General features: G+C 44.1%; 1 protein-coding gene across 2 annotated transcripts; it reads left to right on the top strand.

Moving 5' to 3' along the window:
• Nucleotides 1-56,623: 56,623 nt before the first annotated feature.
• On the top strand, nt 56,624-139,109 carry LOC122935031 (cysteinyl leukotriene receptor 2-like). Of its 2 annotated transcripts, XM_044290751.1 has the most exons (4): nt 56,624-56,673; nt 56,945-57,022; nt 115,600-115,658; nt 137,763-139,109. In XM_044290751.1, the coding sequence occupies exon 4, from the start codon at nt 137,763-137,765 to the stop codon at nt 138,789-138,791; it is 1,029 nt and encodes a 342-aa protein (XP_044146686.1). In that variant the 5' UTR covers nt 56,624-56,673; nt 56,945-57,022; nt 115,600-115,658; the 3' UTR covers nt 138,792-139,109. The 2 variants fall into 2 exon arrangements, with proteins under 2 accessions (XP_044146686.1, XP_044146685.1); XM_044290750.1 differs by lacking the exon at nt 56,624-56,673 and having other exon boundaries at nt 56,741-57,022.
• The last annotated feature ends 5,070 nt before the right edge of the window (nt 139,110-144,179 follow it).

The following is a 144,179-nucleotide window of genomic DNA, read 5'->3' as shown; positions in this document are numbered from 1 at the left end:
ATAATAGAAAGGAAAAACATGCATGCATAGGAAACAATACCATAACTTCCATTCTTGTACTTCTTGTACCTATAAATAAAATGGGTTAGGCAAGAATATCTCAGGCAACAACGAAATGTGACAAATGTAGTAACACATAATTTTTTTTCCTCTGAAGACTAATGGTGTATCAGAAACTAAAATTGTCCACAATGATGAAGAAAACAAAAATAAACAATTTAGGAGGCTCACAGGGTATGAGTCCGTTCCCTGGGCACAAGTAAATGTCAAAGTAGAATATCACGGAGGCTCAGGTACGTGAAAGTCAATCTCCGGGTGCAGGCTTGAACGTTGCAGACAGGCAAATAGTCCCTTAAAAAGTATTTTAAGGAGAATGGAACATGATAACCGTAGATTAGTCTTTTTTCTGGATCTGTGGAACTGCAGACAAGTTAAGGATATACTTAACGTTGAATTGGCAGAGCTGGAAGTTATCTTCTCAGCTGCTGGAGCAGAAAATCTCTGTAACGGACTGGTGGTTGTCCTCTTGTACTCCTTTCAGATCTACGGAGTGGCTGAGACTCTTCAGACCTTGCTTCAAGGGAACTTGATGTTTCCTGAGTTGCAGTAACTTCAGCTTCTGGTTGAAGTGTTGTGGTGTTGGTTTTAGCAGGCACTAAGATGTTGAGCCATGGAGTTAGGAACCATTGCCAAGGATCAAAGGCTAATAATGTTTTTCCCAAGGACTGTATTGGCTCCTCTGTTTTTCCAGTTCTGGCTCTAAGGATTGAATTTCTTCTGGAAATTTCTACTGGAGTGTCTTCTTTAAGACACAATTTTAGGCGATTTTGATGTACTACATGGGATTTGTGCTCTTGGGTAATCTCATACGTATCAGTTTCTGGATTGAGAATAGCAGTGATGGTGTAAAGTTCTCTCTCCCATTTACTATCCAATTTGCTGGTTCAATGGTTATTTTTAACCACACACGATCACCAATTTTGAGAGGTTCTGCCTTGGCAGATTGATTATAGTTTTTCTGTTGTTTCTCATGAGCGTGTCCCATGCGTTGTTGAACAATTTCATGTGCATCAATCAAACGTCTTTGGTGCTCAGTCACCCAATCAGTTTTTGGTAGGGGGTTGATTGCATCAGGCACGTGTATGCCCAAAGTGTGATCAGCAGGTAATGTACCTTGTCGGCCAAACATAAATTAGTAGGGTGTGTACCCAGTAGAACAATGAATAGTGTTATTGTAGGTATACATCAACTGAGGCAAAAGAATATGCCAATCATTTCTTGTAGCAAGCGGGACTGCTCTTAACATCTGAATTAGAGTTTGGTTCATTTTTTCACAAAGCCCATTCCCTTGGGGATGGTATGCTGTGGTCCTGATTTTCTGACAGTTGTGAAAGGTACACAGTTCTTTAAAGAGTTGTGATTCAAAGGCAGATCCCTGATCTGTAAGGATTCTCTCTGGGCATCCATATGGCAACAAGAAATGTTTCCAGAAAGCATCTGCAGTTGTTTTTGCGGCCAAGTCTTTGACAGGCATGGCTACAACAAATTTAGTGTAATGATCAATGATGGTCATAGCATATGTGTAACCTGAGCAACTTGGTTCCAGCTTCACATAATCAATTGCAACTATTTCTAACGGTATTCTGCTTACAATGGAATGTAAGGGTGCTTTTTGGTCATGTTTCTCAGTTTTTCCGACAGCACAGGTGGAACATTCTCGACACCATTTTTCAATGTCTCCTCTCATCCCGATCCAATAGCATCTTCTACGGATGGTGGCTTCTGTTTTCTCATGATACATCTCAAGAACTATTCTTGCATCTCAGCGTGGTATTAGGATTTGATATAGATGATCCCAGGTAATTGGATCTAAGGTCCTTCTTAATAGTAGGCCCTTCTGTAGAAAGAGGTGTTTTCTGTGTCTCCCTAGTTTTGACAACTCTAGATCAGCATTCCTCCTGCGGATTCTTTCTGGTGTACTTCCGCTGGTGAAGTAATCTTGTAGTTCACCTAACACTCTGCTTTCATTTTGCAGCTTGATCCATCTTTCTTTGTCCACTTGGGAGTTTGGATCCACTTGTTGCTGTAGGTTAAGAACCTTTCTCCCTTTGACAGTGATAATGTCTTGGTGGGCAAAATTTTTGTAGAAGGATGGCATTTCTACCTCTTCCCAAACATCTTCTGGTGAAGTAGGGTCTTCTTTGGTCGGCAGATGGGATAATGCATCCGCATTTTCATTTGTTTTTCCTGTTCTGTATTTTACGGTGAAATTGTAGTTCGCAAGGCGTGAGGTCCATCTTTGTTCCAACGCTCCTAACTTGGCGGTGTTAAGATGTGCTAGTGGGTTGTTATTTGTGAAAGCCACAAAGGGTGTTGCGGCAAGTGAATCTTTAAATTTTTCTGTAACAGCCCACACGAGTGCGAGGAATTCCAATTTGAAGGAACTGTTGTTTTGGTAATTTCTTTCAGTGCCTCTAAGAGATCTACTAGCATAGGAAATGACCCTCTCTTTACCTTCTTGTATTTGTGACAAGACAGCTCCCAAGCCTTTCTTACTTGCATCTGTGTAAAGATGAAATGGTTGTTGGTAATCCGGATAACCTAAGATTGGTGGTTTTGTTAACTTCTTTTTCAGGAGCTGGAAGGCAATTTCTCTTTCAGAGTTCCATTCAACTGGTATTGGAGATTTCTGATATTTTTTTAGGATACCCTCTCAAAAGTTCTAATATTGGTTCTGCAATTTGGGCAAAGTTAGGAATGAAGTGTCTGTAATATCCTGCGAAACTGAGGAAACTTCTTACTTCCTTCACCATAGTAGGAGTAGGCCAATTTTGGACTGCGGCTATCTTCTCTGGATCTGGTTTAACACCTTTAGAGCTGACAATATGCCCTAAGTATTTAACTTCTGGCTTCAGTAAATGACACTTGGATGGTTTGACTTTAAGTCCATGTTTAATGAGAACTTGAAAAACTTCGCCCATATGTTTCAAATGATCTTCATGAGATTTGGAGTAGATGATGACATTGTCTAAGTACAACAGGACAGTTTCAAAATTTTTGTGGCCCAGACAACGCTCCATTAATCTCTGAAAAGTTCCAGGCGCATTGCAAAGTCCAAAGGGCATGCAGTGGAACTCAAATAAGCCCATAGGGGTGGTAAATGCAGTCTTCTCACGATCTTCTGGTGCCATTGGTACTTGCCAGTATCCACTTGTTAAATCAAGAGTAGAGAAGTAGGCTGAAGATCCTAAGGCTGTCAAGGATTCCTATATGCGTGGTAAAGGGTAAGCATCCTTGTGAGTAATTTGGTTGATTTTTCTGTAGTCCACACAGAAACTGATGTTGCCGTCTTTATAACGGACAAGGACTAGTGGTGCAGCCCATGGGCTATGGCTGTCTTTGATGATATTGGAGTCTTTCATCTCCTGGATAATTTGTTTTATGGATTGGTACATAGTAGGTGGAAAAGCCGATACCTTTCCTTGATCGGTGGGTGTGAACCTGTAGGGATGGAATGTTTTATGATATCTACTTCTCCATAGTCTGTAGAATGCTTACTGAGGGCACGGTGATGCTCCTTCACGACTTGCAGTACTCCTTCCAATTGGTGTTCTGGTGTGGAAGCATCTCCCACATGAAGTTCTTTCCACCAGGGGGTGTTTAATATTTTGGCCCTGTGGGTGTTGTTTCTTGGGATCTGTAGTAATGCTGATGACATCTTGAAATGTAACTTGAATCAGCTGTGCAATGGGACGGCATTTTGTTAATGTTACACTATGATCACTCAAGTTGAGGAGACGAATAGGCACTTTATCTTCAGAGACGGTTACTAGGCTTCTTGCAGCTCTAACTAGAGGATAGTCTTTCAAGACAACTGGTTCTACAAAGGCTTGGCAGTCTTGATCTTGAATTCCGACTACAGCTCGACACCACAAAAGAGTTTCGGTGTTGGGTTTGAGAATCACAGGTTGATTATCCCGGATGCGGACACAGCAGATTTCTCCTTTTTCATTGGTGAATCTCTGTTGTGCATTTAGTACACGGATGGTTTGTTGAATTACCTTCTTAGAAGCAGAAGAAGCAGTAGGCACTGACTGGTGTAAGGCTTCCAGCATTTCAACATAACAGTTCCTGAGGATATTCATTCCTAGGACTATTGGAGGGTTATTGTTATTTTTTTTAACTTGTACTACAATAATGCCTTGTTGGGATAGGATAGTTCCTCCTACTTGAATATTAGGTTCCCAGTAACCCAGTATTGGTACAGGTTTGCCGTTACTGGCTATGAGACTCAGCCAGGATTCTGGGGGCTGGGTAAGCTGATTTTGGTCCCAGTATTTTTCAAATGCAGTTTGTTGGATGGTAGTGACTTGGGATCCTGTGTCAACTAGGGCAACAAAAGGAACTCCATTTATTTGAAGTGTCACTTCTGGATGGGATCCTACATATCTTGGCATCCAATAGGGATCTTCTGGACCTATTGATTTACCTCCCGAGGGGTGGTCCTTGGCCTCGGGGGTCGCCCGTTTAACTGCCAGCAGGTGGCTTCAGTATGGCCTGGCTTGTGACAGTATGCGCAAATAGGCCGCTTGGGGGTACTAGTGCGGTCAGGTAGGCGTCCGCCTGAATTTCTAGAATATAGTCAGGAGAGAAGAGCCTTCTGGACACAGGTTTCTCATCCTCCAGCAATAGTGTTTTTTTGCCATTGTTCCGATTTTTTGTGAACTTTCTCCAGACTTTTATTCAGGAATTGGACTTGCTCAGTAAGGGCAGCAACTGCGTCAGGAATTGGGGCTTGAGTTGTCTGACTGACCACAGGTAAAGGTTTCACAGGGGTGACCGGCTGCGTTGCTGGCACTACAGCGGATCTAACAGGTTCTGTTGGTGAACTTTTTCCCAGTATACTGATAGCTAATTCTTTAAAGTCTAAGAAAGCAGCACTTGGATGCTGGGCAGCTAGCATTCTTAGTTGGCTCTTTAAATTGTCTCTATTGACACCTTCAATAAATTGCTTTTTCAGGGTTTTGTCCTGATTCTCTGCCTCACGGGGGTCTACTTGCACAACAGCTCTAGGGGCTTCCTGCAAAGATAATGCAAAGTCTCTGAGTGACTCACCTGATTGCTGTTTCTTGCTGAAGAACCTCATCTTGACCTCTGACACGGTTCTGGGTTCAAAGGTGATGTAGAGACGGTCAAATATCTGCTCCAGTGTCCTTCTTTCTGAGCTTAGCCAGGATTTCACTTCTCTGAGAGCAGCTCCTTCCAATTGCGCAAGGAGAATCTCCATCTGCTGTTCTGGGGATACAGGGTACAATCTAAACACAGCAAGAATTTTCTCTTTAAAGTCCCTTAAAGTATGAACCTCTCCAGAATAGCGTGGGAACCAGAGGGCCCCAAAATAATAAGGCATGGTTAAAGGCATTAAACTTCGTGCTGCAGCTGGGGTCCGCGGAGGTCAGACTGCATGTTATCTTCTTTCACAGACATGGTGTCAATAGGTGAATTATAGTTAAGTAGGTTAATTGTGGCTGTAGATACTTTTTAGGTGGCGTTGCTATGGGCGACAGCTATCTTGCAGTGTATGGCCCTTTAAATACTTGATACCGGCTGAATGCAAAATGCAGGCAGTGCTTACTTAAGCTTCTGGTAGCGCTCCTGGCTAGCGGTGCTCCCTTTAGCTTAGTGGGGCAAATTGGAGTACTCACAAACTGTGTGCTCTATTTAGGGGACGGCAGGCAATGCGATCCGCTCCGTTAGCTTGCCTGTATGAGATCTCGCGATATTTTGGGATACACACACATCACACTCTCCTCCCATGCGCGGAGTCTCCCTTTGATGTGGCTACAGGCAGAGGAGGCGGCGCTGCGTTTGCATGCAGGGCTGGCCTTTCAGAAACACCACAGTAAAGGTAGGACGGGCATTACCAGACAGTTTGCATAAATGGGCGGCACTACGTTTTCCTGCTCTTCAGGGGGTGTTGCTAACTTGTACACAGTGGTGGCGCAGTATTACTTTTCAAACAAGAGCTCCGGCGGCCATCTTAAGTGCATATTCAGTGTCAGCAAGCCGTTTTAGTGACACGCAAATGTCGGATTTTCTCACTTTTAACATTGCGATTTTTATGCTGGGGATCAGTATAGCACTTCCATACACTTTCCAAGCAGTTTAAACTGTTCTGTAGCCCAAAACAGCGCACAATAAGCAAAAGTCTCTCAATATAGTAAAGGGGCTTATTCACATGCGACATTCTTTCAAATATGGAGCAAGGGTTACTATCCTGTTGGTGACGCTAAGAAAAGATATGCAGCCAGCCAGTAGCGCTGGGGCAACACTTGAGGTACACGGTGGACCGATGAGGGGTCAAGTAATAAAACACAGTTTATCAGTTTACTCACGGTTAGCAGAAAGCCTCCCTGAGCTGGCAGCACAGTGTTGAGGTGGACAGCACGAAATCCTCCGGGGCACGCTCTGTGGTAGGAAAGCATCAGCCAAGATGGTGGTTCAGGTGCCCTTGATGTTAGGGGTGCTTAGGGTGCTTGTTGCGGCTGAGTCCCTTGATGGTTTTTGTCGTGACGACAGTACCGTTCATTGTGGTACAACCAATAGTAGTAATAATGATAAGGTAGACAGTGGTAAGGTAAAACTCACAACTTTTACTGATGTTGACTTTGGTTGCAGCAGTACAGAATACAGTCTCTTGTTGGTATTAGAGTTAATCTGCAAGTCCACTGTTCCTAGGTTTTCTTAGGCTGGAGTTGACCTGTGGTTAGGGAGTACCTTGTTCCTGTTGATGTGCTCAGTCCTATATCTTATCCTTTCCCTCCAAGCTTAATATTGGGACAGGTAGCTACTCTGTTTCCCAGAATTATGGTGTGGCTGCCAGAAGCTATAAGTCCTCCACCATGCGCAAAGGTGTCTGTGGCCCTAAATAATGGCTATTATCACTGATGAATCTTTCTGATGCTTGTTTCTATTCCAGAGAGGCAAACTCTCTCCTACTGGTCAGGGATGCAAGTGTATAGTCCGGCCACAGAAGGAAAACGCTCTTCTGCGCCTCACACCTTGGTACTACCACATAGTAAAGTTGGCTCCACTCACTAATCTGTGATGTGGAGTCTTCACTCTGCATTCTCTCCTTCTAATCTAATCTGTCTCATATCAAATCTCCTCTCACTAGGCCTGACCTAGGTATATATAGGACCTAGGTGTTATCCCCATCTAGTGGTGGGATGTATAAATTACACCTAATCTGCCTGGTAACAGGGATTTTGCAGATAAATTAGTACAAAGTCACATAATACAGCATAATACAATTTTTAGGGTAAAAAGTGCTTTTAAGCAGTGCCCACACACATGTAGTGGGACGCTGCATATGCAGACCACGTACTGTTACTCACGGACCGCCTAATCAATTCCGAAGAGACCCTGGCACCAATTTGTGAAAACAGTCCCACTGGAAATGAGAAAGAATCAACAACATTGTTATCCACACCTGACATGCACAGCCACAAAACATGCATTCAACCTCAGACCCTGTAAAACAAAATGATGCAGCAAACGCAACACTGGCGGCGAACTTGCCAACAGCCCATTAATCGCCTGAACCACACTCAAATTGTCACAATAAAAACGCCAATCCCCCAACAATTCAGTTGCCAAAAGAATCGGAAAAAATTCCAACAAAGCTAAATTACTGAGAAAACCTGCCTAAAACCACTCCTCCGGCCAAGGACCTGCACTCCACTGCCCATGACAAAAGGCGCCATAACCGCAGGAGCCCAAAGCGTCTGTATAGAGCTCCAAATAAACGTTAGAAATGGGCGCCTCCATCCACACCGAGCGCCCACTGAATTCCTGTAAAGAACAACCCCAAATTTACAAGTCTGCCCATACTACAGCATACAACCTCAAAAACTGTAATGGTGACACCACCCCCGCTGTAGCCATGGCCAACCGACGACAAAGAACCCGTCCCATTGGCAAAATACGGCAGGCAAAATTTCATCGTCAAACAACAATCTACATAAAACTGACCATCCCATTTAAAACCCAACAAACGAAAACTGTAAGGATTAATTGGCAATAAATGAAACGCCACTTCAAACGCCATTAAAGGGTTTCTATCACTTCGCTTCACATATTTAGCTGTCAGACACTAGCGATCCGCTAGTGTCTGCTCTGCCCAACCATCCTAATATAATTGCTTTTGGGGCAGCCGTTTTGCTAAAAAAAGAACTTTTATTAATATGCTAATGAGCCTCTAGGTGCTATGGGGGCGTCATTAGCACCTAGAGGCTCCGTCTACCTTCAGAAACTGCCGCCGCCCAGCGCGTCCCTCCAGCCCGCCCATCTCCTCCTGAATGCGATCCTCCTTGTGAGCGTATGTATTCTGCGCATGCGCAGTGAATGTCTGACCGCTTCCTTGCTCAGACATCTCCACTGCGCCTGCGCGATGACGCCATAGTGCTCCAAAGAACAGGCGCAGTGGAGATGTCTGAGCAGGGAAGCTGTCAGACATTCACTGCGCATGCGCCGAATACAGGCGCTCACAAGGAGGATCGCATTCAGGAGGAGATGGGCGGGCTGGAGGGACGCGCTGGGCGGCGGCAGTTTCTGAAGGTAGACGGAGCCTTTAGGTGCTAATGACTCCCCCATAGCACCTAGAGGCTCATTAGCATATTAATAAAAGTTCTTTTTTTAGCAAAACGGCTGCCCCAAAAGCTATTATATTAGGATGGTTGGGCAGAGCAGACACTAGCGGATCGCTAGTGTCTGACAGCTAAATATGTGCAACGAAGTGATAGAAACCCTTTAACAGAGCTCCATATTCAAAATGACACACCCACCTGACCGCCGCATCAAATGACATATCTGAAACAGAACATAAATCCCTATGAATGCACTCATTCACTAAACCTCCTAGAGGAAACAAAAGGTGATGAATGAGCCAAAATTTATTCGGCTCCTTCTTTGGAACTAACCCCAACGGCGAAACCCTCAAACCCGGCAAAGGACACCCCCTAAACGGGCCCACAACACGTCCCGCCTGTACTTCTTTGAAAATCTTCCCCAAAATGACCTCCGGCCTCTGTAATGCAGAACGCAAATTCTGCCCCACAACCCCAGAGCCTTCCAAATTACATGGAATCCGAAAACCATCCCTAAAACCAACCAACAAAAACTCAGCCGCCTCCCTATTTGGGTACTTCTCTAAAAATGGCTCCATCTCGCTCACCCTCACCCCTCTTCTGCAAAGTCTCATGTCCCTTTCCTCACTTAAAACTACGTGACACCACAACCTGAGCACTCATGTTAGTATTGGCAATCTGAAAGGAACTTACAGTACCCTTCATTGAATTGCCAACAACAGCCTTTCCTGTTCCCATTGTCTGATTCTGTTGCCAAGGGACTACCGGCCACCCCACGAAAGGACTGAGCCCCCCTCTTGGTCCTGAATTAAAACGGAACCACAAATCTCTGTCCTTGTGGTCCCACCCAACTATACTAGGCCTAATAGCCTTCCTTTGCCAAAACTGCTCATCATATCTAAGCCAGGCCACACCCCCATATGTCCGATAGGCCTCCCCAATGGCGTCCATATAACAAAATAACAAAATAAAGCTGAACAGTGCCCTGGCTCTTTTTCCCCTACCATGCTTGCTAAAATAGTGAACTCCTGTAACTAGTTTATAAACGTCCGCGGGATAAGCCGATACCGCCACTTCTCCTCTTCCTCCTTTTTGCTCTCATCTGACTTAACCCTGTCCAGGTGGAACTCCTGGCTCAAGTCCCTGTCCTCCACATCCCGGACCACCGGTGACCCCACCCTATTATCCAGAGGGTCGGGGTGACTCAGTAGATATGACGCAGACGCCTGGCCACCACTAGGTCACTAGTGTCAGGAGCTGTCACTGCACACATAGCGAGCTCCTCCGCGGGACTTAACTTGCTCCCCTTGATGCCACTGTTCTGGCAAGTTGCCGACCCCCAGCACGAGGTCGCAGCGCTGGATCTTTTTTCCCCTCTGCATCTGTGCTTGCAGTGCCCCCTCCAACTACTAGAGGAGCCGCTTCCACACAGGGTCTCCTGTCTTCTCCTGCGCCTGCCTCTTCACATCTTCACACAGCTCACCGCCGCTGGCTCGCTCCTTACTGTGGGCATCCAGTAAGGAGAATGACTCCCGCTATCTGCAAGGACCTCTCCAGCCACTCACTCCCATGCTGCTCCGCTGCCGCCCTAACTGCTGCCAACAACTGCTCCAGGGACGCCATGCTAAAACTATCCAGGTATCCACTGCACTGAAAAGACACACCCTCCCCACTAGTTTATATATAGCCCGCCAAACCCCGCAACTGTCCCACCCCCCGTACAACCAATCAGACCCTGAACCTTAGCCTAAACATATTAATCCTTTCGTGCCTTCTAACTTCCCCCTAAGTCAAGCCGCACTTCACTACGGCTGCGCCCTGCTCCATTGCTCTAGGGACAGTCAGCAGCTACTGCCCAGCCAAGATCTGGAGGAGACATCTGCCACTTCCTCCGCTAGGCGGGCAAGTAGTGATGAGGAGAGTGGTGAAGGAGCTTGTGTTGCGAGCGGTCAGAGACCGTTGAGGAGGACATCAGTGGTGTGCAGACACTACTTGATGAAGCCAATCACACTTGGGAGCCAGGTGCAGAAGGGGCTTCATCATCATCATCAGGAGAAGAGGGTGCCAGCTTGCCTGTGAGGCAGCGACTGAGCCAACAAGGTGGTAGCATGGCTGAGAGTCAGCAGGGCGGCAGCAGTTGCAAGATGGGAGCCAAACGTGCCTAGGGTAGACCATCTGCTTCGCAGAAGCCTACCCGGGAAGTAGTGGTTCAGGGGTTCACAGAAGTAGCGGCAGTAGCAGTCAGTCAGTTTGGGCTGTTGGGGGGGAAATCACCTACTCAGTGGTGTGGCAGTTTTTTTTTATTAAGCTGCCAGAGGGTTTAACGTGGCCACATGTAGAATATGTAGGCAGAAAGTTAAGCGTAGCCAGGGTGCCAATGTTGGCACTACGGCCCTGCGTGAACATATGCAGTGTCACCATGCAGTGGGCTGGGAGATCCGTGGCTCCAATGTGGTGGTCCAACCTGCCGCAGCTACCGCTGAATCACCTAGAGGTGCGCACCTGGTTTCAGCCAGGCAAGGCTTCACCACCTCAGCCGAAGGGAGCTGTCCGTCATTCCCATCTTCTGTTTGTCCAGTTGCTCCTGCTCCTACTCCTCTTTAGTCATTCCGTCAGCAATCAATCACTGAAGCGATTGCCAAGATACAGCAGTATGTGTGCATGCATCCAACGGTGCAGAAGATGAACATACTCCTGTCCAAGTTGCTGGTGGTGCTGCAGTCCCTCCCTTTCCAAGTGGTGGACTCTGCACCTTTCAGAGAACTGATGGCTTGTGCAGAGTCCCAAGCAGTCATTTATTTGCGAAAAAAGGCAGTACCAGCACTGAACAGAACGTGGGCCAGTCCTTGAGCCTGTCGGTGTCTGCCAAAGTGCACGGCAGCGCAGACGTGTGGAACTGTAACTATGGTCAGGGACAGTACATATCCTTTATGGCCCACTGGGTGAATGTGGTTCCTGCACAGCCACACCAGCAACTTGGCCAGGTCACACCACTTCTGGCTCCATGTTGTTACGATGTCGGTCCTGAGACAATGTCCGCCTCTGCCTCCTCATCCTCCACCATGTCCTCAGCCTCCACTGCAGGGACAATTTACAGTGGCCCTCCACTATACTACATATGCAGGGCACAGCGGTGTTACGCTATTATGCACCTCGTTTCCCTGGGTGAACAGAGTCACACAGGGTAGGAACTGCTCCGTGTCCTTTGTCAAAAGATTTAATCCTGGCTTTCTCCCTGACAACTCAAAATCGGTACCATGGTGACCGACAACGGGAAGAACATGGTGTCAGGCTCAGCACTGCGTCAAGAAGGGCTGAGCCATGAGCCCTGCATGGCGTACGTTTTCAATCTAGTTGTCAAGCGGTTCCTGAAGTCTTTTACCCATCTGCAAGGCATCCTAAAAATGGCCAGGAAACTTTGCATGCACTGTAGCCACTCGTACACTGCAAAGCACACCCTCCTTGAGCTGCAGCAGCAGAACGGCATCCCCCATTATAGGCTGATATGCGTAGTTTCCACCCATTGGAATTCCACCCTCCACATGTTGGACCGACTATAGGAACAGAGAAAGGCATCAACGATTTCTTGATAATGCAAGCGGATATCAGTACTCCCCTGTGTAATTTCGATGTCAATGTAGCTGGCCAGCAAAGACCGGTCCTAGGTTGCTAATATACTTCCTTCCAATAACCTTAATACAGTTCCTATGTTTGTGTGTTAAAGACAAAAGCAGAGTTATTTACAGTGACTTCATGTTTGGATGTCATATAACTGTTATATATTGTGATCACAGAAGCAGAAAAGATAATATGCCTTTAAGATTCATTATACAGGGAGTGCAGAATTATTAGGCAAATGAGTATTTTGACCACATCATCCTCTTTATGCATGTTGTCTTACTCCAAGCTGTATAGGCTCGAAAGCCTACTACCAATTAAGCATATTAGGTGATGTGCATCTCTGTAATGAGAAGGGGTGTGGTCTAATGACATCAACACCCTATATCAGGTGTGCATAATTATTAGGCAACTTCCTTTCCTTTGTCAAAATGGGTCAAAAGAAGGACTTGACAGGCTCAGAAAAGTCAAAAATAGTGAGATATCTTGCAGAGGGATGCAGCACTCTTAAAATTGCAAAGCTTCTGAAGCGTGATCATCGAACAATCAAGCGTTTCATTCAAAATAGTCAACAGGGTCGCAAGAAGCGTGTGGAAAAACCAAGGCGCAAAATAACTGCCCATGAACTGAGAAAAGTCAAGCGTGCAGCTGCTAAGATGCCACTTGCCACCAGTTTGGCCATATTTCAGAGCTGCAACATCACTGAAGTGCCCAAAAGCACAAGGTGTGCAATACTCAGAGACATGGCCAAGGTAAGAAAGGCTGAAAGACGACCACCACTGAACAAGACACACAAGCTGAAACGTCAGTCATCTAGGCTGCAAAAAAGTGGCACACATGTGGTATCGTTTGCAAAAAATTGCAAAGCTTCTGAAGCGTGATCATCGAACAATCAAGCGTTTCATTCAAAATAGTCAACAGGGTCGCAAGAAGCGTGTGGAAAAACCAAGGCGCAAAATAACTGCCCATGAACTGAGAAAAGTCAAGCGTGCAGCTGCTAAGATGCCACTTGCCATCAGTTTTGCCATATTTCAGAGCTGCAACATCACTGGAGTGCCCAAAAGCACAAGGTGTGCAATACTCAGAGACATGGCCAAGGTAAGAAAGGCTGAAAGACGACCACCACTGAACAAGACACACAAGCTGAAACGTCAAGACTGGGCCAAGAAATATCTCAAGACTGATTTTTCTAAGGTTTTATGGACTGATGAAATGAGAGTGAGTCTTGATGGGCCAGATGGATGGGCCCGTGGCTGGATTGGTAAAGGGCAGATAGCTCCAGTCCGACTCAGACGCCAGCAAGGTGGAGGTGGAGTACTGGTTTGGGCTGGTATCATCAAAGATGAGCTTGTGGGGCCTTTTCGGGTTGAGGATGGAGTCAAGCTCAACTCCCAGTCCTACTGCCAGTTTCTGGAAGACACCTTCTTCAAGCAGTGGTACAGGAAGAAGTCTGCATCCTTCAAGAAAAACATGATTTTCATGCAGGACAATGCTCCATCACATGCGTCCAAGTACTCCACAGCGTGGCTGGCAAGAAAGGGTATAAAAGAAGAAAATCTAATGACATGGCCTCCTTGTTCACCTGATCTGAACCCCATTGAGAACCTGTGGTCCATCATCAAATGTGAGATTTACAAGGAGGGAAAACAGTACACCTCTCTGAACAGTGTCTGGGAGGCTGTGGTTGCTGCTGCACGCAATGTTGATGGTGAACAGATCAAAACACTGACAGAATCGATGGATGGCAGGCTTTTGAGTGTCCTTGCAAATAAAGGTGGCTATATTGGTCACTGATTTGTTTTTGTTTTGTTTTTGAATGTCAGAAATGTATATTTGTGAATGTTGAGATGTTATATTGGTTTCACTGGTAAAAATAAATAATTGAAATGGGTATATATTTGTTTTTTGTTAAGTTGCCTAATAATTATGCACAGTAATAGTCACCTGCACACACAGATATCCCCCTAAAATAGCTAAAACTAAAAACAAACTAAAAACTACTTCCAAAAATATTCAGCTTTGATATTAATGAGTTTTTTTGGGTTCATTGAGAACATGGTTGTTGTTCAATAATAAAATTAATCCTCAAAAATACAACTTGCCTAATAATTCTGCACTCCCTGTATAATGTAAAGTAAGCTCAATGACACAGCAGAAACAACAGAAAGCATAGTTAAACAGTTGTTGCTGGGCAAGAGTCTTGACCAATCGCAGCCAGCCTCACACACAGCAGGAATTTTGACTAATCACAACCAGCCTCACACACAGCCTGTGTGGGAAATTCCCCAAGCATGAGCTGCTAGAATCATTGCACCAGAGGAGAGAAGATGAACAGACATTCACTCCACTAAGAGCTGTGTTTTATGGAAGCAGAGAGGCCAAAATAGGTATTTAAAACAGTTATTTACTGTTCCTACTGTTAATATAGTGATTAGAACTATATACTGAACCAGTTATATGTGTGTTTACTTATAGTTCCACCAGTTTCAAACTACAAATTCTAAATACCATACAATTGCAACCATTCAAATTCCATATTGCAATCCAAATTGCATACAACCATACCAGATCATACTCAACCAATCTGCAAATAGTTACTGCTAACTGCATACTGCAAATTGCAACCAAATTCAGCAAGTAGAACTATTAGATAGACCTCAGATATACCTCTTAGAGAGATTATAAAGTGCTTAAATAACTTAAAATGAGAGTACAGATACTCAAGAGAGAAATATATCCACATTTTATTTTGAATGACAAGATTGAACATTTGAACCACCATCTTATGCATACCGCCATTTTGTGATACCTGTTTAATAAGTGTTATGTACATGGAATATCTGCTGCGGAGGCGGCAGTGTTATATATGATGAAAAGTCGAATAAAGAAGTTATTTCAAGCATTTGGTGTGCTCTTTAACCACTTCAACCCCGCTAGCTGAAACCCCCTTAATGACCAGGCCACTTTTTACACTTCTGCGCTACACTATTTTCACCGTTTATTGCTCGGTCACGCAACTTACCACCCAAATGAATTTTACCTCCTTTTCTTCTCACTAATAGAGCTTTCATTTGGTGGTATTTCATTGCGGCTGACATTTTTACTTTTTTTGTTATTAATCGAAATGTAACGATTTTTTTGCAAGAAAATGACATTTTTCACTTTCAGCTGTAAAATTTTTCAAAAAAAAAATTACATCCATATATAAATTTTTCACTAAATTTATTGTTCTACATGTCTTTGATTAAAAAAAATAATGTTTGGGCAAAAAAAAAATGGTTTGGGTAAAAGTTATAGCGTTTACAAACTATGGTACAAAAATGTGAATTTCCGCTTTTTGAAGCAGCTCTGACTTTCTAATGAACCTGTCATCCTGAGGTTCTACAATGCCCAGACAGTAGAAAAACCCCACAAATGACCCCATTTCGGAAAGTAGACACCCTAAGGTATTCGCTGATGGGCATAGTGAGTTCATAGAACTTTTTATTTTTTGTCACAAGTTAGCGGAAAATGATGATTTTTTTTTTGATTTTTTTTTCTTACAAAGTCTCATATTCCACTAACTTGTGACAAAAAATAAAAACTTCCATGAACTCACTATGCCCATCACAAAATACGTTGGGGTGTCTTCTTTCCAAAATGGGGTCACTTGTGGTGTAGTTATACTGCCCTGGCAATTTAGGGGCCCATATGTGTGAGAAGTAGTTTGCAATCAAAATCTGTAAAAAATGACCAGTGAAATCCGAAAGGTGCACTTTGGAATGTGGGTCCCTTTGCCCACCTAGGCTGCAAAAAAGTGTGACACATCTGGTATCTCCGTTCTCAGGAGAAGTTGGGAAATGTGTTTTGGGGTGTCATTTTACATATACCCATGCTGGGTGAGAGAAATATCTTGGCAAAAGACAACTTTTCCATTTTTTTATACAAAGTTGGCATTTGACCAAGATATTTATCTCACCCAGCATGGGTATATGTAAAATGACACCCCAAAACACATTCCCCAACTTCTCCTGAGTACGGCGATACCAGATGTGTGCCACTTTTTTGCAGCCAAGGTGGGCAAAGGGGCACATATTCCAAAGTGCACCTTTCGGATTTCGCAGGCCATTTTTTTACACATTTTGATTGCAAACTACTTCTCACACATATGGGCCCCTAAATTGCCAGGGCAGTATAACTACCCCACAAGTGACCCCATTTTGGAAAGAAGACACCCCAAGGTATTCCGTGAGGGGCATGGCGAGTTCCTAGAATTTTTATTTTTTGTCACAAGTTAGTGGAATATGAGACTTTGTAAGAAAAATAAAAATAAAAAAAAGAATCATCATTTTCCGCTAACTTGTGACAGAAAATAAAAAATTCTAGGAACTCGCCATGCCCCTAACGGAATACCTTGGGGTGTCTTCTTTCCAAAATGGGGTCACTTGTGGCGTAGTTATACTGCCCTGGCATTCTAGGGGCCCTAATGTGTGGTAAGTAGTTTGAAATCAAAATGTGTAAAAAATGACCTGTGAAATCCTAAAGGTGCTCTTTGGAATGTGTGCTCCTTTGCCCACCTAGGCGGCATAAAAGTGTCACACATCTGGTATCGCTGTACTCAGGAGAAGTTCGGGAATGTGTTTTGGGGTGTCATTTTACATATACCCATGCTGGGTGAGATAATATCTTGGCAAAAGACAACTTTTCCCATTTTTTTATACAAAGTTGGCATTTGACCAAGATATTTATCTCACCCAGCATGGGTATATGTAAAATGACACCCCAAAACACATTCCCCAACTTCTCCTGAGTACGACAATACCACATGTGTGCCACTTTTTTGCAGCCTAGATGACTGACGTTTCAGCTTGTGTGTCTTGTTCAGTGGTGGTCGTCTTTCAGCCTTTCTTACCTTGGCCATGTCTCTGAGTATTGCACACCTTGTGCTTTTGGGCACTCCAGTGATGTTGCAGCTCTGAAATATGGCCAAACTGGTGGCAAGTGGCATCTTAGCAGCTGCACGCTTGACTATTCTCAGTTCATGGGCAGTTATTTTGCGCCTTGGTTTTTCCACACGCTTCTTGTGACCCTGTTGACTATTTTGAATGAAATGCTTGATTGTTCGATGATCACGCTTCAGAAGCTTTGCAATTTTAAGAGTGCTGCATCCCTCTGCAAGATATCTCACTATTTTGCAAACTACTTCTCACACATATGGGCCCCTAAATTGCCAGGGCAGTATAACTACCCCACAAGTGACCCCATTTTGGAAAGAAGACACCCCAAGGTATTCCGTGAGGGGCATGGCGAGTTCCTAGAATTTTTATTTTTTGTCACAAGTTAGTGGAATATGAGACTTTGTAAGAAAAATAAAAATAAAAAAAAGAATCATCATTTTCCGCTAACTTGTGACAGAAAATAAAAAATTCTAGGAACTCGCCATGCCCCTAACGGAATACCTTGGGGTGTCTTCTTTCCAAAATGGGGTCACTTGTGGCGTAGTTATACTGCCCTGGCATTCTAGGGGCCCTAATGTGTGGTAAGTAGTTTGAAATCAAAATGTGTAAAAAATGACCTGTGAAATCCTAAAGGTGCTCTTTGGAATGTGTGCTCCTTTGCCCACCTAGGCGGCATAAAAGTGTCACACATCTGGTATCGCTGTACTCAGGAGAAGTTCGGGAATGTGTTTTGGGGTGTCATTTTACATATACCCATGCTGGGTGAGATAATATCTTGGCAAAAGACAACTTTTCCCATTTTTTTATACAAAGTTGGCATTTGACCAAGATATTTATCTCACCCAGCATGGGTATATGTAAAATGACACCCCAAAACACATTCCCCAACTTCTCCTGAGTACGACGATACCACATGTGTGCCACTTTTTTGCAGCCTAGATGACTGACGTTTCAGCTTGTGTGTCTTGTTCAGTGGTGGTCGTCTTTCAGCCTTTCTTACCTTGGCCATGTCTCTGAGTATTGCACACCTTGTGCTTTTGGGCACTCCAGTGATGTTGCAGCTCTGAAATATGGCCAAACTGGTGGCAAGTGGCATCTTGGCAGCTGCACGCTTGACTTTTCTCAGTTCATGGGCAGTTATTTTGCGCCTTGGTTTTTCCACACGCTTCTTGCGACCCTGTTGACTATTTTGAATGAAACGCTTGATTGTTCGATGATCACGCTTCAGAAGCTTTGCAATTTTTTGCAAACGATACCACATGTGTGCCACTTTTTTGCAGCCTAGATGACTGACGTTTCAGCTTGTGTGTCTTGTTCAGTGGTGGTCGTCTTTCAGCCTTTCTTACCTTGGCCATGTCTCTGAGTATTGCACACCTTGTGCTTTTGGGCACTTCAGTGATGTTGCAGCTCTGAAATATGGCCAAACTGGTAAGGTAAGGTGCACTTTGGAATGTGGGTCCCTTTGCCCACCTAGGCTGCAAAAAAGTGTGACACATCTGGTATCTCCGTTCTCAGGAGAAGTTGGGAAATGTGTTTTGGGGTGTCATTTTACATATACCCATGCTGGGTGAGATAATATCTTGGCAAAAGACAACTTTTCCATTTTTTTATACAAAGTTGGCATTTGACCAAGATATTTATCTCACCCAGCATGGGTATATGTAAAATGACACCCCAAAACACATTCCCCAACTTCTCCTGAGTACGACGATACCACATGTGTGCCACTTTTTTGCAGCCTAGATGCGCAAAGCGGCCCAAATTCCTTTTAGGAGGGCATTTTTAGACATTTGGATCCCAGACTTCTTCTCACGCTTTCGGGCCCCTAAAAAGCCAGAGCAGTATAAATACCCCACATGTGACCCCATTTTGGAAAGAAGACACCCCAAGGTATTCAATGAGGGGCATGGCGAGTTCATAGAATTTTTTTTTTTGGGCACAAGTTAGCGGAAATTGATTTATTTTTTTGTATTTTCTCACAAAGTCTCCCTTTCCGCTAACTTGGGACAAAAATTTCAATCTTTCATGGCCTCAATATGCCCCTCACGGAATACCTTGGGTGTTTTCTTTCCGAAATGGGGTCACATGTGGGGTATTTATACTGCCCTGGCATTTTAGGGGCCCTAAAGCGTGAGAAGAAGTCTGGAATATAAATGTGTAAAAAATTTTACGCATTTGGATTCCGTGAGGGGTATGGTGAGTTCATGTGAGATTTTATTTTTTGACACAAGTTATTGGAATATGAGACTTAGTAAGAAAAAAACAAACAAAAAAAAAATATTTCCGCTAACTTGGGCAAAAACAAAAATGTCTGAATAAAGTCTTACAGGGGGTGATCAATGACAGGGGGGTGATCAGGGAGTGTATATGGGGTGATCACCCCCCTGTCATTGATCACCCCCCTGTAAGGCTCCATTCAGACGTCTGTATGATTTTTACGGATCCACGGATACATGGATCGGATCCGCAAAACGCATACGGATGTCTGAATGGAGCCTTACAGGGGGGTGATCAATGACAAAGGGGTGATCAATGACAGGGGTTGATCAGGGAGTGTATATGAGGTGATCACCCCCCTGTCATTGATCACCCCCCTGTAAGGCTCCATTCAGACGTCTGTATGATTTTTACGGATCCACGGATACATGGATCGGATCCGCAAAACGCATACAGACGTCTGAATAGAGCCTTACAGGGGGGTGATCAATGACAGGGGGGTGATCAATGACAGGGGGTGATCAGGGAATCTATATGGGTGATCACCCCCTTGTCATTGATCACCCCCCTGTAAGGCTCCATTCAGACGTCCGTATGTGTTTTGTGGATCCGATCCATGTATCCGTGGATCCGTAAAAATCATACGGACATCTGAATGGAGCCTTACAGGGGGGTGATCAATGACAGGGGGGTGATCAATGACAGGGGGTGATCAGGGAATCTATATGGGTGATCACCCGCCTGTCATTGATCACCCCCCTGTAAAGCTCCATTCAGACGTCCGTATGTGTTTTGCGGATCCGATCCATGTATCCGTGGATCCGTAAAAATCCTACGGACATCTGAATGGAGCCTTACAGGGGGGTGATCAATGACAGGGGGGTGATCAATGACGGGGTGATCAGGGAATCTATATGGGTGATCACCCGCCTGTCATTGATCACCCCCCTGTAAGGCTCCATTCAGACGTCCGTATGTGTTTTGCGGATCCGATCCATGTATCCGTGGATCTGTAAAAATCATAAGGACATCTGAATGGAGCCTTACAGGGGGGTGATCAATGACAGGGGGGTGATCAATGACAGGGGGTGATCAGGGAATCTATATGGGTGATCACCCGCCTGTCATTGATCACCCCCCTGTAAGGCTCCATTCAGACGTCCGTAAGTGTTTTGCGGATCCGATCCATGTATCCGCGGATCCGTAAAAATCATACGGACATCTGAATGGAGCCTTACAGGGGGGTGATCAATGACAGGGGGTGATCAGGGAATCTATATGGGTGATCACCCGCCTGTCATTGATCACCCCCCTGTAAGACTCTATTCAGACGTCCGTATGTGTTTTGCGGATCCGATCCATGTATCCGTGGATCCGTAAAAATCATACGGATGTCTGAACGGAGCCTGACAGGGGGGTGATCAATGACAGGGGGGTGATCAATGACAGGGGGGTGATCAGGGAGTCTATATGGGGTGATCAGGGGTTCATAAAGGGTTAATAAGTGACAGGGGGAGGGGTGTAGTGTAGTGTAGTGTTTTGTGGTACTTTACACAGCTGCCTGAGTCCTCTGGTGGTCGATCCAAACAAAAGGGACCACCAGAGGACCAGGTAGCAGGTATATTAGACACTGTTATCAAAACAGCGTCTAATATACCTGTTAGGGGTTAAAAAAATCACATCTCCAGCCTGCCAGCGAGCGATCGCCGCTGGCAGGCTGGAGATCCACTCGCTTACCTTCAGTTCCTGTGAACATGCGCGCCTGTGTGCGCGCGTTCATAGGAAATCTCGGCTCTCGCGAGATGACGCGTATATGCGTCCCTCTGCGCAGAGCTGCCGCCTCCAGACCGCACATCTGCGTTAGGCGGTCCGGAAGCGGTTAAACTACTTTTTTCATAGAATGGCGTTAGAGGAATTACAGAGTAATAGACAGTCTGGTTAGACTAAAAAAGTCAGAAATATCAAAATCCTTCTAACGCCACAGTGCAAAAGGTACTTCATAGTGCTGCACCTGCCACAGTGGAACTATTACCCTCAGAAGGCGAAGCGATAGAGCTCCTCAACTTGCACAGAAAAGAGCGCATTAAAGCAGCGGAGCGCCAGCATATACCGCCACGTAGCAACTGTTCCCTCGGTGAGCAAAGACACCTCAGCAGAGCTACCATAGAGGCCATAGAACGTGTGCATTAGTCAAACTGCAGCCGACTCTTAAAGTGGCAGAACGACAAAGGCAAAATTGTCAGAGAAAGAGCACCGACCCTCCTGCGATTCCCAGAGAGAGAAAGAGACACATGGTGGGAGGCTAAAGTCCAGAGCTAGAGTGCCCGCACTGCTATCCACAGAGAGACCACGTACTGCAGCCAGCTAGTTTCCTGCCACTAGGCCCAAAACCTGCAGCAGCGTATCCAAGCCAGCGCATCGCAAGTCTGCACGGAGCATCGCAAGTCAGTGCAGAGCATCACAAGTCTGCACAGAGCATCGCAAGTAATCGCAGAGCATTGCATCACAGCAAGAAAATAAAAAGTCTCCTTTAATTTAAGACAGACGTTTGTACCAGCAACCTTCAGATCACAGTATCCTGCTCTTCAGAATAAGGTCAGAGCTTTCCTTTATTGAATATCATTGCACATAGGTTTTGGCATAAAGGGACATTTCTGTGTTCAGAAATAAGAGACTTGAAAGTAAAACAAAGGACAGTTTGTAGTACACGGACTCTAATGCATTTAAAGTGAAAGTCATTTATTTCTGCATTTGTCAGTATTGCATTTAAAGTGAAAGGCATCTTATTATTTGTATTGATTGTTATAGCATTTAAAGTAAAATGTCTGAGCCTTGTATTACCATGCCACTGTTAGAGGATGCAAAGATAGATAGAGTAGAAGAGCAAGGGAACCTGTCTGAGGTAGAAGAGTCTGATGCAGCATTAGTCTTGCCTCAAACTAATATAGCCCAAGCAAATGAACTAAGACGTTCTTCACGTGCCAAAGATGCTGGAAAATTTAGAGCAAGAAGCAGCACTGAAAGGAACAAATTTCGCCAGAATGTATGATAAGTGGAAATTATACATTAAAGATATTTGTAAAAAGCTAAAGTAAGAAAGTATAAAAAGCAACTTGAGTGATATGGTAGAGATGGTAGAAGAATCTGATTCAGAGCTTATGGCAGCATATGTCAGCCTCCGGTCATCTACGACACCTTCCCAGGATATTGTAAGGACCATGGACACATTTACTGCGGTCAATAAAGACTTAGTAAAGCTCATGAGAGAACGATCATCTGCAGCAAACTATGATGAAGTTAAAGCAAGAAGTAGAATGAATGAGCTTTTTATGAGAGACTATGCTATGTCCTTAGGGGGAACCACAATCTCAAATGTGACTTCCTTCGCTAGCAGAAGTGCCACCCATTAGTGATGATCGAGCATGCTCGGCCGAGTACTGGTTCGGCTCGAGCATCGCTATGCTCGGCCGATCCGAGCGCTTTGCCGAGTACCACATGTGCTCGAGTGCCATGCTCGAGTCTCCTCCCCAGACGTTTGGCGCCTTCTAAGCAGCCAATAAACATGCTGGTAAGTATTGCCATCACTGTAATGCCATTAGACATGTTTTCTACTGGCATTACAGTGATTGGCTGGCCGGAACACGTCATCGGGTACTATATAGCACCCGGTCACGCGGGTTCAGCTCATTGCGAGTCAGGGAGAGCTGCTGTTAGGAAGGTACACAGCGAGTGTACAGGGAATTTGATCTCAAACCTTTCAGAGACCCAAAAGTCCTTTTAAGGACTATTGTTAGAGGTGGCAGCTAAATTGATTTTGGGGGAATTTTTTTTTTGTGTCAGGGCGACTGTTAGTGACATTCATTTTCTGCATTCTACAAACGCTGCTTGATGTGACCAGTGAGAAGCAAATCAGCACTGATATCTAGGCCGTGTGTGACGCCTATATTTAATCCAAATTGCAGTTACAGTCAGTTTCTGTATTATACAAACTCTGCTTGCTGTGACCAGTAGAAGCAAATCTACATTTCTTTCTAAACAGTGTGTGAGGCCTATATTTAATCCAAATAGCAGTTACAGTCAGTTTCTGTATTGTTCAAACTCTGCTTGCTGTGACCAGTGAGAAGCAAATATACACTGATATCTAGGCCGTGTGTGACGCCTATATTTAATCCAAATAGCAGTTACAGTCAGTTTTTGTATTAAACAAACTCTGCTTGCTGTGACCAGTGAGAAGCAAATATACACTTGTTTCTAGACAGTGTGTGAGGCCTATATTTAATCCAAATATCAGTGACATCCAGTGTCAATATGAAGATGGCAAGTGTTAAGGGACAGGGAAGTGGACATGATTCTGATGGTTCACGCAGAGGACGTGGCTCAGGGCGCGTTGCAACTGTGCCTGCTGCAGAGCACAAGGAAAACAGTCATCCACGATACCCAGCTCATGTCCCAGTATGCAGGGCGTCGCAAGACAACACTCTTGAAGTCAGACAAGTGCGACCAGGTGGTCGGTTGGATTGCAGCAGATAATGCTTCCACTGGGTTAAACACCACACTGTCTTCCACCAAGTCCAATCTCAGTAGCCAACAGTCTGGTCAACAACACAATCCTCACCCTGATCATCCTTCCTCCTATCATGTAGAGTCTGGCCAAACAAGCGATCCGGTACTCGGATGTTCCGAGGAGCTATTTTCACCCCCATCACCTAATTTGGCCCTCTCCCCAAGCACTCTTGAAGAGGGACATGAGATCTTGTGCCCTGACTCTCTACCTCTAGAGCCTTCACACTCACAAGATGATGTGTTTAAGGAGGTGGATGATGACGAGACACAGTTGCCATCAAGTCAACCACAATTACTGTCTGCAGAGGTTGATGAAGAGGATGATATACCGTTGTCAATCACTGAAGTTGTGTTGGGGTCAGCAAATGAGGAGGCTGATCGGAGTGGGGAAGTTGAAGAGGACTTGGTGGACGATGAGGTCACTGACCCAACATGGGAAGGCGTAAACGCGAGGACAGCAGTTCCGAGGGGGAGCGATCTGCAGCACCGCAACAGGCTGGAAGAGGCAATGGGGTGGCAACAGGGAGAAGGCGGGCCACGCCAAACAGGCCCGCAAGTGTTCCACGGGGCACTCCCTTGCGGAAATCTCCCTTGCTAAGGGGTAGGTGTTCCGCGGCATGGCGCTTTTTTGCGGAAAGTGCAGACGACAAAATAATAGCAACCTGTGTCACACCAAAATGAGCCGAGGTGTGAACAGTAGCAACCTCACCACCACCAGCATGATCCACCACATGGCAGCCAAGCACCGCAATTAGTGGGAGGAACGCCTGGTTCCACAATCTGTGTCCGCGGGTCACACCACTGCCTCCTCTTCCCCTATGTTGGGTGATGACCAATCGCCTGTCGAAGGTGCAGGCCCGGATACCTCCCGCGCTGCACCTGTACCGTCGTAAGCACCACCAGCGACCACATCCACTTCCCTGTCCCAGCGCAGTGTCCAAATGTCTTTACCCCAAGCATTTGAACGCAAGCGCAAATGCCCAGCCACCCACCCACAGGCCATGGCACTAACCGCCCAACTTTACTGGCGGTTGAAATGTTGCCATTTAGGCTTGTGGACACCGAGGCCTTTCGCAGCCCGCCCCTCGGTACTCAGTCCCCAGCCGCCACTATTTTTCCCGGTGTGCCGTCCCCGCCTTACACCAGCATGTGTCTGATCACATCACCCGTGCCCTGACCAAGGCAGTTACTGCTAAGGTCCACCTAACGACTGACACATGGACAAGTGCTTGTGGCCAGGGATGCTACATTTCCCTGATGGCACACTGGGTGAACATAGTGGAGGCTGGGAGCGACTTGTACCCTGGGATGGCACAGGTGCTACCGACGCACAGGGTTGTGGGCTCCACTTCCATCAGGGTTACAGCCAGCACCTATGTAAGTGGCTCCTCCACCTCCGCCTCCACTTCCACCTCCGAATTCTCCGTGTGCAGCACCAGTCAGCCATCAGCTGGTAGCTGGAAGCAGTGTAGCACTGCTGTGGGGATGTGTCAACAGGCCGTGCTGAATATGATATGCTTAGGGGAAGAACAGCACACCGCCGCAGAGCTGTGGCAGGGGATAAGAGACCAGACTGAGCTGTGGCTCTCGCCACTCAACCTACAACCAGGCATGGTTGTGTGATAATGGGTGTAACTTGGTGGCGGCTTTGGAGCTCGGCAAGCTCACACACATCCCATGCCTAGCCCGCGTCTTTAACTTAGTGGTTCAGCGGTTTCTGAAAACCTACCCCAATTTGCCTGAGCTACTGGCGAAGGTGCGCCGCGTGTGTGCACATTTCCGCAAGTCATCAACAGCTTCAGCCGGTCTGTTGACGCTGCAGCAGCAGCACTTGAAATTGCCAGCTCACTGGCTGTTGTGTGACGTGAGCACGTGCTGGAACTCGATGTTACACATGTTGGCCAGGCAGTAAAGGGCAGTAATGGAATACCAGCTGCAGCACGGTCGTAGCCTTTCCAGTCAGCTTCCGCTCTTCACAAGCTAGGAGTGGGCATGGATGTTTGACCTCTATGAGGTGTTAAGAAACTTTGAGGAATCTACACAGATGGTGAGCGGTGATAACGCTATTGTCAGTGTGTCTACTGCTATAGTGTGCCTGCTGCTCACAATTAAGGCCGACGCTGTTCGTGGGGAAGAGTTGGAAATGGAGGAAGAAGACATGACCCTGGGTGATAGCCAGAACACCCTCAGTTTGTCTTCTTAGCGCGTATTGGAGAAGGAGGAGCAGAGGACGGTTGCCTCCGCTACACAGAGTGGTAGCCATGGAACTTTAATTCCATCTGTTGGAACGTCCTGGTTAGAGATGTCGTGAACATAGCATTTTCTGTTCGCGAACGCGAATTTCTGCAAATGTTCGCGAACGGGCGAACCGCAATTGAATTCAATAGGCAGGCGAATTTTAAAACCCACAGGGACTATTTCTAGCCACAGTAGTGAAGGAAAAGTTGTTTCAAGGGTACTAACACCTGGACTGTGGCATGCCGGAGGGGGATCCATGGCAAAACGCTTATGGAAAATTACATAGTTGACGCAGAGTTGGATTTTAATCCATAAAGGGCATAAATCACCTAAAAATCCTAAAATTTTTTGAACAACGTGGTTTAAAACATCCAGTGTATGTATCAATCAGGTATGATGTTGTATCGATCAGGTAATGTAAGGGTTTCGCCCACTTCACAGACATTGACAGACCAAACTCCCCTTTTAATGCACCGCAAACAACCGCAAACAGTCCATTTGCCCAACCGCAAACTTCCCATTTGAACAAGGTTGGATACCAAGCTAGCCATGTCCCGTTGATGTCATTGAAGGTTTCTTCCTCCACCCAGCCACGTACAACACCAAGGGTCCCGGAAAGGTGAATTGAATTGATTTTTTGAACGGGGAGATGGTTAAAAAAACGCTGGCTCCCTCCCCTTTGTTTGAATCCACGCCACAGTCACTGCGTCTGCACCGTGCAATTTACAGTCACACCCGATATGAGTGGTATTTTCTGTAGTACTATTCTCATCCAAACTGGGATCCATTTATTAAATAGATTTTTCGAACGGGGAGATGGTTAAAAAAAATGCTGGCTCCCTCCCCTTTGTTTGAATCCACGCCACGGTCACTGCGTCTGCGCCGTGCAATTTACTGTCACACCCAATATGAGTGGTATTTTCTGCAGTACTATTCTCATCAGTTTAATCCCTGTATGGTCCCCAATCTGGGATCCATTTATTAAATTGATTTTTCGAACGGGGAGATGGTTAAAAAAACGCTGGCTCCCTCCCCTTTGTTTGAATCCACGCCACAGTCACTGTGTCTGTGCCGTGCAATTTACTGTCACACCCGATATGAGTGGTATTTTCTGTAGTACTATTCTCATCAGTTTTATCCCTGTTACGTCCCATATCAGGGATTGCCTTTTGTGAAAAATTTAGGCCGGGTACCTTTCGACTGCCTTCACAGTAACAGACCAAACTCTGATACACCAAACTGAATTGATTTTAGGAACCGGGAGATGGAAAAAGCAGCTTGGTCGGTCCTCTTACTCCCAACTTGGGGCACTGCGCGTGCACGGAGCAATGTGCTGTGACACCCTATAAGAGAGGTGTCTTAACTAGTACTATTCCTATCAGTTTAATCCCTGTTACGTCCCCTATCTGGGGACGTGTGTCGAATTGATTACCATTGTCGAATTAACAAACCATTACGACATCCTGAAATAATTTAGTTCTGAGCTCTGTACTTGCTTTGTATTGGAATTGATGGGGATTTTTTTAATTGTCTCAGCATTATTTCTAATAAACTATTAAGAGACTTTATTATGATTTTTTAATTTATCTATTAAAAACCCATACAACTAAAGAAAAAAGAAAAAAAGAAAATTTATGTTTTTTCTATGAAAAATTATCCAGCCGATCGCTTTTGGTCTGATCATAATGAAGCAACGGCCTTATCATCTGGGGTGTGGCAACATTGCCAACACACTCATAGAGGTGATAATCGCTTCATTGTGATACGCAAGCCCCTTCACCACAACAAGGTAACGATCACGAAAGGGGAATTGACACTTGTATGTGCCTTTTTTTTTGTTTTTTGCAGCCACAGTGCAGCACCAGAGGCCGGAAAAATTAATGTTTTCAAGGCAGAAAGGTGACTAAAACATTGCGGCTTGAAACCTAGTTGGTGGCGGAGAATTCACAAAAGTCATCCGGTATGCAGACATTAAATACAGCAGCATGGGGACCATTTTGAGGCCTAAGCATGTCATCAGGCCTTTTGTTAGTCAAACGTATCCCCCACTGTCAGTCCCTTCGGGAACCATGCCTCATTCATCTTAATGAAGGTGAGATAATCAACACTTTTTTGACCGAGGCGACTTCTTTTGTCAGTGACAATGCCTCCTGCTGCACTGAAGGTCCTTTCTTTCTTTTTTTTTTTTTTTTTTTTTTTTTTTTTTTTTTTGTTTATAAAATTTTATTTTATACAACACAACAGAGGTACAAGTAAAGTTACTGACACGCCTCGCAGGGTGTGTTGCGTTACAAAGAGATCAAATCACGTATCACACACGATATAGCCATTGTACACCATATCATATTTCTAATACTATATAGACATACAGCACCATTTAGGAGAATTTCTGTATCCGCAGCAATGGTGACTGAAGGAGCTCAAAAAATAGAAAAAAAAAATATAGGAAGGTAAGTTATGATAGAGATCATGGAAAAGTCACTGTGAGTAGCTAGGGTGCCTAAACTTTTGCCACATATGCCATTGGCGTTGAAACTTCGGGTGGTTTCTCGCTTCCCATGAGGAGATTTCCTCAAAACGGAAAATTTGATCTATCTTCAATTTCCATTGCTCAATGGGGGGAGGTGATGTAGACAACCAGTATTTAGGTATTAATAATCTAGCTGCTATTAAGAGCTGTTTGAAAAGAAAGGGCATAGGATGTACTTCCTTATCTATGTCGAGATTAAGGAGGGCTCTGCTCGCAGACATTTGTATTTTTGTCTTACAGATTAAATTGCTAATCTGGAATATTTCTATCCACCAAGTCCTAATAGTTGGGCAATCCCACCAAATGTGGAAGAAGGTTCCTCTATTTTTACCACATCTCCAACATATATCAGAGGCTGTGGGGCGAATACAGGGCTGTAATATCCGGTGTTTTGTACCATCTGGTTAGGATCTTATATCCATTTTCCTGTATGCGCACACATCTAAGACAGTTGGTGTGGGGATGATAGGGCCCTTGACAAAGCAGAAAAGGGAATTTCCTGACCTAAATCTTTTTCCCAATGCCGGATTGAGCAGTGGGAAGATTGGAACCACTTCCATGCATTGATGGTGGCCTGAATAATAGGATATGGTGATGAGGGAAACGTACATGAGCTTCCTTGAGCTAATAGGAGGGATCTAAAGGGTTTGCGAATCAGGTCTTGCTCTATCGCAACCCAAGGCTTCACGTTATCAGGTCTAAGCCAATCTATTGCTCTAGATAGTAAAATTGCCTTTCCTTAGAGTTCTGGGTCAGGAAGTGCAATACCTCCAAAACATTTAGGGCGTGATAATAGCTCGTACGACAATCTAGGTTTCTTTCCTCTCCAGATAAAAGATCGGAAAAGTTTTTTTTAAAGAGTTATAGTAAGTTTTGGGGACTGGGATAGGCAGAACCTGTTGTAGGTAGGTAAGGCGAGGAAGTATCAAAGACATGAGCAGGTTTTTCCTACCAAACCAGGATATGGTTGGGATATCTAGTTTACTTATGCTATGAGAAATGTTATCCAATAATGGAGTATAATTTAGTGAGTATAATTCAGAGGGTTTAGGACTGATTTTAATCCCCAAATACGTTATGGTAGGAGAGGACCAGTTGAAAGGGGAGTCTCTCCCTAGACTTCTTTGGGTTGAGTGGGGGATACCTATACAGAGTACCAATGATTTCTGTTTGTTGATTTTAAAATTGGAAATGGCGCTATATATATCTAAATGTTTTTGGATTACAGGTAGGGATTCCTTTGGATTGGACGTCATGATCATAATATCATCCGCGAAGGCGGTAACTTTATGGTCTGTACCTCCTAATGTTACTCCTCGGATCTCCGAGTCGGTTCTTAATTTTAGGACGAGCGGTTCCAGGGCCAAGACAAATAGCAGGGGGGATAATGGACATCCCTGTCTAGTACCGTTCTGAATTGAGAAGGGATCTGATAGGTCACCATTTATCATAACAGAGGCCGAGGCTTGGGCATACATTGCGAAGGTGGCCTGTGCAAAGGGATCAGGTAGGCCAAATCGGGCCAGGATACTTCGCAGATAAGACCAGCTGATTTTGTCGAATGCTTTTTCTGCATCCGTGCTTAACAATAAAAACGGTTTTGAGCGAACGGAGGAGAACTGTATTATATTCAACACTCTAGCCGTATTGTCTCTACCTTCCCTGCCTCTGACAAAGTCCACCTGATCCCCGTGCACTATTGATGGGAGGAAAACTGCAAGTCGGTTAGCTAGCAATTTTGCTAATAATTTGAGGTCAATATTGAGGAGGGAAATGGGTCTGTAGTTAGCACAGTGTTTGGGATCCTTCCCTTCTTTAGGGATCAAGGTGATGTGTGCTAGTGTCATGTCCCTGGAAAGCTTCTCTCCCTGCAAGGCCAGATTACATACTTCTAATAGGTGGGGAAGTAGTCGTTGTTGGAACGTTCTGTAGTATTGGACCGGAAAGCCGTCTGGGCCTGGGCTTTTCCCTGAGGGGGATTGTTTCAGTGCAGTCTCTAATTCCTCTAAAGTGAAAGGGGAAGCTAATTTCTGTTTTTGGTCTTCAGAAATAGTTGGCAAGGGGAGTGAATCTAGAAAGGAATTAAGGGTAGTTGTCAGGTTTTCGGGGGCTATTGTGTGGGGCAAATTATAGAGAGTTTCGTAAAATTCCCGAAATTGGGCGCCTATTTCTTTGGAGGAGTATAAAGATAAGCCTTGGGGGGATTCTAACTGGTGGATGTAATTTGTCGATCTCCTATTTTTTATCCTACTCATCATAAACTTGGACGTTTTGTCCCCATGGGCAAAAAATTTGTGTTGAGAATTCAGGAATAGCTTAGCTGAAGAGTGCTGTAGCATGGCTTTCAACTCTGCTCTGGTATCAGATAACTCTTGGAGTTGCGAGGCAGAAAAAGATCGTTTATGTTGTGATTCCAGGGATTTTATTTTCTGAAATAAGTGGTCAAGTTTTTTGTTTCTTTCTTTTTTCTGGTGAGCCCCTATACTAATGAAGTGTCCCCTTATAAAAGGTTTGTGGGCATCCCATAAGGAAAGGGCTGAGACATCTGGGACTTTATTAAGGGTAAAGTATTCATCAAGAAGTCCAGCTATCTTATCTCTAGTATTCGGGTTCCCTAAAAGGGACTCATTTAGGCGCCACATGAACTTGTGCTGTTTAGGTACCGGAGTTGATATTGAGAGGGATATGGGGGCGTGGTCCGAAAGGTGGATAAATCCTATTTGGGGATTGTGGCAAAATTGGAGATGCTGTTTGGAAACAAATAGGTAATCTAAGCGATGATATGTCCCATGTGCGGAAGAGTAGAACGTATAGTCGTTTGTGGTGGGATATAACGTGCGCCAAACATCTATCAGGTGAAGACTCCATAGACCTTCTCTAATATAACGGAGAGTTTTGAGCGCCAGAACTGATTTTGAAGCTGATGAATCTAATTGGGGGTTCAGAGTGGCATTGAAGTCTCCTCCTGTTACTATCAGACCCTCTGCGAATGCATCAATGATGGGGAAAACCTTGGAGAACCAGCTATAGTGACCAGTGTTTGGTGCATAAAGGTTAATGAATGTGTACACCTGGGGACCAATACTACCCTTGACCATTAGGTAGCGGCCGTCAGGGTCCTGTATTTGTGAGCTACATTGGAAGGGAACTCTCCTCTGGAACCCAATACTCACACCACCTGAAGCAGAGGAATTACCTCCACAGTGATACCACTGGGAAAAGTGGCCATGTGAAAGGTTAGGGTAGTGGTTAAACTTAAAGTGCGTCTCCTGGAGAAGTAGAACATTGGCTCCCAATTTGCGTAACAATGAAAAAACCTGACTCCTTTTAGATGGAGAATTAAAGCCTTTGACATTGTAAGACGCAAATGATAGGTCAGTCATGATATGTGTAGTACAACGTGTTACCTTGCTGAGTGACCTTTCCTCTCCAGGAGAGCGCACTGAAACCGAGGCTGCAAAGTGAGGGCCGAGTGAGTCCGGGTTCCAGAGGGAGTTCTTGCCTCTTTTGGGTATTTAAGATAAACAGTACATGTACCTTCAAAACAATATAAAAACGATGAACCAAACGGAAAAGAATATGGTTAAGAAATTCAAAGAAACCGTACCCATTAATATGGGTTTGAACAATAAGTGACACAAGGGTCACAAGGGTCACAAAGGGGAAAATGGTTAGATAACCCTATTGTGATCCTCTATGCACACAATGCTAGTACAATTATCAGACAGACAATGGATGAGCTCGTCAGAACATGAGGAGGAAAGGAGAAAGGGGTGAGGGGGGGGGAGGGGGATGAGGTGAGATAAGTATAGGATAATAGATTTAGCTTTCGCTAAGATTAAAGGATAGACAGGGATTGGGTAGGAAGCAGGGGGGTAAGGGTAGTAGATATAAAGAAAGGTCAACAGTTAGAATAGAGCGAATAAAGCATATCGTTACGGTATGAAGACAGTCCCTATGGTGTAGGTTGTGTGTTCCTCCGCTTGATCTTTTGGGCTTTCGGCGTCCGTGGAGGATCAAATGGCAAAATCTTCGGGAGATCCGGGAGTTCTGTGAGGTCTTGGTACATCTCCCAATTTGCAATGTCTAGTGGTGGGATTTGCAAGTAGTCGTATGCCTCCATTAGGTCAGCAAACTTATTAATGTTGAGGCGTCGGCCTGCATAGAAGAATGATATCCCAAATGGGAATGTCCACCTATAGGGGGTCTTGTTCAGCCTGAGCCAGTCCGTCAGGGGTTTCAGTGATCTGCGTTTCTTCAATGTGGACGGCGCCAGATCCTGGTAGATCGAGATGTCAGAATCTTAGTACGAAAGTTCCTCGTGGGTCCTAGCTGCCTCCAGAACCGCAGCCTTTATTTGGAAATTCAGGAACCTGCAAATAACATCTCTGGGCGGCTCTGATCCCTTGGGCTTAGGTCTGAGCGCCCGATGTGCGCGTTCAATGATAATATCTGCCTGGCTGTCGGTGCCTAATAGGGAGCAGCATATAGCAGTAACTGCTCCTGGAATATCTGCTGCTGCGACGGCCTCCGGTATCCCCCTGAAGCGCAAGTTATTCCTGCGTCCCCTATTTTCTTGATCCTCCACTGCGTTTCGGAGGTCATTAAGGTAGGTGCGGCACTTGTGCAGGGAGGACGCAGTCGCTGTTTGATGGGTGATCATAGCGGCCTGTTGCGTCTCCAATGAGACTACACGATCGCCAATGTGGTGTATATCCTGGCGCATAGCTGTGAGTTCATTTAGGATCGGCTCCATAGCTTTGCACAGAGATTGCTTCAGGAAGCGGTGGGTTATAGGGAGTGCGGGCTTGCTGTGGGAGTCCTCTATATCACTCTCCCCTTCTGATGTTTCAGCAGTCCGCTCGCTCGCCTTGCTCGGCGGGTTCGGCGCCATCTTGCCTTCTCTAGCCGCCACTGTAGCTGCCGCTTTTTTGAGGAATTTATCCATTTCTCCGTTATTGCTCTGTTGCCTGCTGGCACCGGAGGGGTCCCCAGCTCTAGCGTTGCCGATCTTTACCATGCTATCGTCTGTCAGCTTGTATATGCTGGTGCTTTAGAGGATCAGACACGGAGAGCTCCGAACTATGCTGCCATCACAGTCAGGCGCTAGCTCCGCCCCCCCTGAAGGTCCTTTCTGACAGGAAACTTGAAGCGGGGCAAACTGGGATAGTTCAGGCCACAGGTCAAGCCTGCACACCCAGTAGTCAAGAGGTTCATCACTCCTCAGAGTGTCGATATCTGCAGTTAAGGCGAGGTAGTCTGCTACCTGTCGGTCGAGTCGTTCTCTAAGGCTGGATCCCGAAGGGCTGTGGCGATGTGTAGGACTGAAAAAGCGCTGCATGTCCTCCATCAACAACACATCTGTAAAGCGTCCTGTCCTTGTGGTCGTGGTAGGAGGAGGATTACTTTCACCTCTTCCCCAGTTAGATTCCCATTGTGCTGTGACATCCCCCTTATAAGCTGTGTAAAGCATATTTTTTTGTTTGGTTTTGAACTGCTGCATCCTTTCTGACTTTCGGTAATTTGCTAACATTTCCGCCACTCTCTGATTATACCGGGGGTCTAGTAGCATGGCCACCCAGTACAGGTCGTTCTCCTTCATCCTTTTTATATGAGGGTCCCTCAACAGACGTGACAGCATGAAAGACCCCATTTGCACAAGGTTGGATGCCGAGCTACTCATTTACCGTTCCTGGTCCTCACTAATATAATTGACGGTCTGTTCTCCCCCCCCCCCAGCCACGTACAACACCATGGGTCCCAAATAGGTGACAACAACGAGCACCATGGGATGCCTGCTGTGGTTGGTCTTCCTCCTTCTCAAAGCCACATTCCTCCTCTGACTCCTCTTCCTCATACTCCTCTTCCAGCGTTGCCGCAGTTCTGGCAAGCGATGATGACAAGGCTGTTTCTGGTGGTGATGGTGACCACAACTCTTCCTCTTCCTCTTCACGCTCATCTACAGCCTGATCCAGCACTCTTTGCAGGGCATGCTCCAGGAAGAAAACAAATGGGATGAGGTCGCTGATGGTGCCTTCGGTGCGACTGACTAGGTTTGTCACCTCCTCAAAAGAACGCATGAGCCTAACAGGCATTGCGCATGAGCGTCCAGTAACGTGGCAAAAAAATTCTCAGCTCCGCAGAGGCTGTACTAGCACCCCGGTCATACAAATACTCGTTGATGGCTTTTTCTTGTTGGAGCAGGCGGTCGAACATTAGGAGTGTTGAATTCCAACGTATCGGGCTGTCGCAAATCAAGCGCCTCACTGGCATGTTGTTTCGGCGCTGAATGTCTGAAAAGTGTGCCATGGCCGTGTAGGAACGCCTAAAATGGCCATACACCTCCCTGGCCTGCTTGAGGACGTCCTGTAAGCCTGGGTACTTAGACACAAATCTTTGTACGATGAGATTCAACACATGTGCCATGCACAGCACATATGACAACTTGCCCAAATTCAATGCCGCCAACAAATAGCTTCCATTGTCACACACCACTTTGCCGATCTCCAGTTGGTGCGGGGTCAGCCACTGATCCACCTGTGTGTTCAGGGCGGACAGGAGTGCCGGTCCAGTGTGGCTCTCTGCCTTCAGGCAAGTCAACCCCAAGACAGCGTGACACTGTCGTATCCGGGATGTGGAATAGCCCCTGGGGAGCTAGGGGGATTCAGTTGATGTACAGCCAGACGCCGCAGCAGAAGAGGACTCAGCTGAGGAGGTTATCGAAGAGGATGGAGTAGGAGTAGTAGAGGAGGTGGCAGTAGGCCTGCCTGCAAGTCGTGGCGGTGTCACCAACTCCGCGGCAGAGCCACGCATTCCATGCTTGGCAGCCATCAGCAGGTTGACCCAATGCGCAGTGTAGGTGATATACCTGCCCTGACCGTGCTTTGCAGACCAGGTATCAGTGGTCAGATGGACCCTTGCCCCAACACTGTATGCCAGAGATGCCATGACTTCCTTTTCAATCACTGGGTAGAGGTTTGGGATTGCCTTTTTTGAAAAAAAAAAATTGTCTGGGTACCTTCGACTGTGGTGTCCCAATAGCAAATTTTTTTTTGAAGGCCTCAGACTCCACCAGCTGGTATGGTAAAAGCTGGCGGGCTAAGAGTTCCGTCAAGCCAGCTGTCAGACGCCGGGCAAGGGGGTGACATTGGCTTCTTACGCTAAAACATTTCCTTTACAGACACCTGACTGTGGGCAGATTAGATGGAACTGCTGAAGGTGAGAGGCGGAGTGGTGGGTGGTTGAGATAGGGCAAGGAGGACAGCAGTGGTTGATGTGTCTGAAGATGCTGGACCAGGAGGAGGATGGTGGCCTTGAGCTTGTGTGCTGCTTCTACTCGTCATCATGTGTTGATCCCATAGGCGTTTGTGATGTGCGATCATGTGCCTTTGCAAAGCAGTTGTACCTAGGTGGGTGTTGGATTTCCCACGACTCAGTTTCTTTTGGCACAGGTTGCAAATGGCATCGCTGTTGTCAGAGGCAGACACACAAAAAAAATGCCACACTGCTGAGCTTTGTAATGACGGCATACTGGTGGTGGCAACAGCATGCATTGATTGGCGTGCTGTCTGGCTGACCCCGGGTGCCGATACATGCTGTCTGACTGTGCCACTAGCTCCTTGCGACGACCTCCCCCTGCTTCCAACTCGTCTCCTCCTTCTCTCTGTCTCACCTTCTGAACTTTCCCCCTCTTCTTCTTTTCTTCGAGCAGGCACCCACGTGGCGTCCACAGACACATCGTCATCATCAACCACTTCACTTGTATCTGACACCTCAGCAAAGAAAGCAGCAGCGGGTACAACATCATCATCATCACACTGTACGTCCATGTGTGTAATGCTGCCTGACTGAGACATATTCCTGTTATCTACATCCTCTGGCAATAATGGTTGCACATCACTAATTTCATCCAACTGATGTGTAAATAACTCCTCTGAGGGATCAAGTGAAGCGGCTGTGGTGGTAGTGGTGGTGGTGGCGGCGGGCGGGAGAGTGGTAACTTGAGATAAGGTGACCAAAGGTTTGCTGGAGGAGGATGGTGCGTCAAGGTTCTTAGCGGAAGCTGTTGAAGATTGGGTGTCCTTTGTAAGCCAGTCAACAACTGTCACAGCACCACGACCACGACGGCCCTGCGGGGTGGCCTGCCTCTGCCTGTCATTTTTTTTTTAGATAAGTGGTACTATGCGTGCAAGGTACTGTGACACCCTATATAAGTGGTGGGCAGTGGGCACCATACAGTCTGTGTGGGCCTGACACACACTGGCTTGCAACTGGGATTATATCACTGAAAAATATTAAATATCATTTTTTTTATTTGCAAGTTATTTGAGTGAGTGACACCCTGTAATGGTATGAGTGGTGGCCTAGCCAGTGGCCACAATACAGTCTGTGTGCGCCTGACACACACGGACTTGCAACTGTGATTATATCACAGAAAAATATATATATATTTTTTTTTATTTACAAGGTATTTGCGTGAGTGACACCCTGTAACGGTATGAGTGGAGGCCTAGCCACTAGCCAGTGGCCACAATACAGTCTGTGTGGGCCTGACACACACGGGCTTGCAACTGTGATTATATCACAGAAAAATATTAAATATAATTTTTTTATTTGCAAGGTATTTGAGTGAGTGACGCCCTGTAACGGTATGAGTGGTGGTCTAGCCAGTGGCCACAATATATTCTGTGTGGGCCTGACACACACGGGCTTGCAACTGTGATTATATCACTGAAAAATATTAAATTGAAATTTTTTTATTTGCAAGGTATTTGAGTGAGTGACACCTTGTAACGGTTTGAGTGGAGGCCTAGCCAGTGGCCACAGTACAGTCTGTGTGGGCCTGACACACACTGGCTTGCAACTGGGATTATATCACAGAAAAATATTAAATATAATTTTTTTTTATCTGCACGGTATTTTCTGTCACTCCCTGTATGAATGGTGTGCACACAGTACTGTCTTTGACTGAACCTGCAGCCTCTCACACACGGGCAGGCAACTGCAATATATATATATATATATATATATATATATATATATAAAAATAAAAAAAAGCTGACTGATTTACCAGCCCTGAAAAGGGCTTTTAGAGGTGCTGTCAGGACGCTGTCCTTACAGCAGATTAGTCTGTGGACACAGAACACTGCCCTAGCTAACGCTTTCGCTATTGAATCAGCAGCAGCAGCAGCAGCACTGTCCCTCCTCTCACTGAGAATGCAGCTTCCGAATTAATCTAAAATGGATGCTGTCCAGGAGGTGGGAGGGTCTGGGAGGGAGGGTCTGCTGCTGATTGGCTGGAATGTGTCTGCTGACTGTGAGGTACAGGGTCAAAGTTTACTCAATGATGATGTATAGGGGGCGGACCGAACATCGCATATGTTCGCCCGCCGCGTCGAACGCGAACAAGCTATGTTCGCCGGGAACTGTTCGCCGTCGAATAGTTCGGGACATCACTAGTCCTGGTGTCATAAGGAGGGAAAAGTTTTGGAAGACGGTAAAGGAGTATGTAGCAGACCATGTCAGCATCCTCAGTGATTCCTCAGTGCCTTACAACTACTGGGTGTCCAAGCTGGACACATGGCACGAACTGGCGCTCTACGCCTTGGAGGTGCTGGCCTGCCCTGCCGCCAGCGTTTTGGCTGAGCGGGTATTTAGTGCTGCTGGTGGCATTATAACAGATAAGCATATCTGGCTGTCAACTGAAAATGCTGACAGGTTGACTCTTATAAAAATGAACTAGGCCTGGATTGCCCCTGACTTCTCCTCTCCACCAGAGGAAAGCCACGACTGAACATAAAGGCACTTTAAATATGTTGTTTAGAATGTACTGAATACTCTGTATTCCCATGCACCCTTTCCACCACAAAAAAGGGTTTATGGTTGAATCTTCCTTTGCTCATCCTCCTCCTCCTCGTCCATCACATATATGCCTTCTCATATAATTTTTCAGATGTTCAGCTCACCAGCAGGCCCTCACCAATAATGTTTTAGATGGTCAGTTCACCAGCAGGCCTTCACCCATAATGTTTTAGATGGTCAGCTCACCAGCAGGCCCTCGCCCATAATGTTTTAGATGGTCATCTCACCAGCAGGCCCTCACCCATAATGTTTTAGATGATCAGCTCACCAGCAGGCCCTCACCCATAATGTTTTAGATGTTCAGCTCACCAGCAGGCCCTCACCCATAATGTTTTAGATGGTCAGCTCAGCTGAAGACCCTTACCCCTAATGTTTTAGTGGGTCACAAGCAGGCCATCAATTATACTTTACCTCTCCTGTATAACGTTTCCTCATCCTAAATACCTATGACATTCCCTGTAATTTTTTTGGTACTCGTTCCAATGACAGGCTCTCTTAAGAGTCCTGTATTGTTATTTATCGTCACTATCTTGGAAGTGGGAAATTTGCGCGCCCCCGCCTGCCTTTCTTGGAAGTGGAAGCCATGGCCATCCCTCAGGCTCCCTCTCCAGAAGTGAACCCTGATTCCCCATTACCAGTGGTCACCATGGCAGGTGCAAAAAAGAACATCAAAAGTTGATAGATCAGACATCCGACTAGATGTCACCACCAGACATCTGAGAAGCTCTGACAGATGCCTTTCAGAACCTTCTCCTTGAGCTTCCTTTGTTTTGCTTTCAGTTCCTCATCTCGTTAGCCTCTCTCAGCTGTCATGTAGTTGGACTGATTGCATCCCTTTAAATTCCTCCCCATAGTGCATCAGTGTACGGTTTATATTTCTTCCTGGAGTGTGTGTGCATGCTGATCCTACTTCTCAGTCTTCTACAAGATAAGTGTTGTGCATTCTTTTGTGTTTTTCTGTTTGCTAGATCCCAGATGACCCTGACTCCCTCTGTATCTAGTGTAGGAAGCCGGTGGTCGTGTTCCCTCACTATTATAGGGCGTTCAGGTGTTATACAGTCGAGGTACGAGGATATGCGATCATCTCCCATTGGGATTATCGCATAGGCTGAGCAGTAAGGGAGAGAGCCAGGTCTGATGCAGGGGTCTCCATTTTGTTCCTTAGTTTTGGATCCAGTGAGTCGTATATTTATTTTGTGTTGTCTTGTTTCCTGTACACCTTCCGTGACATTATAAACCGCCAAAACCGTCTTAAGCATGAATCCGGTTTCAACCTTGATTGACCGCATGCAGATTCTTTCACTGGAGGTAGAAGATCTCCGGAAAACTGTCTCTCAGTTTGAGGTGACTGTTTCTGCTTACGTTCATGGAGTTTGTTCTGAGCCTAAGATCTCGCTTCCGGATACGTTCCCTGGGGGTAGTGAGAATTTTGTTCGTTTTAGAGAGGCTTGCAAACTCCATTTTCGTTTACTTCCCCATTCCTCTGGTGATGAGGAACGGAGGGTGGGGATCATTATATCGCTGCTTAGGGATAACGCTCAGTCCTGGGCCTTTTCGCTGCCGGTAGAGGCACGGCCCCTCCGTTCAGTGGATGAATTCTTTTTAGCCCTGGGTCAGATATATGATGATCCGGATCGTATTGATTTGGCTGAGTCTAGACTACGTCTGTTATGCCAGGGTAAACAATCCGCAGAGATATACTGTTCAGAATTTCAGAGATGGGTAGCTGATACTGGTTGGAATGATGCTGCACTCCGAAGTCAATTTTGCCATGGTCTTTCAGAGGGATTGAAAGATGCATTTGCCTTTCATGAGAGGCCGATCTCCTTGGAATCTGCCATGTCTCGGGCCGTTCGTATTGACAGGCGTCTTAGAGAGAGAGGAGAGATTACTCCTTCCTGTCATACTCAATCCCAGGACAGTGCAGCGGTCTCATTCAGTGTGCAGGGGTCTCAGTCGCTGTCAACCCCTTCTGAACAGGAGCCCATGCAGCTGGGGTTGATTGCCTCTGACAATAGAAGATTCAGCCCGCATGGGAAGGTTTGTTTTTGTTGTGGAGGTATAAATCATTTGGCAAATGTTTGTCCCTCTAGGAGATTCAGGCAGTTTTTTGGGAGTAATAAAGAAACAAAAAAGAAAAAATCCTTTAAAAATGTTCCATCTGTTAACATTGGCAGGGTTGAGGCGGAAATTGAAGGTTTTCCATTTGCTTGTAGTTCCCGTTTTGTCCTGCCTGTCAGGGTGGCGCTAGAGAGCAAGAACATTTTTTGTGAGATTTTTGTAGATAGTGGAGCAGCTGTCAATCTCATTGATAATCAATTTGCGATAATTCATGGTTTCCAGGTATGCACTTTGGGAAAGGATATTCCTGTTTTTGCTAGTGCATAGTGCATAGTTCACAATATCCGTTTAATTGTGAGTGATGCTCATGTTGAGGATGTGTCATGTTTCGTTCGTAGCGGATTGCCTACTCCTCTAGTGTTGGGGCTACCCTGGCTCACTAAACATAACCCCACCATTGATTGGCAAGCGAGGCAAATAAATGTTTGGAGTGACTTTTGCAGAGAGAATTGCCTCACGACAATTGTTTCTGAGGTTTCTACTAAGACTGTACCATCTTTTCTCTCAGAATTTTCGGATGTCTTCTCTGAGAGTGGAGTTCAGGATTTGCCCCCGCACAGGGAGTACGATTGCCCTATTAATTTCATCCCAGGCGCCAAGCTGCCTAAATCTCGTTTATACAATCTCTCCCAACCTGAAAGGGTTGCTATGCGTGCTTATATCTCTGAGAGTCTGAGAAAAGGACACATACGACCCTCAAAGTCACCTGTTGCCGCTGGTTTTTTCTTTGTTAAGAAAAAAGATGGTTCTTTAAGACCTTGTCTGGATTTCAGGGAGCTGAACAGTATCACTATTCGTGACCCTTATCCGCTTCCTCTGATCCCAGACCTTTTTAACCAGGTTGTTGGGGCTAAAGTCTTTTCCAAATTAGATCTAAGAGGGGCATACAACCTGGTCAGGGTCAGAGAAGGAGACGAATGGAAGACGGCCTTCAATACCCTTGAGGGCCATTTTGAAAATTTGGTTATGCCTTTTGGTTTGATGAATGCCCCAGCCGTTTTTCAGCATTTCGTGAACAGCATTTTTTATCATTTGATGGGAATATTTGTATTAGTGTATTTGGATGACATTTAGATTTTTTCTCCTGATTTCAAAACTCATAAGGAACATTTACGTCAGGTCTTGCTCATCCTGCAGGAGAATAAATTATATGCGAAACTGGAAAAATGTGTTTGCGGTTCCAGAAATTCAATTTCTGGGGTTTCTTCTCTCCGCTTCTGGTTTTCGCATGGACCCCGAGAAGGTCCGCGCTGTGCTTGAGTGGGAGCTTCCTGAGAATCAGAAGGCGCTGATGCGTTTTTTGGGCTTTGCCAATTATTACAGGAAGTTTATTTTGAATTATTCCTCTATTGTTAAACCACTCACTGATATGACCAGAAAGGGGGTAGATTTTTCTTCTTGGTCGGTAGAGGCGCGTAAGGCTTTTTCTAATATCAAGGAGAGTTTTGCTTCCGCTCCCATCTTGGTGCAACCTGATATTTCTCTACCCTTCATAGTTGAGGTTGATGCTTCTGAGGTGGGTGTGGGTGCGGTCTTGTCTCAGGGTTCCTCTCCTGCCAAATGGCGACCGTGTGCCTTTTTCTCGAAAAAACTCTCCTCCGCAGAGAGAAATTACGATGTGGGAGATAGGGAATTGTTGGCCATCAAGTTGGCTTTTGAGGAATGGCGCCATTGGCTAGAGGGAGCCAGACACCCTATTACCGTGTTTACTGACCATAAAAATCTGGCCTACTTGGAGTCAGCCAAGCGTCTGAACCCGAGACAGGCCAGATGGTCTTTGTTCTTTTCAAGATTTAATTTTGTTGTCACGTTCCGCCCTGGGGTTAAGAATGTGAAGGCAGATGCCCTGTAACGTTGTTTTCCGGGAGGCGGGAATTTTGAAGACCCGGGTCCCATTTTGGCCGAAGGGGTGGTTGTCTCTGCTCTTTTTTCTGAATTGGAAGCAGAGGTCCAGGCAGCCCAGTCAGAGGCTCCTGATCTTTGTCCTCCTGGGAGGTTGTTTGTGCCTCTCGCTTTAAGACACAAGATTTTTAAGGAACACCATGATACGGTCCTTGCTGGGCACCCGGGGGCAAGAGCCACACTGGATCTCATCGCTCGGAGATTCTGGTGGCCTGCGCTTCGTAAGTCGGTTGAGGGTTTTGTGGCAGCCTGCGAGACTTGCGCTCGTGCCAAAGTCCCTCATTTACGGCCATCAGGTCCTCCCCTTCCCTTACCCATTCCTTCCCGTCCTTGGACACATCTGTCCATGGACTTCATAACGGACCTGCCTCGTTCCTCGGGGAAGACTGTGATTCTGGTGGTGGTGGACCGTTTTAGCAAAATGGTGCATTTCATCCCTTTTCCTGGTTTGCCCAATGCTAAGACGCTGGCGCAGGCATTTATTGATCACATTGTCAAATTGCACGATATTCCTTCAGACATAGTCTCTGATAGGGGCACGCAGTTTGTTTCCAGATTCTGGAAGGCTTTCTGTTCTCGCTTGGGGGTTCGGTTGTCATTCTCTTCTGCTTTCCACCCGCAGTCGAATGGCCAGACAGAGCGCGTCAATCAGAATCTGGAGACATATCTGCGCTGTTTTGTGGCGGAGAATCAAGAGGATTGGTGTTCTTTTTTGTCCCTTGCTGAGTTTGCTTTAAATAACCGTCGTCAGGAGTCTTCTGATAATTCACAATTTTTTGGTGCATATGGGTTTCATCCGCAGTTTGGGACTTTCTCGGGAGAGGGGTCTTCTGGTTTACCTGATGAGGACAGATTCTCCTCGTCTTTGTCATCTATTTGGCAAAAGATTCAGGATAATCTAAAGAGCATGAGTAAGAGATATAAGCGTGTAACAGATAAGAGACGTGTGCTTGGTCCGGACCTGAATGTTGGTGATCTGGTGTGGTTGTCTACCAAGAATATCAAATTGAAGGTTCCCTCCTGGAAGTTGGGTCCTAAGTTTATTGGGCCTTACAAAATCCTGTCTGTCATCAATCCTGTTGCCTACCGTCTTGATCTTCCTCAGACTTGGAAGATCCATAATGTTTTTCATAAGTCCTTATTGAAACCTTATGTTCAACCCATTGTACCCTCGCCTTTGCCTCCTCCTCCGATTATTGTTGATGGGAATCTTGAATTTCAGGTCTCTAGGATTGTGGATTCTCGTCTTGTCCGCGGTTCTCTCCAGTACCTTGTTCATTGGGAGGGTTATGGTCCTGAGGAGAGGATGTGGGTCCCAGTGACGGACATTAAGGCCTCTCGTCTCATCATGGCTTTCCATAGGTCCCATCCTGAGAAGGTGGGCTCTGAATGTCCGGAGTCCACTTGTAGAGGGAGGGGTACTGTCACAACCAGACAGCTGAGAAGCTCTGACAGAAGCCTTTCAGAACCTCCTCCTTGAGTTCTCTTTGTTGTGGTATTCAGTTCCTCATCTCGTTAGCCTCTCTCAGCTGTCATGTAGTTGGACTAATTGCATCCCTTTAAATTCCGCCCCATAATGCATTACTGGGCGGCTTATACTTCTTCCTGGAGTGTGTGTGCATGCTTATCCTGTTTTCCTGTCTGCTACAAAGTTAAGTGCTGTACATTTATCTGTTATTTTCTGTTTGCTGGATCCCAGGGGACCCTGACTCCCTCCGTGTCTGGTGTAGGGAGCCGGTGGTCGTGTCCCCTCACTATTGTAGGGTGTTCAGGGGTTATATAGTCGAGGTACGTGGCTATGCAACCATCCACCTCTGGGATCTTTGCATAGGCTGAGCAGCCAGGGAAAGTGCTAGGTCTTGTGCAGGGGTCTCCCCTTGGTTCCTTAGCTTTGGATCCAGTGAGTCATATATGCATGTTGCATTGTCTTGTTTCCCGTACACCGTCCGTGACAGCACAAGGGCAAATAAGACATACTCTAGAAATATTTTCTTGCAATAAACCCTATTAATGGCTGCATCAAACAGGACTTGCACCCCAATAGCAAGAACGGTTTTCTGGAATTACAGAGCTTTATAATGGCAATTTGGACCCCCAGTCAGTGCACCAAGGAGTAATAGGATTATTACCCAGTCTGTAACCTCCCCTACTGAACCCTGTTCTACACAAATGCTGTTGAACGATTCCTCTCTACTTTTCCCTGTACTTATAAATCGTTCTTTCACCACAATCAAGTCTTTCCTATCACTTTTCCTAGCACCTGCAGATGTCTCTCCCTGCACTAAGTACACTGGGAAATTTCAGAATCTAAGATGGCTGCCGCTATTTATAAGGCTGGCTGGCTGCTTATTGGCTGTATGCATGGCATTATGGGTGATCCCGCCTTCCCAGAGTTCCTTTCTCTATGCCCTAACAAGTGCAGCAGCCATTTTAGGAAAAAATGCAATTTGTTAGGATGAAGCGCGAGGAAATTCGGCTTCGGTGCAAATCAAATTTTTCCTGAAATTCGGATCAAATTCCACATTGTCAGCTTTGATTCACTCATCTCTACAGCTGATGGTTTGAAAGTGATTTACTGTCCTACTTAACTGAGCCAAAAGTTAGTTATTTGCGAAGTAGCTCGTGATTTTATTGAATAACTTAGGTAGTTGATTTTTAAAGTAGAAAACCACTTCAAAACTTGAAACCAAACTCGGCTTCGGTTTCTGTTCTATCTTCATACATGTCCACACAGTGTGCAGTCTGACATTCAGCATAAACCATTATTGTCTTCCAAATAAGAGAACTGTTCTTTATAGTCAAATTTTTTATTGGCAAAACAGGAGTATTTGATTGGTAAAACTACTAGAAGACAATAACTTATATAAGTAAAAGGCATAGCATGTATCAGCAGAAAGCATAGAACAGCATGTATTATAACATTAAATTAACACTGGGCACATGTCCAACAGTTACAACCTCGTTCCTGAGTATTACTTATACCTACAGTCATGTGAAAAAATTAGGACACCCTTTGAAAGCATGTGGTTTTTTGTAACATTTTTAATAAAAGGTTATTTCATCTCCGTTTCAACAATACAGAGAGATTAAAGTAATCCAACTAAACAAAGAAAACTGAAGAAAAGTCTTTTCAAGATTATCTGTAAATGTCATTCTACAAAAATGCCTATTCTAACTGAGGAAAAAGATAGGACACCCTCACATGTATTCCCTCTTAAATTGGCTCAGATCTCACACAGGTATATCACACCAGGTGCACATAATTAGTAGATCGTTACTCTGCATGTTGAATGAGGCTTGCCCTATTTAAACCTCAGACATTTAGTTTGGTGTGCTCCTGACTGTTGAAGTGAGAGTGAGCACCATGGTGAGAGCAAAAGAGCTGTCAGAGGACTTCAGAAAAAAGATTGTAGCAGCCTATGAGTCTGGGAAGGGATTTAAAAAGATCTCAAAAGATTTTGAAATCAGCCATTCCACTGTCCGGAAGATAGTCTACAAGTGGAGGGCTTTCAAAACAACTGCCAACATGCCCAGGACTGGTCGCCCCAGCAAGTTCACCCCAAGAGCAGATCGCAAGATGCTAAAAGAGGTCTCCAAAAACCCTAAAGTGTCATCTCGAGAACTACAGCAGGCTCTGGCTACTGTTGATGTAGAAGTACATGCCTCTACAATCAGAAAGAGACTGTACAGGTTTAACTTGCATGGGAGGTGTGCAAGGAGGAAACCTTTGCTTTCCAAGAGAAACATCGAGGCCAGACTGACATTTGCCAGAGATAAAGTTGACAAAGACCAGGACTTCTGGAATAATGTTCTTTGGACAGATGAGTCCAAAATTGAATTATTTGGACACAACAGCAGAGGACATGTTTGGCGTAAACCAAACACAGCATTCCAAGAAAAGAACCTCATACCAACTGTGAAGCATGGAGGTGGAAGTGTCATGGTTTGGGGCTGCTTTGCTGCAGCAGGACCTGGTCAGCTCACCATCATAGAATCCACGATGAATTCTACTGTGTATCAGAAGGTGCTTGAAGAACATGTGAGACCATCAGTTAGAAAATTAAAGCTGAAGCGGAACTGGACCATGCAACATGACAATGACCCAAAACATACTAGTAAATCAACCAAAGATTGGCTGAAAAAGAAGAAATGGAGAGTCCTGGAATGGCCAAGTCAAAGTCCAGATTTGAATCCCATTGAGATGCTGTGGGGTGACTTGAAAAGGGCTGTACGTGCAAGAAACCCCTCAAACATCTCACAGCTGAAAAAGTTCTGCATTGAGGAGTGGGGTAAAATTTCCTCAGACCGATGTCGAAGACTGGTAGATGGCTACAAGAACCGTCTCACTGCAGTTATTTCAGCCAAAGGAGGTAACACTCGCTATTAGGGGCAAGGGTGTCCTATCTTTTTCCTCAGTTAGAATAGGCATTTTTGTAGAATGACATTTACAGAAGATCTTGAAAAGACTTTTCTTCAGTTTTCTTTGTTTAGTTGGATTACTTTAATCTCTCTGTATTGTTGAAACGGAGATGAAATAACCTTTTATTAAAAATGTTACAAAAAACCACATGCTTTCAAAGGGTGTCCTAATTTTTTCACATGACTGTAGCTAAACAGCACTTCATAACACAATGTCCCTGAAACAAGGTAGATTTCTCTCACCAGTTATGATTGCACAAGGATGGTGGAATTTAAGAAGAAGATATGCAGAAGGACAGCTCTGCTTAAGTCAGTGCATGTTAACCTTTTAAAGTGAAATAATGAGTTGATGGCTTTACATAGAGGAAATAGGGGCAAATGTCCACAAACGTTCGCCCATTGCACTTTTTTTTTTTTAAATCACAATCATTTTTATTGGTCATTAATAAAACTATTAAGAAAATACTAATTTGTATACAATGACCAAGATCCTGTCAGTCAGTTACATGGACAGAAACTTTATGTTATAATGATACAGAACAATACAAAAATACTGTTAAATAACTATTAACTTCTTACCCAACTCCCCCCCCCCCTTGCATTGCCCTGCAGAGAGATGATTACACCCATTCTACTCACATTTTTATTTATTAAACATACCTCTAAAAGGTCACATCAATATAAATGAATAGTAAATTGAGCACACAATCTTCCCTAGTATATAGTTTAAGCTAAGGTAAATGTCCCAGTAGGGACAATTGTCCTCTCAGGCAATCCCTTGGTTTCTATCCAGCCCTGCCATATTGACAGGAATTTGTTTGGACATTTTCTCTTGACATCTCTTGATCCCTCTTTCGAGGGGTAAAATTAAATTCAGCCTATTTATATATTCCTGTTTGTTGAGAGGCCTACCCCGTATCCAATGCTTAGTAATTAAAACCCTCGCCTGGAATAACATTCTGTGAATACATAAAGATGTTTTTTCATCTATTCCTGGGGAATCCAGTATGCCCAACACACAGACTCTGGGGTCATTGGGTAATCTTATCTGAGTCGTTACAGCTATGGTTTCTCGTATCTCTTCCCAATATTTTCCCAGTTCTTGGCAGTCCCATACCATATGAAGCAGTGTCGCTTCCGTTGCTCCACATCGAGAACATGTGGAGTCCGGTCGCACACCTATTTTAAATAGAAGTTTGGGGGTTCTATACACTCTGTGTAGCAGGTATAGCTGAGACAATCTCTGGGATTCATTCAGTGTAAGACTAGAAGTTAAAGCCAGAATGTCATTCCATTTTTCTTGAGATATTGTCCCAACATCCTCTTCCCATTTTCCCTTTACCACCAAGGGAGTTAAGGGGGTATTGGAGTCAAGTATATATTTATATAGTTGGGATATCAGGCCTTTGGCAAACCTAGCCTCCAGTAATTGTTTCATCACAGGAGGGGAGGCGGCAATTACTACGTCCTTTGGAAGTTGCGTTTGATATGCATGTCTTAATTGAAGAAATTGGAAGAATGTTGTTTTGGGTAAGCCAAACTCTTCCTGAAGCTGAGTAAAAGATTTAAACACCCTGTGTGATTGAATTTGGCCCAGAAAGAGTATGCCCCTCTCCTCCCATGGGGAAAAGCCTTCCAGCCTATATATTTCTGGTAATTGGGGGTTTCGCCATAATGGTGTAATGTCGCTGAAACCTGTCAAACCCACAAATTCCTTAAATTTTGACCAAGCCTTGGCTAAAAGGGAAATTGTGGGAAGTTTCTTACCATGAGGCTGTTGCCTACTTTTTTCCAACGAGGCAATAGGCATTCTTTGTTTCATAGTGGGAGCAACAATATCGGCTAAAGGGTCTAAGTCAGTTGTTTTAATCCACCCTCTAACATGTTGTAGTTGTGCAGCTATAAAGTAGGACCATGGGTTCGGAAGGGACTAGCTGCCCTCTTCCTTACTTTTTTGGAGTGTTTCAATGTGAATTCTCAGTTGTTGTTTTTTTCCAGATCAGCGATCTAAAAATCCCCTGAATCTTATATATCCTTTGTGGGATCCATACCGGCGAATTGTGTAATATGTATAATAGCTGTGGCATGAATATCATTTTAAGTAAATTGCAGCGGCCAATTACCGTAAGGGGCAGTTTACACCAAACATTTGTTTTTACTAATTTAGCAATTAGTGGCTCTAGATTCAGTTTTATGTATTCAGCTGGTATTAATGTTATAATCACCCCTAGGTATTTGAATTGAGTGGTCAGCTGTAGGGGTATACAAGCGAGGTCTAATTGTGTTGGGGTAGGATCCAATGGGAGAATTGTGGACTTGTCCCAGTTTATTCTTAGCCCAGAGAAATTCCCAAAATCAGTAATTTTATGCATTATAGGGTCTATGGATTTCTTTAAATCTCCCACATACAGTAATAAATCATCTGCGTATAACCAGACTCTTTCATCCCGGGGCCCTACTGGAAATCCCTTCCAGTCTGGGGAAGTGCGTAGAAGACAAGCCAGGGGCTCAATTGCTATTGCAAATAGTAGGGGGGGACAAGGGGAAACCCTGCCACGTGCCCCTATGTAATGGAAATTGATCGGAAAGTATCCCATTCGCTCTAATCCTTGCTAACGGGAAGTTATACAGTAATTTGACCCAAGAGACAAAACCCCGCCCAAAGCCCATGACTTCCAAAACTTCCCATAGGTATTCCCATTCTACGCTGTCAAAAGCCTTGGCAGCGTCTAAGGATATTTTTACGCAGCATCCCCCCATATTTAATGGTCTCTGGATATTCAGAAACAGTCGACAGAGATTACTGGCCGTGCTCCTATCTGGCATGAAGTTTTGATCGGCCAATACTTTGGCAAGAAGTTTTATATCATTTGAGAAGAGAAATGGGTCTATAAGAATCAGGTCTTATTGGGCTTCGGAATAACCACCACTATCGCCTCCCTCATAGATGCGGGTAATTTGCCAATTCATAGCGCATCATTAAAGGGAGTCTGTCACCTCCATATGGCCATATACAGCGCTTACATGGCTCTGTAGCACACCTATACAGGATTGTAACAGTACCTTTGTCTTTGTCTTTAGACTTGCACCAGCAGGAAAAACAGAGTTTAATTCATATGCAAATGAGCACTCGCAAGTGCCCAGGGAGGAGTTCAGTGTGTAGGAGCCCAGGCTGCTCTGCCTTCTTTTCACTTTACTCCTCCCCAGTCTCTTCCTTTGCCCGCCCTCAAGTCCGGACCTATCGATGAGGCAAGAGACTTGGAAGGCAGCAAAGGAAGAGGCTGGGGAGGAGTAAAGTGAAAAGAAGGCAGAGCAGCCTGGGCTCCTACACACTGAACTCCTCACTGGGCACTTGCGAGTGCTCATTTGCATATGAATTAAACTCCGTCTTTCCTGCTGGTGCAAGTCTAAAGACAAAGACAAAGGTACTGTTACAATCCTGTATAGGTGTGCTACAGAGCCATGTAAGCGCTGTATATGGCCATATGGAGGTGACAGACTCCCTTTAAAGGTCTCTAAAATATGTGGGAGGAGACAGTCTTGGTATTGTTTAAAAAATTCCCAGACAACCCATCCGAACCCAGAGCTTTTTTATTGGGGAAGGAACCCAAAGCTACTTCAAGTTCCTCTAAAGTTAGGGGTTCGTCCAGGTATGCTGCAGATTCTAGGGACAATTTAGGGATTGATATTCACCCAATATATTCTTAATTATCATCTCTTCCCATGGACAATTTAGAAGAATATAATTCCTTATAATATTTATGGAATGTATCAAGAATTACTGAATTTTCCACCGAAAGTTCCCCATCCATGGTTCTAATTGCTGCTATTCTGGATGCACCCTCTTGTGACCGGACTACTCTGGCCAGTAGACTACCCATATTCTCCCCTGCCTCAAAATATTTTTGTTTGATGAAAAAACGTTTGTTGTCTGCTATATGCAGTAAGTGGTCAGTAAGTTTAGATTGTGCTTTTTTCCATACCGCTTCAGATTGCTGGGAGGGTGTACTGATATATAATTGTTCACTCCTTGTTTCTTCCTGCTGTATAGCTTTAGTGATATCCCTAGTTTTAATTTAGCATCTTTAAATTTTCTGGATATAGAGGCCCCTCACATATGCTTTCATAGCGTCCCATATTGTCCCTATAGCTGCTGATCTTTTATTGAAATTGAAAAATTATCTTAAAAATCATTATCCATAAAATTGTTCTGTCAGGGGGCCTTCCTTGTCTAATAATTGTATCCAAAAGGGATTGAGTTTCCAGAGCACTGAACCACAGCGCCCCCTGTAATTTCCAAACCTCAATTCTATATGAATAGGTGAATGATCAGAGAGGCAGCGCGGTAGGTATTCTATAACAGAGGTATATGGCAGTGCTTATAGAGACCCAATGGGTAAATCTATTCTGGATAGGGAATTATGAGAGGCAGAAAAGCAGGAGTACTGCCGTTCCTGGGGGAATCTGATTCTCCATAGGTCATGCAGGTCCAGTTCTCTGAGTAGCTTTGCCAATGAAGTCTCCCCAGTATTTGTTAGGTTATGAGGCGGCGGAAACTTATCCATAGAAGGATCTAGATATTTGTTAAAATCACCCATAATTAGAATCGGCACCCTCGGTCCTTGAGATACCCATAACATTATCTCTTTTATTGCGCAGCAAGTATGGCGGTGGGATGTACATGGCAATTAGGAAAAATTGTACCCCAAAAAAAGAGCAGTGCAGGCAGACATATCGACCCTCTGTATCAATTTAGCTAGAGTGACATTCAAAGTGAATAGCTCTATGAATTAACCCCCCCCCCAGCGTGCGTGGAAAACGTGGAATGAAAGGCCTGTGAGATCCATGGTTTATGAAGCAGCCTATGGGATTGTTTAGACAAGTGAGTTTCAGTGAGGCATATTATGGCTGGCTGACACTTTTGAACGGCCATAAAAACCGCTTGGCGTTTAGTAGGATCTCCCAGGCCTCTAACGTTCCACACTAAAATGTGAGTTTTATCCGCCATCATCCCACGGAATACATAAAAGAAAAGAAAATCTAGGCATCAAGATAAGACATTTACCAGGCAGTTAAAAAACAATTGCATGCATCATCTCTCTGCAGGCCTTAAGCCTAAGTAAGCCATAAACATGATATTCCCAACAAAAATACATTTTGGTGGTCCCAAAACAGGACATGAGGCACAGGAAAAGTTCCTGTAACCCGCAACATAGAAGACATGAACATATCTGCATTCACAGAACAGATCTCAGTAATAGAGACCAGGGCAGCAGTAAAACAATATGACAAATGGCTTTTTGGTACAGTTAACTCTTGGTATTTCAACTAAACATATCACCAGCACAAGTATGGCTACTAAAGTCATTGCCATAAGATGGCACCAGATTGCTACTCCAGAGCATTGTGGCGGTAATCAAAGCATGAGCCCTCAACAATTATGGAACATTATACTTATCCACCCATCCCCAGAGTCCTCTAGGTTTTCCTCAGTGAAGTCCCAGGTGCGGCGATTTCCACTTTTCTATCAGTATTTTCATAACTTTCTGATGAATAGGATTCCATTTGTTCAATCCAACGGTTGGCGTTCTCCGGGGATTCTAAGAAGTGGGTTTTTCCTTTAAACACTACCCGGAGTTTTGAGGGATATAGTATGGCGTACTGTGTATTCTGCGATCGTAGTCGCCTTTTAACATCCAGGAATCGTGCACAGCGTTTCTGCACCTCCGCTGAAAAGTCAGAAAGATAGAAACTTTATGTCCAGCCATAGATAAATTCTAGTGCTCCCTTGCTTTGCGGAGAATGGTATCTCTATCTTGAAAATGTTAAATCCTCATTAGCATTGTTCTAGGAGGGCCTCCCGGTGGTGGTGGGTGAAACGGCACTCTGCACCCTCTCTATAGCATAGAGAGTCTTTCCCAAATATAGAGAGTCTTTCCCAAATATCTTTCTAAACCAGGGATGTCAAACTCGTGGCCCTCCAGCTGTTGCAAAACTACAACTCCCATCATGCCTGGGCATACTACAGCTATCAGGGAATGATGGGAGTTGTAGTTTTGCAACATCTGGAGGGCCATGAGTTTGACATCCATGTTCTAAACCAATCCTCAAAGAATTGGACAGCATGGGGCCCTTCAGCTTTTTCAGGGACCCCCAAGATGCGAAGGTTATTTCGTTGCAATCTGTTTTTCCAAGTTCTCAGTTTTACTTATTAGGAGAGTGACGTTGTGTATTACTTTAGCCAGATCACGTTTCATAGGGGAGACTTGGTCTTCCAGTTGGCTTACCTGCCCCTCCACTTCAGTGATTCTTTCATTAACTATCCTGATATCTTGTCTAATAAAGGACACATTTCCTTAGATGGACCCAATGGATGTGTTGAGGGTCATCAGAGCTGCACTACATTAGTGCATGGCCGCATATATGTCCTTGATAGTAGGATCGGTCAGTATTGGCAGTGTGGGGATAGGGGGGGTAGAGGGTTGTACACAGGAATTTTGTAGTGAGCCATATTCAGCAGGGCCCCCCCATTTACTTGCCTTCACCTTCTCCACGTGGGATCCGGCATCTTGGGAGCAGGCGCTTCTCTCTGCAAAATGATCGGCCGAGTCTGCCGCTTGGTCTGCCATCACCCCAGGCAGAGGGCCCTCTTGTACAGGGTCCTCTGTTGTACGGGGGACTCGGCCATTTTGCTCCAGGCGTGCTGCGACTTCCGCAGCTTTAGTTGATGCGGCCACGCCATGTTGTTTTGCCAGAGTCGGTCCCGCCGCCTCCTTCTCTTTTCTGGCTTTTTTTTTCGAATAACGCGATTTCTAGATTTCGCAAATATTTAGAATATAGTGCTATATATTCACGAAATCGAATATTCATTTTTTTTTTGTTTTGTTTTTTATGCTCCAGTCAGTGCCCGGTGCTTCCGTGCTCATGGAGCGTCCCCATCACCATGGGAACGTTTCCATATACTAGAGTGTACTGTTGGATTTGAGAATTACATTGAAATCGCAATTCGATTAATTCAAGTTATAATAATCGAATTGCGATTTCAACTTAAGCACTGCTATATTTCATATTCGTTAATTCTAGCCTACTATGGAATATAGCAGTGCCAATTTGAAATCGCCATGCGATTACTTCGAGTTATATTAATCGCATCGCGATTTCAACTTGGACCTGGTTTACTATGGTTGGCTTCAATGGCTTGGTAGAATTTGCGAATATACGAATGTATTCGTCATATTCCACAAAACGAATATACGAATGTATTCGTCATATTCCACAAAACGAAGATATTCTCCATCTTCGTTTTAGCTACCTATTCATCAACTTCGCGAATTCTAGCAATCATATAGGAAAGTTGACTATAGAGACAGCTAAGTTTAATTCGCTATGCGATTATATTACTTAGCTTTTTTTTATAAATAGAATAATTATAATAATTATCAGGTATCGTAATTATTCTATTTAAAAAAAAAGCTAAGTAATATAATCGCATAGCGAATTAAACTTAGCTGTCTCTATAGTCAACTTTCCTATATGATTGCTAGAATTCGCGAAGTTGATGAATAGGTAGCTAAAACGAAGATGGAGAATATCTTCGTTTTGTGGAATATGACGAATACATTCGTATATTCGTTTTGTGGAATATGACGAATACATTCGTCATATTCGCTAATTCTACCAAGCCATTGAAGCAAACCATAGTAAACCAGGTCCAAGTTAAAATCGCAATGCGATTAATATAACTCAAAGTAATCGCACGGCGATTTCAACTTAGCACTGCTATATTCCATAGTAGGCTAGAATTAACGAATATGGAATATAGCAGTGCTGAAGTTGAAATCGCAATTCGATTATTATAACTTGAATGAATCGAATTGCCATATCAACTTAGTACTGCTATATTCCATATTCGTTAATTCTAGCCTAATATGGAATATAGCAGTGCTAAGTTGAAATCGCAATTCGATTCATTCAAGTTATAATCGAATTGCGATTTCAACTTTTTACGTATATTCTTAATATTGCTCTAACTTCGTCTTTTAGAATATTCGTAATATTCTAAAAGACGAAGTTATAGCAATATAACGAATATTCTAAAAGACGAAGTTAGAGCAATATTACGAAATTTCGTAAAATACACATATAGATTGTAATTTAGCTAATATACTGCTATAGTAATTTTTTTAATAGTGTACATCTTTAACAAAACTTAAGTTCTGAAGAGGCAAAAAAAATTAGAGAACAAAAAAAGAATTATAGCACTATATTAGCTAAATTGCAATTTATATGTGTATTTTACGAAATTTCGTAATATTGCTCTAACTTCGTCTTTTAGAATATTACGAATATTCTAAAAGACGAAGTTAGAGCAATATTTAGAATATTCGTAAAATACACATATAGCCTAGCCATAGTCAATTAGTCATAGGAACGTTGCCTAAGAAAAAAATCGCAATACGCGATTAATTAAATCGCATATTAATCGCGATAATTGGAATAATTACGAATATTCGATTTCGACGAATATAACACGAATATTCAATCAAATATTTGCGAAATATTGTGAAATTGAATATGGCTCATCCCTACTGACCGGGTCATACTGGCCTGGGGGACTGAGAGGTTCCTCTTAGTATATTGGTTGTGCCTGGCTGTTTTAGTTCACCACAGCCTCAGGATGATGAAGGATTTTGTCAAGCGCTGCTCCACCCAATGCATAACTCTACTCACCCAGTCCCACTTACCTAATAAAATCTACCACAGGTTACACGGCGGTACCAATACTTCTTGCAATAAATGAAAGAATAAACTGGTTCTTCCTCATCAAGGGTGTCACTGGCATGTCACCATGATGTCTGCTGAAACTGGAACAAGGTCCCTATCATGACAGAGCAAAAATAATAATCACATCAGGAAGGGATGGTGACTGCCCCTGTGGAATCACCAACAGGGGGTGCTGTGCTGGCCCTGAAGAACTAGCTATCCCAATGTATAAGAGGGAAATCTAGGGCATTTCTCCTTAGTGCCCCTCAAAGTATTAATTACATTGTGCCTCTTTAACAGCAGAAATGCCCACATTGTGCCATGTCACTGCAGTTTTGCCCATATTATGTCCCCTTCACAGTAGTTATGCCTGCCTTTGTGCCCCTTAACAGTAGTTATGCCCACCTTTGTGCCCCTTCGCAGTAGTTATGCCAACCTTTGTGACCTTTCACAGTAGCTAACCCTACTGAATATGAGACCTAGATAAGTATATTTTCCATACCCGAGATCTTCTGCAAGCCCTTCCAGGCTAAACTATTATGGCCTCTGCAGGAAACACCGGCGGAAATGGTCAGCAAGGTAAATATCTGTAATGCTGAGAGAAAAATGGTGAATTCACTCTTTCATGTAGTCTACAGTAATTTACAGAGTAGCAAAGGCTTACTCCCCATAAATAATCTTTTTATTGCTGATATCATTTGCTTCTTAAAAAAACAACAATACAAAATGAGCTGGGGGAGGTTGAGCCATTTAGAGGGTATTATAAAAAAAAAAAAACACTTGTTCTAAGTCATAACGAGTGGAGGAGCTAACCCGTATCTCTGCTGCAGTTGGGTCTGCAGGAAATAAGAATTGAGTAAGTAAATTCACACTACATGAGAAAAAAATAAACTGAGAAGACTTCCCCATTTGTCTCTGTTTTCTCAGTCTCTTGAGGCTTACCGACATGTCCAGAGACCCTTTTTTGCTATTTCTCTAATGAAATTATTTCCTTTGATAGCCTTCATATAATAATTCTAAAATTTTTGTGAGAACATTTCAGGATTAGATATTTTACTCTTGTATTAACTTGTTTTCCTTTAAATTAGTTTATGGTTACAGACACTCAAATCCATACCATTCCATAGGTTTCCTTTACAACAACGTTACATGTCTGGATGGTAAGAAGCAGCTGGATATTTTACACAAGAGGACACATAAAACAAGTAAGTCACTTTTTTTAACTTTTTGTGAAAGAACAATATACTCTACTTGAATATTTAAAGGTGTATTCCAGCTAAACTGTATAACTCCTATTCAAAGGATATTCTCTGACATATGTCTAGAGATGTTATTCCAGTTTTTCCAGGTTGCAACATTTGAGTGATTTTTTTAAGTTTCTTAACTGTGGCATATACTTAATAAACATAGCTAACTGGCCCACCATTTTAAAAAGAGGAGTGAGTGGTTTAAAATAAAAATAAAAAGTCACACATTTTTGAACAATTAACTCCAAAAAATAATAAAAGCCCACGATTTTAAGTTCCACCCCCCCCCCCCCCAATATTTCTATAAAATGTGTTTACTTGGTATCTGACACAGTCATTTGTTGCAGTGGAGATATTTCATCTTTTTGATACTGGTCAATAGACTGTCCATGGTTCATGAGCACGTCTGCATTACAACTCCATACAAACTCTAAGTTGTACAGACCTGTAATTAAAACATTTCCAGCTCTATTATAGAGCTATTCTCCACGAGGCATGTGCCAGATTTAAAAATTGCACAAAGCAGCATAGCTTGTTCTGTTATGCTGTTTGGATAGCTCCCATTCACTACAAAAGAGTTACAGAAATAGCAGAGATGTGGGCTGCTTGGCTGTTTCTCTAAGCCTGTCCACCTAGGTTTGGTAATTAGTCCCATCTCTCCATGGAAATATTGTTATGTATTAAATGAGGCATGGAATCGCAGACCAGATATGTGATATTGCTATATTTACAAAGCATTGGCATGGCCTCATCTGGAATATACAGTTTAGTTCTAGGCACCAGTTCATAGAAAGTAATGTTGAGTGAATCAAAGTCAAACAAATTGACTTCGATCTGAATTTCAGGAAAAATTTGAATCACCACTAAGCCAAATTTCCTTGTGCTTTATGGTAACAAATCAATTTTCAATGAAAAGGCAGTAAAAACAAAAAAATACATATTCACCTCACCCATTTGCACGGGAAGAGGCCGTCTTGATGGGACATACCGCGCAAAATCTCATTGTCACGTCACAAGATTTTGTGCATTGTCTTCAATCAAGATGGGCCTCTATGCGATCATATCGATAAGGGGAATATATTTTTTTATTAGGCCCCATGCACACGGCTGTTGTTCACAGCCGTGTGCGGGCTGTGGAACCGCGGCCTGGATCCCTCCTGAGAGCAGGAGCGCACGGTGTCACTGGTTGCTATGACGCCGTGCGCTCCCTGCTGCCGGCACAGTACAGTAATACACTGGTATAGATCATACCAGTGTATTACTGTATTGCGGCGGCAGCAGGGAGCGCACGGCGTCATAGCAACCAGTGACACCGTGCGCTCCTGCTCTCAGGAGGGATCCAGGCCGCGGTTCCACGGCCCGCACACGGCTGTGAAACACGGCCATGTGCATGGGGCCTTACCCTGATTAAACCCTGAAAGGCCTAAATGGTAGCCTCAGATGCTACGATCAACAATGAACATGGCATCCGAGGGGTTTAGCCGCTACATACAAGTAACAAAGTAATTGTCACAAAACAATTTTTTTTTGTGAAATTCGGCAAAGCAGCCGAATTAAATTTACTCATCTCTAGAAAAGATGCCCTGAAGCTGGAAAAAGTACAAAGAAAATCAAGTAAATGGATAAGGATCGTGGGGGGGTCTTAGCTTTGAGGATAGATTAAAAGAATTTAATTTATTCTTAAAAGATGTCTAAGAGGAGACATGATTAACTTACTGTATATGCAAAAAATATGGTCAAAAGCTGTTCCATGTAAAATCACTTAAAAGACAAGAAGGGGTGACAAAGCGAGGTAACAAGGCTTCTTTACTATAAGTGCTGTGAATCTGTAGAATAGTCCACCTCAGGATGTGGTACACCAGGAACCGTGGATGTTTTGAAAAAAAGAGGCGGAGATGAATGCATAAAAATTAAAGGTTTTGTCCTGCCATATATATATTAATGAGCTATCATCAGGATAGTTCATCAATATCAGACCAGTGGGGGTCCGACACCAGGCACCCCGGCTGATCAGCTGTATGAGGAGGCGGTGTTCTATGAGAGATCTGCTTCTTCTTCATTATACTACGTGTCATCTCCTCTGGAATGGCGGTTTAGTGTAATAATAAGTACTCACTCCATTCAAGGTAATGGAGAGAGTGCTTGTAATTACTTGGGACTTCTGAGACCAAAGACAGTGTAATGGACAGGAGGCAGTGCTCGCATAGAGCGCCACCTCCTCTTCAAACAGTTCATCATGGGGAGTGCCGGGTGTCAGACCCTCTCCGATCAGATATTGATCACCTATTTTGAGGATAGGTTATCAATATATATAGCAGGACAACACCTTTAATTTTAAGCACTTAAGCCTCTTTTTTAAAACCATCCACTGTCCCTGATTGCCCAGATCCTGAAGTGGCATTAATAACATTAATGCTTATGAAAATGGGTAGAATTCTGGTTTCTCACTTCCCTACCCTTAATTTTCATCCTGTCTCATCCCCTGGTTGAACTTGATAGACATATGTCTTTTTTTAACCATACTTTATGTAAGTTTATCAATAGGATATATGCACACCAAAAAGGTGCTCTTCAAAGTTACAATTTATTCTGCAAAAATGTAAGCCCTCATACAGCCACATCGATGAAACTGAAAGAATAAAAAAAGTTTGACTCTGGGATAATAATAAAAAAAAAAAAAAACTGCTTCCCATTAATCCAAAATAGGCTAGTCCTAAAGCAGTTAAACCAGTTATTACATCCTTGTCATTTTTGGTGATAATCTTTTTATTGAATTTTTCAAAATAAAGAATGACATTGTTATCATGTACAGTAGGTACGGTACACTCCATTTCAAAATTATGACATATAGTACAGTTACATCACTGTGTACATATGGTTCTTGATTAATAAGGATCATCTTGTATATGATCACATAAGATTATAAATATAGAAAATGTATAAGGAAAGTGAAAAAGTAAAAAAGAAAATAGAAAAAACAAAGTAAATATACATATTGCTGTTGCAAAACGTATTAGATAATAGTATTCTGACGTTATTTAACTGTTGTTCTTATTTATTACATATGTTCTTGGGCAACGATACAGAATGATTGCGATAAAATATTTGTGTATATTTACATTATAGGAAGTATAGGCAAGTATGATTGCACATTCCCACTTGATGTTGCACGGAATAAGAAAGGGGGTAATATGGTAAAAATATAACTTTATTTGGCAATAATAGAAGTCTGGTGGTCTATTGTCTCTAACAGTATTGCAGGTCAAACATATTAGTTCCAATTTCAAGGTGTGTAATAATTGATTTCTATCCAGATGGTCCACCTGTATTGAAAAGTATTAGTTTTATTTTGAATGCGTGTGATCATTCTCTAGTATGAACATATAATATTCAGAGAACTCAATACTTCTTGGATATGGGGTGCATTTTTTTATTTCCAATGTTTCGTGACCAGTAACTTAGTAGCCATTAACATATTAGCTAATATCGATCTATGTTCTAGTGGGAAGCTATTTAGATATTTAGGAAGCAGTGCCAGCTGAGTTTCCTCCACATGACATCCCAATATCGAGTCTAAGGCCAATCCAGTAGCTTTTCATAAGGGCTTGTTCACACGACCGTGTGAAGCCCGTTGCCGTATTGCAGACCGCATTTGCGGATCCGCAATACACAGGCACCATTCCGTGGTCATTCCGCATCACGGATGCGGACCCATTCATTTCAATGAGTCCGTAAATCCGGAGATGCGGAATGGTAAGGAATGGAATAGCAGGACGGAACACTATGGAAGCACTACGGAGTGCTTTCTGGGGTTCTGCCCCTTTAACTGTGACTTTCACTGTGACCGCCCCTTTAACAGTGACTTTTACAGTGAACGCCCCTTTAACTGTGACTTTAACTGTGAACGCCCCTTTAACTGTGACTTTCACAGTGGCAGCCCTTTAAATGTGACTTTCACTGTGACTGCCCCTTTAACTGTGACTTTCACTGTGACCGCCCCTCTAACTGTGACTTTCACTGTGACCGCCCCTTAAACTGTGACTTTCACAGTGACCGCCCCTTTAACTGTGACTTTCACAGTGACCGCCCCTTTAAGCAGTAAAGAAATATGGCTGGAGTAAAACTGTGTTTATGATAGTTGGAATTTGAACAGAAAAACCTGCAGGCTTGAATTTGAGGGGCTCATTCTTTTGGGGACTATCTCAGGGACGGTATGTCCTAGAGAGCTGAGCCCCGGTCTAAAACCTTCCCAGACACCTGATATACCTGTGTGCCAAATTTGGTGAAGATCGGTCCAGTCGTTTGGTCACGCATAAAGAACGTCTAGACAGACAGAAATTCATTTTTATATATATAAGATATATACAGTACAGACTAAAAGTTTGGACACACCTTCTCATTCAAAGAGTTTTCTTTATTTTCATGACTATGAAAATTGTAGACTTCACACTGAAGGCATCAAAACTATGAATTAACAGATGTGGAATTATATACGTAACAAAAAAGTGTGAAACAACTGAAAATATGTCATGTTCTAGGTTCTTCAAAGTAGCCACCTTTTGCTTTGATTACCGCACACTCTTAGCATTCTCTTGATGAGCTTCAAGAGGTAGTCACCTAAAGTGGTCTTCCAACAGTCTTGAAGGAGTTCCCAGAGATGCTTAACACTTGTTGGCGCTTTTGCCTTCACTCTGCGGTCCAGCTCACCCCAAACCATCTCGATTGGGTTCAGGTCCGGTGACTGTGGAGGCCAGGTCATCTGGCACAGCACCCCATCACTCTTCTTCATGGTCAAATAGCCCTTACACAGCCTGGAAGTGTGTTTGGGGTCATTGTCCTGTTGAAAAATAAATGATGGTCCAACTAAACGCAAACCGGATGGAATAGCATGCCGCTGCAAGATGCTGTGGTAGCCATGCTGGTTCAGTATGCCTTCAATTCTGAATAAATCCCCAACAGTGTCACCAGCAAAGCACCCCCACACTATCACACCTCCTCCTCCATGCTTCACAGTGGGAACCAGGCATGTAGAGTCCATCCGTTCACCTTTTCTGCGTCGCACAAAGACACTGTGGTTGGAACCAAAGATCTCAAATTTGGACTCATCAGACCAAAGCACAGATTTCCACTGGTCTAATGTCCATTCCTTGTGTTCTTTAGCCCAAACAAGTCTCTTCTGCTTGTTGCCTGTCCTTAGCAGTGGTTTCCTAGCAGATATTCTACCATGAAGGCCTGATTCACACAGTCTCCTCTTAACAGTTGTTCTAGAGATGTGTCTGCTGCTAGAACTCTGTGTGGCATTGACCTGGTCCCTAATCTGAGCTACTGTTAACCTGAGATTTCTGAGGCTGGTGACTCGGATGAACTTATCCTCTGCAGCAAGGTGACTGGGGCGGTCCGCATGTGAGCCAGTTTCTTTGTAGTACTTGATGGTTTTTGTGACTGCACTTGGTCACACTTTTAAAGTTTTCCCAAATTTTCGGACTGACTGACCTTAATTAAAGTAATGATGGCCACTCGTTTTTCTTTACTTAGCTGTTTTTTTCTTGCCATAATACAAATTCTAACAGTCTATTCAGTAGGACTATCAGTTGTGTATCCACCTGACTTCTCCACAACGCAACTGATGGTCCCAACCCCATTTATAAGGCAAGAAATCCCACTTATTAAACCTGACAGGGCACACCTGTGAAGTGAAAACCATTTCAGGTGACTACCTCTTGAAGCTCATCAAGAGAATGCCAAGAGTGTGCAAAGCAGTAATCAAAGCAAAAGGTGGCTACTTTGAAGAACCTAGAATATGACATATTTTCTGTTGTTTCACACTTTTTTGTTATCTATATAATTCCACATGTGTTAATTCATAGTTTTGATGCCTTCAGTGTGAATCTACAATTTTCATAGTCATGAAAATAAAGAAAACTCTTTGAATGAGAAGGTGTGTCCAAACTTTTGGTCTGTACTGTATATATATTAGAAAAAACATTTTGCCATTCAGGTAATGTAATATCTATTTGTAACTCTTCACTCCTTGTCATTTTTGAGTTCCATTATCCACTTTGCTTTGATGATAACATATTGAAACATGCAGTATACAGTATATTGCACCTGAATAACGTGTTCAAAATATTTTACAATAATTTGCATTAGCAAGCAAGTTGCTTAATTTTTCTGAGATTATATAATCTCAGTTCTAGACAAGCCTTTACTGAGGCATGTGAATTCATTTCTCAACCAAAAAAAATATATATATATATATATATATATATAAAGAGTCAGGGTCAAATTAAACGAGTTTTTCCACAAAGATTGTTCATCATCTGTCCACAGGATAGATACAGTTTAAACAAGGGGGTGTCTAAATGCTCTAAATGAGTACTACCAATGTGTGAATCTAGTGCATAATGTTATTGTATACAATTTTATTACCATAAATCTTCCACAGAATATGTGATAAATAATGGTTGGAGCCCTGCAATCGCAATAACAAGAGGTCCCAAAGTCCTCTTTCTGAATGGAACCATAGTGCATATGTTGGTCCACCGCTCCATACACTTCTGTAAGGTTGATGGAGCACTGTCTACACTCTACAACATTCTTATTGAAATGAATAGAGCAATGGCAAGCACACTGCCACTGCATTCAGAGACAGGACTTGGGAACCCTTTGTTTTTAGGATTGTGATTGACATAATCAATCTGTTTTTACTTATACTGTGAATAGGGGATAAAATATTTCATGGGATAATCCCTTTAAGGATCTACTGCCTGCTATGAGCTTTACAACATTCAGACTGAAGGGGGGTTCGAATTTTATGTACATAAAGTTTAATCACTGTATAATGAGAAGTTATTAAACATTGGTGGAAGTATGAAAGTTATTGAAAAATAGAATTGGGGAAGCAAGTTGTCAAAGCAACTTTAAAATTTGAGAATTTTCCTAACCTCTCACTACTTCTGCTTTAAATCTTCACCACTTCAAGATTTCTGTAAGCTGTCAGTGACACTTGGAAAGTAAAGCACCACTATGTTACAATATTTGGTGTATCCTTTCAGTAGGAGTGGCGTCCATCAAGGAGCATGTGGGTGCAAATGATGTCGGACCCCTGCTTATGGTCCTTGAGATAAATCCAAATAGAAGATCACAGCACTCCTTCCATTAAAGCAATGTGATGTATTTATTTAACCAAAAGGCATCATTACAGCATGCAATATTTGGACTCAAATTGAGTCTTTCTCAAGCTTGCAGCAAGGAGTGTTGTGATCTTCTAGTTGGGTTTGCAAAGAGGCAGACACAGAAAACAGAGGGGTCCTGTGAAAAAAAAAAAAACATGAATGGGTGCCCCTTTAATCTCTATTAACTGATAATAGACCACCCCGTTATGTCTCTCACAATCCATTAGTTACTATGAGTCATGACTCTCATTAATTAAGTCCCTTACATGCAATTTAATGAACAGATGTTTATGGTTGGCATTGGGCCACCATTCCTCCCAGGAGAAATCTCAGCTGCACAGGTTACACATGGTGCATATGTCCTTCCCTGCACTTGTGAGCAACAATTTGCTTATAGCAAGCCGAGATTTTAAAGATGGTAAAAATTGGAAGCAAAAACTATAACTATGCTCCAAAAGTTTTCATTATACAATAATCAAAGCAAGCCATGCTCATGAGATACTCCATGCTCCATATAATACTCCTTCAGCCAACAGCTGTGGCTTTAATGTGCTGAATGTGTTCTTAATGGGGAGAGGGAAGAAAGACACTGCCTGACACCTCTGGTGTGTGACTTATCTCCCCGTGAACAAAAGGTTTGGGTATGTTGAAATCAAACATACTTGACCCTTTTCTCCCTTGACATATGTGTTGGGGGAGCGTTGAGAGCCCCATGCACATTAGAGGGTAAGCCTTTTCCATCTACAATGTTTAGTTCAACCAACATACCCAACATACATCTAATGTGTTTTGCCAGCTTTATCTTTAGGACATACATGTAAAAAACTGGTCCTTATAGATGACAGTTTTCATTTGAGCAATGATGGACATTTAGACAGGGAAAGCATTTTACTTTGTACCTGGTGTAGCAAGCCCACATGGTAAATGCTGTGAGAAGGATGGGAGTAGTGGTCATTGTATTCATAGTTCACAGTGGTAATGTTCCCTCTGGTGCTCCCTGGGTCAATGCAGTGACTGTAGGGCGCACCTTTTCTTCCCTTGGATCACACCCTGGACTTTTAGGGTTTCCTGCCTGGTGTTAGTTGTGGTGTCCTTGATGGTAGATATTTGGCAGGGTGCACAACAGGAATACAGAAGCAGTGGCCAGCTGACAGTGTAGTCAATGACCAGGCCCAATTTAATTATAACAAAAAAATAGTCTCTTTAATGTGGATGCTGAGATTTGCAGCAGCATGCACAATATTGAGGTATAATACAGAACTTTCATTTCCCAATGACTGTATATAGGCAGTGGTAGCCATGATGATAGTGGCATTCCTTGAGTCTCTTAAAACACTTTGCTATCTTCCCAAATTGAATACAGGCATGCAAGGTGCTAGAGGCTACAAACCATCCATATGCAGCAAAGTCCAGAGTTATCGTCACTCTCACTGCACTAGCATTCACTCTGGTCCTAGACATTATGTGGGTATCTTTCCCTCAGGGGCTCTCCTGGCAAAGTTGCTTTGGTCTGGCAGCTTCCACACTCCACAGGAATGTTTTTTCCTGGATAAAAATACTCTTTCCTTGCTATCAGCTTCTACCCAATTTAAAGGCATCTGCCTTCAACAACAGGCAGAGCCAGACTCTCTAGCTGATGCAATCAAGCTGCTCTAGCTCCTCCCTTATATGGAGGAAGATACAGCCTTTCCTCTGCTGGGTAGGCACGATGACTAAATGACACCTATAGACAGCTCTTGGGATTACATAACACAAGGCATGAACTCATTTAGCAATTGTTAACCCTTTGCAGTCACCCTCTGTGGCACTGCACTGGGGGTAGTGAAGAATGAGAGGGCAAGAGAGTGGGAGAGAATGAGAGTGCAAGAGAGGGAATTAGAGCGCACATGAAAGAGCAAGAGATACAGCAAAAGAGAAAGAATGACTAGTGGTTACATTTCGGACACTGAATAGATGATGTAGGATTATCAGATAAGTAATTCTAACTCCAGGGAACGTATCAGTAAGAGATATCATATGATGGCATTTCTGTCTACACATTAATATTGAATATATTACATACAGTATGTAAGTATACATTTTTATGCCCCAATGCCTTGTCTCTATTCCTCTTGCTTGTGTTATAAAAGGCTTAGAGGGCTTTGGAGGTAGAAAAATGAGAAGTTATCAATGTGCAAAGCTCGCCTGCTAGCATAAACTGCTGACTAATATAAAGGAAATCCTCACGAGAAGCAGCAGGAGTTCCAACTTTTAGTTTTGTTTTTCAGGGAGGGTAACCCTTTTCTTGCTCTCTGTCTCATATATTTCTTATCTATACATATCTGGTTTAACACTACAACTACAACAATTTCTACCTGAGGGAAGGGAGGAACACACGGGATACATCTTGTAGGATCTTTTCAAAATCACGTACCCATAAAAAATTTACAAGGAGCAATACTATGGCACATATTCTGCTGAAGAGGGGAGTGGTTGGCAGAAGCATCTGTACACAGTGCATGGGAACTGTGTCTGTTCTTCATGGATTGTACACATTTTTTTTTTTTATAAAATGCATCACAAAACACAAATGTTCTACAAAAGTGGTTTCTATAAAAAAAATAAGTTTCAAGTAAACAAAGAAAAATAATGCCCCTTTCCCCTAATTTCACATATCACATAATCCACCCTATCCGATAAACACCGTAAAAAAAAGCTGTTTAAAAAAAAACTATTTTTGCCACCTTACATCACAAAAACTGCAAAACCAAGCAATCAAAAAGGCTTATACCCCCAAAATGGTACCAATAAAACTCACCTAATCCCACAAAAAATGAGCCCCTACATAAGACAATCTCCCAAAAAAAAAAAAAAAACTATAGATTTCAGATTATGGAGACACTAAAACAATTTCTTTTCCAAAAATGCTATTATTGTATTAAAGTGAAATAAATAAAAATAAATTAGACATATTAGGTATCGGCGTGACCGTAACAACCTGTTCTATAAAATTATCACATGACCTAAACTGTCAGGTGAACACTGTAAAAAAATAAAAAAAATAAACACTGTACCAAAAAAGCCTTATGTCACCCAACATCACATAAATTGCAACACCAAGCGATCAAAAAGATGTATGCCGCCCAAAATAGTACAAATCAAACCATCACCTCATCATGAAATAAATAAATAAAATGTAGACATATTAGGTATCGCTGCATCTGTAATAACCTGCTCTATAAAAATATTACATGACCTAACCCCTCAGGTGAATAACATAAAAAATAAATAAAATGAAAACTGTGGCAAAAAATACAAGCGATCAAGAAGGCATATGCTCCGGAAAATAGTACCAATCAAACCATCACCTCATCCAGCAAAAAATGAGATGCTGCCTAAGACAATTGGTCAAAAACTAAAAAACTATGGATCTTAGACTATGAACACAATTAAACATCATTTATTTGATTAAAAAATGCTATTATTGTATAAAATAGAAATAAATATTAAAAAGTATACATATTAGGTATTGCCGTGTGCGTAACGACCTGCTGTATAAAAATATCACATAAACTAACCCCTCAGGTGAACACTGTAAAAACCTGTGCCAAAACAAACAATTCTTTGGTCACTTTGCCCCATAAAGTGTAATATTGAATGATCAAAAAGATCATATGTACCCAAAATTGGTACCAATAAAAATGTCAACTCTTCCTGCAAAAAACGCGCCCCTGCACAAGACGATCGGCGGAAAAATAAAAAAAATTGGCATTCATAAAATGGTGACACAAAAATGTAAAACGGAAACAAACAAACATATATCATTGCGTCCGTAATAACCTATGAAAATTGCACATGATCTAATCTGTCAGATAAACGTTGTAAAAAACAAAAAATAAAAATGGTGCCTGTCACCTTATCCGTAGTTTCCAAAATTGAGTCATGTTTTGGGAGTTTCTACTGTAAAGGGGCATCAGGGGCGCTTCAAAAGGAACATGGTGTCTAAAATCCAGTCCAGCAAAATCTGCCTTCCAAAAACCATACGGCGCGTCTTTTCTTCTGCTCCCTGTTGTGTGCTCTTACATCAGTTTACGACCACATATAGGGTTTTCCTGTAAACCGCAGAATCAGGGTAATAAATACTGGATTACAATGGAAAATTTGCCAAAAAAGTGACATTTTGTCTCCATTTCCTTTAATTCTTGTGGAACACCTAAAGGGTTAACAAAGTTTGTAAAAAAATGTTTTGAGTAAATTCAGGGGTGTAGTTTCTACAATGAGGTAATTTATGGGGGGTTTATACTATGTAAGTCCCACAAAGTGACTTCAGGACTGAACAGGTCCTTAAAAAGTGGGTTTTAGAAACTTTCTTAAAAATTTTAAGAATTGCTTCTAAAATTCTAAGCCTTCTAACATCCTAAAAGACATTTATAAAAGGATGCCAACATAAAGTAGACATGGGGAATGTAAAGTAATATTTTATGAGATATCACTTTCTGTTTTAAAAGCAGAGAAATTTAAATTTTTAAAATTGCTAATTAATTGGTAAATTTGGGATTTTTTCATAAATCAAGGGGAAATATATTGACTCAAATGTATGACTGTCATGCAGTACAATGTGTCACGAGAAAACAATCTCAGAATGGTCTGGATAAGTAAAAGCGTTCCAAAGTTATTACCACATAAAGTGACACATGTCAGATTTGGCCTGGTCAGAAGGGTGAAAACTGGCCTGGGGTAGAGGGGGTTAATCCCTTCTATTAGCTGTAGATTTACTGTGCGTCAGTATTACAGGTCACTGTTACCATCAGGTCTAATTTATCGCCATGGACTTAACCATGCAGTGCCCCAAGATTCAAGTAGTGGCCCCATAACGGAGCAGGGAGGGGGGCAGCTGCAGTGGCAGTAACATTTACAATAGCATACCTTATAACCTCCCCAGATACGCTGAGACAGTCCAGGACTGTCCAGCGGTCCCGAAGAGGCTGAGGTATTTCCCGCTGTCAGCTGTCTCTGCTTCCAGCTGTCCGCTCCCCATTTCACCATTAACCTCAGCTGCCCCTCCCCTATTTTTCACTAACCTCGCCATCATGAGGGAGAGGTCTGTGGAGCTCTGCGGAGGACTTGTTCTTTCAGCGTCCTCCTCTGTCTGCAGTCGCCGAGAGAACTGTGATGACGTCAGTAGGCAGAACTCATCTGTTGAAGGACCTGTGATCATGTCATAGCCATGTGATCAGTTCATAAAGAGGCGGAGCTTAGCAGTAGAGAGAAGGTCCTGCAACTGATTCAATGTAACAAGCTGAGAGCCTGGGATATGCTGGGAGTTTTAGTTCTCTTATACAGGGAGGGAGTAATGTTATTAACCTAGCACTGTAGGTTTGAAGGGAGGGGAGTGATGTTATTTACATAGGACTGTATGTTGGAGGGAGAGAATGAAACAATTTACATGGGACTGTACATAAAAGGATATAAATAGAGAGTGATGTTATTTATATGGGACTGTTTGTTGGAGGGGCTAAAATGTGAGTAATGATGCTATTTAGCCTATATGCACATTGACGCAAAAACTGGCCGTGTGAGGGCAGGTTACCACAAGTAACATTCGTCACACGGCCATGTGGCCATTTCTTTAACGGCCAGAGAATAGCGGCTGTCAGAAAGTAGGTCATGTTGTATTTTTGGCCGATAAATCAATGGGACTGTTTTAACAGCTGTTTAGACAGGAGTGCACTTGTCTAACGACTGTTAAAACTAGTATTTTAGGGGTCAAAAAATAAAATAAAAATATATCAACCACTTGCAAACACAGGTCCTACTACTCGAGGTAGTAGGACCTGTGCTCCCTGCATAATAACATTACACGATTATGCTGGGAGCAGGTCCTGCACATGCGAGTGGTTGAAGCGAGTATTGATTTTTTTTTTTTTGTCAGTAGTCAAAACATTATGAATGCTGGCAGCCACTATTGGGAACATCTTTTATGTTGGTAGCTTCTATGGGGGAAATTAGGTGTACTGCAGGGGTTGGAATAGTCCATTAAAATTTATCTGGTTGCAAAATGCAGTTGAAAACAGCCATATGGCCAAAAAATAGATACACAAAGTGTGTCTGTTTTTAAAGCCCTTTTTTTGTTACATTTGTTTGCATGTAGCCTTACAAGGGACTGTATATTGGAGGCGGGTGGGGAAGACAGTGATGTTATTTACATGGGACTGTATGCTGGAGGAGGCTGAAGGGTGGCAAGTGATGTATTTCTTTTTAATTATTTTTATTTCCTGTAAAGGGACACATATCTTGGCATAACTATTGTGAGGGAGGCAAATCTGGGCATAACTAATGTGAATAGCACACATGTAGGCACAACTAGCATGACAACAATTACTACGCTATGTGAGAGCATTAAGGGAACTGATTGTGATTGGGTATGTATAATTATTTTTTGGGCCAAGTTGCAGGCTTAGCTTATTATGAAAAAATGTGTCAAATATCCATCTTTCTACTTTTCAAAAGTTGAAATATATGTAGTAGTGGCCCCATGAGTGGGAAGGTTGGCTGCAAAGCCAGAACCAGTGACAATAGTGACCCCATGACAGAGTGGGGAGGGTGGCAGCAGTGGCAGTGCCATTGACAATAGTGGCCCCATGACAGAGTGGGGAGGGTGGCAGGAACAGTTACAGTGGGATGCAAAAGTTTGGGCAACCTTGTTAATTGTCATGATTTTCCTGTATAAATCGTGGGTTGTTACGACAAAAAATGTCAGTTAAATATATCATATAGGAGACACACACAGTGATATTTGAGAACTGAAATTAAGTTTATTGGGTTTACAAAAAAATGTGCTATAATTGTTTAAACAACATTAGGCAGGTGCATAAATTTGGGCACTGTTGTCATTTTATTGATTCCAAAACCTTTAGAACTTATTATTGCAACTCAAATTGGCTTGGTAAGCTCAGTGACCCCTGACCTACATACACAGGTGAAGCCAATTATGAGAAAGAGTATTTAAAGGGGTCAATTGTAAGTTTCCCTCCTCTTTTAATTTTCTCTGAAGAGTAGAAACATGGGGGTCTCAAAACAACAGTCAAATGACCTGAAGACAAAGATTGTTCACCATCATGGTTTAGGGGACGGATACAGAAAGCTGTCTCAGAGATTTCAGCTGTCTGTTTCCACAGTTAGGAACATATTGAGGAAATGGAAGACCACAGGCTCAGTTCAAGTTAAGGCTCGAAGGGGCAGACCAAGATCTCGGATAGACAGAAGCGACGAATGGTGAGAACAGTCAGAGTCAACCCACAGACCAGCACCAAAGACCTACAACATCATCTTGCTGCAGATGGAGTCACTGTGCATCGTTCAGCCATTTGGCACACTTTACACAAGGAGATGCTGTATGCGAGAGTGATGCAGAGGAAGCCTTTTCTCCACCCACAGCACAAAAAGTGCAACTTGAGGTGGGATAAAGCACATTTGGACAAGCCAGCTTAATTTTGGAATAAGGTGCTGTGGACTGATGAAACTAAAATTGAGTTATTTGGCCATAACAAGGGGCGTTATGCATGGAGGAAAAAGAACACAGCATTCCAAGAAAAACACCTGCTACCTACAGTAAAATATGGTTGTGGTTCCATTATGCTGTGGGGCTGTGTGGCCAGTGCAGGGACTGGGAATCTTGTCAAAGTTGAGGGACGCATGGATTCCACTCAGTATCAGCAGATTCTGGAGACCAATGTCCAGGAATCGGTGACAAAGCTTAAGCTGCGCCGGGGCTGGAGCTTTCAACAAAAATACCTTCAACCAGAATCCAGACTCTCATTGGAACCTTTTAGAGGCTGTAATTTCTGCAAAAGGAGGATCTACTAAATATCGATTTCATTTATTTTTTGTGGTGCCCAAATTTATGCAACTGCCTAATTTTGTTTAAACAATTATAGCACACTTTCTCTAAATCCAATAAACTTAATTTCACTTCTCAAATATCACTGTGTGTTTCCTATATGATATATTTAACTGACATTTTTTATCGTAACAACCAACGATTTATACAGGAAAATCATGACGATTAACAAGGTTGCCCAAACTTTTGCATCCCACTGTATATTCTATGGATAATATTAAAGAAAATTATCCTAAAATTACTAGAAATCGTTGCACTTTTTATATTTTTATATACAGGTTCTTCTAAAAAAATTAGCATATTGTGATAAAGTTCATTATTTTCTGTAATGTACTGATAAACATTAGACTTTCATATATTTTAGATTCATTACACACCAACTGAATTAGTTCAAGCCTTTTATTGTTTTAATATTGATGATTTTGGCATACAGCTCATGAAAACCCAAATTTATAAATAATATATCTAAAAAAATTAGCATATTTCATCCGACCAATAAAAGAAAAGTGTTTTTAATACAAAAAAAAGTCAACCTTCAAATAATTATGTTCAGTTATGCACTCAATACTTGGTCGGGAATCCTTTTGCAGAAATGACTGCTTCAATGCGGCGTGGCATGGAGGCAATCAGCCTGTGGCACTGCTGAGGTGTTATGGAGGCCCAGGATGCTTCAATAGCGGCCTTAAGTTCATCCAGAGTGTTGGGTCTTGCGTCTCTCAACTTTCTCTTCCCAATATCCCACAGATTCTCTATGGGGTTCAGGTCAGGAGAGTTGGCAGGCCAATTGAGCACAGTAATACCATGGTCAGTAAACCATTTACCAGTGGTTTGCCACTGTGAGCAGGTGCCAGGTCGTGCTGAAAAATGAAATCTTCATCTCCATAAAGCTTTTCAGCAGATGGAAGCATGAAGTGCTCCAAAATCTCCTGATAGCTAGCTGCATTGACCCTGCCCTTGATAAAACACAGTGGACCAACACCAGCAGCTGACATGGCACCCCAGACCATCACTGACTGTGGGTACTTGACACTGGACTTCAGGCATTTTGGCATTTCCCTCTCCCCAGTCTTCCTCCAGACTCTGGCACCTTGATTTCCGAATGACATGCAAAATTTGCTTTCATCCGAAAAAAGTACTTTAGACCACTGAGCAACAGTCCAGTGCTGCTTCTCTGTAGCCCAGGTCAGGCGCTTCTGCCGCTGTTTCTGGTTCGAAAGTGGCTTGACCTGGGGAATGCGGCACCTGTAGCCCATTTCCTGCACACGCCTGTACACGGTGGCTCTGGATGTTTCTACTCCAGACTCAGTCCACTGCTTCCTCAGGTCCCCCAAGGTCTGGAATCGGTCCTTCTCCACAATCTTCCTCAGGGTCCGGTCACCTCTTCTCGTTGTGCAGCGTTTTCTGCCACACTTTTTCCTTCCCACAGACTTCCCACTGAGGTGCCTTGATACAGCACTCTGGGAACAGCCTATTCGTTCAGAAATTTCTTTCTGTGTCTTACCCTCTTGCTTGAGGGTGTCAATGATGGCCTTCTGGACAGCAGTCAGGTCTGCAGTCTTACCCATGATTGCGGTTTTGAGTAATGAACCAGGCTGGGAGTTTTTAAAAGCCTCAGGAATCTTTTTCAGGTGTTTAGAGTTAATTAGTTGATTCAGATGATTAGGTTAATAGCTCGTTTAGAGAACCTTTTCATGATATGCTAATTTTTTTACATAGGAATTTGGGGTTTTCATGAGCTGTATGCCAAAATCATCAATATTAAAACAATAAAAGGCTTGAACTTCTTCAGTTGGTGTGTAATGAATCTAAAATATATGAAAGTCTAATGTTTATCAGTACATTACAGAAAATAATGAACTTTATCACTGTGGCGAAACCAACCTTGCCACAGTGTTTTGGAGGGGTCTGTTTACCAGCCTCCTGCCCTGGGATTATGGTCCCTTAAGTTATTGGGTCTTAAGGCACTTGGGACGGAGCCCTCTGTCCCTGGATTGCATCCTTTGCCTTACTTGCTTGGATGAAGCACATGGTGAGAACAATAGATAGCGGCCATTTTAGCTTACAGACACTGTTCTGACTTTTCAACACGGTGCTATCTTGCCTGTATTTGGTGCACAGAGACATCATTCAGTAGTTTGAAACTACCAAACAGGGGACACATTTATTAGTGACTATTTTTGGTATAACTTGTATATTTTCAGTGTAACTGTATCTTCCAAACTACTGAACGGATGTGGGTGAATTTTGGACATGTGGTTCACCCAGATCCCCCGGTTCCGAGGATATATTGGTTATGGGGTTATTGCATGTTTTGGGGTTCCTGTGATATGTTTTATAAAATTGTATGTTATGTGAGGGCACCCAGATAGCTAATATTATTGTATTCGTGTATTCTAAATGCCATTCACCTAATGATATGCACTCAGACTTGAGCTATCTGGGGATATGTTAAATGTCTGTGTTTGCTGTGGGGGTGTGCCATTGTGTGTTTAAATGGTGATATCTGTCCTGTTGTCTCCACATGTGTATTGGTGATCTCCCTTTTGTCCTGAGAGATAATTGGATTGTCTTCGGTCGTCTCCGGGACAGAGGGGAGGAAACCATGATGCATTGTGGGGATATGTTGTATCTGTTCTGTATTTGCAAAACTGTAATACAAACCAGGCTGGGTGTGCCAGCATGTCAGAGCACTGCTTGACCCTCAAGACGGAGCCTTGTCTCGTTATTGGGGGGATTCCATGTATGCTGTTGGAGACTGATTGCCAGGAGTGTAAGCTGACTGTACGCTTTTTCCTGTTCGCCTGCTGACAGCTATTTGCGAGGTTCCAGTTTGGAGTTCTATTTTGTATCCAGTTCGGGAGGTTGGTGTTCTGCAGTAGCTGTGCCTGTCTCTCGGAAAGGGGCATATCGCCTAAACGGATTTTAGCCCCTTGTCTGCTGAAACGGTGCCGTTACAATCACAATATGCTAATTTTTTTAGAAGGACCTGTATATTCCCCCATTCTAATGTGTTTAATCCTATATCCTTTACCCATTTTTCCTCACTGTTAAACTTTATTATTTTACCCAACCCCTTCCTTATTATACTATACACTTGGGAGATAGTGACCCTAGTTGTCATGGATTGATAAAAAAAAATCTATAAATTCATGTTTTGTTGTGATAAAATATTCCCTATTTTGTGTAGCTTCAAAAGCGTGTTTTAATTGGTGACACTGAAACCAACTCGTTGAGTCTAAATTTATTCCTGGACATACCGTATTTTTCACTTTATAAGACGCACCTAGGTTTTTTGAAGAGGAAAATAAGAAAAAAATATTTTGAACCAAAAGGTGTGCTTTTGGTAGGTTTTGAACTAATGGCGGTCTGTGGATGATGCACTGTTATGGAGATCTGTGGATGACGCACTGTTATGGGGGGATCTGTGGATGACGCACTGTTATGGGGGGATCTGTGGATGACGCACTGTTATGGGGGGATCTGTGGATGACACGCTGTTATGGGGGGATCTGTGGATGACGCACTGTTATGAGGGATCTGTGGATGACACTGATGGGGGATCTGTGGATGACACTGATGGGGGATCTGTGGATGACACTTATGTCATCCACAGATCCCCATAAGTGTCATCTACAGATCCCCATAAGTGTCATCTACAGTTCCCCCATCAGATGCATCAATGTGGAGGGAGGAGGCGGGGACACTCATGGCGGGGCCCAGTGCAGTGACTCTACTCTAATATACCGGGCCCCGCAACTGTAAAATACATTCAATCTGATCTATATCTAAATGTATATGCTCTGTTCGGTACTTACTGTAGTACCGTAAGTATAGCATCAAGACGGTGCAGACCGGCAGCTCCCTCGGTCATTAGCCACTTGCCGCAGCTCCCTCCTCATACGCCGCCTGCCCCAGCTCCCTCGGTCATGCGCCGCCTGCCCCAGCTCCCTCCTCATGCGCCGCCTGCCTGCTTATCTCACTTTATGAATGAACAGGCAGGCGGCGCATGACTTAATGCTATACTTATGGTACTACAGTAAGTACGGAACAAAGCGTATACATTTAGATATAGATCAGATTGAATGTATTTAACAGTTGTGGGGCCCGGTATATTAGAGTAGAGTCACTGCATCGGGCCCCGCCATGAGTGTCCCCGCCTCCTCCCTCCACACTGATACTTCGCTGGCCGCACTGTGCAGCAGAGCGGCCAGTGAAGTAACCGCTTTATAAGACGCACGGCCATTTTCCCCCCACTTTTGGGGGGGGGAGAAGTGTGTCTTATAAAATGAAAAATACGGTAATTCTTTTAGTGCTCTTATTTTCCCATTCTTAACTAACTGTTATATATATTATACCGTGCTTTTCCCAATACTTGTATTTTGTAATTCATTGAAATTCTCTCACATTATTATTACACCACAGAGGTGAAAAATGTGAAGAGTTCAGGATTCCTAGTATTTTTATTTTTCCCCAAGCCAAGTCAACCATTCAACATATTGGGCACTTTTTCCCTTTATTTTTAATAAATCCTGTCTCTAATATGCAAAATATATTATATTTTGGGCCATTAAAGCCCCTTTCTAGATATTTTTTATATTATTTCCCCCAGATTTTAGCCACTGAACTTGAGAGGCCAATCAGTATCCCTGAAAAAAGGGAACCGATAGCCCTCCATCCTCTTCTGCTAACCAAAGATATTTTTGTTTTAGTTTTACCCTTTTTCTTCCCCAGATTAAGTCATTCAGCAGCCGTTCCAGATGGTTGAAGAAATAATCCTCAATCCAAACTGGACAGGCTGCCAAAATATACAAAAGCTGGGGAAGTAACACCGTTTTTATTAACGCGATTCTATCCGCTTGTCCTATCGATAACTTCTGCCAAACACTTATTTTGCTTTTGCATCTAATCAGCAAAGGGAAGACATTTAGTTTTGTGAAGTCTAGTATGCTTGCACTCAGTTTTACACCCAGATATTCAAAGGATTCCATAGGTTTCAATACCCTGATTCCTGCTGAAATCGGTAGGGGTGCCTGATCAAGCGGTAACAATACTGATTTGGCCCAGTTGATTTTATATCTCGAGATATCGCTAAACTCGCAAAAAATTGTTCTATGAGATGAGACAGCTAAGATGTTGGATTCTCCAAGAAGATTTAAGATATCATCTGCATACATACTTATCTTATCGGAGGTCCCATTCATACCAAAACCTTTAATCATTTCATTTGCTCGAATTTTAGCTGCCAGCGATTCTATAAAAAAAAGCAAACAGTAAAGGGGAAAGGGGACATCCCTGTCTTGTTCCTCTAAGCAACTAGTTGGTCAGACCATACTCCATTGATATTTATTATAACTTTGGGGTGATTATATAGAATCTGGACCCATTTAATAAAGTATTGGTCCAGATTCATCCAATGCATTACTTTCCAGAGATATTCCCACTCCACCCTGTCAAACGCCTTCTCAGCGTCTAATGACAGCATGGAGCGAGAGCCTCCCCCTCCTCAACCTGCATATTCAAAAAGGCTCTACGTATGCTGGATTGTACTAATCTCTTGGGTATAAACCCAGTCTGGTCTGGATGAATTAGCCTGTCAATGACTCCCTTTAATCTATTAGCAAATATTTTTGCGCAGATTTTGTAGTCTGTATTTAACAGAGAGATCGGGCGATATGCCCTACCATTTTTAATCATAAAGTCTTTTATTCACAGAATTCAAGATGAATGAGGTGGAATAATATAAGTTGAACATGCGTAATCAGCAGCAGAATATTGTGTCCCCATGCAATCTTTGTCATTATGTCTCTTTTTTATATGTTATTTTCCAGGTTGTGCCAATGTGTACCTTATCTTATTGCCCTGGTTTTATCAGGAGATCCCCGATTCTGGCTGCGATAGGAGGATTCTATGGGACTCTTTGTATAGCATGATTGATATGGTAGTGCCGAGCGTGCTTACATTTTATGCCCATTGGGGCTGAGGTTTTACCCCTTTGACAAGGAGTATTCTTCCCATACAATAGACCACCTGCATGCCTTTATTTTAATTTAAAAATAACTCTGGGCTACTTGCCAATGTCCAAGATGGCGTTGCCTATGATGATGTCATATGGGCACGCGCACCTGGATTGAGCGTTTGTTACCTGTTGTAAAATGGCCGAATTAGTGCTGGCATGTAGTGAGCATGCTCCACTGACGGCATTACCTGGCGCTTGCGCATTGTCATTCACCACACGCAGAGTTCGGCTTTCGATTGGGGCTCATGTTCGGGCTCAATACACCTGAGGGTACGATTATGTTTTATTCCTGCGTTCCACCCACTGTCATCATATTACATTTATCACTATGGATTCCACTTGTGCTTAATTAGTACCACTTATGTACTTTATTAGTTATTGCAGAAATATTTATTGATTTATGCATTTTATCTCTAATCATGTATTTGAAATTAATATATTTAGTATCATTAAAATTGTGCGCGGCGGCCTCCCTGGAATAGGTTTTCCTCCTGGTATTCGATGAGCTCTTTCTATTTGGAACATAGAAGAAAAATTCTCGCTGCCTAGATTGTGTGTGACGACATCTTTGAGTTGCTCCTCTAGCTGCCGACCCTCAGCCCCTTCTGGGAAACCAATTATACGGACATTGTTCCGCCTTGACTTATTCTCAAGGTCCTCCAGCCTGTGTTGTAGCACTTGGTTTTCTGAGGCGAGAAGCAAAGTTTGAGATTTTAATGTGGCTATATCGGTTTGCAGTGAAACAACAGTTTTTTCCACATTGAGAACTCGGTCACGGATCTTTACTAAATCTTCCCTGATTAGGGTGATATCGCTCTGCACTGAGCCCAATTGAGTGGACATCCCCTGCACCAGGGAGCCGTTGTTTTCCACGGCAGAAAGGATCTTATCTAATACCGATGGATCATATTCTGTTCGCGTTTGTACAGGGAAACCCTCCTCTACCGTCTCCTGATCTGCCTCCATTGATCCGTCCTCAGAGGGTTCCTCAAACTGGGGCGTTTTAGCATTTTTCTTCACGTTAGCAGAGGGTTTAATTTTAGGTGGATTTTTTTCAATAGGGAAGGGTGATTTCAAAAACTTATCAATCTTGTTTTCTGGTGTTTTAGACCCCAATTTGGTTGCCGAGGAGTCCACTGATCGTCGCTTTGGGGCCATTCTCTTCCCTTTTTTTTTTTCCGGCTGGTACTCTCCCTTTTTTATTAATTTTCCAGTTTCTTTATATCCCCCCCCTTTTTTTTTTTTTCTCTCTTTTATTGTCCGCTGATAGGGATATGATATTAAGAAGAGCTAGAGAATGTACTCCCATTGAATATCAGGGCTCTAGGTTGCTCTTTTTTCCTGACTTTGCTCGCCAGACTCAGGAAAAGAGACGCGATAAAGAAGCGCTTGGCGCTAAAGGATATTAAATATTCTTTACAGTATCCAGCGAAATTAAGAGTGATCTACAATGGGACTTCCTTGTTTTTTGAGACACCACAACAAGCGTCAGACTGGATCGATCAAACAGGCATTTGAAATCGCGTAATATTATGTTTGAAGGGATGCTGGGGGGTGGGGCTTGGCTGGGGGAGAGTGGCCGGGGGTTAGAGGTTCGCTGAGTAGTTCGGGCGGATCAATGGAGAGGGGGTTGGGAGGGTGGGGGGGGGGGCTGGGAACACACCTTGCAGGCTGGGTTTTTTCTTTTTTTTTTTTTTCTTTTTTTTTTTTGATTGATGTCTATCAGAATTGTATCTTGGAATGTTAGAGGGCTTGGGGAAAGGGTTAAAAGGCAAGCTATTATGGATGCAGTAAAAAGATACCTTCCAGCAATTATATGTATAGTAGAAACTCACCTTACTAAAGAAACCCTGCGCCGTCTGACAACGGGATGGCACTCCCAGTCTTATCACTCCACTTTTAGTGGATCCTCCAGGGGCGTTTCAGTCCTGATTCATAATTCTGTAGACTTCATCCTTATAAAATCCTATATAGATGATCAGGGTAGATTCATTTTCCTACACGGCAAGCTGTATGGCCACAGTTACATTCTGGCTTTCTTTTATATACCCCCTCCATTCTCAATGTACCCCCTGACTCAGCTATTGCTTTTTGCTGAAAATAGACCAGAATGCCGGCTAATCCTGATGGGGGACTTCAATGCGGTTATGGACCCCAACAAGGATAGATTTACTTTAGATGCAGATCGGGGGAGGAACCCCTGTAACTCCTTGTTGCCCCAGTTCTGTTTAGAGGTAGGAGTGGTAGATATATGGGAACATCTCGGCGGAGGAAAGAGAGTATACTCCTGCGTTAGCAGGGGGGGGGAGAGCAATGTCTCGGATTGATCTAGCACTCACTAATGAGAGCAATTTGAGTAATATCAGCAAGATTCGATACGGAGTACGAACCGTTTCGGACCACTCACCCGTACTAATTGAGGTTCGCACTGGGGAGAATAAGGCCATAAGGGGGCTAGGATTCAAGTTGAACCCATATTGGCTTGCCGTTATGGAGAATCCTCAGTCTATTACATTATTGATATCCTCCTTTTGGGAGGTAAACTTTCCCTCTGCTAATATCAATGTAGTATGGGATGCCTTGAAAGCGTATCTAAGAGGGGTCTTTATCAGTGAGATCGCTGCAGCAAGGAGAACATTTAGGTGTAAAGAGGAGGAACTGGTTAAGATCGCTGTCTCTACCAATGAGTGTTTTACCAGTCAACCCACGGAACACAACAGGGAAGAGATGCAGAAGGCTAGCTGCTGCTTGGAAAGGTATTTAGTAGAGAAAGCAAATCATAGAGTATTCTTTAAGGGGCTTAAATATTTTTCGGAGTCCGGACGTCCTGGTAAGCTCCTAGCAAGAATAATTACTCAACAAGATAGGAAAAATCAATCCATCACTTTAATTCGTAATTTAGAGGGGGAAACCATAACAAATCTAGAGGGGATTAGGGATACCTTCTTACAATATTTTGCTCAGATATATAGACCCCCTCCCGATACGACACCCGAACTGGCGATGCGATTCTTGGAGAGGATTCCACTTTCTACCTTGAATGAAGCTCAGGTGGAATTTTTGGAGGAGGAGCTGTCCCTTTCTGAGTTGAAGGAGGCTCTGGGGTCTATCTCGGGGAGCTCATCGCCAGGATTGGATGGCCTCCCATATGAAGTTTACCGTAGGTATGGTGAGACGCTCCTCCCCCAGTTACTTGAGGTGTTTTCCCAAGCGATCCAGGGAGGGGGCTTACCATGCTCCATGATGGAGGCTCTTATTGTTTTAATTCCGAAAAAGGATAAAGACCCGGCAGAATTGAGCTCCTATAGACCAATTTCCTTATTAAATACCGATGTTAAGCTACTATCAAAAATTTTGGCTAGGAGGCTCTCGCGGGTTATATCCACTATTATCCATCCAGATCAAAATGGTTTTATGCCAAGAAGGGGCACCCATCATAACTTGCATAGGCTATTTATGAATATCCAGTCCCCGGGGAGCGGCGCCCGCTCCATCCTGTCGTTGGATGCTACTAAAGCCTTCGACAGGGTGGAGTGGACCTTTCTCTGGGAGGTGATGAAAAAAATGGGCTTTGGCCCAAGATTCTTGGCGATGGTACAGCTCCTATATAACTCCCCAGTTGCTAGGATAAGGATCAATGATATGATAACAGAGAGTTTTATATTAGGAAGAGGTACCCGTCAGGGTTGTCCTCTCTCCCCCCTGTTATTTAATATTTACATTGAACCCTTAGCGGCTAGTATTAGGCAGGATCCGAGGGTGGCTGGTTTTGGCACAATGGGGAATCACGATCGAGTATCACTTTATGCAGACGATATCTTGATTTTTATACATCAGACAGACACTACTCTTCCTCGCATAATGGACCTGGTTGGTCTCTTTTCCGGTCCTTCCGGTCTCGAGATCAACTGGGAGAAGACCGTTCTCCTCCCAATAGATGAACTGCGGGGCGAACGGTACAACCAGCTAACGATCTCAGATTCAATAAAGTACCTGGGGATAACAGTTTCTGCCAAACCACAGGAATATCTACAACTTAATCTGCTCCCTCTGTTGATAAAGCTGAGGGTTAAAATAAAGATATGGCAAAAAATCCTGTCGGCAAGAGCCGACAGAATTTCATTAATAAAAATGGTGGTGCTGCCCCAGGTTCTATATATCTTGCGCAACTCGCCTGTATGGATTGTAGATAAGTATTTTAGATTGATAGAGCGGATGCTTAATGATTTAATATGGGGGAGGAAGCGTGTGAGATTGAAGGTACTCTATTTTTCTATGCCCTATAGTCGGGGAGGCCTTAACCTCCCCTACTTTAGGGGGTACTTTGTGGCCTCTCAACTCTGCTTGTTTAATGAATGGGAAAATAGCCAGTTCTGCAGCAGGGTGGTGAAAGATTCAGGCTTCGCAGATTTTTTTTACAGTACTTGAGTCTGACTATTTATTAAATGCATTAAATGGGTATACACTCTTCTGCAGAATGGCTATAAAGTCTTGGCGAAATATAAGGAACTGGTGTGGAGCTGGGGCATCACTTATTTGTACTCCACTGTGGCATAACCCAAAGCTCTTGAATTTAAATGACCTGAGTTGCAGCCAGTATTGGAGGACCAAGAATATTCAGTACCTGCATCAAGTGGTCAGTGGTGGACACATTTTGCCCCTTGCGGATTTAAAGCAAGGGGCAAATCTAGGTGAGGTGGCTTGGTATGCATATTTTCAATTAAGGTCAGCACTTTCTAGCACTGCGAATCGCTATCTTCTTATTATAGAAACTCCTGAATTTTTACATGATTTAATTTCCAAGAAAATTGTCACGAGAATTAAAGTATCTCACTGTTATAGACACTTAATGAAAAAGTTTTTTTCTGACGTTCTTTCACCAGGACAGAGAGCCTGGTCATCTTCGCTTTCAGCGACGGGCTCTCCAAACTGGGAGAATATAGGGGAAAGTTTAAAATTGGTTTCGCATAATTTTAATCACATTGTGGTACAATTTAATATTTTGCACAAAATATATGTGACACCTACATGGTTATATAGGAGAGGACTTAGAACCTCCTCTGACTGCCCACGCTGTGGTAAATCCGAGGCAGATCATTTACATCTGTTCTGGGACTGCCCAATGGTGAGCAGGTACTGGAGATCGGTTCAAACCAACCTGGCTCGTAAACTCAACATTGCTGTTCCCTTCACTCCCAGGATATGGGTTCTGGGAGACTTATCGGAGGTCAATTACCAACCCGCAAATGGTCGATTGTTGATTAAGGTGATGTTTCTGGCTAGGCTTCTCATTTCTAGAGTATGGTTTTGCTCCTCCGCTCCAGATTGTAATAATTGGCTGGGTTTGGTTGAGAAGGTGAAAAGCTACGAGAAGATCTTGTATAAACAACGAGGATCATACTTAAAGTGGGATAAATTGTGGAAAGACTGGGATACGACCAACTAATTTAAATATTTTAAATTTTTTTTTTTTTTTTTTTTTGTCTGCAAGGTGGGGGGTGGGGGGGGGTAAGGTGGGGGATTTTTTGGGGAAGATCCAATTTGTCCGGCTTCTTTTTGTATGCAATGTATTAATGCAGAATGTGAAGCCATAATAGAGTATTGGAGCATCTTTAGAAATGCCGGGGGCTGGCAGGACTCACCGGCATTAGATATTGGTTAATTTTTGATTAATCTAAAATATTGACTAATATTCTGGTGAGGGTTCGGGGCTCGGGATCTTGGGTGGTCCGGGCATCGGGTGCGACCCGGGATGCGGCTTTTCCTCTTGGACGTGAGTTTTTACTACGGGCAGCGATTTGACACGGGTGTGGTCTGGGTCCCGTCATTTGTCCCTTCTTAATGAACTGGAGTTGATGCCGGGCTCTGCTCTCTTAATGAGACAGTGCTGGCTGGCTATTTTTTTTTCTCTCCCCAAGTGCTGGAGATTGCTGAGCGACACTTTGATTTGTGTCCCCTCTCCATGAGACACCGTGGTGAACCCATGCGAGTTATGTTTAAACAAGCCATTAACATTTAATCCAACTATACGGGGATGAGGCAGGAAATCCTGGGAGTGGGTTTTATACCACTGGGATAGAAGACTGCTGGACCCCCCTCCCCTCTCCTTCGGTTCTACGGAAGGGTGCAATCAAAGATCGCTGTGAGCTTGCCCCATACGGGATAGGTGAGCACCAGAGATTCGCCCCACGGGTGTTGGTCCTGTCCGTGGTGCTTACTTGCGTCTGAGGGAGGCCGTGGGGGGTGCGTGTTCGCTGCTCGGTGGGCCGCCCGGGCCTCGGGCCTATGCTCCCTCCCAGTATGGAGATAATAATATTAAATAAGATCTCGTTTTCTATCTGTAATGCTAAACCCTTTGATGCCGGGTTGGTCCTGCTTCCCCCCCAGGCAGTGAGACCTCTATTTGATTTTAGTTAATATCTATATAATTATGGGTATTTGCATGAAATCATATTTAATTATGCTTTAAGGACTAGAACTGACGGACTTTTGGATTTTATAGCATTGTAAATGGTATATTGTTATGTATCTTTTTGTATGATAACTAAAAAATAAAAGTTTATAAAGGAAAAAAAAAAAACATAATCAAGACAGAGCACCAGTAAAAATAGAACAGAAGTACATATACAATGGGTTTTATTTCAATTCCACATGGCTAACGAAACATGAAGAATGGACTGCACAGAATTAGCTAAAAGCTGTTTGTTTTGCTCAGATATGTGTCAGCATTAGATACAGTACATTGTGTATCTGGTGTTTTTTATGTTCAGATCTTCTAGAGTAATGAGTAAAGCAAATATTAGATCTTTGAAACCTGTATTAAATGATAAAAAATTTAAAAAAAAATATATATATATATTTAGTATCACTTTATGTGCACTTTGTTTTTATCATGTTATGTTGATTATTTTACGACTAGTATGTACATTGAATTTTTCACTTTTTTTATTATGTAATTATTATCTTGATGAATTGTTTAAGCTATATATAGCCTGAACTTCACTTGTGTTCTTTGCTTGAGACAGTCTCTGTGTATGAGTCGAAATGTTGCCTCACTGTACAACATGGAAGAATAAACCACAGCATATTTTCTACTGGGAGTGCTGTCCATTTCTTTGGCTATATATATATATATATATATATATATATATATATATATAGTACAGACAAAAAGTTTGGACACACCTTCTCATTCAAAGAGTTTTCTTTATTTTCATGACTATGAAAATTGTATATTCACACTGAAGGCATCAAAACTATGAATTAACACATGTGGAATTATATACATAACAAAAAAGTGTGAAACAACAGAAAATATGTCATATTCTAGGTTCTTCAAAGTAGCCACCTTTTGCTTTGATTACTGCTTTGCACACTCTTGGCATTCTCTTGATGACCTTCAAGAGGTAGTCACCTGAAATGGTCTTCCAACAGTCTTGAAGGAGTTCTCAGAGATGCTTAGCACTTGTTGGCCCTTTTGACTTCACTCTGCGGTCCAGCTCTCCCCAAACCATCTCAATTGGGTTCAGGTCCGGTGACTGTGGAGGCCAGGTCATCTGGCGCAGCACCCCACCACTCTCCTTCATGGTCAAATAGCCCTTACACAGCCTGGAGGTGTGTTTGGGGTCATTATCCTGTTGAAAAATAAATGATGGTCCAACTAAATGCAAACCGGATGGAATAGCATGCCGCTGCAAGATGCTGTGGTAGCCATGCTGGTTCAGTATGCCTTCAATTTTGAATAAATCCCCAACAGTGTTACCAGCAAAGCACCCACACACCATCACACCTCCTCCTCCATGCTTCACGGTGGGAACCAGGCATGTAGAGTCCATCCGTTCACCTTTTCTGCGGCGCACAAAGACACGGTGGTTGGAACCAAAGATCTCAAATTTGGACTCATCAGACCAAAGCACAGATTTCCACTGGTCTAATGTCCATTCCTTGTGTTCTTTAGCCCAAACAAGTCTCTTCTGCTTGTTGCCTGTCCTTAGCAGTGGTTTCCTAGCAGATATTCTACCATGAAGGCCTGATTCACACAGTCTACTCTTAACAGTTGTTCTAGAGATGTGTCTGCTGCTAGAACTCTGTGTGGCATTGACCTGGTCTCTAATCTGAGCTGCTGTTAACCTGCGATTTCTGAGGCTGGTGACTCGGATGAACTTATCCTCCGCAACAGAGGTGACTCTTGGTCTTCCTTTCCCGGTCCGCATGTGAGCCAGTTTCTTTGTAGCGCTTGATGTTTTTTGTGACTGCACTTGGGGACACTTTCAAAGTTTTCCCAATTTTTGGGACTGACTGACCTTCATTTCTTACAGTAATGATGGCCACTCGTTTTTCTTTACTTAGCTGCTTTTTTTTTGCCATAATACAAATTCTAACAGTCTATTCAGTAGGACTATCAGCTGTGTATCCACCTGACTTCTCCACAACGCAACTGATGGTTCCAACCCCATTTATAAGACAAGAAATCCCACTTATTAAACCTGACAGGGCACACCTGTGAAGTGCAAACCATTTCAGGTGACTACCTCTTGAAGCTCATCAAGAGAATGCCAAGAGGGTGCAAAGCAGTAATCAAAGCAAAAGGTGGCTACTTTGAAGAACCTAGAATATGACATATTTTCAGTTGTTTCACACTTTTTTGTTATGTATATAATTCCACATGTGTTAATTCATAGTTTTGATGCCTTCAGTGTGAATCTACATTTTTCATAGTCATGAAAATAAAGAAAACTCTTTGAATGAGAAGGTGTGTCCAAACTTTTGGTCTGTACTGTAATTCCACATGTGTTAATTCATAGTTTTTTTTTTTTTTTTTAAACCAAATTTTATTCATTTAGTTTGACCAATATCAGTTATACATACAGTATACATCCTTCCAATGTTTACAAAAGCGTTTTTCAAAAACATTTTGACAAGTGATATACAGAAATATCAATCGGAGGATGTCTTATCATAAGGGCAATCCAATATTAGAACAACCAACATAACAGTCCTAACGTATTCAAAATCCCAACCCTCCCCCCTCCCCTAGCCTCCCGATGGTCAGATTATTGTTTACCCCTATCCTTTTCTGAGTCCTAAGGAAACTCAGCCACCAAATCTAAACTGGGGTCTCTAGTGTACTTACTGCTCTAGCTTACCCAATGAGCCCTTCATCTGTTCTAGCAAGTACCAAGACGTTTGTTTTAAAGGATTCATAAGCAATTTAATTTCCGTGGAATCTAATACGTTGATGATAAACCCCCTCCACCTGGTCATTAACTTTTGCAATGACTTCTCAGTACCTTGTTCCGCTGAAAAGAATTCTCTGTGTAAGCACCATTTTACTTGTATGATGACCTCTCCAATTGAGGGGGTCTCCTGTAGTAACCAATTCTTTAGTATACATCTTTTTGCTGCTAGGATGCACACATGTGTGATCTGCATTATTATTGAGCCGTCGGATTCATAGTGAAATAAAATTAACCCCGTGGTCAGTGTGATTGTGATGCGCATTACGTTTTTTAACCATTCCTTGAAATTCTCCTAGAACTCCATTACTTTAGGACAATTCCACAATCCATGGAATAAGTTGGCATTCTCCAACTTGCATTTTGGACAATGCGTTATCCTATTTGCCTGAACAGTATTGTGTGTTTTATAGAACCCATAAATGGCTCTGTGTACTACCCTAAATTGTGTTTCCCTCCAAGCCTCGCTAGGGGTCACTCTCCTCAAGCATAACCACCCCTTTAAGATGTTATCATGTATCTCTTGATCGTCTATTTCCTTACTCCATGCCTTAAATGGCTGAAAAGGTGAACTTTCCTGTCTAGCTCCATGTATTCTGCCCTGTATGTCTGACAGGGACAACGGGGAAGTCAATGTGCCTCTAAGGAGGTCAAATCTATTTGTGGGGAATTCCTTCCTTTGATCAATTATCCTGTGTCTTAGAAAATTGTACACCTGCAGATATGCCAAATAGTGGCCCGAGCTCAAGTTGTATTTGGCGCACAATTCTCCAAAACTGAGATAACGAAGGCTGATACTATGCCGTACATCAGAGACTGTACATATTCCCTTGTCTCTCCATTCCCGGAATTGTTTGTTGAATCTGCCTTCCACAAATTCAGGATGTCCCCAAAGAGGCATATGTTTTGAGAAGGAAAACGGTAACCCATATTCCTTACGAACTGCCTTCCACGTTGCCACCGTATCTTTTACAATGAGGCTCTTTTTCAGGGGTTTAGGTAGGTTAGCGAACTTAGTATGGAGCAATGCTGCCAATGACCAGGGGGCGGCTAGGCACGATTCCAACCTATAGTTCGAATAACTATTTCTTCCTGACAACCAATCCAAGGCATGCCTGAGGTTACTGGCGAGATTATATCTCCTGATGTCTGGGAAATTTATCCCTCCCTTCTCTCTTGGAAGCTGCAATTTCCGTAGTGAGATCCTCGGTCTTTTGCCCTTCCAGATAAAATAGCGGAACGCTGCTTCCAAAGATTGGATATCCGCATGTTTAAGTAATAATGGTATCGTTTGTATAGGATATAATAACCGTGCGAAGCTAATCATTTTTAATAAGTAGCATCTGCCCAATAAGGAGAGGGGAAGGTGCATCCATCTATCCACGTCTCCCTGAATTTTCTGAATCAAAGGAGGATAGTTCAGTGAATAAACTGATTCCAGAGTTTTACCCAAATTTATGCCTAAATAACGAACCATCATTTTGGCTATTTTTACCGGAAAATTTTGACCCTCCGAATCTTTGGTTTGTTGTGACTGAGAGAGAAACAGGAGTTCACTCTTATCCGCGTTGATTTTGAAGCCGGACGCCCTTCCGAAATCTGCTAGCCTATTCATCAAAGGAATCAGGTCTCTCTGGGGGTTGCCCAGGAAAACTAATAAATCATCCGCGTACAGAGCGTGTTTTATCTCTTTGGAACCTACTTTAATACCCTCTATCTCCCTAGCGTGACTTAGATACCGAGATAAAGGTTCTAAAGCAATATTAAAAAGCAACGGTGAAAGTGGACACCCTTGTCTAGTTCCTTTACCTATATCAAATGCTGGAGAAAGAAAGCCTGGGGTGTGAATCTTGGCTGAGGGATTAGCGTATAGCACTTTTATATAATTTCTAAAGTTTCCAATTAGCCCTATTTTGTCCAACACTCTACTCATCCATCCCCAGCTTACATTATCAAACGCTTTCTCTGCGTCTATTGCTAGCAAAGCTGAGGATGGATGAGATGCCGGTCTCAACTTTATTTCGTCTAACACTGTCAGAACCTTGCGAATGTTCGTGACTGCAGATCGGCCTTTAATAAATCCTACTTGAGCATCAGAGATGATTTTAGGGAGTACCTCTGCTAATCTCACAGCCAATATTTTGGATAATATTTTGATGTCCGTATTTATTAATGATATCGGTCGATATGATGCTGCCTGTAAGGGATCTTTACCCGGTTTCGGGATTAATTTTATGTGGGCCATGTTAGCTGTCTCCGGAAATAAAAGTCCAGATGAATGGGAATTAAACACATTTGTCAGCAGTTCCGATGTTCTGCCTGCCAGAATTTTATAGAACTCTCCCGTATATCCGTCCGGGCCAGGAGCCTTCCTTAGTTTCAAACTTGAAATGGTTGCCTGCACTTCCTGAATTGATATAGGGGCGTTGAGATTAGTTAATTCCTCCTGGGATAAATTTGGAAGAGAAATGGAGTTTATCCATTTATTCCCAGCCTCCACGTTGTCTTTATCACCTTTATAAAGATTACTGTAATAATCCCTGATAATCTTATTAATATCCCTCGGGCTATGCTTCAATTGCCCATTATTATCTTTTAAGGCGAGGATCGGGGATGTCTGATGAAAGCCCTTCGCGAGGTTCGCTAGTAGTCTCCCTGCCTTATTCCCGAATTTGTATAGTTGTGCGTCTGCTTTTGACCTATATAATAGTTCTTTCTTTTTTAGCCAGTGTTAATTCATAGTTTTGATGCCTTCAGTGTGAATATACAATTTTCACAGTCATAAAAATAAAGAAAACTCTTTGAATGAGAAGGTGTGTCCAAACTTTTGGTCTGTACTGTATATATATATATATATATATATATATATAGTGGGGGTTTAGCTCTATCTCCAGGGTCTCGGTCACAGAATTCTCGCTGACAACCGTGTTGATTGTCCAAACAGTGCATTTATTTTTGACACCAGCACCAACAGACACGATACAAAATGAAAACCTTCCCGTCTGGGCTCTACCTAAACATATAACATAAATCCCTGACTCACCTATACAGAGCGCAATTGACACACTGTCTCTGGTGCAGCTTTCTCAGTCAGTAGTTCACCAGCCCACAGGCTGTAGCACAGTCAGTCCAGACTATCTCCCAGTCTCATTGTCTCTCAGCCTTGTCCAGCTAAGGCTACTTTCACACTTGCGTTCGTCGGTCCGCTCGTGAGCTCCGTTTGAAGGAGCTCACGAGCGGACCCGAACGCCTCCGTCCAGCCCTGATGCAGTCTGAATGGAGCGGATCCGCTCAGACTGCATCAGTCTGGCGGCGTTCAGCCTCCGCTCCGCTCGCCTCCGCACGGCCAGGCGGACAGCTGAACGCTGCTTACAGCGTTCAGCTGTCCGCCTGGCCGTGCGGAGGCGAGCGGAACCGTTCAGACTTACAATGTAAGTCAATGGGAACGGATCCGCTTGAAGATGACACCATATGGCTCAATCTTCAAGCGGATCCGTCCCCCATTGACTTTACATTGAAAGTCTGAACGGATCCGCTCAGGCTACTTTCAGACTTAGAAATTTTTCTAAGTTATTAATGCAGACGGATCCGTACTGAACGGAGCCTCCGTCTGCATTAATATGATCGGATCCGTTCAGAACTGATCCGATCAAGCGCAAGTGTGAAAGTAGCCTAAGACCACACTCACAGAGCCTCCAGCAGGACTGGGTTTCACAAAAACTCTGTCTCCTTCCCCAGACTGGGAGCCACACCTAAGTCCAGCAACAGGATTAAATACCATCCCTGGACATGGGCATATTCCAAAATCCCGGACTGGAGCATGGGGAACACCCAACACAACACATTGCCTGTTCCAAATAAAAGCCCGCCCCGGACTAACTGGAGCCAGCTAAGCTAACTGTCATGGTATCCACCAACTAACTTGGTGGCCACCTATATCTAGGGCCTTTACTCCACCAAGGCCGGGCCCCTTGGTGACACGCTCCTGGTGCAAACAACACCCCTTTTTCATGCTTCCCCAGGACTTTACTGCACCCATCACTATTCACCCATCACTATTGCCACATATCCCCCCCTGTGTTCAACCCTGTGGTGGTGAACACATGTACCAAATGGATGCTTGTGATAGGGCACCCGCATTAACCTACCATCTTCCAGCTCAACATTCTCCCTGGAAGATATGGCCAGCATCACATGTTTCCCTTTATTCTGCCAGACTCATGACAACAGCGCTTGGTTTGTCACCCTCATGAGTTTACTACAGAGCTGACAAGGCCTCTGGGATTTTCTTGCCCATCTCATGAGCAGGTACTCTCTAGTTATATTTCCTGGCTTCTGCACAGGCCCCTTACGTCCTTACGTCCTTTCTTGGACTGCGGAAACTCTTGACTGAACTGGACCCAGTAATGGTCGTGTCCCGACCGTTTCTCTTTTGCCTTGCGGGGCTCCTTCGGCAGAACAGGTTCATTACGACTATCTCCTTTTCCACGCATCTGCACCACTTTCCCATTATTCTTGGCAGGAGTTTCTTCGGGTTTAGGGCCAGCTTCAGAGTCTTCTGCGTCTTCAGTGGCTTTTCCCAATTCGGCAGTCGCTCCTTCCTAACCTTGGTCTCTGGAACATCCAAGGATTTCCCCCATTTCAAGACCCCAGCCTTAGCTTCTTTGGCCTCTGTTTCTTTGGCGTCTCCATTTACTTTATTAGCCTTTTTATTCTTCACGGACATGGCATCATATCCTTGCCTTCTCAACTCCTCCTCCTCCTCTTTCTCATCAAGGTTGGAGGCACTGGGGACATTGGGATCTTCACCAGACTTGTCGCCTTCTGGCAATCCCTCCAGAGGTTCACCCAGGATATTGTTGCCCAATCGTTTAGGCTCTAGGAGAGCCAACTCACAGTAGTAGACAGGATACGCATATTGGTGGTACAGGACAGCCAATTGAGACATTTCAGCACATGGACATACCCCCTACCTTATAAATAAACCTGATCTGGCCGCCATTTTACATTCAGTGTTTTGCCAGTGTAGGAAGAGGTTTCTGTGTGGAGCAGGGACAGGCTGTTAGGGACACCAAACGCTAGCTAGTAGGGACACAAATGCCATTTTAAGCACTAGTATAGGTGTGCTATCGATGTGTGTGATACACAGGGGGTGCGATATACTTATAATATACTATTATGATGAGTCAAAAACACATAGATCTATACAGGGAGTGCAGAATTATTAGGCAAATTGTATTTTTGAGGATTAATTTTATTATCGAACAACAACCATGTTCTCAATTAACCCAAAAAACTCATTAATATCAAAGCTGAATATTTTTGGAAGTAGTTTTTAGTTTGTTTTTAGTTTTAGCTATTTTAGGGGGATATCTGTGTGTGCAGGTGACTATTACTGTACATAATTATTAGGCAACTTAACAAAAAACAAATATATACCCATTAAAAAAATTTATTTTTACCAGTGAAACCAATATAACATCTCAACATTCACAAATATACATTTCTGACATTCAAAAACAAAACAAAAACAAATCAGTGACCAATATAGCCACCTTTCTTTGCAAGGACACTCAAAAGCCTGCCATCCATGGATTCTGTCAGTGTTTTGATCTGTTCACCATCAACATTGCGTGCAGCAGCAACCACAGCCTCCCAGACACTGTTCAGAGAGGTGTACTGTTTTCCCTCCTTGTAAATCTCACATTTGATGATGGACCACAGGTTCTCAATGGGGTTCAGATCAGGTGAACAAGGAGGCCATGTCATTAGATTTTCTTCTTTTATACCCTTTCTTGCCAGCCACGAGTACTTGGACGCGTGTGATGGAGCATTGTCCTGCATGAAAATCATGTTTTTCTTACCTTGCAGACTTCTTCCTGTACCACTGCTTGAAGAAGGTGTCTTCCAGAAACTGGCAGTAGGACTGGGAGTTGAGCTTGACTCCATCCTCAACCCAAAAAGGCCCCACAAGCTCATCTTTGATGATACCAGCCCAAACCAGTACTCCACCTCCACCTTGCTGGCGTCTGAGTCGGACTGGAGCTCTCTGCCCTTTACCAATCCAGCCATCTGGCCCATCAAGACTCTCTCTCATTTCATCAGTCCATAAAACCTTAGAAAAATCAGTCTTGAGATATTTCTTGGCCCAGTCTTGACGTTTCAGCTTGTGTGTCTTGTTCAGTGGTGGTCGTCTTTCAGCCTTTCTTACCTTGGCCATGTCTCTGAGTATTGCACACCTTGTGCTTTTGGGCACTCCAGTGATGTTGCAGCTCTGAAATATGGCCAAACTGGTGGCAAGTGGCATCTTGGCAGCTGCACGCTTGACTTTTCTCAGTTCATGGGCAGTTATTTTGCGCCTTGGTTTTTCCACACGCTTCTTGCGACCCTGTTGACTATTTTGAATGAAACGCTTGATTGTTCGATGATCACGCTTCAGAAGCTTTGCAATTTTAAGAGTGCTGCATCCCTCTGCAAGATATCTCACTATTTTTGACTTTTCTGAGCCTGTCAAGTCCTTCTTTTGACCCATTTTGCCAAAGGAAAGGAAGTTGCCTAATAATTATGCACACCTGATATAGGGTGTTGATGTCATTAGACCACACCCCTTCTCATTACAGAGATGCACATCACCTAATATGCTTAATTGGTAGTAGGCTTTCGAGCCTATACAGCTTGGAGTAAGACAACATGCATAAAGAGGATGATGTGGTCAAAATACTCATTTGCCTAATAATTCTGCACGTAGTGTATAGTGATCACCTGGAGGTCAGGGGCCTCGGGGCTTACTAGGACCATTTTTATATAGGGTAAGGTTCCGGACGGGGTCGCTCTTATCAGAGCGGGTGTTCTGTGGTTAGGCTATCAAGGCCAGAATAGCACTCCCTGTAGGGCAATATCAGGGACAGTTCTTTGTCCACCCTGTCCTTCAATACCACATCATCATCTAGCCCAGGGATGGATGTTTTTTTGATTTCCCTCCTGGATTCATTGATGTGCATTGGAACCCCCCGGATTGTGGTAGGACATATGGTTTCTGATTTGGTGCTGCCGAGCACCTGATTTAGTGCCGCCGATCTATGCTTTTTGCTTAACTTTAATCATTTAATTTATTTTCATTTTGAGGGATATCTTTTCCATATACACGTCCGCAAAATGGGTCCGCATCCGTTCCCCAATTTTGCGGAACGGGTGCAGACCCATTCATTTTCAATGGGTCCGGAATGTGCTGTCCGCATCCGCATTTGCAGATCCGCACTTCCGCATCTGTACTTCCGTTTTCGCCAAAAAATAGAACATGTCCTTTTCTTGTCCGCAATTGCAGACAAGATTAGACATTTTCTATTATAGTGCCGGCGATTTGCGGTCTACAAATTGTGAATTGCACATTGCCGGTGTCCGCGTTTTTGCGGATCCGCAAAACACTTATGGGTATGTGAATGGACCCTCATAGTAAAATTATTAAAGGTTACATTCAGGGCCGGCCTTAGTTGTTCAGGCGCCCTGTGCGAGCTAACCTTGTGGCGCCCCCCCCCCCCCAAAACAAAAAAAAACACTGCTTGTTGCTGGCATCATGGCATAGGCTGGCTGACTATCCAACCAAGTAGTTACCAGCCCGCACACCCCAAAGGCCGGTGTAATGTTATACTTCCCTACTTCATGAAATTTCCCTACCTTCGTCACTTCCGGTCGCACCGGACATGACGTGAGGAGGTGTGCAGCGCCGTGCAGGCGCACAACGACAGGTTAGGGAAATTTCACAGCAGAGTGCACATGCGCCGGGAGCCTCGCCGGCGGTTAGGGTAGGGAAAAACTATGGGCCAGTGTGCAGGCGCAGTGATCGGATGGATGTTCTCAGCTGGACACCGGCCGACACTGCGCATGCACCGGGAGCCTCGCCAGCGGTTAGGGAAGGGAAAAATTACGTACGGGCCAGTGCTTTTTCCCTACCCTAACCGCTGGTGAGGCTCCCAGCGCATGCGCAGTGTCGGCCGGTGTCCAGCTGGGAACATCCATCCGATCACCGCACCTGTGCACTGGCCCATAGTGCGCCCCCCCCCAATACCCCAGTATAATAAACATTGGTGGCGCAGTGGGCCCCCCCAATATAACAAACATTGGTGGCGCAGTGCGCCCCCCCAACACCCCAGTATGATAAACATTGGTGGCGCAGTGCGCCCCCCCCAACACCCCAGTATGATAAACATTGGTGGTGCAGTGCGCCCCCCCCCAACACCCCAGTATAATAAACATTGGTGGCGCAGTGCACCCCCCCAACACCCCAGTATAATAAACATTGGTGGCGCAGTGCACCCCCCCCAACACCCCAGTATAATAAACATTGGTGGCGCAGTGCACCCCCCCAACACCCCAGTATAATAAACATTGGTGGTGCAGTGCACCCCCCCAACACCCCAGTATAATAAACATTGGTGGCGCAGTGCGCCCCCCCCCCCCCATATAATAAACATTGGTGGTGCAGTGGGCAGTGCCAATGAGGGTTAAAAATAAAAAATAAAATTAACTCACCTCCTCCAATTGATCGTTTCCTGTTCTTTCTTCATGACCTGTCAAAGGACCTGTGGTGACATCACTGTTCTCATCACATGATCCATCACATGATCCATCACCATGATCCATCACCATGGTAATGGACCATGTGATTAGCTCAGTGACGTCACCACAGGTCCTGAAGAAAGAACAGGAGGCCGGCAGCTATGCGATCAACTGGAGGGGGTGAGTTAATTTTTTTAATTATTTTTTAACCCTCATTGGCACTTCCCACTGTGCCACCAACGTTTCTTATACTGGGGTGTTGGGGGGGAAGGGGCCGCACTGTGCCACCAACGTTTCTTATACTGGGGTGTTGGGGGGCGGCGCACTATGCCACCAACGTTTCTTATACTGGGGTGTTGGGGGGGGGGGGAGGGGGGCGCACTATGCCACCAACGTTTCTTGTAAAGTTATACAAATACAGGAGGCGGGTGCCGGAATCAAATAGCCGGCACCCGACCTCTGTGACAGGGAGCTGCGATCAGCGGCAGTTAACCCCTCAGGTACCGCACCTGAAGGGTTAACTCAACTGCCGCTGATCGCAGCTCCCTGTCACAGAGGTCGGGTGCCGGCTATTTGATTCCGGCACCCGCCTCCTGTATTTGTATAACTTTATAAGAAACGTTGGTGGCATAGTGCGCCCCCCTCCCCTCCTCCTCCCGTCTCTCTTCTTATTGGCAGCGGGGCAGCGGGGCAGCAGGCAGGTCAGACACAGGGGAGGAGGAATCAGGTCAGACACAGGGGAGGAGGAATCGGGTCAGACACAGGGGAGGAGGAATCAGGTCAGACACAGGGGAGGGGGAGATGGAGGGGGCGCCCCGAGGTAGAACACAAGTGCAGCCTCGCCTACCGCATATACATTGCGAGCTGTCGGCCGCCCAGCGCCCCTGTTGCTATGGCGCCCTGTGCGGCCGCACAGCCCGCACACCCCAAAGGCCGGCCCTGGTTACGTTTTATCTTCATGTATATTCTAATGGATTGCCTTCCTTGTACAATGTTATAATATTCTTTCTATTTTAGAAAGTATATTGTAGTGCATTTGTATTGTGCGGCAGTTGTGTGCGGTTCTGCTGCGATACTGCAGGTATATAGAGGGACAAGCGTTTTGGAACAAATAATATCTACTGGTGTGATATACCAGTCCCCCCCCCCCCCCTAAAAAACTGATTGAAGCGGGATGTTATATACCAATATACTTGCTTTATAGTGCATTTGGGTACTGTATAGTGCATTTGCGCATACGCGAAAATTATATTGCAGATATTTCGCATTAAAAAAAATATGAATGGAGATCGCAAATTCGAATAATACATCTGGTATGTCACTGCCCATGTTGTGGAACTATTTGTGCACTTCTAGTAATTATTTATTGGTTGCAAATATGAGCTGAAGGTTTTTCAGGTTCGCCTGCCATTAAAATGAATGGGACCCGCCGCGAACTTGCGGTTCGCGAACCGTCCCGGCAGATGTTCGTCCATCACTAGTTATCATTATCACTTAATTTACATAACTTCACATTTTCATAAGGCAATGCAGATAACTTGGCACCATTGGTTCTAGATGTCACTTCAGTCCCAGCTGTCACCATAGTCTCACGTCCGGTGGGAACTATCTGACAGTCCTTTTTTATCGCATGTCTGTCCAGCATATTCATCACTATACCAGTCTTAGTTTTCAGTATTGTGCTACTCCTTACCCAGTCTAGCATAGGGTCTCTAACTTTCACGACCCCAAGCCTAGCCTTGGTCATGGGCATTTTGGGCCACACAATACCCTTCTCCCCTGCGGATTCCCGCGAGGGAGCAACCGCAACAGGCTTACCCGCCTGTTCATATGCTGCAGTTTCCACAGAGACACATCCCCTTACAACAGTTCCTTGCCTCTTGGTCTTACCACCTGCCGGCCCAGCAGGTAGCAACTGTCGTCGGCGTACTGTCCCGGGGTCTACCAGCCTAATAATTACAGGAACGTTCAAACCGCCTGACGCGGATTCTGCAGTCTCTGGAGATAAAGAAATCCTAGGATCATCTCTCCCGAGATCTCCAGCCTTCTCTGGGTTCCTGGTACCACGACCACTGGCAGACTCCTTACTGAAATCGTTGCCACCGGAAACCACATGGCCTGGATTCCAGACCTCTCCCAGACGGTCACTCCAGGCACACCCTTTTAAGACCTTGTACACAATCACAGGAAACATAGGCACTCTGGAGAGCTGCACGCTCTCCCCCTCTTTGTCTTCCCGACAGTTGCCCCGGGCAACGGCATAGATCCACTTTTCCTCGGGAAATCCAGGCACACCACCGACACCTTGGACGTTTACAAAGGGTCCATACAGCGTTAGAGAATTGGTCTCGCGGGCCCACTGCAATTGAACCCTCAATGCCTCACGCTCTACATCAAAGCATGCCATTTCACTGGGGCCCCAACCCAGCTTCTTGGCCATGTTTTCTTGCCGTTTTGATATGCTCCCACCATATGGCATATTCTGTCATGAAAGTCACTTTAACAGACATTTCGGCAACCAAGTCCGCTTAGCCAGAGACCCCCCTCCCCCAAATTGTATATATATTTTTTTCAGTCAGTCTCCCTCACCAGGCTTCTGGCCCTTTAACACATAGTAAAAAAAAATCTCCAGAACAGCGCGAGCAGCACCTGCTTCTTTCAGTGATGATGTTGCCCCTAGCAACCACTTTGCTTTCTTTCAGCAGGGATGCCTGTGCGCATCCTCCACCAATTGTGGGGGTTGAGCTCTATCTCCAGGGTCTCAGTCACAGGATTCTCGCTGACAACTGTGTTGATTGTCCAAACAGTGCATTTATTTGTGACACCCTCTGGGCTCTACCTAAACATATAGCATAAATCCCTGACTCACCTATACAGAGTGCAGTTCACACACTGTCTCTGGTGTGGCTTTCTCAGCCAGTAGTCCACCAGCCCCCAAGCTGTAGCACAGTCAGTCCAGACAATCTCCTAGTCTCATTGTCTCTCAGCCTTGTCCAGCTGAGACCACACTCACAGAGCCTCCAGCAGGACTGTATTTCACAAAAACTCTGTCCCCGGGACTTTACTGCACCCATCACTATTCACATTGCCACAATATATATTGTAGGGATTTGCTCTGGTAGGCAGGGTAAGTGGACACAGTACAAAGGCAAGAACACGGTAATAAAGCAAAAGTTCAGTGTTTATTCACACACAAAGCAACAAAGCAAAAATAACACAGTTCTGAGTCCTGGTGTTAATTCACACCACATAAAGTCCACAGCACAAACGTGTCCCCTGGCAGACAGTTTTGTCCAGGGCAATCCACAGCCATCCACTGCAGGCTTTAGGGCGCCTGATTTTCAGCGTGCGGGTCTCCAGCACGCTACCAACTGGTTGGAACCCAAAAACCACAGTGCTTCACAGATCCACTATGAAAATGCAGGTTAATCCACACACAGCTTTGACTGCTGGCTGGGTTTTTATTCCCAGCCCAAAACCTGGCCTGGACGTGGGGAACAGCCACCCACCCTTTTCTTTGGCTGCTCCCAATAAGAACCGGCCCGGATTGGCTTTACAGCCACACTAAGTAAAACAGTGTCAGTGAGCATTAGCTGCCGCTGACACACTAAATTACCGGTTCTTATCTCACTGAGGCCAGGAACCTAGGTGACACGTACCTTCCGTCAATGAAGGACCCTTCTGCCTTCCTACAATATATATAATATATTATATATATGTGTTTAAATTAAGTTTAGAATCTAATGTGGGGGGTTCAGTCAGCACAACCCTATGCAGGTGCACATTGCTATGGCGAAATGCAGATACAAACGCAAGTACAGCATGCACGCCAAGCACACTCTGCTTTTAACCCCGTCCGGTGCCATTACAGCTTTCATCGGACGGGCTTAAAAGCAGAGTGTGCTTGGCGTGCATGCTGTACCTGCGCTCCCTGGAATTTGTGTGGCTGTCATGGTCCATAACAGGTAGGAACTAGTGTTAGGGACCACTCATAGAGGCGACCTTGATGTGGTGAGTGGCTTATTATGCTTTGGCCAAAATGTACACCAATGCCTCATTCAACATCCAGCATAGAGGCAGGGCAGAGTGCTGGTTTGCAGAGTTCGATTGCATTTGTGTTTTTGCGTTTGTATCTGCATTTCGCCATAGCAATGTGCACCTGCATAGGGTTGTGCTGACTGAACCCCCCACATTTTTTTCTTTGTAGTATATATTGGAGGCGTGGCGATCTCCATGCAGTCATGCACACCTGACCAGTTAGTCTGCCCTGGAGGCTGGTTTTAAAGTCAGTATAAAACTGAGTCTGCTTATATAGAACCTACCAGTAGCCATTTGGCTCCAGGAGAAGTATATAGTGGGCTCAGCATGCATGTTGGTACTTGCATCCCGGGATCCGATGAAAGCTGTAATGGCACCGGACGGGGTTAAAAGCAGAGTGTGCTTGGCGTGCATGCTGTACCGGCACTCCCTGGACTTTGTGTGGCTGTCATGGCCCATAACAGGTAGGAACTAGTGTTATGGACCACTCATGGAGGCGACCTTGACGTGGTGAGTGGCTTATTACGCTTTGGCCAAAATGTACACCAATGCCTCATTCAACATCCAGCATAGAGGCAGGGCAGAGTGCTGGTTGCAGAGTGCGATTGCATTTGTGTTTTTAAGTTTAGAATCTATTTCTGAAAAAGTTTGTGACAGGATTTAAACTCACAGAAGCAGCTTCTGCATCATAACCCAGAACTTCTGATGCTGCTGCCAACTCCACACTCTGTCACTGTGCCACTCTGTCGTCTTGCAACTCTGTGGGCTTCTCATGCTGCCGCCATCTCCACTCTATGTCACCTTGCCACTCTGTGGCCTCCTGACTCTGCCTCCACCTCCATACTCTGTCATTGTGCCACTCTGCAGCCTACTGATGCTGCCACCACCTACAGACTCTGTTACCTAGCTACTCTGTGGCCTCCTGAAGCTGCCGACAACTACAAACTATGTCACCTTGCCACTATGTGGCCTCCTCATGCTGCCGCCACCTCCAGACTCTCAATTGGGCTACTCTGTGGTCTCCTCATGCTGCTTTCACCTCACCACTATGTCACACACTGTCACGGACGGTGTACAGGAAACAAGACAAAGCAACATGCATATATGACTCACTGGATCCAAAGCTAAGGAACAAAAAGGGAGACCCCTGCACAAGACCTAGCACTTTCCCTGGCTGCTCAGCCTATGCAAAGATCCCAAAGGTGGATGGTTGCATATCCACGTACCTCGACTATATAACCCCTGAACACCCTACAATAGTGAGGGGACACGACCACCGGCTCCCTACACCAGACACGGAGGGAGTCAGGGTCACCTGGGATCCAGCAAGCAGAAAATAACAGATAAATGTACAGCACTTAACTTTGTAGTAGACTGGGAAACAGGATCAGCATGCACACACACTCCAGGAAGAAGTATAAGCCGCCCAGTAAAGCATTATGGGGAGGAATTTAAAGGGAAGCAATCAGTCCAACTACATGACAGCCGAGAGAGGCTAACGAGATGAGGAACTGAATACCACAACAAAGAAAACTCAAGGAGGAGGTTCTGAAAGGCCTCTGTCAGAGCTTCTCAGCTGTCTGGTTGTGACAGTACCCCTCCCTCTACGAGTGGACTCCGGACACTCAGAACCCACCTTCTCAGGATGGGACCTATGGAAAGCCATGATGAGACGAGAGGCCTTAATGTCCGTCACTGGGACCCACATCCTCTCCTCAGGACCATAACCCTCCCAATGAACAAGGTACTGAAGAGAACCGTGGACAAGACGAGAATCCACAATCCTAGAGACCTGAAATTCAAGATTCCCATCAACCATAATCGGAGGAGGAGGCAAAGGCGAGGGTACAATGGGTTGAACATAAGGTTTCAATAAGGACTCTGATTGACGCGCTCTGTCTGGCCATTCGACTGCGGGTGGAAAGCAGAAGAGAATGACAACTGAACCCCCAAGTGAGAACAGAAAGCCTTCCAGAATCTGGAAACAAACTGCGTGCCCCTATCAGAGACTATGTCTGAAGGAATACCGTGCAATTTGACAATGTGATCAATAACTGCCTGCGCCAGCGTCTTAGCATTGGGCAAACCAGGAAAAGGGATGAAATGCACCATTTTGCTAAAACGGTCCACCACCACCAGAATCACAGCCTTCCTCGAGGAACGAGGCAGGTCCGTTATGAAGTCCATGGACAGATGTGTCCAAGGACGGGAAGGAATGGGTAAGGGAAGGAGAGGACCTGATGGCCGTGAATGAGGGACTTTGGCACGAGCGCAAGTCTCGCAGGCTGCCACAAAACCCTCAACCGACTTACGAAGCGCAGGCCACCAGAATCTCCGAGCGATGAGATCCAGTGTGGCTCTTGCCCCCGGGTGCCCAGCAAGGACCGTATCGTGGTGTTCCTTAAAAATCTTGTGTCTTAAAGCGAGAGGCACAAACAACCTCCCAGGAGGACAAAGATCAGGAGCCTCTGACTGGGCTGCCTGCACCTCTGCCTCCAATTCAGAAAAAAGAGCAGAGACCACCACACCTTCAGCCAAAATGGGACCCGGGTCTTCAAAATTCCCGCCTCCCGGAAAACAACGTGACAGGGCATCTGCCTTCACATTCTTAACTCCAGGGCGGAACGTGACAACAAAATAAAATCTTGAAAAGAACAAAGACCATCTGGCCTGTCTCGGGTTCAGACCCTTGGCTGACTCCAAGTAGGCCAGATTTTTATGGTCAGTAAACACGGTAATAGGGTGTCTGGCTCCCTCCAGCCAATGGCGCCATTCCTCAAAAGCCAACTTGATGGCCAACAATTCCCTATCTCCCACATCGTAATTTCTCTCTGCGGAGGAGAGTTTTTTCGAGAAAAAGGCACACGGTCGCCATTTGGCAGGAGAGGAACCCTGAGACAAGACCGCACCCACACCCACCTCAGAAGCATCAACCTCAACTATGAAGGGTAAAGAAGTATCGGGTTGCACCAAGATGGGAGCGGAAGCAAAACTCTCCTTGATATTAGAAAAAGCCTTATGCGCCTCTACCAACCAAGAAGAAAAATCTACCCCCTTTCTGGTCATATCAGTGAGTGGTTTAACAATAGAGGAATAATTCAAAATAAACTTTCTGTAATAATTGGCAAAGCCCAAAAAACGCATCAGCGCCTTCTGATTCTCAGGAAGCTCCCACTCAAGCACAGCGCGGACCTTCTCGGGGTCCATGCGAAAACCAGAAGCGGAGAGAAGAAACCCCAGAAATTGAATTTCTGGAACCGCAAACACACATTTTTCCAGTTTCGCATATAATTTAATCTCCCGCAGAATGAGCAAGACCTGACGTAAATGTTCCTTATGAGTTTTGAAATCAGGAGAAAAAATCAAAATGTCATCCAAATACACTAATACAAATTTTCCCATCAAATGATAAAAAATGCTGTTCACGAAATGCTGAAAAACGGCTGGGGCATTCATCAAACCAAAAGGGATAACCAAATTTTCAAAATGGCCCTCAGGGTTATTGAATGCCGTCTTCCATTCGTCTCCTTCTCTGACCCTGACCAGGTTGTATGCCCCTCTTAGATCTAATTTGGAAAAGACTTTAGCCCCCACAACCTGGTTAAACAGGTCCGGGATTAGAGGAAGCGGATAAGGGTCACGGATAGTAATACTGTTCAGCTCCCTGAAATCCAGACAAGGTCTTAAAGAACCATCTTTTTTCTTAACAAAGAAAAAAACAGCGGCAACAGGTGACTTCGAGGGTCGTATGTGTCCTTTTCTCAGACTCTCAGAGATATAAGCACGCATAGTGATCCTTTCAGGTTGGGAAAGATTGTATAAACGAGATTTAGGCAGCTTGGCGCCTGGGATGAGATTAATAGGGCAATCGTACTCCCTGTGCGGGGGCAAATCCTGAACTCCACTCTCAGAGAAGACATCTGAAAATTTAGAGAGAAAAGATAGTACAGTCTTAGTAGCAACCTCAGAAACAGATGTCGTGAGGCAATTCTCTCTGCAAAAGTCACTCCAACCATTTATTTGCCTCGCTTGCCAATCAATGGTGGGATTATGTTTAGTGAGCCAGGGTAGCCCCAACACTAGAGGAGTAGGCAAACCGCTAAGGACGAAACATGACACATCCTCAACATGAGCATCACTCACAATTAAACGGATATTGTGAACTATGCCCTTTAATGATTTCTGAGAAAGTGGAGCGGAATCAATAGCAAAAACAGGAATATCCTTTCCCAAAGTGCACACCTGGAAACCATGAGTTATTGCAAATTGACTATCAATGAGATTGACCGCTGCTCCACTATCCACAAAAATCTCACAAAAAATGCTCTTGCTCTCTAGCGCCACCCTAGCAGGCAGGACAAAACGGGAACTACAAGCAAACGGAAAACCTTCAATTTCCGCCTCAACCCTGCCAATAGTAACAGACGGAACATTTTTAAAAGATTTTTTCCTCTTTGTTTCTTTATTACTCCCAGAGAACTGCCTGAATCTCCTAGAGGGACAAACATTTGCCAAATGATTTATAACTCCACAACAAAAACAAACCCTTCCATGCAGGCTGAATCTTCTATTGTCAGAAGCAATCAACCCCAGCTGCATGGGCTCCTGCTCAGAAGGGGCTGACAGCGACTGAGACCCCATGCGCACAGAATGGGACCGCTGCACTGTCCTGGGACTGAGTATGACAGGAAGGAGAGATCTCTCCTCTCTCTCTAAGACGCCTGTCAATACGAACGGCCTGAGACATAGCAGAGTCCAAGGAAATAGGCCTTTCATGAAAGGCAAATGCATCTTTCAATCCCTCTGAAAGACCATGGCAAAATTGACTTCGGAGTGCAGCATCATTCCAACCAGTATCAGCTGCCCATCTCCGAAATTCTGAGCAGTATATCTCTGCGGATTGTTTACCCTGGCATAATAGACGTAGTCTAGACTCAGCCAGAGCAATACGATCCATATCATCATATATCTGACCCAGGGCTAAAAAGAATTCATCCACTGAACGGAGGGGCCGTGCCCACTCCGGCAGCGAAAAGGCCCAGGACTGAGCGTTACCCCTGAGCAGCGATATAATGATCCCCACCCTCCGTTCCTCATCACCAGAGGAATGGGGAAGAAGGTGAAAATGGAGTTTGCAAGCCTCTCTAAAACGCACAAAATTCTCACTACCCCCGGAAAACGTATCCGGGAGCGAGATCTTAGGCTCAGAACAAACTCCATGAACGCCAGCTGAACCGGCCACTTGAAGCTGAGAAAAAGTCCTGCGGAGATCAGCTACCTCCAATGAAAGACCCTGAAGGCGCTCAGCCAAAAGTGAAACCGGATCCATGCTTGAGACGGTTTTGGCGGCTTATAATGTCACGGACGGTGTACAGGAAACAAGACAAAGCAACATGCATATATGACTCACTGGATCCAAAGCTAAGGAACCAAAAGGGAGACCCCTGCACAAGACCTAGCACTTTCCCTGGCTGCTCAGCCTATGCAAAGATCCCAAAGGTGGATGGTTGCATATCCACGTACCTCGACTATATAACCCCTGAACACCCTACAATAGTGAGGGGACACGACCACCGGCTCCCTACACCAGACACGGAGGGAGTCAGGGTCACCTGGGATCCAGCAAACAGAAAATAACAGATAAATGTACATCACTTAACTTTGTAGCAGACTGGGAAACAGGATCAGCATGCACACACACTCCAGGAAGAAGTATAAGCCGCCCAGTAAAGCATTATGGGGAGGAATTTAAAGGGAAGCAATCAGTCCAACTACATGACAGCCGAGAGAGGCTAACGAGATTCTTCAAAGCTTCTTGTCTTGTGCAGTAGGATTCAGGGATACCACAAATGCGGATGTTTTTTCTGTTAGCTGCGGTTCTCTTGATCTTTTATAGCCAGTAGTGATGAATTAATTTGGCTTTAACATTTCAGAGCTTGATCTGCTAGTGCTGAGCTGTGAGATTGAATTGTGACATAAGTCTGGCCCAGCTGTTGTAAGTCCTCTTTTATTTCTGTGTGGTTTTTTTTTAATAACAGAATGAGAGTGCTTGAGAAAGGATCTAAATTTAGGTGCAAACCTCTGGTCTGGTGCCTCAGAATCACTGTCTGAGGCGTTGAAGAGAAAGGATTTTGAAGCAGCAATAACTGTTTATACCTAGAAGTGCAGGATAGGTCAGGCCTAAGGATATGATACAGAATATTGCAGGGTGTGTGGAGATGGTAAGGTCTAGTGATGCTCAAAACTAGTATGTAAACAGTATTTCTTCACCAAGCACCAACAACCCAGTGATAGTCCTCTCAGTTATAAACAAAGAACCTAGGCAACCTAGGATATATAGGCTGAAAGTAGGGTGTGGTTGCCTGTCACTATCACAAATCTCAGGCTTGGAATGAGTGATTATGTAGACTATTGTGCAGTGAGGCAGTATAATTTGGATGGCTGCCAAATGTGGATTCTCTTGGTGGTGCAAGGAGGATAGAGGAACCTGTAACTATTATGTTGCAGGGTGGTCCTTGGCAATCTAACAGTCTACTGATGGGTCCCACCTGAAGTAATCTGGCCAGTAGAGGTGAAAGTCTGGTGAAGCTGTGGTTAAGAAGGTGATCTGTTATAAATGAGGGCCATAGAGATGCATCCGTTTTCAAAATCTAAGACCTAAGATCTACTTCATTGTTTTGAAGTGTTGCATCCATTCATGAATTATCATCCAGAAAATCAAAATTGTTTAAAGGTCAAGAACCCTCAAGAAAGGGACTGCTGGGAGCAGGGAGCAGTTAGGCAGGGTGGCCGGGTAATGAAGGAGATGAAACCAACTAGTTGAAAGAGTGCTGACCAGACATGTCTGATGAAGTTTTTTTTGCTATTAAATGCTTTTTAATGTTTGGTGTTTTGTTTTTGTTTTTTTCAAAATAAATGTTGGGGTTATGAGGTTTTATTGTTTTTTGGCATAGGTGTTTAAAAAAAAACCAAAAATGCACAAAAAATGATTGTGCATGAAAGAAACAAATGATAAACAAAATGTATGTATAGTGCTGACTTTTTACTGCTAAAAGAAGCTATAAAAACACTTGCGGTTATTAGCCTAACGCATGCAGAGTGTTTTTGCTTTAACTAGTTTGAAGGGAATTCTTTAAGGGATTGATGGTAAATTCCTGATTCTGAACTATTCCTATAAAGAGATGGCCTTGCGGTTCACCCGGCGGTCGTTTCGTGGTGAACTTTGCACGTTCGCGATTCGCTGAAAATACGAACATATGGCGACATTCGCGCCCGCCATATTCTTTTACATTGTGGAGAACTTTGACCCATGACACATCCATCAGGTGGTACAGGTCAGCCAATTGAGACGTTTCGGCACATGAGCACACCCCCACCTTTTAAAAAAAAAAGCTGGCCGCCATTTTACATTCAGTCTTTTGCCAGTGTAGTGAGAGGTTGCTGTGTGGAGCAGGGACAGGCTCTTAGGGACACAATACGCTAGCTAATAGGGCCACAAAAGTCCTTTTAAGGACTGATATAGGTGTGCGATCGATAGGTGTGACTTACTGAGGGGTTTAATATACTTATAATATACTTTCTAACATAGAAAGTATATTATAGTGCAATTGTATTGTGTAGCAGTTGTGTGCGGTTCTGCTGCGATACTGCAGCCACACAGAGGGACAAACGCTATTGAAACAAATAATTTCTACTCGTGTGATGTACCAGTTGCCCCCCCCAAAAAAATGATAGAAGCAGGGTTGTTATATACCAATAATATACTTTCTATATAGTGCATTTAGGTAGTGCAGCATTTGTTTGCGGTTTTGCTGTGTTACCTCTACTACACAGAGTGCCAAATGCTATTGTAACTAATAATTTGTACTGGTGTGATTTACCAGTTGCCCCCCCCCCCCCAAATAAATTATTGAAGCAGGGGTGTTATATGCCAATAATATACTTTCTATATAGTGCATTTAGGTAGTGCAGCATTTGTTTGAGGTTTTGCTGCGTTACCTCTGCTACACAGAGTGCCAAATGCTATTGTAACTAATAATTTGTACTGGTGTGATTTACCAGTTGCCCCCCCCCCCAAATAAATGATTGAAGCAGGGGTGTTATATGCCAATAATATACTTTCTATATAGTGCATTTGGGTAGTGCAGCATTTGTTTGAGGTTTTGCTGCGTTACCTCTGCTACACAGAGTGCCAAATGCTATTGTAACTAATAATTTGTACTGGTGTGATTTACCAGTTGCCCCCCCCCCCCCGCCCAAATAAATGATTGAAGCAGGGGTGTTATATGCCAATAATATACTTTCTATATAGTGCATTTAGGTAGTGCAGCATTTGTTTGCGGTTTTGCTGCGTTGCCGCATCGACACAGAGTGACAAAAGCTATTTGAACAAATAATTTCTACTGGTGTGATATACCAGTTGCCCCCCAAAAAAATAATAGAAGCAGGGTTGTTATATACCAATAATATACTTTCTATATAGTGCATTTAGGTACTGCAGCATTTGTTTGTGGTTTTGCTGAGTTGCAGCTCTGCTACACAGAGTGCCAAATGCTATTGTAACTAATAATTTGTACTGGTGTGATTTACCCCCCCCCCCCAAAAAAAAATTGATTGAAGCAGGGGTGTTATATACCAATAATATACTTTCTATATAGTGCATTTAGGTAGTGCAGCATTTGTTTGAGGTTTTGCTGCGTTACCGCATCTACACAGAGAGCCAAATGCTATTGGAACAAATAACTTCTACTTTTGTGATTTAAAAGTTACCCCCAAAAAACTGATTAAAGCAGGGGTGTATATACCAATAATATACTTTCTATATGGTGCATTTAAGTAGTGCAGCATTTGTTTGCGGCTTTGCTGCAGTTACCACTGCTACACAGAATGCCAACACTATTGGAACAAATAATTTCTACTGGTATAATATACCAGTTGCCCCACTGATATCGCCGTTTGCTACTTTATCTCGTTCTCATTAACTGAAAACGACATTCTCAAGTGGGATCCAATAATGTGCCTTCCTCCAATAGCTAGGCAAGGTTTATTTATACCAGAAGATGGAAGGCGGTCTTACAATCATGACCAATGGAGAGACAGGTTATGGTATAAAGTGATTGGCTGGAAGGCGGTCTTACAATCATGACCAATGGAGACAGGTTATAAGTAATATCAGGAAGTATTACTTTACTGAGAGAGTAGTGGATGCATGGAATAGCCTTCCTGCAGAAGTGGTAGCTGCAAGTACAGTGGAGGAGTTTAAGCATGCATGGGATAGGCATAAGGCCATCCTTCATATAAGATAGGGCCAGGGGCTATCCATAGTATTTAGTATATTGGGCAGACTAGATGGGCCAAATGGTTCTTATCTGCCGACACATTCTATGTTATGGTATGAAGTGATTGGCTGGAAGGCGGTCTTACAATCATGACCAATGGAGAGACAGGTTATGGTATGAAGTGATTGGCTGGCAAAGATGTGAATGATTGCGCCCCCTTCCCATTGTCGTGCTTATCCTCGTGGATGAAGAAACCTTCGATCGACGGTCATTAGCCGGCGCCATGACACTGGTATCCTGCAGTAATACCAGGCCGGGCACAAATCAGCTACAGGTCGGGACGACCAGACCATCGTGCAAAAGTTTCTGCACAGATGCGAACGAGAACGAATCTGCGCATCTCCATAAGATAGATGGCGACCATACGGTGAACAATAACATTTCCAAAACACCCCCAAAAAACTGATTGAAAAAGTGGTGTGATATAACTTCTTCCACAAATACTGCTCTTCTATAGGGACTTTTGTCACAGGGTCATTTATAAAATGACAGGCAGAGGAAGAGGCAGGCCATTCCGCAGGGGTGGTAGGGGTCGGGCAGGTGCACCGGAGCCTAAGTGGGAAGTTGCAGAAGGTGCGTGCGATTACATCAAAGGACGCATCAGACTTGGTTGAGTGGCTAACTCAGCCTTCAACTTCTGCACCCTCCTCATCCTCTCTATCTGCACCCTCTTCACTTCTCTGCTGTGTGCACCCCCCAAAGACACCACCACCATAGTCCCTCCACTCGAGTCAGAGGAATTATTTTCCCATCCATTCCCAGACCTTATCGATGCGCAGCCATTATTGGCATCGGATGAGGAAGAAGAGGTAGCAACGGCTGCCACCCTGTGGTCTGACGACAGTACCCATATCAGCCCAAGAAGGGTGGTCTCCGCTGTTGCTGCCTACTCCAAGATCTCCAATGTCAGTGGTGGTGAAGGGGATGATTATGACGTGTCTATAGAAATAACGTGGGTGCCCACAAGAGAGGAAGAGAAGGGGAGTTCAGAGGGAGAGACGGAGCAGCAGATAGTGAGGAGAAGGAGGAGAAGCAGGCAGAACTTACAGTGCGCAAGAGGCAAAAAGCAGACTGCTAATGTATCTGGAATGAGCCATCCACCATGCAAGTTCACTTCTGGCACTCCCAGGACACTGGCACATGGCTCTGCAGTGTGGGCTTTTTTTAACGTGTTGGCTGCTGACAATAGTGTTGCCATCTGCATCCTGTGCTGTCAACGCATAACACGGTAAGCCCATCATTCACCTAGGGACGACCGCCTTAAGAAGGCACCTGGCCTCCCATCACCGAGCCCAGTGGAAGTAACACCGTCAAAACCCACAAAGACACACTCCTGGTGCTCCACGTCCTGCCTCTTCTCCTTCTCCTCCCATTTGTCCTCCACTCCACCTTCCACCGTGCTGTCGTCGCATTCATCTAGCTAAAGGCAGGCTTCCGTGGCCCAAATGTTTGAGCGAAAAAAAGACGATGACACCGGATAACTATCTTGCCCAATGGCTGACCGCTGGTTTGTCGGAACTGCTAGCCCGCCAACTACTGCCATATAAACTGGTGGACTCGGAGGCCTTTAGAAAATTTGTGGCCATTGGCACACCACAATGGAAGGTCCCCGGAAGGAAATATTACTCCCAGAAGGGCACACCTGAGTTACATATATGGCGACTTTCAGCGGCAAGTGAATGTATCTCTGGCACACAGTGTCGGTGCCAAAATACATCTGAACACAGACACGTAGTCTAGCAAACACGGGCAGGGAAGGTACATAACTTTTAATGCCCACTGGGTAAACCTTCTGACGGCTGTCAAGCATGCAACCCGTGGCACCCGTGTCGATTTGGTGTTACCGCCACAGATTGCATGCAGGCCTGCCACTTCTTCTCCTCTTCTCCTACTCCATCCTCTGTCTTCTCCTCGGCTGATTTCTCCTTTTCCACCTCTTCTGCTGCGCCCCCCAAGCTCTCCAGAACCTATTCGACGTGCCAGGTGAGACGTTGCCATGCTGTGCTGCGACTGTTGTGCCTGGAAGCCAAGAGCCACACAGGTCCTGCACGCATTTCAGCTTTTGCGGTCACTGACCGATCAGCGGCTAACCTCGCTCAATTTGACAGTTGGTAAAGTGGTGTGCGACAACGGTGCATGTGCATAGCACACGTCATGAACATGTTCTGAACTTAGTCGTGCAGCGATTTGTTGCTAAATACCCTGGGGTCCAGAACAGGAAAATCTCTGGCTCGCCTTGCTGAAGTTCAGCGGCGACACCACCATACGAAATTAAATGATAGTTGTAAACTGGCCAACGCTTCGGTCTTATCCAAGTCCTTGTTTACGACCTGATATATAAAAAAGAACAAAGTAGCACAAACAAATATGGTTCAAATATTACGTATAGAGGATGAAATATTATATGTCACATGATTGTACTATTATATGATTACAGTAGAAGAAACATGATTGTCACGAGGGATACATGATTCCATGGAATAGTAAACAGGTATATACAAATCAATAAATCAATAATCCAACAGTGCATGCAAGAAGAGGGCAGTTTGAAGATCTGTTAATCACTTCGGATATGAGATCATTCTTGCAGCCAACCCATCGACAGCCGCCCTCTGGATCCAGCCTCAGGGAACGCCTAGAGCGACAGGTGTTTGACTACATCTGGTTAACGGCCGATGTGGATGCTCTGTGAAGTGAGGAACCCCTGGACTACTGGGTGTGCACGCTTGACCTGTGGCCAGAGCTGGCACAATTTGCCATGGAACTGTTGGCTTGCCCCTCGTCTAGTGTCCTGTCCGAAAGGACATTCAGCGCAGCATGGGGGATCGTGACCGATAAGCGTACTCGAGTAGCTCACGACAGTGTGGACTACCTCACATTTCTAAAAATGAATGAGGCATGGATCTCAGAGGAATTCAACACCTGTGATGACCACATTTAATTGAATTTTCTCTTGCCAGCCCACAAATATCCGCCACCACCCAGAACAAATATTGGTCCCTGTCTTAGGTAAATATAGCGGCATAAAAGGCCTTTTCTGTCCGTTGAATGCCTAATCTTTTCGGCCTTGGAGGAATTCAACACCTGTGACGACCATGTGATTCAACTATTATCATTAGTTTTTTTTTCAAGAGGGGGGATTTCGTTAGCCAGAGTTTTAATCCAATTTTATATTTTTAGTTCTTTTAAGCATATGTATTTGACCTGTATTTGTACTGGCCTTTAGTAAAATTGATATCCATTGACCGTCTAATAGACCTCCAGCCACATACTTACTTGTTCTTTAATGTACGCTGAATGCATAATTTTTGGGACCTGTAGTACACTGGGCTGCTGGAAATTTGGTATCCAATGACCGTGTAATCTACCTCCAGCCACATACTTACTTGATCTTTTATGTACTGTGGGGATTTGCTCTGGTAGGCAGATTAGCAGACGCAGTACAGAGGCAAAAACAAAGTCTTTAACTTAAACAGTTCGGTGTTTATTCACACACAAACAAAATAACAGTTCGCCATCTTAATGTTCACTCACACCAGGGCAAGTCCACAAAACAAAAAACATTCACCTTGTCAGCGGTTTTGTCAGCAGCAGTCCACAACAGTCTTTAGGGGCCTGCTTCGAAGCAATGCGGCTCTCAGCCCTTTAGCACGGTAGACATCCTTAGATCTAAAAAAACAGAGACTCCACAGCATCCCTGTCAGATGGAGGATAATCCACACAACCTGACAGTGCTGCCTGTGCTTGTATATACAAACCAAGACCTGGCCTGGATCGTGAGGAGCAGCCATCCACCCATCAATTTGGCTACTCCCAGTAAGAGCTGTCCCGGATTGGCTTTGCAGCCATAATAAACAGCAAACCGTGTCAATCAGCACTAACTGCCGCTGACACTTGAAGCTACCAGCTCTTACCTCACCGAGGCCAGGAACCTTGGTGAAGACAAGAGTCGTAGTTTGGATGGTGCTCAGTGGTAAATGTGGTACCAATTAGTGTTGATCATGAATATTCGAATTGTGAATTTTAATCGCGAATATTGGCACTTCGAGAATTCGCGAATATTTCGAATATCGCTAAATATATTCGTGATTGCGAATATTCAATTTTTGGGAAAATATCAGTTCATGCAAATTTTTATGCGAAAATTTGTATGCAAATTTTATGAGAATTTTCAAGAAAATAATGCCTGGAGATCATGAATTCGCAAATTCTCAAATATATGGTGAATATTCGCCCAAATATTCGCGAAATATTGCGAATTCGAATATTGCCCCTGCCGCTCATCACTAGTACCAATATTAACAGAAAGACCACGGCACTCAGAAAAAAATGTTGCATAAATTTCTTATTTATTTTCTTATTTTTTTGTATATATATCCATCCGAAATTAATTCATAGTTGTATACTGGCCAACCTTTCGGTCTTATCCAAGAGCTTGTTCAAGGCCTGATATATAATAAAAAGTAGCATAAACAAATATGGTTCAAATATTACTTATAGAGGATTAAATATTATATGTCACATGATTGTACTATTATATGATTACAGTAGAAGAAACATGATAGTCACGAGGGATACATGATTCATGGAATAGTAAACAGGTATATAGAAATCAATAAATCTACTGAAAATAATAGTATTAAGTAGATACAACAAGTGAATAAGTGAACTTCATGGAGCAAACCTAATGTACTGGACGATTCGGCGACCCCTGATAGGGGAAGGCTCATAGAATCTCCTCAGGTAATCAAAATCTGTACCCATTGGAAACAAGAAAAACTAGATAAGTATGAAATAGTCTTATGTCATGGGGGGACGAGAGGCTGCGACTTGCAATATATCTGTACACTTTTAGTACAATTCTAACATAGATAGGGAAGTGATGTGGTTTATCATGTATGCCTGTACTGACACCTCGGCTATTTCTAAATACGCTAAATTATGGGCCAGCATTGTATAGGCCACTGAATACTTTAGACATAACTACAATAGTCTGTAAAGTTGATTGCATATATTGTAATATTGAAGAGTGATATACCACAGGTAGCACATTATTCTACATGATAAACCACATCACTTCCCCAGGAACCTCGGTGACCCATACCTTCCGTCAATGACTGACCCTTGCACCTTCCTACATACGCTGAATGCATATATTTGGGACCTGTAGTACATTGGCCTGCTGGAAAATTGATATCCATTGACTGTGTAATCTACCTCCAGCCACATACTTACTTGTTCTTTTATGTATGCTGAATGCATAATTTTTGGGACCTGTAGTACACTGGCCTGCTGGAAAATTGATATCCAATGACCGTTTAATCTACCTCCAGCCTCATACTTACTTGTTCTTTTATGTATACTAAATGAATAATTGTGGCGGCCTCTGAGAAATTCAACACTAGTGACGACTACATGTTATCAAATTACAACTATTATCATTAGAGGTTTTTTCAAGAGGGGGGATTTCGTTAGCCATGTTTTTAATCCAATTTTATATTTTTAGTTCTTTTAAACATGTATTTGACCTCTATTTGTACTGTCCTGCAGTAAAATTGATATCCATTGACCGTGTAATATACCTCTGGCCACATAATCATTTGATCTTTTCTGTCCGGTGAATGCCTAATGTTTGGGGCCTGTAGTCCAGTGGCCTACAGTAAAATTTCTATCCATTGACCGCATAATGTACCTCAAGCCACATAATCAGAATTTCTTTTATGTCAGGTGAAAAGACACATAAAAATGTCCACTGATTAAGATACATATTTTTTTGTTGCAATTTTTGTCATTAATCCCCCTCTAGTATGTCACTGTCCATGTTGTGGGACTATTTGTGCACTTCTACTAAGTATTTGGTGGCTGCAAATATGAGCTGAAGGTTTTTCAGGTAGCCTGCCATTAAAGTGAATGGGGCCTGCCGCGAACTTGCGGTTCACGACCATTTGATCACATTCGCGCAGTCGCGTTTGTGAACAGTTGCGGTCGAAGTTCGTCCATCACTATTCCTATATTCCCCAATATTCTTAATTTTTACAATTTTAGAATATACTAACTCTTGTATGTCATGCAATTCAGAATTCCCATGGACTTTCATCTAACATCTGGAGCAGGATTTTTACAACCAATAATGCACACGATAAAAAATCACAAGAAGTACAAAAAATGCTGAAAAACACTAGAAAAAATGTAAACCTAGCCTTATAGTGTCACCATAGCTTAAACTAGGAAAAATAATTTGCAAACTAAGGAACCTATCCTTTACAGTTTACTGACTGTTATCATTTTTTTCCTCAGACAAGAATTTCAAAAGTATAAAGCAACAGAAAAACTCCATGTTTAAAAAGTAACAAAAAGTAAGTATAAAAAAGTTAGCATCATGTGAATAGATTTTTGGTGGATTTATGGTGAACCCACTCAACAGACTCATCTCCTAAGTAATACAATCAGGCCATTTCTTCAATTTGCATTGTAATTCGGTTGTGTATAGGACAGCTATCTAACACTACTGACTAATATATGGCTCAGCGTCTTATTTTTCCATTCTAATGCTTTGTGCTAAGATTTAGTGGAACAAATTGCCATTTTTAATGTTAGCTATCATAACGTGTTTTTACATGAAACAAAATTGACAGGGGACTGTGTGAGATATTTAGTAAGATGTTTCTGGGTGTGTATGACAGAACTAAACAAGATGTTAGCCATAAAGCCTTCTAGCTAAGTTTTGTAAGGTTTTCCTATGCTATAAGGTGATTAAAGGGTTTGTCTCAACAAGACTATCCCTTTCCACAGCCACTGCTATGGTGTATTGACACCATACAATGGGTACTCTGCCTGGGATCCTCCTATATTAGACAAAGTGGAGAGCCACTAAGTAGTGCCTAGAATATAGTGCTATATATAATCGTAATTGCAAATATTCTAGTTTCATTTTTTATTAGTAACCGCCCTTCTTGCTTCTGGGCCAATGAGATTGCTGCAATACCTTTGTCAGAGCTTAACAACATCCCTAGCGACCAATAGGGAAGTTGCCTACCCCTTACTATATAAGAAACTTCCCAGCAGCCATTTTCTGCAGTTTTCTGCAGTTATGAGAGAGTGAGCAGTGTCATTACTGTGCTCTGTGCTTTGCAGACTCATCTGGATCCTTATTTAATTACATTAGATAGTTAGCTCATATATATAATACAGATAGTTAGTGGGACATAGTCAGTGTAGGTTAGATAGTGATATAGTGTACATTGCCAATTTTCGCAATCAAGAAAATAATGACTGGAGATTGCGAATTCTAGAATTTGTGAATTTATGCAAATATTAGGCCATAAATTTGCAAAATATCGCAAAACCGAATATTGCCTATGCTGCTCATCACTACCACTAACAAAGTGCAGCTCTTAAGCTTGCAGATCCAGTATATGTATGATGTAAAGTGATTCGACAGAATAACTGGCAGATAATGCACTGCCCATATGGGGTGTCTGAAACCTATAGAAATCATAATCTGAAAAAAATATCTTCATGAGACAACCCTTTTAAAATGTGTCAGTTTGTACCATTGTACCATATATATATCCTAAAAAAAATTGGTCAGGACAATTTCATAAGGCTGCAATTTAATTGTATTTTTACAACTTAAACCACTTTACTAGTCCACTTTATTTGATAAATGTGCCACATTATAGTAAACTGTTTTAAAGTGTAACTGTCATTCATTTTTTTATTTTTGTATTGTGTAGGGGCAGTGATACTGAACATTTTTGTAATATACTTCAATTGCTGAATTTGAATATTTGTATTAGAAAAATAGCTCTAAAGTGGTCCATTTTGTCCATTACATACCTAATAGCCAACTAGAAATGTGTTCCCTGATACCAAAATATGGTTCACACGGAAATTTAATTAGGCATGTGACTGCACAGTGAGAGGGGTGGGTAGGTAACACTACTGTAATTTGCCTGAAAATGGTACCTGTTCAAAAAAAATTGAGACAGGAGAAATCTGAAGCAGAAACATCTGAGCTTTTAAGAACAAGACTGCATACAGCTTTAAGGAGCACTCGTCTTTCTGGCTGAGTTATGTGTTCCTGTTTTTTCTAAATGACACAAGTGATTTATACATTCATATAGAAACATGCTACAGACATTTATCTCTGAATTGTGATTATGACACAGGCATTAACCCTGTTATGTTGTAACACCATGATTTCATAATGAAGACAAACTTGCATTTCACTATAAAGGGACATTTCTGAATATTGCTTTAAAATGCTGGAGAAAACACTGAACCTCATGACTAGTGTATTGTCGATTCGTTTTTCCTACCTATACCCCATTTTCCCCAATAAGACACAACATAAGTGGATTTTATTGGCCACAGCAGCCATTTTATTATTAAACATAAATGACATAAATATTAAATAACAACGTACCCAAGGCCTTCCCACCTGAAGGCCTGCGCCCATAACCTTACCAACACACCTAAAACCTGACTTGAAATCACGTGGAGGGTTCTTGGAGCCCCGTAAACCTGACGGGTAACTGCCCGCCCCTCCTTCAATTTACCTCTAGCCGTTAAAACGCCAGCTCAGAGGCAGAACCCGGTAACCATGGGCAACAATGAGGGCAGACACCCACCATACGCCACTCCATAATCTAATACCTGGGGAGTCCAGAGCCTCCTTTGGCTCCCTCACCACCACACCAGAGTCACCATAACCACCAACTTCAAGGACCCCCGACTACCCACGACCCAAGGGGGAACACCTCACCCCCTTGTGTCCTGCCACACCTGCAAAGGCACCTCAATCCTGTTCTGTAACCCTGAGCACCACAAATCAATGCCTACTACATTGAGGTGCACCCCATCACTTCTCCAAAACGCCCCTTCTGCAACCTGCAGCTCCCTATGCCGCACAACAACACCGACATTCCTTGCGACAAAACGACCCACCGCCCTATTGACCTTTATCCTTGCCTTGTTCAGTCTGTCCATTGACCTGGCCTCCCTCCAATGCTTCTGTAAGCCGTGTACCGGGGTGGGCTCCCCAGGATACAGCGAAGTCACAAGAAAAGCGACACTGACACCAGTTTTATATGCAAGAACAGAAACTTTACTTTAACAATAGTGAAAACAATATAAGTATACAGCGACTAAGTTATACCCCAGGCCCACAGTCACCGTCCCTGTCCGAGGGACAGGCCTAGCCCGATGGCGCACACAGCAGAGCCTGCAAGTCATGCTGTGCCGCTAAAGAGGACACACCTAGCCAGTGGCGGATGCAGCAGAGCCTGCAAGTCAAATACTGCGCCGCAGTCCAGTACAGTAAGGCCTAGCAAAACATATAACCCTAACTATCTAACTACTATAAGGCCTAAGGCTAGTCTCTATTACTTCAGGCGCCACACAGTAGAATACAATCAGTAACCAGGTGTACTGACCTGCGTCCGTTCTGGGCCAGAGGATGCCACTTACCCGGGATGGCCACCAACCTCTCAGCAACCGTGCGGCCTTGCTTGATAATAAAACTGCCAACACGCTGTACACTGTCTTCCTGGAACAATCTCTCTTTCAAAGATCTGGATCCAGTAAGGGGACAACAGCTAATCTCCTTCCTCTGCGTGTCCATTCAATCCCGGACTTCCGCAAGCCAGGATGGAATCGGATTCAGTCTCTCAAAGAACAGTGCTTCCACCATGTCAGATCAGCACTTCCTGGTTTTAGAAGCAGCAAGTATGAGTCATCATCTGCTTTACATATGCAGATCCCAGAATGTGCTGCCTGTGCTGCAAAACATTGGCCTCTAGTGCCCAGAATGCCAAATGACAGCTCCAATACAAATTAAACATGACCATTATACAGGCAGAGTTTATCCACAATCTCACACTTCCTCGACACAATGTCAGAACAAACCGTCACAACCTTTGGAAACTGTGCCCACAACCGGAGCAGGTCAAACTTTATATCTTTTGTAAGCTCCCAAAAAGGGCGCACACCCAAATTGCCAACCACATGCAACCCCAAAACTTCTGGGGGAGAATCCAACCTCAAAAACGTGTGGAACTCTGGTAGCACCCGACTCCACAGCATGCCGCTCAACCCCAACCACCTAATCACAGCCACTTCCCTTGAAAAACTCAATTGCCTTTTATCCGGTCTGACATCCGCCCGCAACGCCCCCCAGAATACATAAGAGTGTCCCATAATCCAAACCGCACCACCTGCAAAACACAAAAATACTAAATCAACAATAGAAGACCCTTTCCCCCCCAACATGACTTAGCCCCCCAGCCAAATTATCCTTATAATAACGCCAGCCTAACATATGACCGGAACCGAATGGACTACAAGCCGCCTCAGTAGCCGCCTCGATGCGAAAATTATGACTCCCAAATAGTGCGGGGTCTCTACCCAACTTTTTCAAACAAGCTCGTAAAACGGCTATGAACTGAAAACGAGACAAAAATGATCCGTCCTCATGAACCAACAACAGCCCATCTACACCAATTCCCTGCACCCCAAACTCCCTAAGACATTGTACAGGGCACACAACTGATCCCTCCACTTGAAACAAAACCACCCGACATGCCCGAGCCGACTGATCAGTTTTCGACTTCCTAATGTGAAACTCAACCCTATCGTGAAACAAGTCAACATCCTCCCTTCCAACCCCCCAGCGTGGCACCTGCTTGGGCTAACCAACTCCCCAATACGCAACACCCCAAAAAAGGCTACAGAAAAAGCCAACCTAATCAACCTTTCTTCTCCTACTGACCCACAAACTTGCCCCAACTGTACCATCAGATCCCCCAACAACTCAAAGGAGACTGGCCGGCATTGATTCCCCCCCCCCCCCCCCCCGGGCAACGACCTCCTCCTACCCTTTAACACCTGCACAACCCAAAATGATTTTGTAACATCCTGCACGGCTCAACTCCTGCAGCCAAACGCCAACCCTGCCATAAACTTGTTCATCCTGGATACCGACCATCCCTCGTCCCTGCAATGACCGACAAACAGCAGCAACAAAACCCCGTCCTCCAGTGTGTACCACTGAAAACGCTGCTTCCATGAACCCCACAGATCCCATGCTTTCTCGTACGCCGTCCAAGTCACTGACGCCAATGACCCCCTTACCAACTCGTCTACCGACCAAATGGCAGATTCCACAATTCCTGAGTGAAACTTGCTCCTTCCACGTCCACCTTGGGTGCCAGCACCCGAAACCAGTCCCACTGAAAATGAGACAAAGCATCAGCAATTGAGTTATCCACCCTAGGAGCATGGGAAGCGACTAGCCACACATTTAAGGACAAGCAATCCAAAACCAGGTGCTGCAGCAAGCGCACAATCAGCGGAGACGAAGCCGAAAAGTGATTAATGGCCTCCGCCACACCCAAATTGTCGCAATAAAAGCACACTTTTTTATTCTGGAAAATTTCCCCCCAAATAGCCACCGCCACCACAATAGTGAAGAGTTCTAACAACACCAGATTCTTCACCCAACTCTAGTCTCTCCATTGTGCTGGCAATTTTCCCACGCACTAACGACCTTGCAAATAAGCCCCAAAACATACCCCCCCACCGCATCTGTGAACAAGTAGAGACTAGCTGCCACCATCACGTCTAAAAAGGATGCCTAAACCCACAAATCATTTTGCAGCTACCGATGGAGTCGCACAAAATGATAAGGGGACTGGACTCCCGCTGTTGCTCTAGCCAGCCTTCTACAAAAAATGTGCCCCATGGGCATTATACGGCACTCAAAATTGAGCGTCCCCAACATTGACTGGACTTCCCGCAGCCACATCTTTTTTCGCCCACATTCTGCCGCCACCACCCGCCGTAAATCCTCCACCTTATCATCTGGCAACCTACACTTCATTGCCACCATGTCAATGACTATCCCTAAAATACTCAATGCGGTAGTAGGGCCCTCTGTTTTTTCTGACGCCAGGGGAACCCCAAAACGATGCACCATAGACTCGAAGAAGTGTAAAATAACCAAACAAACGTTCACATTCGGCTGCCCAATGAACAAAAAATCATCCAGATAATAGATAATTGAACTCCAACCCGACCACTTCCGTGCCACCCATTCGTACTAAACAACTCAAAGTAATCACACAAAACCGAACAATCCATGGGTAAGCACCGATCAACAAAAAAAAACATGTCCCAAAAACAACCCAGCAAATGCTGACAATCAGGGTGCACTGGAAAAAGACGAAATGCCGCCTCAATGTCAACCTTGGCTAACAGAGCCCCCAGCCCATATTCCCTAACCCAACGAACCGCCTCATTGAACGATGTGTATACCACTGAATACAGCCCCGGCGCAATCCCGTCATTAACCAAATCCCCCCTTGGAAAAGAAAGGTGATGGATAAGATGAAATTTGTTAGGCTCCCTCTTCGGCACCACACCCAGCGGCGAAACCCTCAACTCCAGCATCGACAGCTCCCTGAAGTGACTTGCCATGCGCCCCAACTCAACTTCCTTCCGTAACTTCTCAGACACCACCCCCGGGAACTCCACCGCCGATTCTTCCCCCCTTTCCAAATCTCCCCCTTTACGAACGGGATACGAAAACCCTCCCTAAAACCCGCCAAAAGGAACACCGCATTCGGGTACCTACTTAGAAACGGCACCATCTCGGCCACCCAGATTGGCATCTGCCCCTTTTCCAGATGCATCCCCCCAACTTTTTCCTTTTCGTCCCTTGAAGCACCTCTGTGCTCCGTGATTCCCACCACATGAGGAACATTCGTGCTTAAACTTACACCTGTCCTCATACTTGCATCCCCCCTCATTGAACTGGAAACATAACCCCTTTTGAGAGGCCGCCGAGTGCTGCGGTTGTCCGGAACCCCGGCTCCTCCCTGAAAGGACTGCCCTACCCCAACCGGAGCCGTCACCTGCATCCACAAACCAATGTCATTGTGGTCCCAACGGATGCTCGAATGAACTGCCTTCAGTTGCCTAACTTGCTCATCATACCTCAACCACCCCTGGCCCCCATATACCCGGTAGGCCTCCCCAATTGCATCCAGGTACCAAAAAAGGGCAGAACAGTTCTCTGGCGCCTTCTCCCCAATGACGCTGGCAAATGCCTGCAAGCAATTGGAAAATGTTTGCGGAATCAGCCGGTACCACCGCTTATCATCATCCTCCTTATTTTTATCCTCCTTCCAGTCCCTATCCAAATCTAAATCTTTAAAGTGGGAGTAACGAGAACACATCTACATACTCCCCTTTCCAAATTTTTTCTTTTACCTCTGGCTTCAAGTTGGCCCCCAGAGGCCCCTCAAAACACACATAAACCTTGCCCTTTGCTGTGTTGTCCAGACGAGGCTTCCTCTTTTCCTTAACTCCTCCCTCTCCCATTCCTTATCATCCAAACCTTGCGGCACTGCCCCCGTCGACCCACTCGCTGTGCTCCCGGCCGCCTCCACCCCTGCCACGCCTGTCCCACTAATAACCTCTTCTCTGAGCCCAGGTAAACCCCACGAAGACAAGGGTGACCCGAACGCCGGCCCTGCCCCTACCAGCCCCTTAACCAAATCCCGCAATCCCAATAACAACTCCCCCAGACCGCCCGTGACAGATGCCCCTGGGCCCCCCCAAGACAAGAAACCGTTAAAGGGGAATCCCCACGTGTCCCACGTTGCTGCGTGGACGCTGTGATTCCACCAGCCGCAATGCGAGGTAGTGGAGCATGACTGGCGTTGATCTCTCCTCTGAACGTCCTCAGTTCTTCACCACCGGCCGTGGCCTTTCTTGCCCTCGCAGTTTTCCAAGCCTGCAGTACCGCAGCTTCGCCACCAGGGGCCACCACCACAGAGGCTGATGCCGTCTCCAGGCCAGCTATGTGCTGCCCGACTCCATCCTCCAGCACGGGGCTGCCATCTTGACCCGCCATACACCTGGATAAGACTGGAATGCCCTCCCACGCCGGGCATGCTCACCCCCTCCTGGGGCCGCTGCCGATCCCGGTCCTGCCTCCATGCCGCCCGCTGCCGAGGAGGAGCCGTCCCAGGTCCCGCCCGTGCCGGAGGGGCTCCTGATCTGGCGCAGGACCCACAGGGTCTCTTCGGGACTAAGGCGCGCTGGAGGCCTAGTCCTCCACGGCCGACAACAGGGGGAAGCTGTGGCACTTGCATCCCCCAACCCTGGCAGCAATCCATGGATGGATTCCTGCAACCACTCTCTCCCTCTGCTCAATGCCGCATCCCGGAGCTGCGGCAACAGCACTTCCACCTCCGATATCGCGCCCGGGACAGACATCACACGCACCAGGTAACTCAGGCTGCCGCACCTTAGGCTGCTACACTTTTGTTGTCCAGACAAAATGGCACCTTTTCCGCTCCTGATCCCCCTTTATAAAACCTACCCCCTCCCCTAAATCGCCTCCCCCTCCAGCCCGCACATTAACCCTTCACAAACCCTCTTTCCCATTTCACTGCCTCCAAACTTAGTTATGCCCAGCCTTCCCTCAGGCTTTCATTCCCAGGTGCGGCCTGCACTGGAATCAATGCAAAGGGGCAGAGATGGATTAGCTATTGACTCCGGAAGAATTCGGGTGGGTCGGTTATGCATTAGTTATATGCAATTTTATTAAGAATGATCACAGTCTACTTATAAACCAGGACCTCTGCCCGGTCTCATTATATAGCAGTGTTCCTCTTATTGGTTTACAGGTTTGGTGTTATTCAGTGGTCTTAACTTTGTAAACCTTTTTTTTAGCAATTGGTACTTAGCAGTTTAGCTGGCAGATGTGCTGACCGGTCCATACTGAGAGAGAAGATAGTACTCTACATGTAGACGTCTAGTCTGGACAAGTTTTCTCTCTGTATTGTCAGAGTGCAACCCTGGGTCTCCATGGTGGTCTCCAAGCAGCTCTAGATCACGAGCATTTATGCCAGAATGGGAACAATATTTGTTGTGTCAGCTTTCCTGGAATGTGGTCTTTGGGCAGGCCTAGACTTCACTCAGAATGTGGTCTGTCAGGTAGGACTAACATTAAAAGGGGTTTTCCATAAGAATTTTTTTAAAGAATAATAATCAGAAGTGGTTAAAGGGGTTATCCGAGATATTTTTTTGTTCTTTCTATGTCCCTAACTAAGCAAATGTAACAGCTTTCCAATTCACTCACTTTATCTCCAGTGGCTGGTTTCTCAGAGTTCACTGAGGGTCATATGACCTGTGATGTCAGCTTCTCTCCCTGCTCTGATAAAGGTCGTTTACAAGCCTGTAAACGAGACGTCACTGTGCTGGTCACGCCCCCCTTCACTGCCATCTACTCTCTGCTAGGATTCTTAACCCCTTCAGCTGCACAGCTCTGCAGGCAGTGAGGACACATTTCTGGGCACTGGAGCTGATATACTAGAGAGAGCATTGCACAAGAAGGTAGGGGGAAGATCCTGTGTGTATTAGCAGTGTCATTATACAGGTGAGACATGTAGTCTTACACATGCAACATGCTGCAGAGTCTCCTAGCAGGCAGACGTGTCACTCAGGGCAGCTCTTGTATTCACTCTTTAAAGTGGGAGTCTCCCAGCACTCAGGGCAGCTCTTGTATCCACTCCCTTAGCAGTGTCATTATACAGCTGGGACTTGTAGTCCTACACATACAACATGCTGCAGAGTCTCCCAGCAGGCAGACATGTCACTCAGGGCAGCTCTTGTATCCATTCCCTTAGCAGTGTCATTATACAGCTGGGACTTGTAGTCCTACACATACAACATGCTGCTGAGTCTCCCAGCAGGCAGACATGTCACTCAGGGCAGCTCTTGTATTCACTCCCTTAGCAGTGTCATTATACAGCTTGGACTTGTAGTCCTACACATACAACATGCTGCAGAGTCTCCCAGTAGCAGACATGTCACTCAGGGCAGCTCTTGTATCCATTCCCTTAGCAGTGTCATTATACAGCTGGGACTTGTAGTCCTACACATACAACATGCTGCTGAGTCTCCCAGCAGGCAGACATGTCACTCAGGGCAGCTCTTGTATTCACTCCCTTAGCAGTGTCATTATAAAGCTGGGACTTGTAGTCCTACACATACAACATGCGGCAGAGTCTCCCAGCAGGCAGACATGTCACTCAGGGCAGCTCTTGTATCCATTCCCTTAGCAGTGTCATTATACAGCTGGGACTTGTAGTCCTACACATACAACATGCTGCTGAGTCTCCCAGCAGGCAGACATGTCACTCAGGGCAGCTCTTGTATTCACTCCCTTAGCAGTGTCATTATACAGCTGGGACTTGTAGTCCTACACATACAACATGCTGCAGAGTCTCCCAGCAGGCAGACATGTCACTCAGGGCAGCTCTTGTATCCATTCCCTTAGCAGTGTCATTATACAGCTGGGACTTGTAGTCCTACACATACAACATGCTGCTGAGTCTCCCAGCAGGCAGACATGTCACTCAGGGCAGCTCTTGTATTCACTCCCTTAGCAGTGTCATTATACAGCTTGGACTTGTAGTCCTACACATACAACATGCTGCTGAGTCTCCCAGTAGCAGACATGTCACTCAGGGCAGCTCTTGTATCCATTCCCTTAGCAGTGTTATTATACAGCTGGGACTTGTAGTCCTACACATACAACATGCTGCTGAGTCTCCCAGCAGGCAGACATGTCACTTAGGGCAGCTCTTGTATTCACTCCCTTAGCAGTGTCATTATACAGCTGGGACTTGTAGTCCTACACATACAACATGCTGCAGAGTCTCCCAGCAGGCAGACATGTCACTCAGGGCAGCTCTTGTATCCATTCCCTTAGCAGTGTCATTATACAGCTGGGACTTGTAGTCCTACACATACAACATGCTGCAGAGTCTCCCAGCAGGCAGACATGTCACTCAGGGCAGCTCTTGTATCCATTCCCTTAGCAGTGTCATTATACAGCTGGGACTTGTAGTCCTACACATACAACATGCTGCAGAGTCTCCCAGCAGGCAGACATTTCACTCAGGGCAGCTCTTGTATTCACTCTCTTAGCAGAGCGGGGGGAGGGGCAGAGATTGTTTTTATTGCATGTAAACAAAGAGCCAGAAAATAACCAGGGAAATGAGGAAAAAAATATTATTATTGTTTTGCATAACTCAGACAACCCCTTTAAAATGGAATCTATAGTCACCGCCACTGATCCCCTACCACTGCTCTTTACTTCATGGTCCAGGCTTGCCACCTGGAAATGCCAGGAAAGGTCTACTCAGCCACTAGAAGGATTAAGGCGATCATTATTATGGCCAATGATAGGCTTAGGGGGCCTTTCTTGATGTCATCCTATAGTTTCTTATAGTGAAAAAAAATCTGGAAAAATGCATGTCATCAGTTTCTATGAAGTAATGGAAGGGACTTGGGACTGTGTGTACAGAAAGATGAGTTGGTTTCATTATTTTATATACAGCGCTGCAATGATATATGGAGTGCTATTATTAAATATAGAGCCCTATAGTGAAAATAGAGCAGCAGTATTAGATACTGTAAGGATAAGGCCTCATGCACACGACCGTTGTGTGCATCCGTTGCCGTTGTGCCGTTTTCCGTTTTTTTCACGGACCCATTGACTTTCAATGGGTCCGTGGAAAAATCGGAAAATGCACCGTTTGGCAGCCGCATCCGTGATCCGTGTTTCCTGGCCGTGAAAAAAATAGGAGCTGTCCTATTTTTTTCACAGCCAACGGTTCACGGACCCATTCAAGTCAATGGGTCCGTGAAAAATCACGGATGCACACAAGATTGTCATCCGTGTCCGTGATCCTTGTCCGTGATCCGTGTCCGTTTTTTCCTATCATTTCAATGGCAAACTTGACTTAGATTTTTTTTTCATTTTTCATGTCCGTGGATCCTCCAAAAAACAAGGAAGACCCACGGACGAAAAAACGGTCACGGATCACGGACCTACGGACCCCGTTTTTGCGGACCGTGAAAAAATACTGTCGTGTGCATGAGGCCTAAGGGTATCAATTTTTAACAAACCAGTTACTAGTTTCACAAAAATTTGTCAAACAAACAAATACAAAGCATTTTTAATTCATTTCGAATGAATCACATAAAATGGCACACAGCTCCATTTTATTGTCCATGTTGGTGGACAAAACCACGAAGGAGGAAGAAGAAAGATGGTCACATGACACTGGAAGGAAGTGGAAGTCAGGGCTCGTCCTGATTGACTTAGAAGCTGACGTACAGCGTACTTGTGATCTGGCAGGAAACTAGTGCCGTTGCTCTGTCTCTGGAAACTGATATACTGAGATAGGAACAGGATAAGAAGATTATAGAGAGAGGACAGGTGATAGGGAGGGACAGTGTAAGAAGATTATAGGGACAGAAGAGGTGATCGGAAGGGACAGTGTAAGAAGATTATAGCTAGAGAATACGTGAGCTACATTTGGGAGTTTGAGGATTATTAGAGGTGTAATCAGGGAGAATTGCTCACTATCAGGTATATTGGCTGGCAGGCTACTGTCAGCTCAGCTTCTGGCAGCTAGTTCTACATTACAGATTCTTTTTCTAGAAACTAGTTTCTATTTACCATTTGTAATTGGGCATCTCAATGTGTTATAGCCGTGTTACTGAACATGTACATTGCTACAATATAAGGGGTGGGTTGGACACATCAGTAAATGAATTTCACATCAGTAACACAAATTATTACCATCTTACTGGAGACAACTGCATCACAGCGTCTAGTTAAAAAGACGCCTGGCATCACTGCCAAAGAATTGTAGTCATACCTGTGTTTTAGTGAAGGGCTGGTATTATTGCTTTAGAGTGTTTAGTTCAAACACGTTACCCTATAAAAATTGCATTTATTACTATTGTAAGTTTGTACAGTGCACTCCTTGTGGAAGGAGAGGGATTTGGGACATTTTATTGAACCTATGTCCTTAACTTTCAGGGGGAAAAAAACACTTATTTTGTTAGTACCATTTAATAATCTGTGTGTATCAAACCTGTGACTTTTTTTTATTTATAGGCCTAATAATAAAATGCTTGGAAAATGGTACAGTGCAAAACGAAAGACCTTGTCGTCCCAGAATCAGAATGTGGGTAGCAGCACCAGTCAGCCATCCAGTAGTAGTATTAGTAGTAGTTCATGTAGTAGACGACAGACCTCCTTGGGTTCTGAAAGGTGCAACATGATTATTAAGGGCACAGTAGGATAGCATGGAGGTCATCTCTGAGTCTGACACTGTACCTTCGAGGCAGGGGTCACCGGATTCCTGATGCTCATCCTGCTTGCAAACCTTGAGAAGCCTTTCAGTTGCATCCTCTCTGTGATCACTGTCACCTCCCGGTACAAGATCAAGGGGACGCAGAAGTGGTAATGTACTTTGCCCTATGGGGCCTGTATGAAGTTTTGGACAAGACTATATTGGTTAAAACATTTGACCTATACTGCCTGCTGAGTTTGCACACCAATTGAATTTGCATCCATGCGGTCATACACCTGACCTCAGTTGCATACGGACATTGCAGCCCTACACGGATTGTGTGGACATTTTACTGTGCGGTCTATTTTGCTTTATGTGTATGTTTTTAATTGCATGTTTTCATTTGCATGTTTTTACATATATGTGAGTACGGTTTTAGCTTTGTCACCATTTTAGCCATTATTTTAGGTAATAAATTGGGATTACTGACATCCTGCCTTGATGTTCTCTGATAATTGAGTGCCCTCCAGTTACTATATTAATTAGAATTTGTATTATGGCAAGAAAAAAGCAGCTAAGTAAAGAAAAACGAGTGGCCATCATTACTTTAAGAAATGAAGGTCAGTAAGTCCAAAAAATTGGGAAAACTTTGAAAGTGTCCCCAAGTGCAGTCACAAAAACCATCAAGTGCTACAAAGAAACTGGCTCACATGCGGACCGCCCCAGGAAAGGAAGACCAAGAATCACCTCTGCTGCGGAGGATAAGTTCATCCGAGTCATCAGCCTCAGAAATTGCAGGTTAACAGAAGCTCAGATTAGAGACCAGGTCAATGCCACACAGAGTTCTAGCAGCAGACACATCTCTAGAACAACTGTTAAGAGGAGACTGTGTGAATCAGGCCTTCATGGTAGAATATCTGCTAGGAAACCACTGCTAAGGAAAGGCAACAAGCAGAAGAGAGTTGTCTTGGCTAAAGAACACAAGGAATGGACATTAGACCGGTGGAAATCTGTGATTTGGTCTGATGAGTCCAAATTTGAGATCTTTGGTTCCAACCCCTGTGTCTTTGTGCGACGCAGAAAAGGTGAACTCTACATGCCTGGTTCCCACCGTGAAGCATGGAGGAGAAGGTGTGATGGTGTGGGGGTGCTTTGCTGGTGACACTGTTGGGGATTTATTCAAAATTGAAGGCTTACCGAACCAGCATGGCTACAACAGCATCTTGCAGCGGCATGCTATTCCATCCGGTTTGCGTTTAGGTGGACCATCATTTATTTTTCAACAGGACAATGACCCCAATCACACCTCCAGGCTGTGTAAGGGCTATTTGACCATGAAGGAGAGTGATGGGGTGCTGCGCCAGATGACCTGGCCTCCACAGTCACCTGATGTTAACCCAATCGAGATGGTTTGGGGTGAGCTGGACCGCAGAGTGAAGGCAAAAGGGCCAACAAGTGCTAAGCATCTCTGGGAACTCCTTCACGACTGTTGGAAGACCATTTCAGGTTACTACCTCTTGAAGCTCATCAAGAGAATGCCAAGAGTGTGCAAAGCGGTAATCAAAGCATAAGGTGGCTACTTTGAAGAACCTAGAATATGACATATTTTCTGTTGTTTCACACTTTTTTGTTATGTATATAATTCCACATGTGTTAATTCATAGTTTTGATGCCTTTAGTGTGAATCTACAATTTTCATAGTCATGAAAATATAGAAAACTCTTTGAATGAGAAGGTGTGTTCAAACTTTTTGTCTGTACTGTATATATATATATATATATATATATATATATATTGTGACACCCAAACAAAGTTGTTCTCCACCAGTGTCCAAAACATCACTTTTGTCAAAATGAACGAGGCATGGCTCTGGGAGGATTTTCACATTCCCCTGACTGAGGCAGATGACATGCCCTTACCACTACACAGTGGCCACTACTACTACTACTTACATACATGTGCTGCCTTGTCTGTTCCATGCCATTATTATCCGACCCTTTCCATATACACAGAGTACCACTGCCAATGTTTTTTCTGACAATTAGCAATTGTACGTGTCTAAATATGGGCAGGAATTCTTCCCCCTCCTTAAACCATAATTTTTGAATGCTTGTGTAGTACAAGCCACTCTCTCTTCTGACATTGTGTGTGCATAAACAAGGGTAGGGATCTGCCCCAGCTGAAGTATAATTTTTTGATGCTTGGTCCCAACAAGTCTCTGTCTTGTTACCATAACACTATCGCTACATGCAAACGACAGTGAAAAATGGCCGTGTGACAGCAGTCTAAGTAAAGGCCGTTACACCGCCATTTTTAGCACCAGTGAAAGTCTATGGACCTATTCACAAGGCCGTTCTATTAACGGACAGTGAATAGTGTCCGTCCAAAAATAGGACATGTCCTATTTTTGTCCATTTTCACTGTCGGACGGACCCCATTGAAATCAATAGGAGTGCACCCGTCTAACGACCGTTAAAAATGGGTACACAGGCCATTTACGGGTTAAAAAAAATCACCTCATTCACTTCTCTCTTCAGTCTCTTCTCTCTTCATTGACCTAGAGGACATTTATTTAACTGGGGGCCTACATAGGTGGCATTATTAAAGCTGGGGGCACTATAATTAAAATTATGTACACTGTGGGGGAAATTTATTCAGCTGGGGGCCTGCATGGGGGCATTATTAAAGCTGGGGGCAGCAACAACAAAAAAATCCTACACTATGGAGGACATAATTTTAGCTGGGGGCATACCATCCTGTGGGTGTTCTCAGAAGGTTGAGTCTAGAAGTAACTGGCAATCAAATTCATCAATTTGTCATATCCGTTTTTAACGGACATAAAAAACTGACACACAGCCAGAAAATTGATGCACACACTGATGCAAAATGGCAGTGTCCGTTTTTAACGGACTTTGTTTTTCACTGTCGTGTGCATGAGGCCTATGTGTGTTTTAACACTATCTGCCCCCGACAATGAACAATTTTTGGATGCTTTGTAATATGAAAAAGCATAAAACAGATTGTTTGTTAACACTGTCAAACATGTGTTTGCCCATAGTTAGGGAGGTGCAAGGAGGAGCAAAAGAGCAAAAATATTTTTAAAACATTATCAAACAGAGATAACATAGTTTCCTTAAAAAAGAGTCCTAGGAGACTAGAGTGTTATATACCAATTTACAGGGCAATTGTGGCAACTTTAATTTGAGAGAAATCTTTTGATTTGTGACTTTTTTTTTAAATGATGAATTAGACACAATATTTTTTTAAAGAAATTTGCTTTTCCTTAATATTGCTATATGGAGCATTATTATTACAGTTAAAGCCATATAGTAGTACATACAGATGTACCAGAATTATTTTGACAAAAACTGTTCAAGGGCAGTGACTTTAATGAGATTTGTTGTATTACTGGTATGTGTTTTTGTTGCATTAATGTGTTAAACCTGTCAAAATAACAGTGTCAACATCTGTATCACACTGCATATAGAGTGCTGTGTACTACTATAGGGTTGCAAATGTAATAATACAGATGTACTATTCTTTAAATTGACACAAATTGTCTTAAAGAGGTTTTCTAGGACTTAAAGGGGTTGTCCTAGAGAATATTTATTTTTATTAAGTAACCCCACCCAGTGGGACCTGTCAAGGAAAGCATACTTACTTGTTCCTCAACACTCAACTTCAGCTCCATGGGTCCTTCGTTGTCTTCAATGCACCTCAGTCACCACATGTAAACAAACCTTCGGCATGCTTGAGGACACATTAATGCCGCATGTGGTAAGTAAAAATGCAGTGAAAGCGAAGGTGGACCCATGAAGTAAGAATAAAGCATCAGGAAGCATTGTGGGAGAGTATTTAAAAAACCTATGGGGGTCATTTATTAAGCTAAAATACCCCTATCTGCAATCTGCAGATTGGCGACTTCTTCCTGCTCACGCCAGGTCTAAAAAAGTAGGCATGACGTTGTTGGGGAAGGGCAGGCCCAACAGGCACGCCTCATTCACCATTTTCTACGCCTGTTTCAGGCATAGAAAAAGGTCTAAGTGTAAGACAGCTAGGAAGCTGTCTTACATTTAGAACTGACAGAGGATCTGCCAAATGTATGAAGAGGCTGGCGCCACAACTGGTAAGGCTACTTTCACACTAGCGTTTTCATTTTAGCTATTGAGATCCATCATAGGATCTCAATAGCGGAAGAAAACACTTCAGTTTTGTCCCCATTCATTGTCAATGGGGACAAAACTGAACTGAACGAAACGTTCGTTCCAAACGGAACGTTCCAAAATGCATTCTGTTCCGTTTGGTTGCGTCCCCATCACAGACAGAATAACGCTGCAAGCAGCATTTTTTCTGTCCGCGGTGTGGTGCGGAGCAAGACGGATCCATCATGACACACAATGTAAGTCAATGGGGATGGTTCCATTTTCTCTGACACAATAGAAAACACATCCGTCCCCCATTGACTTTCAATGGGGCTCAGGACGGATCCATCTTGGCTTTTTCGAAGACATAATACAACCGAATCCCGTTCATGACGGATGCATGCTGTTGTATTATTGTAACTAAAGCGTTTTTGCAGATCCATAACAGATCCACAAAAAATACTAGTGTGGAAGTAGTCTTACACCCATCTGGAGCTTTATCACAAACTGCTAGTAATTCATTCATAACTTTAAAAAGGAATAATAAAGGAATGACAAATCATAAATTTCTAAGAACAGATGCTCCAGAATTGCTATTACATGGGGAATGCAAGTAGTTACTGAAGCAGACATGTCAGGAGAGGTGACATGTCCTCAGTATTGTCTACCTATAGTTCGGATAAGTCATAAGTATCAGTAGAGATCCTAGAACTTCCACCAATGAGCTGTTCGCAGGGGTTGTGGTCCTGTATAGGTAAAGGTGAACAGTGGGGTGGAATTTAGAAGAACAGCCAAGTATGAGTTATCAATTATTTCTCAACTCTGTATTACTCTCACCCATTCATTAACATATTTGCCCGCCAAATTGTAATCCACAGTGATTATCATATAATCATAATAAAAATATAGAAAGAATTTTACACAGTGAACCTATATGCTGACATTGGATGTAGAAGAGATGAATTTGCAATTTAAGGGCATGTTTAACCACCTCCCGACCGCTGTACGCGTATATGCGTCCGGGAGGTGGTTGCTTTATTCCTCCTGGACGCATATACGCGTCTTCTCGCGAGACGCGAGATTTCCTGTGAACGCGCGCGCACAGGCGCGCGCGCTCACAGGAACGGAAGGTAAGCGAGTGGATCTCCAGCCTGCCAGCGGTGATCGCTCGCTGGCAGGCTGGAGATCCGAATTTTTTAACCCCTAACAGGTATATTAGACGCTGTTTTCATAACAGCGTCTAATATACCTCCTACCTGGTCCTCTGGTGGTCCCTTTTGTTAGGATCGACCACCAGAGGACTCAGGTAGGTCAGTACAGTCCCACCAAACACCACACTACACTACACTACACCCCCCCCCGTCACTTATTAAACCCTTATAAACCCCTGATCACCCCATATAAACTCCCTGATCACCCCCCTGTCATTGATCACCGCCCTGTCATTGATCACCCCCCTGTCAGGCTCCGTTCAGACGTCCGCATGATTTTTACGGATCCGATCCATGTATCCATGGATCTGTAAAAATCATGCTGACGTCTGAATGGAGCCTTACAGGGGGGTGATCAATGACAGGCGGGTGATCACCCATATACACTCCCTGATCACCCCCTGTCATTGATCACCCCCCTGTCATTGATCACCCCCCTGTAAGGCTCCATTCAGACGTCCGCATGATTTTTACGGATCCGATCCATGTATCCATGGATCCGTAAAAATCATGCGGACGTCTGAATGGAGCCTTACAGGGGGGGTGATCAGTGACAGGGGGGTGATCACCCTGATCACCCCCTGTCATTGATAACCCCCCTGTAAGGCTCCATTCAGACGTCCGCATGCGTTCTGTGGATCCGATCCATGTATCCATGGATCCGTAAAAAATCATGCGGATGTCTGAATGGAGCCTTACAGGGGGGGTGATCAGTGACAGGGGGGTGATCACCCTGATTACCCTGATCACCCCCTGTCATTGATAACCCCCCTGTAAGGCTCCATTCAGACGTCCGCATGCGTTCTGTGGATCCGATCCATTTATCCATGGATCCGTAAAAAATCATGCGGATGTCTGAATGGAGCCTTACAGGGGGGGTGATCAGTGACAGGGGGGTGATCACCCTGATTACCCTGATCACCCCCTGTCATTGATAACCCCCCTGTAAGGCTCCATTCAGACGTCCGCATGCGTTCTGTGGATCCGATCCATGTATCCATGGATCCGTAAAAAATCATGCGGATGTCTGAATGGAGCCTTACAGGGGGGGTGATCAGTGACAGGGGGGTGATCACCCTGATTACCCTGATCACCCCCTGTCATTGATAACCCCCCTGTAAGGCTCCATTCAGACGTCCGCATGCGTTCTGTGGATCCGATCCATGTATCCATGGATCCGTAAAAAATCATGCGGATGTCTGAATGGAGCCTTACAGGGGGGGTGATCAATGACAGGGGGGTGATCAGGGAGTCTATATGGGTGATCACCCCCCTGTCATTGATCACTCCCCCCCTGGTAAGGCTCCATTCAGCCATTTTTTTTGGCACAAGTTAGCGGACATTTTTTGTTTGTTTTTGTTTTTGTTTTTTCTTACAAAGTCTCATATTCCACTAACTTGTGTCAAAAAATAAAATCTCACATGGACGCACCATACCCCTCACGGAATCCAAATGCGTAAACATTTTTAGACATTTATATTCCAGACTTCTTCTCACGCTTTAGGGCCCCTAAAAAGCCAGGGCAGTATAAATACCCCACATGTGACCCCATTTCGGAAAGAAGACACCCCAAGGTATTCCGTGAGGGGCATATTGAGTCAATGAAAGATTGAAATTTTTGTCCTAAGTTAGCGGAAAGTGAGACTTTGTGAGAAAAAAATCAAAAAAAAATCAATATCCGCTAACTTATGCAAAAAAATAAAAAATTCTAGGAACTCGCCATGCCCCTCATTGAATACCTTGGGGTGTCTTCTTTCCAAAGTGGGGTCACATGTGGGGTATTTATACTGCCCTGGCTTTTTAGGGGCCCGAAAGTGTGAGAAGAAGTCTGGGATCCAAATGTCTAAAAATGCCCTCCTAAAAGGAATTTGGGCCCCTTTGCGCATCTAGGCTGCAAAAAAGTGTCACACATGTGGTATCGCCGTACTCAGGAGAAGTTGGGGAATGTGTTTTGGGGTGTCATTTTACATATACCCATGCTGGGTGAGAAAAATATCTTGGTCAAATGCCAACTTTGTATAAAAAAATGGGAAAAGTTGTCTTTTGCCAAGATATTTCTCTCACCCAGCATGGGTATATGTAAAATGACCCCCCAAAACACATTGCCCAACTTCTCCTGAGTACGGCGATACCAGATGTGTGGCACTTTTTTGCAGCCAAGGTGGGCAAAGGGGCACCTTTCGGATTTCGCAGGCCATTTTTTACACATTTTGATTGCAAGGTACTTCTTACACATTTGGGCCCCTAAATTGCCAGGGCAGTATAACTACGCCACAAGTGACCCCATTTTGGAAAGAAGACACCCCAAGGTATTCCGTGGGGGGCACGGCGAGTTCCTAGAATTTTTTATTTTTTGTCACAATTTAGCGGAAAATGATGATTTTTCTTTTTTTTTCTTTTTTCCTTACAAAGTCTCATATTCCACTAACTTGCGACAAAAAATAAAAAATTCTAGGAACTCGCCATGCCCCTAACGGAATACCTTGGGGTGTCTTCTTTCCAAAATGGGGTCACTTGTGGGGTAGTTATACTGCCCTGGCAATTTAGGGGCCCAAATGTGTGAGAAGAACTTTGCAATCAAAATGTGTAAAAAATGCCCTGCAAAATCCGAAAGGTGCACTTTGGAATATGTGCCCCTTTGCCCACCTTGGCAGCAAAAAAGTGTGACACATCTGGTATCGCCGTACTCAGGAGAAGTTGGGCAATGTGTTTTGGGGTGTCATTTTACATATACCCATGCTGGGTGAGAAAAATATCTTGGTCAAATGCCAACTTTGTATAAAAAAATGGGAAAAGTTGTCTTTTGCCAAGATATTTCTCTCACCCAGCATGGGTATATGTAAAATGACACCCCAAAACACATTCCCCAACTTCTCCTGAGTACGGCGATACCACATGTGTGACACTTTTTTGCTGCCAAGGTGGGCAAAGGGGCGCATATTCCAAAGTGCACCTTTCGGATTTCACCGGTCATTTCTTACACATTTTGATTGCAAAGTTCTTCTCACACATTTGGGCCCCTAAATTGCCAGGGCAGTATAACTACCCCACAAGTGACCCCATTTTGGAAAGAAGACACCCCAAGGTATTCTGTGAGGGGCATGGTGAGTTCCTAGAATTTTTTATTTTTTGTCGCAAGTTAGTGGAATATGATACTTTGTAAGAAAAAAAAAAAAAATAAATCATCATCATTTTCCGCTAACTTGTGACAAAAAATAAAAAGTTCTATGAACTCACTATGCCCATCAGCGAATACCTTAGGGTGTCTACTTTCCGAAATGGGGTCATTTGTGGGGTTTTTCTACTGTTTGGGCATTGTAGAACCTCAGGAAACATGACAGGTGCTCAGAAAATCAGAGCCGTTTCAAAAAGCGGAAATTCACATTTTTGTACCATAGTTTGTAAATGCTATAACTTTTACCCAAACCATTTTTTTTTGCCCAAACATTTTTTTTTTATCAAAGACATGTAGAACTATAAATTTAGCGAAAAATTTATATATGGATGTCGTTTTTTTTGCAAAATTTCACAGCTGAAAGTGAAAAATGTCATTTTTTTGCAAAAAAATCGTTACATTTTGATTAATAACAAAAAAAGTAAAAATATCAGCAGCAATAAAATACCACCAAATGAAAGCTCCATTAGTGAGAAGAAAAGGAGGTAAAATTCATTTGAGTGGTAAGTTGCATGACCGAGCGATAAACGGTGAAAGGAGTGTAGTGCCGAAGTGTAAAAAGTGGCCTGGTCATGAAGGGGGTTTCACCTAGCGGGGCTGAAGTGGTTAAACAGTGGATTTTCCATGTGGATTTGAGCACATATACTGTATTAAAATTAATGGGAAAACATGAGCAATGCTATGTATAGCCCAATCAGCGCTATTTCTTCTTGATGCCTGACATTAGCAGAACATTCAATATGATGTACCTTTTCTGTCTTTCCAGATGAACAGCAGTGAAGCAGACACCGTACATCCTTGTCCCATACAAGACGATTATAAGCATGTGGTGTATACAGTTGTCTACATCATAGTATTTCTCAGCGGTTTGCTCTTTAATGGGGCTGCTGTGTATGTTTTTTGTAAGGTCAGGAAAAAGAAAGGACTATCAACGATATGCCTGCTAAACCTTGCAGTGGCGGATCTTCTGTTTTTATTTTTCCTGCCTCTGAGGATAGCCTTCTACCAGATGGATGGGACTTGGATTTTTGGCGACTTGCTGTGCCGTTTTACTACATTCTCTTTCTATTTCAGCATGTACTCCAGCATACTTTTCTTGGCTTGTCTGAGCATTTTCCGCTATATGTCAGTGGTGCACCCAGAAACAATAAAAGTTAAGACAGCCATTAAGGTCTGTGCTGGTGTCTGGGTTTTTGCAGGTCTAAGTACAATGCCCTTCCTTTTTTCTGGCATCACTGTCCGGGAAAATGTCATAAGGTGCTTTGAACCTGCTGTGATGTCAGCATGGAAGAGGGTCATGTATATGAACTACTATGCCTTGGTTGCTGGATTTATACTCCCTTTTCTGGCCATTGTAGTGTGTAATGGGTTGCTCATCAGACATATTGCGGCCATGCCAATGGAGAAGAAAACCATTAGAAAGCAAATTACTATGATAGTCTTAGTTTTATTGGTTTGTGGTGTCTGTTTTTTGCCATACCATATTCAAAGAACGGTACACCTAAATTACTTGGTTCATCATCCAGACATATGCACCTTACACGAGGTTCTTCAGAAAACTGTTGTTACAACACTGTGTTTAGCTGTTCTGAATACCTGCCTGGATCCTCTCTTATATGTATTTGTAGGCCATGGTTATAAATCGTGGCTGCTGTTACTATTCATGCCCAAAAGGGGTACCAATGTAAGACCCTCATCTACTGACTCAAGTGGTATCAATGAAGCAATGGTAGACGAAGTACCAATGAATGAAAATGTTCTAAGATCAACTAATGAACTACTGCCAAAAATGTAATATTTTTTTGCTAACCTCTAACCTATCTATACGCATGTAACATTATTTTGTATTATATTTTTCCTGCTGAACTAATGAATAGTGATGAGCGGCAGGGGTCACATTCTAATTCGTGATATTTCACAAGCATTTTGTAGAATATTCATCATATATTCGCAAAATTTGTATATTCATTATATTTGACATTGAGTATTACATGCAAATATTACACGATCAATACAGGCGTGGGCAAAAAACGAATATATAGCACTATAGAATATAGTGCTATATATTAGTTTTTATCATTATTTTTGTCATTTTTTCCATCTGAACACATGATTCCTCCCTGCTTCCTGCTTGTGGGCCAATGAGTCATTGGCCCACAAGCAACTTAAAGGGAACCTGTCACCGGGATTTTGGGTATAGAGCTGAGGACATGGGTTGCTAGATGGCCACTAGCACATCCGCAATACCCAGTCCCCATAGCTCTGTGTGCTTTTATTGTGTAATAAAATCGATTTGATCCATATGCAAATTAACCTGAGATGAGTCCTGTCCCTGACTCATCTCACATGCAGGACTCAGCTTAGGGTAATTTGCATATGGATCAAATAGTTTTTTTACACAATAAAAGCACACAGAGCTATGGGGACTGGGTATTGCGGATGTGCTAGCGGCCATCTAGCAGCCCATGTCCTCAGCTCTATACCCAAAATCCAGGTGACAGGTTCTCTTTAAGCAGGGAGTAATCATGACTTCAGATGAAAAAAAATGCTGAATATTCTAAAAAACCAATATATAGCACTATATGGAATGTCTATATTAAATCTCGTGCTATATATTCGTTTTTTTGAATGTTCATCATTTTTTTCCATCTGAAGTGAACACATGATTCCTACCTGCTTCTTGCTTGTGGGCCAATGACGTCATTGGCCCACAAGCAAGAAGCAGGGAGGAATCATGTGTTCAGATAGAAAAAATGACGAATATTCAATATAACTAATACATAGCACTATATTCTAAATATTCACGAATTCAGGAAGTGCCAATATTCGCGATTAAAATTCGTTATGCAAATATTCACGCTCAACACTACTAATGAAATAACAAAGATGAATCATTTACAAAGTGTTAATAGTAATTACAATAAGCAATAGATGCTACAATGCAAATATATAAAATAGCAAATGGATTAACCTGAAAATTCCAAATTAATTGTCTTTTGAAGATGTGTGTTTCGATGCCAATAAAGGGTGGCTATTATTATTATAACTGTATCTTATTTTGTATTTCTTATATATGGTTATTAAGATTATTTTTTTTTTTTTCATTTTCCTAACATGGTTTATAAAAAATAATTGTAACATTTCTGTAGCATATCAAGAAATGTATTGTGCTGCACACTTCACCTATAGTCCCCCTTTTCGCATTACTTTGTTTAGGGTCTTTATAGACCACTTTCACATAGGCAGCATTTGGTCATTTTTTGCACCAATATTTGTAAGCCAAAACCAGGAGCAGGTCCAAAACACAGAAGAGGTAAAACTATTTTCTCTGTAGGTTCCAGTCATGGTCTTGCATAATTATTTGTAAGCCAAAACCAGGAGAGGGCCCAGCACACACAGAAGGTACAACTATTTTCTTTGCAGATTCCAGTCCTAGTTTTGACTTACAAATATTGATGCACAATACTGACAATGTGAAAATGGCTTAAGTCTGCTGCCCTAAGTCTTAAAGTGTAAATGCCATGTAGTGATGAGCGAGCACCAAAGTATTCGGGTGATCGGCCCGAACACATTGCTATATTCGTGTGCTCAGCCAAGCACCCGAGTATAATGGAAGTCAATTGGAGACAACCAGGCAGCGCCTGCTTGGAAAAGAAGAGAGTGTCTACTTCATAAAGAAAGGTTAGAAATTGATGGAAACTCCATCAAAATGGTTTGGAAACAGCATTAAGAGGATAGCGGGATGCATCTTACAAACCGGATTCCAAAACAGTTGGGACACTATACAAATTGTGAATAAAAACTGAATGCAATGATGTGGAGGTGCCAACTTCTAATATTTTATTCAGAATAGAACATTAATCACGGAACAAAAGTTTAAACTGAGAAAATGTATCATTTTAAGGGAAAAATATGTTGAATCAGAATTTCATGGTGTCAACAAATCCCCAAAAAGTTGGGACAAGGCCATTTTCAACACTGTGTGGCATCTCCCCTTCTTCTTACAACACTCAACAGACGTCTGGGGACCGAGGAGACCAGTTTCTCAAGTTTAGAAATAGGAATGCTCTCCCATTATTGTCTAATACAGGCCTCTAACTGTTCAATCGTCTCGGGCCTTCTTTGTTGCACCTTCCTCTTTATGATGCGCCAAATGTTCTCTATAGGTAAAAGATCTGGACTGCAGACTGGCCATTTCAGTACCCGGATCCTTCTCCTACGCAGCCATGATGTTGTGATTGATGCAAAATGTGGTCTGGTATTATCTTGTTGAAAAATGCAGGGTCTTCCCTGAAAGAGATGACGTCTGGATGGGAGCATATGTTGTTCTAGAACCTGAATATATTTTTCTGCATTGATGGTGCCTTTCCAGACATGCAAGCTGCCCATGCAACATGCACTCATGCAACCCCATACCATCAGAGATGCAGGCTTCTTGTCATGGTCTTACCTTCTTGCTGCGAGCCTTCCACGCACGCTTCCCTCAGAAACCGTTCCTTACTTCGCGGAGGAGGGGCCCTTGAGGGGGAGGTACTGTCATGGTCTTACCTTCTTGCTGTTCTCCTTCGTTTGACATGTGCTGGCGGCCATCTTGGTTTCTGGGTTTCTTGTAGCCTCCCACCCTGCGGCTTCTCCTTCCCACTGGGAGGAGCTGGATGCCTAGCTCATATATATAGGAGATCTGTGGCTTCAGTTCCTTGCTTGGTCCTCCTGTGTGCACATGCTTCTAAGACTGCTGCTGCTTCTGGTTCCTGATCCTGGCCTCGTCTGACTACCCCGCTGGTTCCTGATCCTGGCTTCGTCTGAGTACCCTTCTGGTTCCTGATCCTGGCTTCGTCTGACTACCCTTCTGGTTCCTGACCTCTGGCTTCGCAAGACCCTGCTCCGGTTTAGCCATCCGTTTGGACTTTTGCTTACAGCTTGATTTGCAATAAAGCCTTCTTATTTCCACGTATCTCTTGTTGTACGTCTGGTTCATGGTTCCTTGACATTAGGACCAAGCCATGAATTCTGACGGTACAGGGCCATCCTCGCTACCTACGCTGGTTGCCAGACTTGATCAGCAGGATCACCTGTTGGGTCGGTTCGCTGTGGCGTTGCAAACCCTGCTTGAACGCACGGCTCATTTCGCTTCCGTTGCCGATGGGTCGGTTGTCGCTCCTGGGCCCGCTCCTACTGCCGCTCCGGTTGTTGCGCCAGAGTCTACCCCGACACCTGTTGCTGCGCCTGCGGTGTCTCGGGGTATGACCGGTTCTGCCCCCCTTCCACAGCGCTTTGGGGGAGAGCCAACTCAGTGCCAAGGTTTCCTTAACCAGGTGGGCATTTATTTCGAGTTGCTGCCACATGCCTTTCCTACTGAGAGATCAAAGGTGGGCTTCTTGATCTCGCTGCTCTCGGACAAGGCCTTGGCCTGGGCCAGCCCTTTATGGGAGAACAACAATCCGGTGGTTGCCGAGTTTTCCGGTTTTGTTGCTTCTCTTCGGAAGGTATTCGATGTGCCGGCTCGTGCTGCCTCTGCTGCGAAGCTCCTTATGTCCATCAGACAGGATTCACGATCCGTAGCTGAATACGCCATTGAGTTTCGTACCCTGGCAGCAGAGGTGGGCTGGAATAATGAGGCTCTGGTCGCTGCTTTCTCTCATGGTCTCTCGGATGCCTTGAAGGATGAGGTTGCAGCTAAGGACCTACCAGTGGAGCTCGAGTCTCTTATTTCTTTCCTGATTTTGATTGACACCAGACTCAGGGAGAGACCTTCCTTTAAGGAGAGCCTGCGGAGGTCTTCTAACAGATTGGCGCCTACGTTTGCTGTCCCACCCGTGCCTCCCTCTCCTCCCACGCCTCCTGGGGATGACTTGTCTGGGGGTGAACCCATGCAGCTGGGGTTTGCTCGCCTGTCCGAGGGGGAGAGGGTACTCCGGAGACGCGAGGGCCGATGCATGTACTGTGGTCTCGGTGGGCATTTTCGGTTGGCATGTCCGAACCGTCCGGGAAACGCTCGCACCTGAGATCCTGTCGGGGGCAGATCTTGGGTGGAGTCTCCTCGTCCCCGGTTTCCCGTGTTGACAAACCACTGATCACTGTTGTCCTCTCCTGGGTCGGGGGCTCGGTGACGACCCAGGCGTTGGTGGACTCTGGTGCTGGTGGTTTGTTCATTGATAGTGTGTTCGCTGCCGCCAATTCCATTCCTCTGCAGCCTCGAGGTTCCCCACTGGCTCTTGAGGCGATAGACGGCAGACCCCTTCTGCCGCCACACGTGACTCATGAGACCCTTCCAGTGGGGATAGCCATTGGTGCCGTTCACAGAGAGTCGGTCTGTCTCCAGGTTATTTCGTCTCCACACTACTCGGTGGTCTTGGGGTACCCCTGGCTCCAGAAGCATAATCCGACTTTCGATTGGAGATCGGCCGAGATCCTCTCGTGGTCACCGCAGTGTGGGGCTAGTTGCATCCATGGGCCTGTCAAGTTGCTGTGTACTTCCTCGGACTCTCTGTTGCCTCCTGAATACGAAGAGTACCGGGATGTATTCGATAAGGTGCGCGCGGTTGCCCTACCTCCGCACCGCCCATACGATTGTGCCATAGAGTTACAATCTGGTGCCGTTCCTCCTCGTGGCAAGGTCTATCCACTGTCGGTAGCGGAGAATGAGGCCATGGAGGAGTACGTGAGGGAGGCGCTTTCACGCGGACACATCCGCAAATCCTCGTCCCCGGCAGGGGCTGGATTTTTCTTTGTGAAAAAGAAGGGCGGTGAGTTGAGGCCTTGCATCGATTTCAGGGGTCTCAATCGCATCACGATCAAGAACGCTTACCCGATACCCTTGATTTCCGAGCTGTTCGATCGCCTCAAAGGGGCCACGGTCTTTACCAAACTCGACCTGAGGGCGGCATATAACCTGGTAAGGATCAAGGCGGGCGATGAGTGGAAGACCGCGTTTAACACCAGGACCGGTCATTATGAATCCTTGGTTATGCCCTTTGGGTTGTGCAATGCGCCCGCAGTCTTCCAGGAATTCATCAACGATGTTTTCCGTGACCTGTTGCAGCAGTGTGTGGTGGTCTATTTGGATGACATCTTGGTATATTCTGAATCCATGGAGGCCCACATTATGGATGTCAGACGAGTGTTGCAACGGTTACGAGAGAACAGGCTGTTCGGTAAGCTTGAGAAATGCGAATTTCACCGA

This window comes from Bufo gargarizans, chromosome 4 (genome assembly GCF_014858855.1).
Source record: "Bufo gargarizans isolate SCDJY-AF-19 chromosome 4, ASM1485885v1, whole genome shotgun sequence".
NCBI lineage: Eukaryota > Metazoa > Chordata > Amphibia > Anura > Bufonidae > Bufo > Bufo gargarizans.
Note: the sequence above shows the minus strand (reverse complement) of the source record. Positions and strands in the feature narration are given on the sequence as shown.

What these genes read in the sequence shown, in the direction of transcription:
- LOC122935031 (XM_044290751.1), top strand. Translation starts at nt 137,763, where the DNA reads ATGAACAGCAGTGAAGCAGACACCGTACATCCTTGTCCCATACAAGAC.